The following is a 144179-nucleotide window of genomic DNA, read 5'->3' as shown; positions in this document are numbered from 1 at the left end:
ACATAGCGATGATATATGAATTGATATTGGAACAATGACTGAATTCCTTCATGGTTTATTAATATAATTCTGAATTCAAACAGTTTTGATTAAATGCTTGCTCGGACTCGTGCTGTTTTATAGCCACGTGGTGCTTTTTGGAAAGAGGAATTTTCTTCTAACTTGTTTGTGTAAATACCAGTCCTGATCAAAACATGGAATCTCTGTGTTCAGGAAATTTTGCCATTGAAAATTTATTTTTATTCTGAATCAAAAGAGAAATGACATTTGAACCTATTTCGTCTACATCCTATGGTACAGAAATTTTTTAAAAAGATTGTCTATTTAGAAAATAGCAAATTTTGTTTTGGCTTTTTAAATTTTGGGTTCAAATTTTTAAATGCTTGCTGTATTTCTTATTTTATGTTTTTACATTTTTATATTGATATTACTTTATACTGGTTTTAGTACTCTGAAATAATTTTCAGTGGGACTATATTTTCTTCTATTATTTTAAAAAACCATTAAGTTTGGATTCTGTTTACTACTCGTTAAAGCATTTTATCTTCTCAATGTAACTGTCCTCTGTTTCTGTTGGGCTGAAACAGTTTATCAGACTGTTCAGTTCCAATACAAACAGGAAATACTTGGTTGGGAGTGACATACCAGTTCTTTGCAAGAAACAAACCAAGGAGACCCTGTGATCAAGGAAAGAGGTTTCATTCAGTGATAGAAAGCAGCACACAGTAATGATTTGAAAAGATAGTACCACCCAGTAAGGGAATAAAATATTTCAGCTGTGATGTTAGTCTGCATTACATTATACTATGTTGTCATATGCCAACTGCAGTTGTGTTTGACATGCCATAAGTTACAGAAATGATTTAAAAACGAGTACAAGACAAATAGGAGCATAATTTCAGGATGCTGAAATGAAGTTTCATAATGTATGATTAATTTTATTTTCTTGAAGTAGTCATCGTTTGTGCTGAAAGCCTTTGGAGGTGGAGTTAATTTATATCAACATTTTAAAAAATGTTTCCATTTTGATGAAAAGCGCACTATTGCTTTGGAAAATATTTTGATGGAAAAGTCAGCCAGTGTTTTAGATACTTTATTTTTAAGTATTGTTCTAAGACAGGATGGCAGTTTATTAAAGCCTGTGTATGAAGGAAATTAACACATTTCAAGGACATATGCCGACATGGATATAGATATTGCTGCTTGTTTCCTGAGAGGCGGACTGAGTTGCCATTAAAGTCAACAGAAAAGATCCTATTTACTTTTGATCTCTTGCAGGAGTGGGTATTGTTCTTTAAAAGCTATTTAATATCTGCTTGAACTTCAACTGCTCTTTGAAGATGCCCATTTCAGAGCAGTTGTACTACTTTTGGTCTTTCTGATGGTGCTAGCTCTAGAGACCCTGGCAAGGCGGCATCTTTACAGACGTCCTTTGTTTTAAACTTTCCCATTCAACAGCTTGGAAGACCAGAAGCCATCACTGAAATCTTGGCCCTTTGGAAGTCAGTGGGATATCTGCCACTGGTTTCAGCAGAGACAGGATTTCACTGCCTGTTGAGGGGATTACCTTTTTTTCTTTTTGTATTTTATTGGCAGAAAGGAAAGCCGTGCAAATCCAATACAGTTAAACAAACACATGATGGTTTTGGATGTGTAACTCCTCTTTGCATGCATATTAGAGGCAAATTGTGTTGGAACCTGCCTGTGCTCATTGCAAGCAGGCAGCAGAGTGATCACTCATTCATAACAACATGCAAAGTTGTTTGAAAGCCAGCATTTCCCACACATCTGTAGGAAATAATGTTTCAACACTAGCAATGATCCAGCAAAGATCAAGGCAAAGCTATATATAGGGGAAGGTGATTTTATTTGAAAAACGGAACAAATTTCACTCATAGTCAAACTCGCATGCTCATGCCCTGATGCTGACAAGCACCAGGAGGGGTATATACCCAAATCGATGCATTCAGGCATCCAGATGTGAGTATCCAGGTGGTCTGGCTGGGACTCCTTGGCAGATAGGACAAAGGATGCCACCTATGAAGTCCTCCCCACATGTCCTGGTTTCCTCTTTGGTTAGTGACAATGACCTGGTTTTGTACCTTTTGTACCTTTTTTGCCTCTTTTGTACCATGTAGAAGATGAAAGTCATTAGTTACTCCAGCCTGGCCCACCTCTGTGTCTCCCAGTCCTGGGAAGCTGCACCCAGATCAGTTGGGGTCTTCACGGGCTGCTAATCCAGGTACCCCCAGCAGCTCTTGTGCTCATAAAGCTTCCCCTGCTGCTTCTTCAGGTAGTTGCCCACTCGGACCTTCCCACTCCTGCTCCATTCACACCAGTCCTAATGTTTCTACTGCAGTTCTCTACATGTTGATGCAAAATCATAGAACCATAGAATCTTAAGGTTAGAAGAGACCTCCAAGATCACCAAGTCCAACCATCGGCCTAACACTACCATGCCTACTAGACCATGTCCTGAAATGCCACGTCTACATGTGCTTTGAGCACCTCCAGGGATGGTGACTCCACCACTTCCTTGGGCAGCCTGTTCCAGCACCTGATCGCTCTTTCAGTGAAGAAGTGTTTCCTAATATCCAACCTAAACATCCCCGGCTGCAACTTGAGGCCATTTCCTCTAGTCCTATCACAAGTTATTTGGGAGAAGAGAGCAACACCTACCTCCCTACAACCTCCTTTCAGGTAGTTGTAGAGAGCAATGAGGTCTCCCCTCAGCCTCCTCTTCTCCAGACTAAACAATCCCAGTTCCCTCAAGCCATAAGACTTGTTCTCCAGACCCCAAATGCAACAGACTTTCTTCATTTGCAACTTTTTCAAGGTCTATAAAAATTTGAGATACTTATGAACAAATACAGCCCCCTTTTCACTTATTTTGCTTAGAAAGTGGCTCTGTTCTCATGCTAAGATTAACTTTCCCTCTCAGGAAAAAGATCCATCTTATAACGGATAGCTTGTCAAGATTGCAAAACTTCACTGAATAATTCCTGTGTTTATATATTTTTTATTACATCATATTGGGAGGCCTCGACAAGACATATTTTTGTGGCTTTATGTTAAAAAGAATCATCTTTTTCAGCTTAACTGCTTGGCTGTGTGATTAAGAGACACCCATTTGATGGGGTCCCCTGGTGCTAAGCCCTCTAAGATGAGTAAAAGACATTACTTTCTGTCAAACTGTAAAAATCATATACTTGTAAAGAAGATCTTGGATAAAGGAACAAGATAGTAAAGAGGTATCTTCAATCTGTTGTCTAATGATGAGTGTAGTTTTTGCCTTTTATAGACTGTTGCATGTGAAGAACTATGTGAAGTTGACCAAATTAGAAACAAACCAGATAGCTTTCTATTGCAGGAATGACTGAAGGCTTTAAAATGAAATGCAAGAACAACCTTCCACCCACAAAAAAAAAAACCAGTCCAAAAGTAAGATTTTGATTTATTTGGTTCTACACATATTTTTGTCATTAAGCTTTGCAGTATATTCTAAACTTCTGCTGCACTGTTATGCATGTTAAGCCACTGATTCCCACATGGTGAGATAATGGCAAAGAAAACACTTGTGTCACCACAGTTGAGGAAAAGAGAAAGTCTCAGGCAAAGACGCAGAAGATTTCAGTGCTCTCTCAGGCACGTTAGCCTACATGGAGATGACACCACACAGGATTTCTGGGCTCTTCTCTCCTGTCTTAGGCCACCTGCATGAGCTCCTTTCAGTCACAAGAGCAGAAAGGAGGACAGAATTTAATGAAACCACAGTAAGATTAAAAAAAAAAAAAAGAAAAGGAGAGAGCCAGCTAAGAGCAGTTAAAATCTTTAATTTTAGATAGCTGGGCAGAGTTAGCTGCGCAGTTTTGGAATAAATGAGTCAAAATCACAGATGGTCATGAAAAAGAAGAAGCAAAGTTGTTGATAGTAACAGCAGAGTTGCATCAGCTAAGCACATGTGTGGGTGCGTTCCAACATCGGGATCCCCAGAACAAGACCCTGTAGCCTGGTACAGAGCCCATCCACATCTCCTGATGTCCCATTGCTGCCTGTGGCTGCCCCTGGACCCTGTCTTTGAAGGCAAGAGGCTCCTTGGACTCTTTCTTCTTTTTTTATAAACATGGACAACAAATTGCTAATGTATATGCCAAACTGTTCTCATCCTTTGAGTGGCTCAAATGATAATTTTCAGAAGTGTTTCTGTAAGTGGGTGCTATATATGAATGAGGAGTTGGATATATAAACATTTCATTAATTTATTTATTTATTTGACTTAAAGCTCGGCTGTCCTATGGACTTCTGCTTTCTCAGCTGTGTCAGTCCTGGGCCTGAAGAGGTTCAGAGAGCAAGACAGCTGCCCTGCAGCAGCTCTTTTGTATTTCCTACTCTCTAGCACCCGCAGTTTCCTTCAGAAGTGAGAGAGAAGGGATGGAGGGAGCTGCAGCAGCACAAGTCCTTGGACATCGCCTGTCTCTTCTGTGCTTACATGAGGGGCAGTTCACTGCATCCCGTATCAGGCAGGTACCAACTCCTGAAGGAGAATCCAAGAGGGATGCAATTCCCTCCAAACCAAAATAGAGTTGTAGCTACAGAGATGCCCATCTTCACTTCCCAGCAAAGTTATTTCATCGAAGGTGGCCTGTCTCCTCATGGCGGAAGGCCAGAGTAATTCTGTGAAGTTCTGATGATCTATCTTATCAGAAAAGACCATAGAAATAAACACTCCCAAACCGAGACACTCATCCCCACAAACTCTGTGTGTATTTGTGACATTGTTCTGTGAAGTCCTTTTACTGTGTGAGCACAAAACTCTGTTTATTGGTGAATGTTTTGTCTTCAGTAAAGGTGTTTGCTGGTGTTTATTGGTCCTCCTTACTCAAGAATCACCTAATGGGTTGGGGGGGAACAAAGAAGCCCAAGGATCACCTTGCACAGTGTTGCCAAGATGGTCTTCACTACAACCAAATACTAAGCCTTCAAAACCACATTGATTAGTTTTATTTTCTCCCCTTTTGCCTGCTTGCTTGTTTGCATCTGTGGGAATATGTGTGTGTGCGTGTGTTTTTAAAATTTTTTCGCAATTGTTTCACAGTCTCCCTTCTGGTGTCTAGCAGACCACACACTAAGGAACACTGGGTGTAGACTAATTATAAGACTTTCCCAGTAGCATGAATTTAAGCTTGGAATCTCTTCTGCTCTTTTCTTTTCCTTCCCACAAGCAATAACAAAATGCCAACAGACAGAGAGATATTTTTCATATGGGAGCATATTTATCTTCCACGCTCGCATGCTGGAAGCGTAAACCCATCAGGGTATGGCATAAGCCAACAAGTTACTCTGAAGTAAATTAAGAGCATGAACGTACAGCATAGCTGCGTCCTGGCGATAACTGCAGTTCCCTTCCATTTTCCGTTCATGTGAAATGTTTTTTACCCGCAGTCACGACTGGGTAACCTGGCTTCTGCTGGCTGCAAGGAGCCCACAGTGAGGTACAGAACAGTAAGGTCAAGGCTGTGAGAATTTGTTTCTGATTTTTTAAGGCTTGCCACAGCGGAGGGCAAGATCACGGAAACAGAGGCAAAGCAGCAATGAAATGCCATGGAAAAAATGAAGAAATATGCGCTTCATTTAAAATATGTATGTACGTGCTACGCTCCTTCAAAGTAAAGTAAATGAACACAGCACAGAAATAGTGCTTCATATTTCTTTTAGATGTGGGATATTTGTTAACATTGTTAGATGGACACAAAGCCAGATGGCTTCATTTTGAATTGTTATATGGTGTTCTTTTTCCACTGTGCCTAACAAAAAATCATTTATGAAGCAAAAGAAAAAAAAACCTCCTTATATTACGTAACTGTTAATTCAGCCTCAAAAAAGAAAAGAAAAAAAAAAAGAAGCCATTTGGGATCCCATGGAAATATTATTGGATTGTTACTGAAAATTTATTGCTTAAGACAAACATTGGATTAAATGACAACTATTATAATGGCACCTTCGTGGCCAGTACATGCATTCATGAGAAAGCGGTTAATATTCCCTGCAAAGCAGTTGAACTTTTCAGAGAGGCAAAAAGCCATACAGTTTTTTTTTCAGAGGCAGTCAATGTTTTCTGAAAATTTACACTCCTGGAGGAGCCCAGGAACTCCAGATGACTGTGAACGTCTCCTGCTACCAATGCGTTCCCAATGGTCCCCAGCACCCAGAGCACAGCCCAGACAAAGTCCATGAGGAACAGCGTTGTTGGGTGGCAGATGATGAAAATGACACAGAGAGGAGCTGTGCATCACATAGCGTGATGGTGACAGGGCCAGGAATAAACCTAGACCTCCTGACTCCCTACCTTGTGATCTCCCCACTAGACGTCTTCCTGTTTTCCTTTGAAAATGTTGACAGCTTACTGGAGAGGAAAAATCTACAAACATTACACATTCTACTGTCAAAAAAGGGGCTTTGTTATTTGATATAGGAACTCTTTTAATTATTGCGGTAACTTCACAGCATGAGGTCGCAAAGGGCAAATTTGTTAGCAGCATTTATTAGTGATCTCTCCATGGGTAGCACAGAAGTCCAAAAAAAAAGGCTTGACATGCTGGAGTTTTTTACACAGTCCCATTCAAGATTATTTTAATAACAAGCATCAGAACTTTTTTTTTTGACTGGAAATACTGAAATTGGTACTGATCCAGTGAGAACTGACCTGATTTTTCACGCACCACTTGAACCAACACCAAAAAGTCTTCCAGCTCCTGTTTCTTTGGATTTTAGTTTCAGACAGAAACAGATGTACACAAATCCAAAGAGACAGTTTTGCCCTGTAGGAGCCAAGAATTTAAACAAAACTTCATACACCTCCATCGCACTGACTGTACTTCAATAGTTTGAGTTTTCAGACAAATGCAAACTTGTTATTAGCAAGACTGATTAGACATCTGGATAGCTAATTTAAATGCTTTCATTAGTCACAGAACATTTTTGTTGCTCCTTATGAATATTTCTATTAAATTTGTTCACAAAAAGCTATTTTTGCCAGTTCTTTGTAATGGGAATATTAGAGGTGTTAGAACTAAAATATGTCACAGGCAAAAGCTCTTCCCTCTATGCACAGTAAACACACAATGAAAAGAAAAAAAGTATTCAGCCATGTAAAAATATGATATGAAAACTTATATCCTAAATTGTTCTTGGTCTGAAGTCAGTAGCAATGTTCTGTTGCCTTTTTACCTTCTTACACTTAACGGTACGAGGCACATTGGATTCAGCACTGGGACTAAGGCTGAGAGAACCTGGCAAGCTTTCTTCTTAAAAAAAAACCAAACATCAGCCTACATCTAGCAAGCCAAAGCATTATCTTCAGGAATTTTGCATCATGCTCACAGTTTGGTCTGTGCCTGAATAAGGGGCACTGGTTTAACGGGGCATCTTGCTGGGGTAGCTCTGCTCACAGCTTTGCGTTTTGCATTACTGGAACTTGTATGAGCTCTGCACCCCTTTTCGAGCAGGTTGTACAGTGATCATGATTTTACAACAGCCATGCTAGAAAAGGATGTATTCTTCCCATGACTGTGTTAAATGAGAGCTACGGTAAGCAGTGCCAATGGAAATGAAAACAGCAACTACGATGATGACATCTTAAACACCAGTTTTTAAAGAGATTCACAAAGGGAGGTATGGATCTGTATCTTCATGCTTGTGATGGAAAAAACCAACACACAAAGCTGCTTCTTACATTCATTCCAAGAGTGAGAGGAGGAAATTCAGGTACCCTCATTCCCCAGTCCAGCACCCTTCCTATTCCTGACCATGATATTCAATGTATGTGTATGGATTTGTAATCCCCAGAGGTGAGCCTGCACGTCATCTGCATTGTCCTGGATATTAGAAAGTCCTCTACAAGGCTCAGAGGTTTGCAGAATTAGAGATCCCAGGCACCATGGGCCATGCAGACCACTGTGGTTATGTTGCTGCCATGGTGTCCTCATTCAAGAGCATGATGAGCTCTTCAGAGCTTGCTGATATGCCAGATTGCTAGATCCTGGTTTATACTGATAGAGAAAGAGCATTGTGACATCTCAACTAATCAAACCCTTTGCTATGGGCACTTATTGTAGCTAGCACTAGTAAGTGCTAGCACTTACATTACGTTCAGGAGCAGTGGGGCTGCTGGACCTTGAGTCCCTGTATGATCCCAGCCCATCCTGCAAGTATTACGGAAGAGCAGTGGTGGGCCATGCTCAGGCTGTCCGCTCCAGGCTTTTAACCGAGGTTTCATAACTCTTTCTTCCCTTGAATACACAGGACACTAGGATGTCGCAGCCTCAGGTTGTAGGTGGTCTGAAGGGCTCATGAAGCTCTTGAACTTTGACATCACAGTGGCATCAATGTCCTCCTTAAGCACTATATTAGCAGCTCTGAATGTGGCCCACATGTCCTTTCCTGGCAATATGATCTGCAAGGGTAGACCTCTATAATCAACCTTATACATTCCCAAAGAAGCTATCGGGGCTACACATGAGCTGAAGAGTCTCAGCTTTAACCAGCTAACCCTTGTAAACCTTCATAGCCCCGCGGATGTTTGTGTGAACATAATACTGCACCTTCATAAGGAGGGTTTGTTTTCTGCCTTTACTGATCTGAACATGTGAAATACTTCAGATCATCTATATCATATAGCAGGGTCAAGCATTTTAATTTATAGAGGGTCACAGTTGCTACTCCTCTTAAACACCAATGGAATTTTTCAATATCCTTGAAGTAAATCCCTTTTGCAAAACAGTAAATGCTAGTATGACAGCATGTCAAACATGGATTTGTTCCGAGATTATTTACTTACAATTAGACAACTGTGCTGGCTCTCAGAGAGACTAGTCAGCAAAATCAACATTATTTGAAAGAGCAGCGGGATGGCCAGTGTTTTAGAATCCAAGGAATGTGGTTTTCATAAATTCCACAGCCTGGTGAGATGCCACAGACCTAACTGATTTGTTCTTTAAAGGGTTCTTTTGGGCCTATTTTACACATATCTACATTTTAAAGGCTTTCTATTTCATGAGGGAAAAGCAAACAGTGATTTCTCAATTTTAAAACTGTGAGATGGACATTTTCCCATTAAGAACAAAGTATTTTCCAGTCTTTTTAAATTTTTTCCTTTTACTTTGACATATATGCACAGGGCATCAGCTAGTAGCAACAGCCAGGAGTGAAATTTCTGAACAGGAAAAGGCAGTTTGTCTGTTTGCAACTCCGATCTGCTTCATGACACCACGAGTATTTCTGCACGCTGCAGTTTGGACTCTTCTTCGAAACTGCTGTTTCTTAATAAGCATTCCTTGTAAATCCTTGCTGTGTGGTTTGCTTGTTCCGGAGCTGAAAGCAAAAGGTAGAGCCTGTGCTTATGTGTGGGGAGGCAGTTTTTAAGCAGACGTTCTTCCTGGTCTGTGTTTTCAATAAAACCTTAATTATCTTCTTTACTAAATTGGTACGTTGCTCTTTGTGCACACAGGGTAGTTTTGTACATACTTTTAAAGCAGGGCAGGGACAGCAAAGCCCACTTAGGAGTTCCAAAATGGGTGTTTGGACATCTTTCACGCACACATTGAGGGGCTGGCTTTTGGTTTAGTGTAACCAGACAGAGCGAGGGCAGAGCAGATGTGGAGCAGCTCATTGCCTGTCCCAGGCAAAGCAGCAGGCAGCAAAGTGGAGAGCTGCTGAGGCTGAGCATCCCCACGGCAAAATGATGGGGGCCTGGGTGCTCTAGACAAACAGACTCACTGTTGCTTCTGCTACAGCCTCTGTGGCGGCAATTTTGGCAGTAGCAGCCCTCCCAGGGAGCCCTGGCGAGACCCTTGCCCAGGAGCAGCCGCTCTGCTGTCCCCCTGCTCCCCATGCCAGCCCTGCCTCCTCCTGCCTCCTTTTTTGGGACTGGCCCTGGCCTTTCTTTTTTTTTCATGGAAGCCTTGCAAAGCCCTCAGCGCCTCTGCTTGGCACCATCTGTAGATTTGCACAAAACAGCTAAAGGTGTGGGTGCGAAATGTCTGTATGAGCCGGGGGGGGCTCTGTAGGTCTGTGTGAGATGTAGATAATCTTACAGGGGTGCAAAGTTTGAAGGGGAAGGTCATCAAAGGAAATGCTTTAAATGACTTAACTAGTGTGTTATCTATCTACCCACACCACCATTCTTTAATTTTTTTTTTTTCTGCAGAATAAGGAGTCTGCATCCATTGTATGAGAGGCTGCAAATAGAAGCAATATTCTGGGAATTGTCACAATTTTTCAGCTTAATTAAAAATAGTGCTTGAAATCTCCAAAGTTCATTTGCAATATCCCAATGAGTTTAACTTGCTCTTTTCAAAATTTGCCTGAGGCTTAAAATCTGACTTCAAGATCTCTGTAGTATTTCTGGCTTACCTCTTAGAGATGAATTCTGTGAGGTGCCACATTTCCTCCCTCCCCACATCCATTACCGTAAGTGAGGGCTAGGCTTTATATGGATGAGAGCAGATAAATGAAGCCAGCGATGCTGCACATCAGGTGTGTCAGGTAAGGAGGTAAAAAAGGGAGAGGGAATCGGTTTTTCATACACGTTACAAGGCACTTTTCAAGCTCATCCTAAAGGGAAAAAGGGTCAGTGCAAAGGACAGTAGGTTTTCTTACGGATTTGTATTTATTTGATAAGCTAGGTAGTCTTGCTAAAACATTAAAGACATTTTTGCGCTCAGTGTTCACATAATGATGTGGAAACAGATGCCAGAAATAGTCTCGAGGGAGGAAAAAGAAACAGTGAACTAGGAAACCAGGCTCCTGTTAGGGCAGATAATTAGAATATTCAAAGAGTGACAAAACTTCATTATCAAAACAGCTCCATTTCACATCATGAAGGAGGTGCCAGGAAGATGCCATATAACAAAGACCCCAGAAAATTGCTAGTTTCTGTTAAAATTATTGCAAAGGGCCCATACACTGTAAAATTTCCTTCACAAACATACTCTCTTGCTAGTCTTACCCACTTATTTATTCAGTTTGTGCCTTCACTGCTTTAGTACCTGTCTAAAAATTTGCAAGTAGCCATTGTCTACTACAGGGATTTACTCCATCCTGAGCACATGAAGTTTGACTAAACCGCACACAAGAACCAGACCCAGAGCGGCATCAGAGCTGCCTGTAGGCAATGAGGGGTCAGCACTGCTGCAACCTGCCCGAGATCCACGCGTACACGTCGGCTCTGTTTTGCAGGAGGTTGACCTGGAGGGTACAATGACCATTAGGACATATTTTCCCTTCAGGACAGGAGAAGTCTGCTAGTGCAGACTTGGTTGTGCACTTGGTTGTGTAAGGGAACGGGGAGGAGGAGGCATCTGGCAGCAAGGAGCAGAAAAGCAGGAAAGAAGAGAGGATGTGTTTTGCTCTGCCCTGGTCCATTTGTTGTGCAATTTAAAACTGCCTGTCAGCAACGTTATTTATGGCAAGGCACAGGCTGAGTCTCAGAATCAGGAAGCCAAATCCAGCTTCCCTGATGTCGTTCTCCACCCAGGCTATTAGGTTTTTTGCCTTATTTCTTAAGAAAATGACTCCTATATGATTTTTGCAGCCTGTTTGTGCAATGGTCTGCATGTCTTCTACCACTCTTAAGAACTTTGTAATGCAATTCAGCAGTTTCAGTCAGATTTGGCAGAAGGGCACAGGGTTCAAAGTTGCTCAGTTCCCAAATGTTTCATCGAACCATTTGTCCACGTAGAGAAACAAGAGCCAGAGGAGCATCTGTTCCTCAAGGGAATGCAGACAGAACTCACCCTTTGTTCGGTCTGAAAGTGGCCACCTGACCTGTCCCCATGTGCACGTTAGCTGGCCGCCTGGCATGCAGGCACATCCGAGCCAGCCGCAGCTTGAGCTGCCCAAAAGATTTAGGAGCACTGAAAGCAGAGTGGAGGGAGTTATCCATATGGCAGTGGTGGGAAGCATGGGGAACATGAGAGGAACTGAAAGGATGGGGCAGAAGGGCATGTTCATGAAGACACAAATAAGAAATGGGATGAGTCACCAGGAGGAAGAGAGGCTATGGGGTACAAGTCTGTGGTAAGCCAGTTCCAGCCCTCACAGAGCACCTCAACCATTGCAGGTCTCCGCACGGCCTTGCACGCATCTAGCTGAAGTCAGAGAAGTAGCCATACATCCAGAGCAGAACTGAGCAGGCATCATGACATTCTGTGTGTTTCTTGGCATAGACAGAGCACTGGAGATAAACCGGATGATGCATAAATTCACAGATCATAATTTAAGAAGATTAAAGAAATAGGGCTTTTGACTTTATAAAATAAAAGACTTGAAGGGACCTTAAGCGTGGAAATAGAAATAGGAAGGGTCCAGAGACATGCTGATAGCAGAGGTTACTGCATTCCTAATAATAAACCAAGGGGCTCTGATTTAATCTATGGAATGGCCAGACACAAAAGGAATTCACATGGAATTTTCTGCCTGCAGTGTGGTGGATAGAGCATGCAGGGAAAACAGCGAAGGAAGAAAAAGGTGTGGTATGCAAGTTCGGGCTAAAAAGTATTGTGGAAGTTATCTACAGACTCAGAGAGGGACACACTTAATTAGAAATGACTCCTAGTTTCTTTCTGTCCCAAAATGTCTCTCATTTGCTATTAGCAGCTCAGCAGGGGTGGTATGATACAATTACTCATTAGGTAAAGGAATTTCAAACCTTTGCCCTAAGAGGAGGCTAAACTTGTCACTCAAACCCAATCCTGCATCTTTTCAGAGCAATACTTAAACAAGGATCGCAGAGCTGGGCTTTATTTTCGCTTTGTTGTGAGTGCTCAGCATCTGAAACGTACAGTTTGCTCCTGATCGTATGTGCTGTGCTATACTGCAGCTGTCCTGCACACTCCATTCTCCTGCCTGCTACATGAGGCTGAGACAGGCCGGTCTGATCTCCCTAAACTCTTTTCTGTCATGAAATGCATCAGCTACAGCCTCTCCTTCTCTGACAAAACCATTAGCTGCGAGGGCAATAACCATATTTTATATTCAGGGCAGAGGGGAAGATGCAGACAATGAGGTTACACAGCTTCGTGGCTGCGTCTGCACAAATGATTTATCTTTCGTATTGTCATTCTGGTGTTGCTGTAGCTTTTGTGGTTTAACGGTACAAGAAAGGTGCTATTTTTTTTATTAGACTGAACGACTTAATTGGAAAAATGGGCAAAGCTTTTAGATTTGTGTCCTTTTCTTTTCAACTAAGGCAGCTAGGCTTGTAAAAGATATTTCCTCCCTCTGCAAATCTTGCTTTTCTGATTAAATCTCTACCAACTAAATACTGCACTGACTTACGGCACATTCAGCATTATCCCCATGTGTCACTCTTTTAAATAACTAATAAATATAAATATCAAGTTAATGCACATCAAAGGCATTTAGAATAAAATCTTCACATTAAACAGGAACATATGTAGCTCACATATCTTTATTTGAATAAAGAATATGGAAAAACTAACAAAGTGTACTATTTCAACTGATCTGTTTTCCTCAGAAAACTTTGCTGAGTAAGACACTGAAATGTTAAACTTTGTTTCTCTTTCCATTTCTGTTGCTTAAGGAATTTTCTACAATACTGCGGAGTGTGTGTGCTGGGAAAATAACACCACTTTAACATTTTTTTATAAGTCTTTTTTATTCTCTTTTGTTATGCCAGAGATTTAATGTTTCTTTTGACATCATAGTCCTTGTTTTTGCAAGGACTGCTTGGGACAGCAGCAAAGCAGTCTCACTCGCCTCCATCCGCATGTGCAGAACAAAAAGCTAATAGACACCGAGCCGTTTTGATGTATGTTCGGTGAATAACAAGGAACCAGCAAAATCCCACAAAATTCTCACAGACGGAAGAGAAGGAAGCAAAGTTATCCAGAACTAACAGCATTTAGTCTGTCACCAAGCCAAAGAGCAGCATCTCAGGTTTCTTTGGGAGGCCACTGCTTAGGATCAGGTGCTCCTACGGGATGCGGCCTGAGAGCCCATGGCTTGCATCCTCCCCAAGGCTTGTCTGTGGGACTGCCTTTGCTTTCCTTCGTGGAAATATCACCCAACCCATGATGGACCGAACTTACCCCCTCTGATCCCCCTCAAGGATCTTTTAGTGGGCAGGACAGCTATTTCCCCTAAGCAAGCAGATTATCTGCCTCAAGTGAGCCACCCCTCTGCAAACATCAGCCCTTTTAGCACACTACTTTTGTGCAATCCTATGGTTTCAGATTATTTCCACAGAAATCTCCAGCAGGAGATTCCCCAGACAGCAGACTGATAATGTTCTTTGTTCAATATATCAAAATCCAAGCCTGAGCCTGGAGCATAGGTACTTTCTATCCCTCACTTTCGTACAACTCCTTACAGAGGGGTTAGGATTGAATTCCCTTACGGCTTCCCTGCGCGGTTGCTCTAGTTAAAGAGGTATACACCGAAAAAATTGAAAAGTAGATTTTGCTTTGTGGAAAAGCAGCTCAAAAGTTTTCAGCCAAAATGTATTACTTCCAAACGCAAAGAAAGAAGTACATTTAGAAAATGTGATGAAAAAAAGCAGCGAAGCAGGTGGCCTTAAACTTGGAGTTATGGCAAATGTGACAATGAGCAGAAATACCTTTATTTCTGGCATCTATGGCAGTAACCTGGAAGAAGCTAAAATTAAGTACAACTTGGGTACGCTAAGCAGTTATTGCTGTATTGTGGCCAATACTCCAGGCAAAGCACAGCAGGCTCTGTAAATACTCTGGGTAACTTGAAAAAGAACTAAGAAGAAACCAGACAATCCAGTGAATGCCTCTGTATTTCTTGAGTTTAGGAATAGGAAGATAGGAAGAGGCATTTACTTCTAACAGGCACTTACTGATGGGCTGAATTCCTCTAGTCCTTACTCAGATTTGTTATGCTTGGTGTTTTGCTTGTGTAGGATTAAATGAAAATAAAATGCAAGAAAAATACAGTGTATAACAAGTGGTTTAGCAGAGTAGACATTTACCTTTTTGTGATCATATTGGCAATATACAGCCATTGCAGTGCGCTGGCATCAACACGAAAGCATTTAGAGGCAGGACAGTGAAGAAAACACTTCATTCAGTGAAAGAAACCAGAAGAGCTAGGCAAGGAGGATGTGTTTACCTGTATAATGGCATTTGGTCAAAATTCCTCACCTCTTGTGAAGGCAGACTGCTCCTTTACGGGTGGAAGCATAGCAGGATCTCTCACCCAGTGTGTTATATCGCTATTGCAGCCCAATACCATTAAATACCATGCTGCCACCTTGACTCGAAGCATTTTATAAGGGCTAGAAAAGGTAGGAGATCTCACGAGCACTTCTTCCAGCCCCAGGATTTCTCCAGGAAAGTCTCCCTGCCTGGAAAGTGCCATCTTTGCCATGCAGATATGGTCAGCACAGCTTCCTTTGGCTTCGAGGGATTAGCTGCAGCTTTCAGTGAAGGAGTGAACTGGAAGATGATTTATAGAGAACATTTGATGAAAACTTTTGATTGGCAAGGCTATGAGGATATCTTGCAAAATCTGCTTTGGCAAACACAGCCACATAACTGGATTCCTAATACAATTGCCTCCAGTTGCATATGCAAATAGGGTTTTTGTATGATCATAAAATGGGAGCTCTCTGTCAGTAAATCTTTTTCATTTTGCCATCAGTTTCATGGCTACTTGGAACACAAGTAAGAAGAAATGGAAAAGCAAGACCTTAGAGGACCCATTTGAAAAGTAAGAAATAGAAAAATTATGTGCTAAGGATATAGACTTGGTATTTCTGGCAAATGTCCATTCCAGTGGACTTGTCGCATGATACGGATAAATGTCATGGGTTGTTGACAAAATTTAATTTTTCTGTTTTCTCCATGACATGAAAAATTCCTTTTCTATTTTTGCAGTAAGTCCAAACACTAAGGCTTATGCTTAGCAAATGCTATTTAATTGCAAGCAAACACTACAAACATAAGCTGAGTAAAATTTACATGTTGGGGCGCGGGGGGGTTGTGCAAAGAACAACTGCTTTAAGTGCACATAATAGAGTGAATGCAACCACTCATCTGCTCTCACTTGGAAGACTGTTGATATACATTTCTCTTTAATATTGGCCAATGTGGCAATAAGTAGATTATAAGGTTTTATTCTCTAAACTGCTCCCTGCTCTGGCAACAGTTATAAGCGAAGATGCACGAAGGATAAGCAAGCATTTTATATGACTATCCCAGTCCTAACTAATGTCTGCTGGATTGCCAGAAGAGCATCCTTCTGACAGAGTTATACATGAGAGGATTCCCCTGGTATTTAAGGTCACATTGGTTGCTCATGGACTTTAGGTAGAAGTAAAAGCATTTTGTTGAAGAAGTTTCTGTCAAAATGTCTTCTAAACTAATTTCTCTGAACACAAAGGAGAAATCATCTGTTAGCTCTGAAGCTACAACAGGAAGGAAGCTCTTCCTTTAGCTGAAGGGAATGGGAAGAGAACTTCCCCATACAAAGTTTAAAGGAAGGCGCAAATAAAGACAGTAGCTACCAGCAATTGTGGGTATAAGAGCATGAAACATTTTAAAATTCAAACATTTTATTTTTATGCCTGAACACTGAAAACATCTAAGAGAGTATTTCATCTGAACATGTTCATTCCTCTGAACATGCTGCAAAATTAAGTATGTATCTTTCATTTCTAAAACCACTTCCATTCTTCTAGGAAAACTGGAAGTGGGTTTTGGACACAGTCTGACAATTAAAACACTATTTTCTAATGCTACTACGTGTCACAGAGCATTGCTTTTTCTTATAATTTCTTTGGTAGCTGTTCCATTCTAAATTACATGTGAGCGTGTATACTTCTTCAGCAACAGAAAAATTCTAAATCTGTTTGCACATGTTAGAACTGAAGCCTGACTTAGACACTACAATACTTCCCATGTGTAGCAAGAACAGAGGTTAGCTGTGCTTTCAATAGTGGTAAATCCTTTGTTAACACAATGACCTGTTCAGAAAAGTAAGGAGCCCCTACTACTTACTTACTTGATAGCATCTCTTTTATTAATCCACTGTGCCCTTACACATGCAGCTTTTTTAACATAAACATTTCAGGCAGATGGGGAATTGTAAGCTATTTTCTTCCCATTAATGTCCCCATAAACTACGTGATGTATCTGATCTTCTCAAGGTCTCAAGTCGTGGAAATCTACACCTGTAAGAAACCATTGCAATAAATGATTGTACTACTAAAGGGAAAGTATAGATGCCATGAGATGGCAACAAAGGACTGTGGCAAAGATTATTAAATTATTTTATTGAAACACTGATGTTTAAGTGCCCTGTAGCTCCACAACATTATGACGGTTGTTGGGGAGATGGAGAGCTTTTGTCTATTTGATGCTTACACATTCCTAACATGAGAAGATATTTCAGTGATAGTGTTAATCTTTTTGAGGTATGCAGGCTAAAATACAGCCTTTTTTTTTTTCCCTTCTGCACTTTGGGTGGCTTACGCAGCTCTTGCCTAAACTCCAGATACTTGGGACCCTGGGATGCTTGCCCTATGTGCTTATCTTCAGGGTTTCAACAGCATATAGATAGCGGCTCTCAGCTGCAGTTTGTTTCCCCAGCTGGTGGCTAAAAGCAATGCCTAAACATCAGTCTCAGGCCTTTTCTCTTACGTAAAGGTTTTGTTGCATTTTTGTTTGTTGGGCTAAAGATTCAGAGATGGAAACATTTTCCTGGGATGGCTGAGAGGGAGAAACTGTTGCTGGGTAAGAGTTTTCATGAGTAAGTGCCTGGGTTTTTCAGAACTGTGGATGGTCACTTAGAGAAGCTAGACACAGAAATACCTAAAGTTCAACTCCCTCTTGAAGCCTTAGACAACACTTATATGTTAGAGCTGGAGAGGTGCATGTCACGAAACAGAAAACTAAACCCAAAGGCTGTCAGCGGATGCCTTAGTGCTGACTTAGCCTCTTTACATGAAGGACTCTTGGATTAAGTGATACATGTTATGGATGAAGGAATGGTGAATAGTGACAGAATGTGAGTTCCAAGGTAATCAATCATAGTTTGGATGTAGTTGATAGATAAATTCACATTTACTTCACCTCAAAATACAAAGCCTAATTTTACCTCTCTTTCAATTTTATATCCTTCTGCCATGAGACTGACAGAAATCAAAAGTACATCTTTGTTTCCTGATTACCTTCATTTAATCAGATTTCATTTAATGTCCCAATTGAGGCATAATTTGCCTGGTAAGTACTTTATATAGGATAGGCAATGAAGATAGTTTGGCTACAGATATGATCATATTCCATGAGAGTGACAACTTCACTTCAGACTCCACCTAACCAAGCCATAACAAAGCAACTATCCTCTTGCAAAAAGCAAAATAACAAAGTTTTCTGAATAAGTCTCAATTTCATGTGTCCTGTTTTGTTCCGCCAGACTAAAGAGATATAGAATAAATGACAATTATTCTGTTTTCATTTTGGAAATGTTCATCTGGTTTGACCTGTTCTGTATGGATGGATATATGTACCTGCCCCCAGTATTCCAAAGCTTGATGGAATAATAATGCCACCTTTGCTATTAATAGAATGAGTTCAGGCTGATTAGTCAAGCTTAACCTACTTGTTTTGACAAGGTCTTCAAGTTTACTTCTGTTTAAACAAGAATAGAAAGCTTCTCACTGATGTTTATGAAGTATGAAACCGTATTTTTCTGTAATGGCAGTGGAATGAAAAAAATAGTCCAAAGGTGCCAAACAAACATTTTAAAGTATACTTGGCAGAATAAGTGACCCTTGTCTGCTTTATTTCCTCAGATGTAGTGAAAATATTCAACCCACGTAATAACAGGAGGTGATCCAGTGTCAAATTCTTTTGTTAGGGACTGAGCAAGAAATACTACTTTATGCACTTTCTAGTTAAAAGAATGAGTATTTAAACACTCTTAAAAATGTTATTTAATAGAAGGATCTGCATCACTCTCAGGAAGCTATAAGTTGCAACTCTGTATAGTAAATATTAACTAAATGTTGCTTGATTTTGAAGAAAAGAAACCTAAACTCTAAATGTGAATCCAAGTCAGATGCACATAAGGCATTTAAGAATTCAAATCCCTTTTATCTACTGAATTGAATCTACTGGCCAGATACTTTGTTTTCCACTAGGTTTCCAAAGACCTTTTCTCCGCTATATCCTCCTCTTCCAGACAGTGGCAGCTAAGGAGATAATTAAGCCCTTAATGGAGGAATGTCACTGAGGCCGGAGAGGACAGGAGCCCTTTTATTTGGTAATGCAGAACAGTGTCCGACAGTTCCCCCTGGAGCTATGGCTCTTAAACTCAAACTGCAGATGAGTTCCTGTGCAGCTTCTACAGCTGTTCCTCATCTCCCTTGGGTTCACCACCCAATTAGTGAAAGTTTTTGCGGCAAGTATCACGAGGATGCCTTACACCATACTTCCCCATATGTACCTTAGCTTGTACCTATGCACATGTCCTAGATGCCTGTCCCCTGGTTGTGTAGGCTGTGTAGGGTTGGGTGGACAGGGGAGATGGCTACACGCCGGTATCTAGCGTCAGTCTGGAAAGGGAGCAGAGCCTGGACCCAGAAACTGTAAGTCAACACAGCTTTGATAGCTTACATAGTGCCCAAGCATCTTCATCTTCAATGAAAATATTACTTACCAATCTGAAAAGACACATAGCTCCATAATGATCTAATTCTCTTCAACCACAGCTCTGAACCATCACACTGAGGCTTATCTGTCTTGACCTGTAATAACAATCAGCCTGGTGGAGTGGCACCGAGGAGCAGAGAGGACTGGTGGGATGGGGAAGAAGGTAGAGGAGGAACTGTCTGCACAGCCAACCACAGGCGACTCAGCTCCTGGGAGAAGCTTGCTGGAGGCAGTTTCTAACATCTGGTTTGAGAAACAGCTGTGATTTGCTGATCTACATAATTGAGATGCCTCCTTGGAATTAAGTGTCTCCAGAGGAAACTCAGCATCTGAGCAAATAAGACAACGAGGAAGGATGTGGTATTGAGATACACAGAAGTCGGCTCTCCCATCTCTTTGTCTGTGTGCTAAACATTTTTCTTGGGTACCTTGCTTCTTCACAGGAGATTTATAATGGGTAGCATCCGTGCTGCAGCCTCACGGGATCGCCATGTGGAAGTTAGTAGCTCATGGCTAATCCTGTGTCTCTGCTCATGGTATTTCAGCTGACAGAGACACATCCGTCTCCCTGTCAGTGCAGAGTTCTTGCCTAGGAAGCGTTTCCAGTCTTTTGTCCTGTCTCTGTCTCCAGACACCAAAATTTCCCTTTGGACTCTATTCCAGTCCAACAGTGCCAGGGTATTTCCCCTTATACTTAGGCTAATTATTTGCTACTTTGTGCTACCCCATACCATTCTGCTGCCTCCTCAGCTGCCAGCCCCTATGGCGATGGTCCAGCATTTCTCTCCACACTCCTGTATCAAATGTGCAATTTCTCCAGTTAAGTCTTTTCTTGAAAAAGCCTGTTCCCCACCCCTCCCACCCCCCGCCCCCCGCCTCTAATCAATATCTGTTTTTGATGAAACTCTGTGGAAAGCTTTATATATATATTCCTGATAAATGGCTCTCCCATCCCAAATGTTGCTTTGAGTAGTGAGGGGGAAAGGAGGAGGGAGGGATTGAAGAATAGGAAGAAATAACAGTAAAAATATTTTACATTTCCCCAAATGCATGAAACTGTGCCTATAATTTCATAATTAACAGTGGAATTCAGCTGCCTTTCCCCAGAGCGTTTTGAAATGACAAGCACGGTTTTTGCAGTTTGGAAAAAAACGAAGACGTTTCTAAAATACATCATATAGCAAAGGCAGTCTTCACAGGATTTTTTTACCAAGATGTTAGCTCCTGTGGCAGCTAACTTCTTATTAAAAAGCAAACACATTACTTGTAATTGTCTTGAGTGAGTGCCTCTGACATAGATGAAAACTAGTTTTCAACTGTATGTGTCAAAGTTAAAATTTTTCAGGAAAACGCAACAATTACAAATAATATAATTGAAAACAAATGCAAACAAAGCACAACTTACAAACAAGCAGGGAAAAAAAAAAGAACCCTGTCTTATGAAAACAGTTTATCTTAGCTACAAGTAAGTTTTCCAGGTCCATCATCTATCTCAAACACACACATCCCTGCTAATCTGACCAGCTTACTGCATTTTATGCTCACATGTACATGCTTAGTGCTTCATGTCTTCTGTTGCTTGCTCCCTCAATCACATCCAATGGCCACAAATGTGGTTTCCTCTGCTCACCAGTGAGGCTGAGCCAGACCCAACCTTCCAAGCCATTTGAGGTGACACACCTTCAACTTCTGCTAGGGCCAGGGCAGGCAGCTCCAGACAACAATCCCGAGTACATCAGCATTTGTTAACTCTGGGGTCAGACTTGTGCTTGAGCCCGAATATCAGACCATCCACCCTGCCTACATAAGTGTTCAAGCTCTGGCTGATGTCCCAAGCAAGCTAGTAGGCTGACAACTAGAAAAGCCTAGGAACAAGGGAGGAACCAGCCCTTTCCTTCAGACAATGTAGAAATCAGCACTTCAAGACACAGTTCAGCAAATTTAAGTCCAAATTTTGGCGTGGCAGAATAGATGTAGCCAAGGAGACTTAGACTCTGGAAAAGAAATTTGGGGTGGTTAGCACATCTGAAAATCAGGGCCTTTGTTATCATGCCTGGCTAACAAGCTACCTCCCTAATTTAATATACCCATGTTGAGTAAACTGACCCTAATCCTTATACGCTTTAAAATTGGTCTTGCCTGTGGGAATTTGAATTGCCAAGTAGAGCAAAATTATATTTCAAGTTACCTTTGCCTCATAAAGTTCTGAGCATTTATATTCCAAGGAGAGAAAGTGCAGAAGGCAAATCCACCCACAAATACACAAAACCGTCATATGCAAAGCTCCCTTCTTGTGACTATGTATAAAGGCACTAATATTGTAAAGTTGTCAAGATATTTGAGCTATTGCAATTTGTAAAAAGTGAAATATTGCCCATTCCTCAACTAACATTCCTAAATATCTTACTATTTAAATTGGTTTATTTAAATGGTACACACATAGATGTTATATAAACACCTCTCTTATTACAATGATAACTTATTTTATATGCAAAGATGCATCTATTTCTCACTGATTCTATATCACTGCATCAACAAGAATAGAAAAATTACAGCTTAGTATTTAGCAAAAAGCCCAACATTTAAACTGGGATCATCTCTCTGCCATGAAAGACACAGGCGTCTTAAACTACGACATTTGTGGGAAAAGTGCACTGTTAATTGCTCCCAGTACTCTGTTATGTCTTGGGTCTAAAGCTAAGAGCTGTCATACTGAAGCTTGCAGGAGCTCTGGCTTAAAACTGCAAAAAAAATATTACTGCTATGAACTAGATCCTTAGGGTTATACCAGCTGTGCTTCTGGCCCAGAACATGAGTCTTTTCACATTTAAAATCCAGCCAATACTCACGTAAATTATGTGGGCTGATCTCAGTTTTGTTTTGGGAAATGGACAAACTGCAGTGAAACAGCTTTTCTCCAGAGGCTGAATCCTGCAGGGCCCTATAGCCTGTGTTAAACTTCTCTCCTATAAGTAACTTTAAAAGCTTTTAACTTCAACAGACTTTTCATAGAGAAAGCTGAGAAGAATACCTCCTGAAGATCTCTTCAGCTAATTGAACATTCAGACATTTAATTAATTAAGATGCTACTACTACTCCTTTCTGAATAGCTCTGCTTGTGTCATTTAGGTATATGAACTTACTGCAAGCTGAGCTGCATTCCTTTTGGACTCCCATGGACTTGGACGGAGGCTGTAGATTGAGCTGAAGTCTTGTTCATCCAAAGTGAAGTCAACAGGAGTATTTCCAGGGCCTCAGATGGGCTTTGATGGGCCCTAGCCCAGGACAAGAGTTTATAGTATTTGGAGCCAGAAAAAACTGAATGAGATCATCTCGTCTGATCTCCAGTTAATCACAGGATATGCAACTTTTATCCAGATATGCCAGTACTGAAATAGTATTTTCTTTTTTTCCTCGGAAGATTAGAAAGCATGTTCCATGGAGAGAAGAAACAGAGGTTCCTCCTCATGGTGTGGCAGCCTACGTGCTGGGACCTGCTCAGGCGAGATGTCCCCAGGTAACTCCAGCTCCCTTGCCAGCCACCGAGATGCAGCTGACTGCACAGCGCGGTACCCACTTCCTTCCCAAATCCTGAAGGAAGCTCAGGATTGCTGGACTGCTGAAGGAAATTTAATCAATGCTGTTTCCCATCAAACTCATGAACAAAGGCGGAAAGCAGAAGAAGTCAGGCTGACATACTTTAGGGCCAGAAAAGACTGCAAATACCAGCCAGCCTAATCCTGTCATGATGTGTATGTATGTATAATACAATATAAAAAAGAAATATGATTGTACTAGGTTAAATAAAAAATATGTCTAGTCTGGAACTAGTTCCAAAAGGAGCAGATACTTACAAGAAACACAAAAAGCAGGGCAATATAAAATCATCTGTCTCATAATCAGTGGTTTAGGAATCCCTTGAACTGGAGGTTGGACCTGGACCAGCATACAGCAATAAACTGGTGGAGGGGTCTCTCCTCCAGGAACTGCCTAATTTTTTTTTAACCCATTGAGTTTACTCTCAGAATCTGAATTAATCTCCTTTCTCTTTTAATATATTTCATGTCATTATAAGAACTCTGTGTGAGGGTAAATCCACTTCCTTCTCATAAGCTGTCTCAATATTTTCCTCACAGCTATGAGGAAATGTCTTATTTCAAGGCTGGATTTTTCCAACTCTAACTTCCCGGTGCTAGATCTTATCATGCCTTTGTCAGCACACTTGAAACAGAGGATGGAAAACAGATTTTTCTCTTTCCCTTCTCCTGTTGTACTGTATCCATTTTTAAGTAATAGCCACTCAGATTTTTAAAATCCTGATCCAGAGGACCATTTAATCGCATGATTTATTTTAAGTATGTAAGTAATCCCATTGACTTCAATGGGACTACTCTCAGGTTAAAAGTTAAATGCGTGGTTAAGCGCTTTGCTTGAATAGTATTTAAGTTCTTTCTAATTTCTCATTTACTCTCATTCCTTGTTCATGATACTTGATCTGTACAATGTGTTGGAAGCCCAGCATTTCAAGTAAATAGTTCAGCATGGGATCACGTAGGTTACAACACAGCAATTTCCATTGCAGCTTTTGTCTAGTCCTGAAGGAATTCTGACTGATGGATACCAAGGGCTTTTTTTGATGTTATTTTCTCTGAGGAACTAATGCTCTTCATTCCTGCTAATTCCCTCTGCTGCCTAGTTTATTTGTTCAGCAGTGCCCTAAACAAGAAAGGTTTCCTTCAAACAATAGGCTGCTTTGCACTCTGTGTGTGTGTGGTTTACTGAATCCAGACCTAGGGAAAATGTCCTGGTCTTCAGCTGGTATGAATCAGAGCCCTCTGCAGAGATGAGGGAGCTATGCTTATTTACATCAGCTAAGGACCTGACCTGTTGCCTACTGAGTTAATATATAAATGTATGTGTACAGTTAAACATATAAGACCTGGGCAGAGGAATAGAACTTCAACAATCTGCTCTCGGGATACGAGATATAATATTAGAGATACAAAGGCAAAAGGCTGAAACGAAGGCTATTTCTTCCCAAGGTCAGGTATGAAAACACATAATATGGTATTGTCTCCCAATGCCAATAGCAAAATACTTCTGAATAACATTTGCAACATATTTATAGCTGCACTATGACCTTTGAAAGCTTTCTCGCACTTGAGATGTTTTAAATGAATCTGCATTATTTCAAAATTTTTAATAATAGTCACTGACCATTCCTGTGTCCTACAGATACGTGACTGGGGCTCTGGCTCCTTTTGCAAACAATGTGAAGTGGCTGTTTCAGATCAGCCAAGTTAGGGATTAAGTATTGCCTAACTCATGCTTTCAATTATTTTCTAAAGGCTTCTATATCTGTCTGTTGACCAGATGCGTAGCTGAACCCCTTCTGTAAGGGTGAGACTACTCCTTAACATAATGGACTACCCCAAAACTCCAGATTTCTGTCAATATTCCAGAGTAAAACCTTCTTTCCTGAAATTGTCTATTAGTAATTTGCATACACAAACAATATTGTACATAACAGAGATCAAATTATTAAAGAACTAAATAAAATTCAACTTGAATGAGCAAGCAGTTACATTTTTCTGCCCAATTTCTAGTTGGAGCTGAGGTGATTTTTTTTTACATCTTCAAATTTTATACAAATATCAATATAGCTGTGCAAAATAGCCTTGATTTGCATAGGAGGCAGCTTAGTTTTCCACAGCTCAGGAAAGACAGGGCTCCACTATAATGAGACCCTCTAAGAGCAAAGAGGTCGTCACTCCAGCAGTTCCTGGAATAACATTTTGATGTAATTGCTGAGTCAGACAAGCAAAGCCTTAAAATAAAATTGTATGACTGAAAAACAGTGAAACATTTCAGATAAATGTGTAAATAAGAGCCTTCCTCAAATATCCTTCCAGCAGGTAGAAGTTCATGGACTTCTTGATCTGGAGACAGTATTTTCTCCATTGTGCTAAGTAACCACAACGACCCTAACTTTCAAGACTTTTTTTTTTTTTTTACATCCTTTATCTGTAGGAAACAAAATTAAAATATCAGCATCAGAAATCCATATCAGCCACTGTCCAGAAAGTAGGATGTGTCGTACTGTGCTGGACTCTAATTATAATGTAGCTAATCCAAAATCTAAGTGAAAATGTAGCATGACTTTGAAGTATTAAAGTCTAATCCTAAGTAAATTATTGTGCTATATTGTGCTCCGTAGGAGTTTGCCTTCATCTTTTATGAGTTTAACACGCTGATTCAAGTTTTCAGAAAGATGATGATTTAGACGTGGTAGTTGCCATCTTGGCTGACTGCAGATTGTGCTAGGAAATAGTAGACAGGATTTTGTACAGCTTGAAGTAATTTCTAACTTGGTTGTGCTTTAAGTGTGAATGCTCAGAACCTGTCAACTTCCATGCATGATCGATGTTGCACATATCCATATTTAGCAGGCTATCTATGTATCCCAATTTGGCCTGTATCATACACATCATAGAATCACAGAATGGTTTGGGTTGGGAGGACTTCCAAAGATCATCTAGTCCAAGCCCCTTGCCATGGGCAGGGACATCTTTCACTAGATCAGGTTGCTCAAAGCCCCATCCAACTTGACTTTGAACACTTCCAACAATGGGGCATCCACAACTTCTCTGGGCAACCTGCTCCAGTGTTTCACCACTCTCATAATAAAATTTTTTTTTCCTTATATCCAGTCTAAATCTACTCGCTTTCAGTTTAAAGCCATTACCCCTTGTCCTATCACTACAAGCCCTAGTAAAAAAATCTCCCTCCATCTTCCTTAAAAAGCCCTCGTTCACTATTTAAAGGCTGCAATAAGGTCTCCCAGAGCTTTCTCTTCTCCTTCTCCAGGCTGAACAGCCCCAATTCTCTCAGCTTTTCCTCACAGGAGAGGTATTCCCTCTGGCTATTTTTCTGGCCTTCCTCTGGACCTGCTCTAACAGGTCCATGCCTTTTTTGTGCTGGGGTCCCCTGAACTGGATAAATACAGAAATTACAGACTTGTTATGGTTGGCAGGGATCTCTTGAGATCATCTAGTCAAAATCCCCGCTGAAGGAGGGTCAGCTGGAGCCAGTTGCCCAGGACCATGTCCAGTCAGGTTTTTAATACCTCCAACAGATGGAGAAACTGCAGCCTCTCTGGGCAACCTGTTCCAGTGTCTGACCATCCTCACAGCAAAAAACTGTTTTCTTGTGTTCAGATGGAATCTCATGTGTTTCACTTTGTGCCCACTGCCTCTTGTCCTGTAACCACTGAAAAGAGCCTGGCTTCCTTGTCTTTGTTCCCTCCTGTCAGGTATTTATACACATTGACAAGATCCCCCTGAGCCTTCTCTTCTCCAAGCTAAAAAAATCCCAGCTCTTTTGATCTCTCCTCATACAAAAGATGCTCCAATCCCTTAATTATCTTTGTAGCCCTGTGCTACTCTCTCCAGTATGTTCATGTCTCCTTTACTGGGGAGCCCAGAACTGGATCCAGCACTCCAGGTGTGGCCTCACCAGTGCTGAGTAAAAAGGAAGGATCACCTCACTTGACCTGATGGCAATTCTCTTCTTAAAGCAGCTCTGGATGCTGCTGAACAAACAAGCCAGGTCATGCTGAAACTGTATGTCCTATCAACGAGATTCATTTGCCCCAGTTTTAGAGATCTACATTTAGGTTAGCCTGCTGTGTTCACTTTCTAGTTAGGGGAGAAAAAAATAGGCCTTCCAAAGTGAAACTCATCTAACTCTGAGGTCAAGGTTTACGGTAGGTCAGTTAAATTGCAGCTTAGCCTAGAGCTCTTCTTCGGCTACAAAGAAAACCTAGATCACTCACTAGCTGAGGTGCACACACTGTGCACACTCAAATCTGGACTGAGAAGTCTTGTAATTACTTTCTTAGTGCTTAGTATTTCACAGTACCTGCAAATATATTAAGCAACTTTAAGTGTGGGCAAATCTCTCAGTCTTTGCCAGAGTGGCTTCATACCAGAGCAGAAGGAAACAGGAGGAACAAGAAAGGATTTCAAGGGTTATACAGTTGTCCTATTCTGCCACATGTGCATCTTCATGGGCTTCCTACATGTTTGTTGTTTGCAAGAACTAATTAGCTGTTGGTAGGGGATGTGGAAGTGTATTTTAATCTATATACTTCCAGTTGGAGAGACTGTTCTCATCAGTGTTTCCCCTGACATTCTGGTACTTTGTGGTCTTTCCTATCTCACCCTTTTTACCTTTTTTGTCTTGTTTCTAATTCTCATTCGCTCTGTACTCAGCTTTTCTTTTTTATTCTCCTCCCATTTGTCAGGTCTCCGTAACTAATGTTGTTGTTTTTTCACAGCACTTTAAAAGCTTTGAGTACTGAGGCAGAGACATGGGGCAGTGTACTAGTTATATAAAAGGACAGCTGTAAAAACATGTGCAACGGCAATTAAGCAAGAACTCTTAGAAGCATGAAGTCATTAATTCTAATTGCAGTAAGGCTTTTCTTAGAAATTGTCTCTAATATTTGAAACGGAGAAAAAGTCAGCTTCAGGCAGCATTCCAGCTTTACTTCCTCCACTTCTGTGCTACTGCAAGCAAGGGGACTGCGTGTGTCCTATTATTTGCTACACTGAGGAACCTTTATCTTCAGACGTCCCTCTTCAGGCTTGCTGTTCCACAGGAGCAGATTCGTCTTTAAATGCAGCAGAAGCAAGAGGCCAAGTTACCAGCCAGAGGCTTATGTCCCACCAAAGCAATTTCCAGTTTCTTCATGAAATATTATCAAAGCCCTATCCTGAAAGCCTTCAATTACTTCTCAAAAGGCGGCAGATTAGGACAGTTAGTAGCATCTTCAAGAGCTGTTCAGCACCTCACAAACTACGTATTGCTAATTCAGTCATCTTAATTTCATTAAACTCTGGAGTTGTTTCCAATAAGCCGTCACTCTTAACCAGTTGATATAGAGCTGAACGACAAAGATAGTACTTAAGCAAACCAGATTAAAACACCCAAGGACTCCTGTTCCTTTCATTTGCATGCTGAAAGCTGATATAATACATGTCTGCATGCAATAAAACTTTTTTTTTTTTAATGTTCCTAGAACAGCTTGAAACCAAATCCTTGCAAAACATCTGGTTAAAAACTTCATCATTTTAATACTAAATGCTTCCTGAAATCTGTTTGTGTAACTGTACCATGCAGGTTTGCTTCATAGCTTTATAATAAATTGCTTCTAACTAATTTTGTTATCCTTGCACTGACTTTGATATCTCCTGCTGATAACATAACATCAGTAATAGCGCTGCTCCAAGTTCAATAGTGAGCTGATATCCCAAGAACAAATTCTGAAGACAACTGCATAATTTTTAGGTTTCAGCTTCATATTGTCTTACATTAAACTCTAAGGTTTTAATTCCCTGTTCTCTAAAACTAATTAAATTCATTTACATTATAGATTTTTTCTTCCCAAATACGGTGTTCAGTATCACAACAGGTCCCTTCTGCAATTTCTCTGGATAAGGCATGAAGAAACTTTGCATGCCCCTGTGAACAACAGTTGTCACGTTACTGCTGGGACTGGTATTTAGAACTTCGTGTCAAAGCCCTAGAGGGTTTCGTAAAAAAATTCAGCAGTGAAGTGGAAGGTATTTTCCAAACCTAACAGTCATCCTGAGCATCCATGGATAGATAAGCAAAAGGAAATCAGAAAAGGCTGATACATTTTAAAGCACGCTAAGCCTTGTGAAGATGGTCTTGCCGACCTCAAAAGCTGTAGCTTAATAGTTCCAAATAAAGCCACGTTAAATATCAGTGTGATGCTTGAAGATACGCAGGCTGATTTCATGCCTTCAGCTGGTTTCATGTTTGTGCTGAGCAGAGTGCTGAGTCCTGACCTGCCATTGCCTGACCCTGCTCCAGATGGAGTAATTGTGTGGGTCTGACTCTGAGCTGCAGGGCTCACAAACTTTGGGATCCTGTCATGCTAACAGCTGTGCTACTTTTGGGGCCTCAGATGATATTTTTGCAAGATGTGTAGCTTGGACTAACTCTAGCTGTCTAACTTTGGGTAGCCTCAGCTCCTTAGTCTGAGGCCTTCCAGCATGACTGAGGGCATCTCCGCAGCTTGCCTCTCTCGGGGCTAAAGAAGGAGCCTCAGTTCCTAACTTTGGCTACTCAGGTAGAGCTCAAAGACAGACTGAATACAAACTGAAGGATGGCTCCAAGAGCCTTTGAAACACAGAAACCAGTCAGGGGCTCCTGAAGTAATAGAAAGGATTAACAACAAAACAAAATAAAACAAACTTCACAAAGCAGAAGTTCAATTTATAGCCTTAAAACCCACACTTACCGTTAGCAAAGCTTTGTGCGTGCTTTAGATTAGCCATGTAATTACACCATAAACCCCCACCAGGCTTTAATTTCAAAGTAAAGCAGTGGAACTAATGGTGTGCTTACAAATAAAGCTAATTAAGATTTTGCAGAACTGGGGACTATTTCACAAAAGTATCAAGAGATTTCATGTCAATATGTAGCTCTTTGCCTGACTCACAGAGTCTATAAATGTGTACAGGTATGTTCAGCCTGATCATTATATGGCTGGCCTAACTCAGAAAGAAATGTGAACATACATACTAGGAAATAACTCTTCCAAACAGCAAATAATTGTGTAAATATGTAACTGGAACAAAATCCTACAGCTGATGTATAACACAGGAAATTCCATTTCAACATATTTCTTGATGCTTAATCCTGCCAGGTGGAATGGATCAACAAAAAGGGAGAAGTCATAGTACATTGCAAAAAAATGTTATACACTTGTGGAGGTCATCCAACAGGACAGAAGGAAACTCCTCAAAGCAGCTACAGCTCTCATTGCTCAAGTTCAGCTAGGTTCAAGCTCCATGTCTATCTGTATCATTACAATTATTTATGTTTCACTTTATCAGTATCTCACAAAAAGCCTATTTTTACTGAAATCCCTTTTCAAGCTATTTCCTTAATTTTGTTTCTAGTATACGCATATTAATGTCAATTAAAATATAGCAGTTCTAGAATAACAGTTGGAGTGGGTAAAAAGACACTTTCTACAACTTGCTCACAAGAGCTTCTTCAGACTGTCTCTGGTATCATTCAATATTAGAAGAGTACCTCATAATTTGCAATAGCAACAGTGAACACTGAATCATCTGTTCGCACTGGACTGTGAAAAAATGAACATGTCAGTACAATGTCGTGACATGGCATACTATGGCTGATTGAAGCACTCAAATTCAGAGGAAAATAAAATATTGGGAGGAAACTGTTGAACATGGCAGCTGAGAGAAAAATTGGAGCTCTCCACAGTAGGTTACTGCAAATCAGATTTGGAATGTTAAGAGAAAAGAGAGTGGATATTTGATATGAAAACTGAAGGTATCGTTGGTGAGATTTTTGTTTAATTAAATTCAAAATGGAAATGAGAGAGGAAAAGATTTCCAGAGTGAGCATGACTAATAACTGCCTTTCAAGAACAGTGTTGGGTTCCTAAGTGTACTTCAAAGGTTACATTTAAGCCTAAGATTAACTTTAACAGGCATACTAGCCTGTCATACTAGCCAATGTCATCCTCAGGTTCCTTAGACCTCCTCTTTCAACCATTAGATATATATGAAATAACATGAGAGCAAAGAACTAGGATTTGGTGGTTTTGTAAAAAGAAATAGATATATAAAATAATGCCTATTTCCACGTGGTTACATAGTGGTTGTAATAAAGTGTGAGGAATGATATCTAAGACAATGCAACACACTTTGCAATGTTCAGAATGAACTGAACTGAGATAAGGAGCCCGGCACCCACCAGGACTCCATGTCTCAGCATTAGCTTTGGTACAGACTTCCCTTAAGGACTGACTTTGAATGGTACAAGAATGTGTTTGAGTAAAGACCCACAGAGACCTTGAGGAGATGGGCAATTCTGAAAATACGTGGTGTGATCTGTGCCAGAGGCAGCCTCCACCCTCTTGGCCTGGCAGCAGGAGTGCTGCTTGCCCTCCCTGCAGGGCTGAGAACGCCTGCTTTCTTGCAAATTCCTGTGAACTAAGGGTGATGTGTTGAGACTGCACTTTTTACTCTGGATCAAGTAAAGCTTTCTCTATATCAAATCAGGTCCAGAAAGGCCAGCAGTAACTTTTACTAGTAAATGAATATTAGAAAAGACAAATGCCAAAAATGAGTGGGCAAACCCTTGCAGTGGAAGACTAAAGTCTTTCTTAGGATTCATTACACATGAAGGCTAATAACACACATTTCACAAGTGTCTGTAATAGATTGCCTTCCTTTGTGCAAATGTATTTTCCATTTCTTCTCTATCCTGAGCCAAGCATGAGGCCCAGAGAGAGAGACTGCCCCTTTTACTTCAGCCCAAGCCCAAGGGGTGCTTAGCAGACAGTCTGTCCAGGGGATTGCGAAGTCTGCAAGGATGCTTGCTTCCTATTGCGACAAAAAAGAACTTGAAAGGTTTTGTGTAGTGATGGGTCTTGGTGGAGGAGTTAGCGGGATTTCAGTGAGCTAGCAATTCATATATATTAAAACAAAATACATATTCCCCTCTCATCCATCATTTTCAGAAAATACAAGTGGAGCTATCTTAATTCTTAATGCCAATTGAGGACTTGCAGTTCCCATTAGAGCTAACAGGTTCTCCACTCTTCCTGATAATGTGTTTAAAAATAAACCCCTCAAATCTCCTGCCTAAGCAGCATTAATCATGCTACATCTTAACCATCAACCATCAGTTGACTTTTATGAACTAGGAGGTAAACAAAAAAGAATGGGATGTTTGAAAACTGCTGTTACAGACCATGAGCTACAGACATCTACTTTCCCCGTCTCCTCTTTGACTTCAAGGGAGTATTATTGCTGAATATCACAAGGCAGGATAGGACTAACAATATCTGTCCATATTTTTTTTATATATCAAGCATCTGTTAGCATTTAAATATCTGATTTCAAAGTATCCAAAACTTCTCGCAGGTCAGCTCCCAGACATATTTTGCACACATAAACTGAAGAAAATCATTAAGAGGGCAGGGACATTAGCAAATATAATGATGTACCAAATTCCAACATTTCTTTATCTTATTTCAGACTCTAGGCATATGCCAGCCTGCATCTAGATTCTTGATTTTTTTTCAATTTTGTATCTTCAGAAGGTATACGAAGAAGGCCATTACATAATCCAGTGGTTTTTATAGCAAACTAAAACTGCACTGAAGAGATTAATTGTTGGAAACTATTTTTAGCCAAACTAATTGTAACAATTTCACTGAGAACATAAGCTGCAGATGTCTTCTAAGGTAAAAAGCTAGACGATGGAAGAGCTAGCAGGACGAAAGGCTACCAACTACAAATAGCAGTTCCAAATTACCTTAAATTATGCAAATCTGCCCAACGCTCCCTCTAGTGGTTTTGCCCACAGAGATGAGCGTGAAGTCCCACACATGCAAAATCCTCCAGCCTAATGACAAAATGTCCCGTTAATAGGATTAAGTACTTTCTCATCAGATAAGTAGAACATGGGGAAAATCCCTGACACTCCCAGCAATTAGATCAGAACACAGCCCGACCCCTTCCTGACGTGGGGAGCAATTCTGCAGAGGAGGTGTTTCAGTATTAATGGTAAATATGCTGGGTTTTTTTACTTTTCTTTGGTAATGGGTTTGTATTTATTTGCGAAGTTACATGATCTTTTGCTATAAATGTAAAGGTAAAATATGCAAGTAACTATAGAAGTAAATCCAGGCTATAAATAAATCCAGGCTTTTTACATACACACTTGCAGCTGATAACCGCATCTCCAAGAAGGTTATACTGGCTAACAAGAAGGCACTTAAATACTATGTTCACTTAATCAGATGAGAACTATAAAGTGTGGTTGCATGGTTTCTAAAAAAATAAACCTTTCTCCTCTAACTGCTCTTGGGAGGGAAATAAAGTAAGTGGCATTTCTTTCCCTATTTTGTAGGAATTTCTTTCAATTGCTGATGTGTTTGTTTACAAAACTGATCTAATTGCCAATTTATTGGCACACCTATTATTGCATCTGCTATATTAAAGATTATCCTGAAGGGCAATGAAAGGAATTGCATGTTTGGAGACAACGAAGGGAACAACATTCTAGAAATTTCCCTTTTAAAATTTGGCAATAATGTTTAACATGGATGCATTTTAATATGAACTAAGAAGATAGTGGGAGATCAGTAATTAGTGTGTTTCACAGGGTAGAAAAGGGACAGACTGAGCTGCATAAGCTTTTGGTTTTAAATATATATATGTCCTGGTTCTGTTACACCACTGTGCAAACTCAGTGGAATTCATCTAGTTAATTTGAATAGATAATCACAAATGAGGTCAAGCTTCTTACTCATGTGTTTTCTCTAACAGTAGCCTTTAGGTGCATGTGATAGATCTCAGAAACCATAGTTAAAGTCAAAATTAATGGGAACTTGTATAATACTTAGTAAATGTTACACCGAGGCATTTGAGCATCACAAAGATGCTTACATTTAACTGCACCAACCTGCTTCTTTAACAGAAAGAACATGAAGTCCTCTTGGTTATTTATAATATACGTGCTATGGCTGAACGGTCATCAGTGTGCACCGACAAGGCAGGAGGAAATGAATCTCCGGGAAAACCTGAAGGGTATGTATGCTTTTCTTAACAGGGGTGTGCTGGCAGCCCCCTGGGCCCAGGTCTCCAGTTTCCTGGTGCATTTTGACTTCCACACTCACTGAGGTCGAGAGGCTTTCATATGTGGAGCTTAGAAACCATCATATAGCTGACAACATGCATCTGCACACAGACAATATAAAAACAATCAGAATCAGATGTAAGCATCCCCTTACATAAAAAAGTATTTACAACATTTTAATGTTATTTGGTCCCCATAGATTAGTAGAATATAAACTGAATTGAAAATTAAATTCAACAGATTTTTTAATTACTTTGTTTGCTTAAATAATCTTTGAAAATGTTTACAATTACATACTTCGCTGGAAAAAAGGTTATTACAAATAATTGAAATAAACTGACTTAATTTAGAAAAAAAGCAGCTATTCTACATATACTCACCTTTAAGCATGGCTTTATTTTGTGAACTGGAATCCCAAGACAATCAGCCATGAAATATTCCTTTGCTTCAGTCTACATTAATAATATTTCTGTAACAAACAAAAAGTTAAAGGAGAAGAAGAATGATATAAAGGAAGAAATGACTGACATGTGATTTTGGCAGTCTCAGGGCGATGTGTTCTTTCATTGTTTTGTATAGCTCCAATGATATTTGGGGTATTTCTGCAAAGGGAACAAATACAGATAAAGGATAGGCAATCATGCAGAGCTTAAAGGTGCAACATGTAGGCCAACCTGGGCTTTCAGCAAAACTCTATTGGTATGACTTCACAGGAAGTCTAGATACTGTATTTTTATGACAGCAGGTTGAAGGCACCTTCAATCTACATTTCCAAAATGTAAAGGGAAGCTGTCTCAGGCTGCTTTCAGATCTAAGATAAATATATGGGCTATGTCATTATAAAACTGATGAGTAATCCTTGGAGATATCCAAAAGCCAGCATGAGGTCCTGAGCAACCTGCTCTAGTTGACCATGCTTTGAGCAGGGGGGGTTGGACTTGGTGATCTCCAGAGGTGCCTTCCAGCCTCAACTGTTCTGGGATTTAGCAATCGGCAGTGGGACAGCTGAGTACACGGCCTCAGTTACAAACAGCTGATCACTGGCAGAGGCTCTGGGCCAGATTCTCAGCTGATGGAAATTGTCTTGGCTCTGTGTTATTCAGCATTCACTATTTCACGATTTGGCTCTGCAACTGTAGGGAAATGTAGAGCTGTTTCACTTCATTCTCCTTCAGCATCAGTGCATGACAGTTTATGATAGTGTTAAACTCTCGTTACGTCACTGTATAATTTGTCTTTTTTCAGTATTATCTGAAGTTGGAGAGAAGTATGTAGATGAAGAGGTAAAGAAAGCTTTGATTGGTATAAAGCAGATGAAAACTATGATGGAAAGAAATGAAGATAAACATATAGATCTGATGAAAACCTTGAAGAAGAGCAGTGAAGAAAAACAGGTAACTGAAGTGTATGTGTGGGTTTCTGTTTGTGTTTTTTGTTAACTTGTGGCTATTTTTAATCAAATATGAGGCAGATTGTACATGGATTTAGCCTACCTCCTGGAAGTAGTACAGCATGCTGTTGTGCTTTGGCCAATAAGCAACCCAGACGGGATCCCTCAGTGTCTCCCTTTTTCTGGGAAGAACATAAACTTTGAGCACCATGCATCTCTTTATATGGTCACAGGATTCTTCATTAGCGTAAGAAAACTCTCACGGCATCTCTATAGAGGTTATCACTGCCTGTCTCCTGGCAGCAGGAGTTGGGCCAATAGACATGCTTTACCAGTCTATCAGGAACCTGAATGTTCACATTTCAGAAGAAATTAAAACAGTAGTTTGTATTTGCCAATTTTTTAAGAAAGAATTTGCTTGCTGGCAGGATCCTGGCAGACTGAGGCTTAAATCCTGAGGGAAGCTTTCAGGTTGTGCTGGAATAAAGCACTGAACAAGAGCACTGCTTGCCTCACTGGTGCCTCTTCCAGATTGCGTGGTTCTTTTGAAAGCTAGTGGTGAAGTGTTTCCAGCTTTCCTTAGAAATATAGCTTTCTAACTGAGTGGTATACTGATAATTTTTCCCTGTGGCTGAATGTCTAAGCTATTTCTAAAATGAAATTGAAAGAGTGAGCACTAGAGAAAATACAGCTGAGTTACTACAAGTTAGCAAGTTACCTTATCTCAGCCCATCCCAGCTGCAAGGTTAAACATGCTATCTGACCCAACCTTTCTTGCAATTTGAGTTCTCTCATTTTATTCTGCAGTTGGGAAGTAACCAGCAGCAGCCTAGGCATAGTCAAGCTGATGGTGACCACCATGTGGAGATACAGAAGCTGTGCAGTAAAAGGAGACATTAAATGCTGTATATTGACTCAAACATTACTTTGGAGAGAGAGACTGAGTTTTGTAACATCCAGAAGCCAGAGCTGCTGCAATAGCAATATGCCAGATAAAGTATCGCACTTACTGCTTATTTCTGGTAATCCCCTGCTTCACTGAATTCACACCAAGGCTACTGCAAGCAACTGCATAAAGGTGTTTTGTGCAGAAGGTCCAGCAGCACTGCCCCGCACGTCTTTATACACCTCAGGCCACAAGACATTTCCCAGCTTGCCTTGCAAACTTCAGACCTTCAGAAAAATATCAAAGCCACAAATGATAATGTGCTCTAGAGAAAGACAGGGGATCAGGGGAATTTCCAATGTCCTAGTGCAATGTCTAGGCTCAGAGCTGTGTGCTCAGATGATCCTGAGAATTAGAGATTACAGTATATTTTAAAAATATAAAGATCCTAACTATTGCTTTCAATTAAGTTGAAGGAAAATTCCCTCTTGGCCTAACATCTGGCAGTCAGTTTAAATTGTTTGTATTAGCAAGCCAAAAAGTACCTGACAGCTTTCTAACATCTTTGGGAATGCCAGTACACTCCCATGATCTATGCTGTTGTTAGTTCTTACTGGATGATTTAATTTACACAGAACTTGCATCCACAGCAGGAGTTCATAAAACACTGAATAAATGTATTAGAAAGATCAGAAAATAATTAAACATAGACTATGAAGACCACAGTTACTGTCTCCACCAAGTACATTCTGACAGAAGTTTTCTATCCTGTGAGCCTCTTCCCTATTGAAATGCTGCTAGAAAGAAATAAGACTGGCCAATTAAAAAGTTTCTGTCATACTTAGGAAAAACTTGGAACAGTGTTTGAAAACCTAAACTGTTAAAATATCTGTACTTGCAGAAAGAAATTAATGATGACCCCTGGAAACATTCAAGGCCAGGTTGGATGAGGCTCTGAGCAACCTGCTCTAGTCAAAGATGTCCCTGCTCCTTGCAGGGGGGTTGGACTAGATGACCTTTGAAAGTCCCTTCCAACCCTAACCATTCTATGATTGATTCTATGATATACAATCTACTTCAACAGGAAGAACTCATCTGTCTTTCCATTGCGAAGTCTGTTCTAAATTGCTGGTTCTGATCTGCCTAGCTTCATGCTCCACCGATGAAGCATGATCCAGTAATTAGAAGAGCATTGTAAAATGCTTCTTGTTTCCTATCAGTAGGGAAGGAGTGCCTTACACTTCCACAAACGCAGGAAGAAACCTGCTCACTACAGTCTTTTGATTAGTATAATCCCAAACAGAGGAAATTCTATACTTTTGCATATTTCTGCAGTACAGAAAGAATTTCTGTATGGCAAGGACCTAGCCTCATGAAATATTAGTCCCTTAAAGAACAGAGCAAAGCAACAAAAAAGTGCTATTTGTGGAACAGATAAATACTGCAGAGATTATATGGCAAAAAAAAAAAGGTATAAGTTGAGCACGTAACCTTGTGAGAGGTTGCATGCTTTTTGCACAGAAAGATATGTGGTTTTTTCATTCATAACCTTAAAGATCCAGGCAGACTATAGAAATCCATTTGGTTTTGTAGGCCATGCCCTCTGAGCGAACAACATCAGGAAAACCCTATAATGAAAAATTTTTCAATTTTCAGTTCCCTCCATATGTTACTGCAGCTGAGAAGACAATCTACCTTAATGGTTAGGAATTAGCAAAAAAAAAAATGAAGCATTAAGAGCCAAAATGAGTGATCAGCACTCATAAATATTTAGAATGTTAATCTGAAAATTGCCCTCAACTGAATCTTTTTTTCTTACTTAGCAAGCCTTGCGACTTATGGATGAAGTAAAGGAAAGATTAGAAGAAGAAGAAAGACAATGTCAAGTATCCTTGAAAAATTTGTGGGATGAATGTGAATCTTGTTTAGAAAATACCTGCATGAGATTTTATACAAGTTGCAAACATGGTGTGTCAACGTTTAGAAGAAAGGTAGGAAGACATTTTTTATCTGGGAAATACTCTTGAATTCACCTAATAGTTCTAGAGAGAGTACATCTTATTTTCTCAATGCCAGCTCTGCCAGTTATATCAGATTACTAAAATTAATTCGGAGGGTGTAGAAATGTGAAGTTATATGTCAGAGATTACATGCAATTACATTCATTGAACACTGAGCCAAAATGAGTTCTGTTGCACCCTGATGTGACTCTGTGGGCATTGATTATTCCCCAGACTCCAGCAGAGTCACTGCAGATAAACAGTGTTGTCTCTCACAGTAGAACTTGCATTAAGATGCTCGATAACTCCTTGTGAAAAACACCACATAGATTCTCTATGGTCCATCTGAAAATGAGCAGAGTTGAAAGTGTAGATATAGTTAGCAAAATTCCATGGGGGAAAAAAAAAACTTACACAACATAATTCTTTCCTATATTTATTTTCATCTACTCTTTAATTAATAAAATTGCTTTTAAATGCTTAACTGTTTCTTGACAGAGGAAACTGTCAGCACAGGAGATTCCCCTAATTTTATTCAGAACGTAAATATGCTTGCCTGGTTGGCACATTATTATTACAAGAATTAACAAAATCATAATCACATTTTTAATTTGGGGATATGCTTTAAGTACAGCTTAACAACTGAAACTGTGCAATTACTGCTACTGAAATTTTAGCCCGATTACACAGCTTTCACATCCCCAGGCACTGAAAAATATGGTAACTTAAAAACGAAACATGGCGCGTTTCAGAAGTTACAAGCTTTAGAGCAAAGGTTTTTAACATTTGTGCATATTCTTAAATTATTTAGGTAAAAACGTGGAAGATATTAAATGTAAGACTATTGGTGAAACTTTTGGCTTTTTAGATACATTTGAGGTATCCATGAGAGGTATCTCTTGGGCTTTTAAGGAGCCTGTGGATGTCAGGTTGAAATTATTGCAGTAGAAATTATAGACTGCACTGTCACTGTCTTTGACCTTCTTGGTAACTTCCTCAGTGAAATATGTTTTGTTTGAAGCATTCAAAGTAAGAAATGTGTTGTGACCTAAATAGTTTTTTTAAAAAGAGGACAAAGACGATAGCTGTGGCTGATGACACGCAAGCAGCAGGAGCAATACTGGCTTAGGCTGTTCCTGCAGTGCTGTTTCATAATGCATCTTCCCTCTGAAGGGAGGCTGCACTATTCCTCAGATCAAGCAGGTGATCTGATTTTTTTTTAAAAAAAGAAAAAAGGTAGGTATAGGTATATACACGTGTTTGGCAGGATGTTTTACAGGGACTGGGAACTCCGCAGAGTCGACACTCGGTCTCTTCCATCATCAAACCGTGGACTCAGGGCCACTGCTTCATTGATTTTAATTCAGTTTGCACAAGCATGTGAAGACTTGGCCATTGGTGAGAGAGAGGAGGGTGTTTACAGGTCACAGCGAGAACAATGGCCTTCTGTTCCCGACACTGCACATAAGTACCATAGAAATGTTTCCAAGATAAAGTCCAAATTTTTTGTTGGAAGAAACCCAACTGCTGATACTAACTTTGAGCCTCCACAGATTAAAGGAACTGGCGACCCTTTTACTCCAGATCTGATTTGGAGCTAATGATTTAGACTGAATGTACTTTTACTCGTTAGAGTCTAGTGTCTTAAATTACTTTGGAGAATATGCTGTGTTTGCAGTTATTAAGAGGGCATTGTTTCTATGGGTATTTGAAAGAGAAAAATTACAGCCACTTCCCTGAGAGATGAAAAACTGATAACTTGTCAGGCAGCTGATCTATCTCCTTCTCACACATAGGTTGAAGATTTTTTGAAGAAAATACCTCCACTCATTTTTACTTTTCATGAGGATCAAGGAAAAGACATCCAGTTTAATGAAAAGCCTGAGAAAGAGGATATCCAGCTAGAAAAAATGGAAGATTTATTTAGCCAACTATTATCGGACATGGGTGCAATATTTGACAGAAGTTTAATTTTTTTCAAGCAGATGCAAAAAGAATTTGACCAGTCTTTTCAGACATATTTCATGTCTGATCTGGACTTCAATGAGTCCCCCAGCATGCCAGCTTTACCTGAGGACACCACCGGGAACGATGGCTCACGGAAAGGCTGGGGTATCCCTGGCTTCTTACAGACAGTTTTTGATTTCAGTAAGGCAGTGTTTGAAGGTGTCAGAGAGGTGATTACCGAAGCATTTGATGAATACAGAGATAATAGAAGAGATGCGCCAGAACAAGCCAAAGGCAAGTGTTAGAAAATGAAAATCAGCTGCACTGTCAATGACATCAAATCACTCAGGATTGCTAAACTATAGTTAATGATTCAGTTTGATGCACGTTAGTGTGAGATATGATATGGAAGCTCTGGAGGCTTTCTTTTTTTTAACAGGCATGGGTCAAGGATAAATGTATCAGTTACATTAAAAGGTACAAGTCACCTAGAAATCTCAAAGAAATGTCACAGGGGGACTTATGGGTCCTACACAGCCTGATTTTCATGGCAATTCTCAAAGCATTTGCAGGAGTTTCTCAGGAGCGCTTGAATCCATGACAGATGCAGGTTTTCATAAGGCTGACTGACAGGTCTGATCTCCACATTTGCCAGGATATGATACGTATCACATCATATTGACATGTCACCAATTCTAAAAAATTAAGAGTCATTCTATGACATGTCAAGGCATATCCCTGCCCTTATCAAAAGACATTAAGCTCAGCCAGACAGCTGCAAGCCCTGTTCTAGGCATCCAGAGCAATGCAGTGTGCCAATCAAACACAGACCAGCCATCAGGTTTTCCAGGGACCAGCAAAATTCTGTGCATAAAGTTGGTTTCAGGTGATAATTCTCAACAGAGGAAACAACCCTTGGTCAACTTCTAGGATACAAATAAGCCTCATCCTTCATATGTTACTAATGCAAATAGAAAAACAAGTGTCATTCAAATACATGCTGGTGCCTATCTATAAGGAGATCACAGTAAGGACATACCGTAACTCTGAGTGGTAGGTGACATAACCACTGTATGGTCATCAGGAAATATAAAGTTAAGTGATTATACAACAGCAGTTTTAATTTTTCCTATATCATGACCCATATTACCTCAGAAATAAGCTTTGGTACTGTGCTCTCATCTAGCTGTACATGATTATGAAACATCTCGACTTCTAAGGGTCAACAAGATCTTATCAAAACTTGCATGTTTTAGAAATAACAGATAATAATATTAGCAATTCTTTGGCTGTTAGTAGGGAATACACTACTGTGCCTTTATAAGGGAATATACTATAATGGCATGAATTCATTGAAAGAAAACATTATTTACATCTTCTCTTGACTTCTACTTTTTAACGTTTTATTCTTTTTTATTTTAAAATTTGGAAGGGGGGAGGGAGGGATTCATGCCAGATATTTTGGATTAAGGGCAAGAAATTATATTCTAGCCTACAGAGTAGGTAACAAACGTCTATTTATCAAGACAGTCTAAAAATACTGTGACTTCATTCTAGATCCCGACAGAAGTGGCATTTTCTCAAAAACTGCATCAGGACGCCGTAGGCCTCTGTGCAGGGAGCTTCGGGAGAACTCCTCTGGATGCCTACAGTTTCATGAGAGATGTCAGAAATGTCAAGATAATCTTTTGCATGGTAAATAGCTATTTTCTGTTGTTTTTTTTTTTTTCTGTAATGCGTTGATCACCGGTTTGTAGATTTTGAGGCTGTCATTTTCTACTGTGCTGTTTACATATTTTTGGACTTAACATTCAGTCACTGAGTTTTTACTGTAACTACAGATAGAAACACTATTCCTCATTCCAGACGATTTCCATTACCTTTCCCCACTGTCTCCACAGAGTGTCAGTATAACTCAGTTGTTAACATATTGCCGGAGGTCCAAAGAGAAGTTCTGCACTCTCTAACAAAATGCCTGTACTTGTTAGAGTTGCCATCCTGCAGAGAAGCAAGGGGTCAGGCAGCAATCGATCCTGCCTGGGTGCAGAAGTGCTGAGCAGAAAGCGAGGAGAAGCTCAAACTCCTGACACTCACTTCTCCTGCAGACAACCAGACGTTAGCATTCGGCTCCTCACAAGGAAACAAAGCGCTTAAGAGTCTGCCATTACTCTTTGTCGAACCCTGTCAGCAAACAGGGCTGGCAGGAAGGACAAAAAGAGGGCTGCTTGTCAGTAGGTAAGGAGATAGCAAAGCTCTGGCATGCACTCTCCATGGGCACCTGGAAAAAATTCAGACTGCATCACCTAAAAGTGCTCTCAGGACTCCTGCTGCAGGATCACATCCGTGTTTCAAGAACTAGTTTAGTCTTAAAAGCCACAGAATATGCTTAAACCCAAATGTCTTCAGAATATCTCCAGTGTGGCAAATATTAATAATCCAATGACACATTTTGAAATGAATATTGGAACACTTCCATCTCACTGAAAATATATTTTTGTCTACAACTGTGCCTTACAGATACATATTTGTATCTGCGGTTACTGTACTATCGGCCTGAAGGTGCCCTTCGACAGTCCTATTTGACAGAGAATAAATTTAATTTTTCCATTGTAATTTTTGTATAGGTTTAACATAATGTTCTTGTTTAAAATCTGTATTTTAGTAAAGAAAAAAACAACAATCTTCAGTTCTGAATTCACGGCAGATGTTACTAGTCAGATGTAATGTCTAGCTATTGTTAGATAAATATTAGGCCTTAACACTCAACAGGAATACTAACATACCTTGCGAGCTTTCTTGTAATAACCTATATACTTTGAAGGAGTGATAATGGAATAGGAGCAATTAAAACAAAAGATAATGTATAAGGAGATTGTGAAATTGCTATATGTAAAATCTACCAGTCCTTATTTAGCAGAACGGAAAATCTATTGCCATGTAATATGATATAAACCTTAAAATGCTTGGTAAGTCATTGTAATACAGCAAATGGGATAATTAATCCATTTAGCCATTATAAGCCTACCTAAACTAAACCTACCAAAATAGTTCAGCAAGTATTACTCTTTTTTTTTTTTTTTTTTTTTTGCATTATTTAAATACCAACCCAAACCAGACCCCCTTGCTAGACTTTTTTTACAGTTTTCTATACTTCAGATAGAAAAGATAAAGTACAAGACATTACTTTCCTGTAAGCTTCATGCTGGCTGTCTTTTCTAACAGATTGCCCAAACGTTCCTGAACTGCACATAAAGTTTGATGAAGCCTTTAAGCTGGTTAATCTCTCAGGGGAGCAGTATGAGCAGATTCTCCAGGTGGTTCAGCGTCATACAGAAGACACATCCTACTTGTTGAACAAAATGAAAGAAAGATTTGGGTGGGTGTCTGAGTTATCCAATATGACCATTGGACCAGAAAACATTTTCAATATAGTTAAGGTAAGGGTTATCTTCCAAAGGGAACTCTCACAGAGTGCTGTCTCTGACCTATGCTTTGCTCGTACTTACGCTCTTGGGGACTGTGGATGTTTGTACATGTGTAATGTTTGCTTTTTTACAACACAAAGTTCCTACTCATGTTGAATTTATGTATGCTTGATAATGCCTCGATGAGCCGAAACTCCAGAGATTAGAAACTATTTTCCTCTAAATCCTTTTAGTCTGATGGATGGCTGACAGGCTAACCTGAATCACTGTCTGATAAGAGTAGATTGACACTAGCAGCTTTGACTGGCCTCAGATTACCTTCCCAGATAAACTTCCCTGTACCAGCCAGTAACACATCCTTTTTGGATCACTGAATATCTAGCTATATGTCTACGTGTGTACCGATATAACCCAAACTCAAAGAAGGTAAATGTTATGCAGGTTATGCAGCTGCATATCTTTAACAGTATCTGTCAATATTCCAATAAATACATCATCATTAACTGTATCTTGCACACAAGAATGTATCCAAGGTAAATTTAATCCATTTTCCTGGGCAAGGAACAACTCAGAAATGTAATATACTACTGTTACTCCAAAACTTAATACAAAATGATTGCGCAACCCACCAAAAATCACAAAATTGGGAACAAGGGGACAGGTATTAATATTTAAGCACATTTTCCCAACCGAGTCTGAGCTATCTGCTCTAGAAAAATAAAACTACAGAACTAAGTCTGGCTTAGAAAAACACATAGGAATAATCTTCAATCACACAACCTTCGTCTTGAAATTAGTGGGACGACTCACACACAAGTTGTCACTAGGAGATCAGAAACTCTTTATAGATGTAGTTCATGGTATAAATACTAATATGCAGTTCTTTAATATGGTCTTGCAGTGCAATGTCAGCTCTTCCCACCGCCTACAATGAGCACTGGCATAAATTCAGACATCCACTGTCTTTTCAGAAGAAAGTAATTTAAAGAAAGCAGACAAATCTAAAATATTTCTCTATTTAATTTTCCCCTGTTAAAGACAGTAGGCACAGTAGGTATAAACAAAACTGAAAGTAGGCAGTAGTTTGTAGTGTCTAAAGTACTGATTTGTTCTTTTCTAGGTGACACCTGGGGATTCCTCTGGTAAAAATGAAACTGTGGTAGATGTGAATATTCTGACGTCACCTACTTTCACCATTAAAGTTCCTCCCAGCTTAGACCCAAAGAGTGCTGAATTCATTGAATACGTAGCTGGGAAAGCACTGCAACTATATAAGCAGAATTTTTAAGTGGTAAGTTAATTCCTTCTCCTTCCATAGAAAATGCAATTCTTTGTAAGAGGTGTTTACATTGCAATAAACTTTAGCTGGAACAGGATTCAGTCATGGTATATTCAAGACGCATCTCCTCAGAAATGACACATGGATTGAGAGACAAACACAAGCATTATGGAAAACAAAAACAAATGCTCAATGTTCTAGCCTGCAAAACACAGACATGATAATATTAAAAGACTTGTCTCATTTAACTGTGGAACCCTCAATCTTTAAGTAACATCTGGGATGAGGTAATGTGATGATAAATGTTCCTTCAGAAAAGAATTGCCTCACAACCACAGTGTAGAGCCTTGGCATTGGAAACCATGTCTTTGTGTTCATTAATCATGAATTAACTGGAATTACCACTATTCATTACGGTTTTTATTTTAAGTGGTGTTTAAGAGCATGTTCCTTATTATTTTTTTATGATAAAGGAATGCAAATTTAGAAGCAGCACCAGGACTTGAAAGAGCTCTCTTACTATAACATTTTCCCATTAGCAGCGCTCTGCTCGGATCAAGGGTTAACAGTGTCTGCAGTTTGACTCATAGAAATGTGCATAAGAAAAATTCTTCTTGTGGACTTGAAACCATTTTTGTAGAAAGGGCTCACAGAGGCCTCTCTCCATGCTTAAGAGATCTCCAGATGGGCGGGGTAGAAGTAGGCAGAGAGGTAGGGAAAAACAATGGTTCATATTCTCTAACCTCATGGGGAAATCTCCAGGAAGGATGGGGTGGTTTCAGGTGGCATCACGCTGCTGTGGGGCTAGCCAGTCACCCGGGGAAGCCCAGAGGGCTCTGAGGTGCACAGCTCCAGTGGCTTCCAACTCTCACAACTGGCTCTCGCAAGGGCCAGAGCCACAAGGAGAGACAAGACCTACAGGCAAATCACTGCAGTGTCCCCTCAGTCTTCTGAGAAGGCACTGGATTTGGACATGGCTCCTCTTTAGGTCACGGGCGTCTGATATCGTCATCTCAGCAAATGAAGTTTGACCTAATCTCAGCAAATAAAGCCTGACCATGCACGTAGTACGGGGAACAAACAGGAAGAGTTGGAGATGTGTGCACGCCTGCAAAGCTACGACCTTGTTGGCATCATGGAGACATGGTGGGATGGCTCTTAAGACCGGAATATTGGAATGGAAAGATATAGGTTCTTTAGGAAGGACAGGCAGGGAAGACGAGGCAGGGGCTGGTGGGAAATGTGGAGCTCAAGGGCAGCCCTGGCTGCAGTGACAATGAGATGATGGAGTTCAAGATCCTTAGGTCAGTGAGGAGGGCATGCAGCAAACTCTCTACCCTGGGCTTCAGAAGGGCAGACAGACTTTGGCCTCCTCAGGGATCTGCTGGGCAAAGTGCCATGGCATAAAGCGCTGGAGGGAAGATGGGCCCAGGAAAGTTGACGAATATTCAAGGATCCCCTCCTCCAAGCTCAGGAGCAATGCATCCCAACAAAGAGGCAGTCAGGCAAAAATGCCAGGAGACCTGCATGGATAAACATGTCACTCTTGGAACAATTTAAAAACAAAAAGGAAGCCTATAGAGGGTGGAAGTAAGGACAGGTAGCCTGGGAAGATTACAGAGAGATTGTTCAAGTGGCCAGGGATCATGTTAGGAAGGCTAAAGCCCTGTCAGAATTAAATCTGGCCAGGGATGTCAAGGGCAACAAGTAAAGCTTCTTTAGGTACACTGGGGATAAAAGGAAGACCAGGAAGAATGTGAGCCGCCTCCGGAAGGAAATGGGTGACCTGGCTATACGGGACATGGAGGAGGCTAAGGTGCTTAATGACTTTTTTTCCTCAGTCTTCACCGGTGAGGGCTGTAGCCACACCGCCCAAGTCGCAAAAGGCAAAAGCTGGGACTGGGAGAATGAAGAACAGTCTACTGTAGGAGAAGAGCAGGTTCGAGACCATCTAAGGAACCTGAAGGTGCACAAGTCCATGGGACCTGATGAGACGCATCTGCGGGTCCTGAGGGAACTGGCGGATGAAGTTGCCAAGCCGCTGGCCATCATATTTGAGAAGGCATGGCAGTCTGGTGAGGTTCCTGCAGACTGGAAAAGGGGTAACATAACCCCCATTTTTAAAAAGGGAAACAAGGAAGACCCAGGCAACTGAAGGCCAGTCAGTCTCATCTCTGTGCCTGGCAAGGTCATGGAGCAGATTCTCCTGGAAGCCATGCTAAGGAACATGGGAAATAAGGAGGTGACTGGTGACAGCCAACATGGCTTCACTAAGGGCAAATTGTGCCTGACCAATTTGGTGGCCTTCTATGACAGGGTTACAGCATTGATGGACAAGGGAAGAGCAACGGACATCATCTACCTGGACTTGTGCAAGGCATTTCATACTGTCCTACACGACATCCTTCTCTCTAAACTAGAGAGATATGGATTTGATGGACAGATCACTCGGTGGATAAGGAATTGGCTGGATGGCTGCACTTAAAAGAGTTGTCATCAATGGCCCGATGTCCAAGTGTAGACCGGTGATGAGTGGTGTTCCTCAGGGGTCTGTGTTGGGACTAGCACTGTTTAACATCTTTGTCGGTGACATGGACAATGGGATAGAGTGCACCCTCAGCAAGTTTGCCGATGACACCAAGTTGTGTGGTGCCGTTGACACGCTGGAGGGGAGGGGTGCCATCCAGAGGGACCTTGACAGGCTGGGGAGGTGGGCCTGTGCAAACCTCATGAAGTTCAAGAAGGCTAAGTGCAAGGTCCTGCACATGGGTCGTGGCAATCCCAGGCACAAATACAGGCTTGATGGAGAATGGATCGAGACCAGCCCTGAGGAGAAGGACTTGGGAGTGCTGGTGAATGAGAGGCAATGTGCACTTCCAGCCCAGAAAGCCAACCATATCCTGGGCGGCATCAAAAGAAGCGTGGCCAGCAGGCCGAGGGAGGAGATTCTGCCCTTCTACTCTGCTCTCATGAGACCCCACCTGCAGGACTGTGTCCAGCTCTGGTACCCCCAACATAAGAAGGATGTCGACCTGTTCAGCTGAGTCCAGAGGAGGGCCATGAAGATGATCAGAGGGCTGGAGCACCTCTCCTATGAGGACAGGCTGAGAGAGCTGGGGCTGTTAGCCTGCAGAAGAGGAGGCTCTGGGGAGACCTTATAGCAGCCTTCCAGTACGTAAAGGGGGTTTATAAGAAAGATAGGGAGAAATTCTTCAGCAGGACCTGTTGCGATAGGACGAGGGGTAATGGTTTTGAAATAGAGGGAGGTAAATTCAGACTGAACATAAGGAAAAAATTTTTCACAGTAAGGGTGGTGGAACACTGACACAGGTTGCCCAGAGAGGTGGTGGATGCCCCATCTCTGGAAACATTCAAGGCCAGGTTGGATGGGGCTCTGAGCAACCTGATCTGGTTGGAGATGTTCCTGCTCCTTGCAGGGAGGTTGGACTAGGTGACCTTTAAAGGTCCCTTCCAACCCAAACTATTCTACGATTCTATGACCTGGATGCACACATAAGTGTCAGGAGGCACATAAAAAGGGTTCATCATTAACAAAATAGATGAAGAAAATAAAATTTCAGCATTTCATTTTATTCTTTTGAGCTCAGCATCACAGTTTTTAAACAGATGAAAGTGCTTCCACCAGAGAGGCTGAGGTGGGCTGGAGAATATAATAAGCCTCACTATGAACTTTGATTAGGTAAATGCTCTTGAAATTATGTGTATACTATATTTAAAACAGAAACTTTAAAAAAGTATTTTTAAACATAAAATAAAATGTTCACCACAGTTTTCCTTGAAAATTCTCTGTAATCTATATGCAGTTATTGACAACATATATTATTCAGATCATGTAAGACTAATCTTCAAGGCCTAATGTGACAATATTAATTTCCTTAGTCTGATTATGATTCTTAGCCTGAATCTTAGTCTGATTCTTCTATGCAACATATCTTGTGTAGCCATTTCATATTCGAGAAAAAAGCAGGCTACAGATACATTCCCCTCACTTATTTTTCTAACATCTTTTTCTCAGGCCAAACCCAAAATGTTTAATCATTTATTTTTGTTTTCTCCTAGGAAAGAAGATGTGTGAAATCTTTCTTCTCAAAATCCAGCATATACTTCTTAGGTGAAACACCTCTACAAGCTCAACGTACAGCTAATTGTTAAATGACTATGGTTAAAATAGTTGCATATAAATAAAATTTTCCTTAGTAAATACTGTGACATATGAGCTAGCAACTGAAGACTGTAGAAATCTTTTAATTCAAAACAAAATTCAAAATCATGTTAATATTCATTTATCTAAATACAATGTTATTTATCTTGTAAATTAGGTGATATTTGATAACCAGCTATGGCCCTGGTTATGCAAAGATTTAAAGAAATAATCAGCTGTAAGCATACAAATAATTCCTATTTGAATACTTAAATTCAAGCACATTCTTAAGCCTTTTCAAGATTGGTCCCTACAAATGTTGCACATTCAGCTAAGTCTGAATCAACCAGATTTCCATATGCATGTAGCATATTATTTTCCAATGAAAATGTTCCATTTCTTCTTCTAGTTGCTTTTGATGTTTATCATGTACATTAAATGACTTTTCTGAATATGCAGTAATGAGTAAGTCTTCTGCTTTTGGCATTTGCTTGTAGTTCGCCTCTGGAGTCATGATTAACAGGGAATCCTTTATCAGAAAAGATGTTTGCTTCTTCCTAAATTATACACGTTAGCTTGCAACGGTGTTTGCAAATTATAATAAAGGTTAAGAACTGATATATTTCTCAGTTAGAAGCAGAGCTCTAGGTAAATTGGTTTCATTTGCTGTGCCTGGCATTTCTAAGTGTTTTTTTGCAGAGTTACAGTCACCACTTCCAATTGTGTCTCCGCTAAATAGATTGTATTTATGTAAAAGTGTATAAAACCATCTATATGAGATATGAGTATAGACAAACAACCATACTGTGATTATATCATACTTTTCCCTTTATTTCTATACATGTAAATTTACATTTATGCAAGAAAAAGGCGATTTCTCTGTTTTAATTAGTGGGAAGGATATAGTTTCCTGACAGCTGTGAGAAGTAGTATTTTCTAGTCCACAGCCTTCTGTTCCATCCAACCTCCATTATCTACACCTGTTTTACAGGCTCCTAATCATGAGAGATTAGCAGTCGTAATTCCTGTTATCACACCAGTTGTCAGAAAATTGGCTTTTATCTGAGAGGTGACTCTTATAAAATGCTTATGTTGGATATACTAACGAAGAAATATTCAGAGAAGAGTCCGTTCGTTTTGACTAACAGAGTATACCTAAAGAATTTTCAGAGAGCACCGCCTTGGGAGCCGAATGAGGAGAAGCCAGTGTGGTCTGGAGCACAGACTGGGATTAGGTGCTGGGGACCGCGCTCCGTCAGGGGCCCAAAGCCCACCCGTGGCCAGAGAGGGCCGGCTGTGGAGATTTCCAGCCTAAGGCGAAGACGTTTACAGGGGCCGCACCGGGGGGGACACGGGCCGCCCGCCTCAGCGCGGCCCTGGGGCTCCCCTACGCCTCGCCTGACCCCTCAGCTCCCCTCCGGCCCTGCGGCGGGGGGGCTGGGCCCGACCCTCCCCAATGGGGCCGAGGGGGCCGCAGCTTCTCTCCCTGCGACCGAAGCAGGGGTCGCCGGCGAGGGGAGGGCTACCGCAGGGCGGGCGGGGAAAGGGAAGGGGAAGCGAGGGAGGAGGCGGTGGCGGCCCGCTCCGCCCGCCCCTCGGTGCTGCTTGGCGGGAAGGGCCGGGCTTTGGCGGGCTCGGAGGAGCGGCGGCCGGCGGGAGGGGGACAGGCGGGCAGCAGGAACCCATTCCGGCCCGCAGGGAGCGGCCCGGGGCGCCTCTCGCCCGCCATGCCTGCTGAGGGGGAGCTGCCGAGCGCGGGGGACGCTGGCACCGAGCCCGGCGAGCCGCAGTACCTGCGGCAGGTCCGGCACATCCTGCAGCACGGCCACCGGAAGGAGGATCGCACCGGCACCGGCACCATCTCCGTTTTCGGCATGCAGGCGCGGTACAGCCTGAGAGGTCGGCACCGCCGGGCCCCCCACCCCTGCCCGCCGTGGCCTCCGCGCCGGGGTAGTCGGGGGGAGGGACGCCATCTTCGCCGGCGCTGTCCCGCTCCCGCCCGGGGAGAACGAGGCCTCCCCCCGCTCAGGGCCGGGGCTCAGACCCGTTGCAGGGGCCTCCGGAGCCGTTTAGGTCCGTGCCGGTGGCTCCTTCGCCCTCTGCCTCCCCGCCGGCCTGCGGCAGCTCGGACCCCTCCTATCCCTCGGCCCAACAGCCAGGCCCGGCCCGGGCCCATAGCTGTCCCGTGGTGAAAAACCGGATAAGATGTTGAGATAGTTTGTCTTGCTCCTTCCTGCCATGCAAACATAGTAGGAAGGATGGTTTGTGAAATAGATTTGCCAATAATTTTATCTTAAGTCATCGGTTTCTGTTGCAAATGCCTGCACAAACATCTGTACGCTGCGCTGCGGCATCTTCATGGCAGAGCTAGTTAAAGTCCCCAGAGATAATTCATCCCCCTCTGTCCAGGAAAATAAAAGCCAGTTTCTTCTCTTCCTTGATCTGAATATGACAATTACACATCCTTTCCCAACTCCTTACTTCCTATCCCAACCTCTGAGTGTCAGATGGTGGCATTACCCTCTATGTGGAGAAGAACCTAAGTCAGGTCATCCTGACAGATCGCTGGTCATCTCTGACACTCTGAAACTTTTTTCAGATCAGTTCCCACTGCTAACAACGAAGAGGGTGTTCTGGAAAGGAGTGCTGGAGGAGCTGCTGTGGTTCATCAAGGTTCGGTGTTTGGATATCTCTAGGGGGAATGTGCCTGAGACTGAGAACAAAAGAACAAACTAGTGTGGAGTAGATTAAGGCGTTTGGGGTAACTGCAGATGCTTCTGTTCCTACTACAGAACAGAAGTAGTACAATGGCCCCGAATACTTTGCACACGGAAGGCCGTTATCTTCAAGACATTCTGCATTGTTACCAATCAGAAGATTTCTTCTGTTTTTTTTTTTTTTAAGGGAAATAGTCTGAAATAGTGAGGGCTTTTGACGATTTGCCTATACTTTACAGTTATAAAGCCTAGTACAGTGTCCTTTATTAGTGTTTGAATAAGAAATAACAATAAGAAGTAGATTGTAGGCAATTTAATTGTCTGCTGTTTAATATTGAGATCGCTTTTATTGATTTGAGCAGAAACAAGCAGTGTGGAACCGCAGTTGAAGACTGATGGAAACACTAGGCTTTTTAGTAGCGAAAACGTGAGATCTAATAGAGATAATAGCTGTAGTTAGAGTGTTAAAATTCAACTGTAGATAATACATTACGATTCAGTGTTCCTTTCTATTTTGTGACGTTGTGCAGGTATAGGAAAGTCTACCTAACCATTGCCTAGATAGCAGGACTCAAATACATGTTCATTTTTTTAAAGTATCTTTTTTCAAATATAGGACACTAGACACTCCTCAGAACACTTTCTGTGTTGGATTTTTGAGTGTGCTGATTTGGACATGTTGCAGAACTCAGATTTCTCTGGGGCATTTTGTAATATTTTTCATTTTTTTTTTCATTTTAACAAAAGGATTTTTAAGACCTTAAGTTCGTTATAGGTTCCTTGGCAAAGACAATGCCTAGGCTATAATTTTTTTGTTTGTCTACATTTGTCCATCTGTAAAGTAAAATCTTGTTCTCTGTGAATGTGTGTATGAAATGACATACCACAGTTGACCTTGAGATTGTACTGTTTGTGCATTCACAAAGTTAGAAGAATCCTGGGTTAAATAACAGCAGCATGGCACTTCGAACTTCATCCTAGTGTGTTGCTCACAAATTTTATTCTGTCCATGTGCAAGAACCTCATCCAGTATACTAATCAGACAGTTTATCCTTTATAAGGGATGAAATACTGTAGACTAGCAAAGCTTAATACAGCTGCTTCAAATCATGTCTTCTGTGTTGGGATTAGGATGTAGACTTCTTACTGTCTATGTTTTGTAGGGGTCTACAAATGCCAAAGAGCTCTCTGCAAAGGGTGTGAAGATTTGGGATGCTAATGGATCACGTGAGTTCCTGGATAAGCAGGGTTTCATTACCAGAGAGGAGGGAGATTTGGGACCAGTGTATGGTTTCCAGTGGAGACACTTTGGAGCAGAATACAAAGATATGCACACAGGTAATTGCATACAAATACAGTATTGATTGCTTAGTGAGATGTCTATGACACCACATTTCCAGAATACCAGTGCAGGGTCCTGATTTCCATGATACAATTGTGCTGGTGAGAACTGACCTTAGTGTACTACATTCACTAGAAAGTGTGGAAGAGAAAGACTTTTCCGTTCTGCAGCTGGAACAAAGGATGTCTCAAAGTTCATGTTAGTTACAGATATTAGACTTAATATTGGCATGTTGACTGCTGGGAGAATACAGTTTCATGTGAACACAAATGATGCAAATTGTGAATTGACACATCTAAAAACTTACTAAAATGTTTCAGCGTTCCTGAACTTAAAAGGTCTGAGGTGTAACATAGCTTGGAAAAAATGAACAAGATAAATTCCCATAGGTTTCATTACTAATAGATTTCCTTAAAATGCATTACTAATGGATAGCTAACTGGCTCCAGGAACTAACATAACTGTTTAAAAAGGCTTCTGGCACAGTATTGCTGGCAGAAAAATTCCCTGAGATGCTAATTATATATTACTACCTTGTTTGCCCTCTTGGGTCTCCCTGTAACCGTAATTTGGTGTTGCATTGCAATAAGAGTTATTAGAAAAAATTAGTTACCAGCCATGCTGATTCACTGGCATGAGTCAGAGCAATGAGTAACAACTAATGACTCTTTTGTTCTGGAATCCATTCTAATATTCAGTTAATTCCAGTGAGTTTTTTGTATAACTGGTGTTGAGTCTAAAAATCAGCCTGCCAGTGTCATTGAGTGAAGTGTAATATCTGGTGCTATACACTGTCAAAGTTCCCTTCTGGCACTAAATGGTATAGAAGTATAGTTCTCGTACATGACCTTGTGAGTACTAGATGGATGTGTTTATTCATCTGTCCAAAACTTTCTCCTTTTGAGCACGCAAAGAATCCCAGCACTCCATGTTACTGGTCTGGGCGTAATTTTTTTTTTTTTTAAGAAGGAGCACTATAGCATGCAAATTAGTTTAAATACCATGAATGACTAGGTGGTAGTATCTTGCCCATTCCAGTACAGCTTTCGTCCTATTTAGGTAATAAGTCATTGTGAATGGTAAAGTAACATGCTTTGTCCAGTTAATTTTTTTGTATTACAACTTTTGTTTCCTGGGATGTAGTGTTTATGCAGATTTCTTGTTTGGTCTTAAAAAATGTCTGTTGTTGAGTCTTGGAATAAAGTGTTCTAAATAGGAGTGGTCCTATTTCAGTTGGTGGTAAAGGTAGTCAGAACACACAAAAGAGATGGAGGGATATATGAAAATACCATCATGAGAATTTCACAAGCCTTACAGCACCCTAAGGAAAATCAAGAATAGCCTGCATTTGGAGGGTGCCAACTGATTAATCACTTTCAAAGTAAAATCTTCAGAGGTTGTCATTTGGGTATTACTTCTCAGAGGGATGTGGGCTGGGCTTTAAAAAAGAAAATGACTTGAATCTATCTGGCTTTGATGTTATTTGCTATTTTTCTTCAGATTACTCCAACCAAGGAGTTGATCAGTTGCAAAAAGTGATTGAAACGATCAAAACCAATCCAGATGACAGAAGAATCATTATCTGTGCTTGGAATCCCAAAGGTATTGAACAGCAGACTTTAAGTGAATGTGGTTGCACATTATCTTGCTGTATGCTAAACTATGTTCTAATCCTGTGTCAACAGTCAGTTCCATTTGTTGTTCTTGCTTATTATTTATCAGACTACCAGGAATGCAGTAAAAATGGCCAGGGGTTATAAGCTTGGTTCTCTTTCTACTTAATTCTCACATTCAGACCTCAAAAATTGTGAACTGTTACTTTGAAGTTTTTCTTTCCAGGTTAAAGTGAAGGATACACCTGGCTAGCAGTGTCATGCAATCTCTGTTCAAAGACAGCAATTCTTATTTAAAAAGGTTAAAAAACAAAACAAAAAAAAGAGTGTACCAAAGCAGGGTGCCTGGTTTTTAGCCATAAAATAACTTGTAAACTTACCAAGAAACTTAAAACTAGAGAACAGAAATACGATTTGTATTGTAATCATCTCCTTCAGCATCGGTTGTCTAGATATCCATTCAGTCTGTAGAGGTGCTTCTAAATAAGAGCTGGTGCCAGAGAATGTTTAACTTCAGCAGCAGTAGATCTGTGCACAAAAAAAAAAAATCACCCAGCATTTACCACTCATGTCTCTGAAGGGGGATGCCACAGCTTGAACATTCTCAAATATCAGAAGATACCTAGTTAAAGTTTTCCTTACCTAGCTGTAAATGCACTAGCTGCACTTTCAAGTGTAGATAAAACACTCAAAAGGTCCTTTGTTTTCTGATTATTTTTTTTTATTGATTTTTACTTTTATATCTCAATAAGACAGTAAAGGCACATTGCAATGGGAAGAGAATAAGATGAAGCAGTTTGAAGTCGCTTTAGGGTACATGCCTAATTTTACTCTTAATGTCTTCCTTTAGGGAAATCAACTGTCTCACTGAGGTGAGTAAAACCAAACTGCTGTGCAGCATTATGGCATAAATCTGTTCTGTGAAATATGTGTTTATTACTTTTCTGGTCATACAGTCCAGGAGACAGGTTGTCATGACTGGGACTTAATTGCTTAGGCAGCAGGAGTTTTAAAACAAGAGAAAAAGCAACAGAGTGATAGTGCAGTTGTATTTATGCTCTCTACTATATTTCATTAAATGCTTGTTCAGGTTTTGCATCTTCTACATTTATAACACATTAATACTGTTACAATTTTTTTTTTTCCCTTCTTCCTGTACTGCGATTCCTAGATATTTCTCTGATGGCTTTGCCTCCATGCCATGCCCTTTGCCAGTTCTATGTTCTAAATGGTGAATTGTCTTGCCAACTCTATCAGAGGTCTGGAGATATGGGACTGGGAGTGCCTTTCAATATTGCCAGCTATTCACTGCTCACATACATGATTGCCCATGTCACAGGGCTAAAGGTAGGCTATTTAATCATTTTACTTAATCTTGTCTGAGAAGTGAGAAACTAAAAGATAAGACTCTTCATGTCACGTCCAAGAAAAGCTGGAATGAACGAGCTGTTCAAATTCTTGCTGAAATATGTGTAAGAAAGCGCCCTGTAAATTTAATGTGAATTGTCCCTGGTCTGTGTGTGCAGTTAGGATCAGCAGTGTAAGAATTCTTAAATTCAGGTCAAACAGACCGATCGTCCAGGTCTATTTACCTGAACATGTGAAAACTGACCTGATGTGCTAGTCTACTTCTAAGAAGTCTGAACTGAGCACTTGTCCTTACGGGATAATAACATACCAGTGATTCAATTGTGTAGCATGTGTTTTTTATTGGAAGCAAACAGTAGCGCAGCAGTTGCTGTCAAGGTTCCAGTTTGGATATTCTGCCCACTGAACTTCCAGCTATAATTTCAGCGGGGTATTTTTTTCATTTCCTACTGTAGATTATTACGTAGAGTGGTGGTATGTTTTCAAATAGCTACTGCCCTGTCTCCAGAGCTGTATTTTGTAATTTGGCAGAGTAATTTAAATGCACCACAAGTAAACTTTCCTTTTCTTAGAGCATGTAAAAAATTATACTAGCAAGGCCACTTGGGCCTGATCCTCCTGCTACCAGCAACATGAAGGGGAACTTACTTAAAGTAGAGAAGCAGGGAAGAATTGCTTTTCACAGCAATTGCACATCTACTTAAGAAGCTAGGCCAAGGTACTAGAAAAAGCGAAGTTTATGTCTATAAAACAGCTATTGCCTCTCAGCCACTTCTTCTCACAGCTTTGGTGGTTTTTAGTGTAATATATCCCTGATCTACGTTGGTGAGAGGGCAGTAAAAGAGCCAATAAAACTTACGTAAGTTAAATTAGATTGCTCAGGGGCTGCTGAGTCACAGAACTTGCAAGCTTGCAAAACCCATCTGGATGCTTGATAAGTGCTTTGGGCTTTAGCCTGTGACTGACGCCTCCACTGCCACAAACTACACTGTTTAGTAGTGGCTAAGGCCACTAGTTTGAAGCTAGCTTTGGCAAGTTCTACTCATTAGAAGTGGAGTGGGAAAGCTAGATGTCACTGCCCCACCTGTTCCCATCTTGGTGAGCAGACCAGTAGTGCTTCATTTGTTTAGCGAAGCTGTTAACCTAGCAAAGGTAAGTTTTTTGGTAAGCTACTGGAAATTTCATTATACTTTTTCATTAATTATGTATCAGTCTGGGAAGATATTGTCCTCAGAGCTTGCAAGGATATTTTGATAATCCAGTCCAGTACAGAACCTGCAATTTAAGATGCTCAGAATCAGTACTGTAAGCATTGTAATGTTTTGCTTTCTTGAAACCTGACTATCTGAAAACTGTATGTATTCTCCTTTCTCTTCAGCCTGGAGAATTCATACACACCTTAGGAGATGCTCACATATATCTGAATCATGTGGAACCTCTAAAAGTTCAAGTAAGTATTTTGTATTTTTTTATTCTTTTGCTTTCCACAATGCTTATCCAATACAAAGTGATCTCGGTATTATAAATATCCTTTTGCAAATATTAAGTTGTGTGGCTTTTCTTCTCATTTCTACCCTATTTCTGTTCCACTCAGGTCACAAACAGAAATACAATACAAACATGACTGAAATGCACATCAATGTACTGTTCTAGAACCAAGTTAGAGATCCAGAATCCATACTCCTGCTTTTGACTTCATCATTCCAAAACCTTAGTAAACCATTCCACCTAATACAGACAAACACAAAATAAAATCTCTGTGTAGTATATCAGAAAAGGATAAGTTACCAATTTACAGAATTAATCAGTATTACTATTTGGTTGAATAGGGCTATATTTTCTTCAGGAAGTAATTTGTTGCAGTAGGAGCAAATCAGAATTTTATTTGATTAGACTTAGCTCAAATGTCCTCGCCATTCGTATGATTCAAAACTATCCAGAGAACTAGTTATTGGTTTGGACCTGAATGTTACTGTGAGAAACTGCAGCACATTCGATGTACGTCTAGGTCAGAATTTCCGATTTAGTTTGCTCTGGAAGGAATCTAATCTGTAACCACTGGAATTGCTCTGCAAGCTGAAAATGCTTGCAGTGCGTTTGAATGATCAGGGAATCCACGTTAAAATTATGCTACTGCTCCCTATCAAAATACTAAAGTAGATACCACCTAACTGTATTATATTCTTTTTTTCTTTTTTTTTTTTTAGTGTAAGTTTTCTTGAGGAGGAGGGAAAATCTGCATAGTGTAATCTAAATTGGGATTAATGAGATCTAATTTATAACACAAAATCTCTGCCTTCAAGTATTAGCTTTATACAATAAGCTTGCTTTTATTTCAGCTTCAGAGGGAGCCAAGACCTTTCCCCAAACTCAGAATTCTTCGTAAAGTTGAAGATATTGGTGACTTTAAGGCAGAAGACTTTCAGATTGAAGATTATAATCCTCATCCACCCATTAAAATGGAGATGGCTGTTTAATGCTATAAATCAGCTTTTATTAATATGGAAATGTACCTAAGCTACTTAGCTTTCTCTGGACTTAAAGTTATGAGGATTTTATATACTTCAAAAGATACATACTTTAGTATTAAAAAAACCCAGATACTATTGGACCAGAACTGCCTTCAGTACTAAACTGTAGTCATACAGAACAGATTATTATTTATTGCTGCTGTACTATGCAGATACTAACCCAGTTTTAAGTTGTTAATGAGATAGTTTTCTACACATTGTTTCAGTTACCAGTGGCCACTTCTGTTACAGTTCAGTTACTATGTGCGAGTAGCACTTGCTTACATGCTTTATTTAGGGTTTACATGCTTTATTTAGTACTGAAAATAAGAGCTTTTATGTACGATAGAGGATTCCTTGAAGGTTGTAGAAGTCTTTGAATATGTTCTAAAGAGTGTATGTTTAATAAAGATTTTTTTAAAACATCTTCTGGAAGGGATGATGCATATTTAATTTTAGTATATTTGTTTCTGGTTAGTAGTCAATAAGAGCTGGAAAGCAAAAGTAAATTCGGTTTTACTTTGGAATCTGGAGGGTGAGATCTAGCAAGCAAAAGCAAACTCCCATGGTCTTCACAGATGAACCAGCAGGAAGACAAAAGATCTTAATGGAGCCTTATCTGAAATGCAATCTCTGCATAACATCTCTGTATCAGCATTTTATTTTTATTCCCCAGCCGTATATGAATGAAGAATTTGATAGAAATCAAACAGAGCTGTAGTTAAACACAGGTTACCAGACAGTATTAGTAATAATCTGTCTGTCACCATTTAAAACCAGATCTCACAAACATATGGACTAATTTTGCAGCCTGGAGCAGTAAAAGTTAGAGATGGTGGTATTTGTAGGATTGAAGCTTATTAATTAAATCTGAGCGGAAATCAGCTTTCATCTCTCCTTGTCCTTGCAACATCTGCAGTAACTTCAGTCTTTATAAAATTTCCCTTCAAGAATTCAGTTGTGAATAGATCCATGGTTAATAGTCAGACATGGCATATTCAGTACGTATTTGAACACACAAACAGAAATGCATAGTAATTTTAAAATTAATTTTTAAAGTCAGTAAATGGGTAAATATAATTGTTCAAGTGTACCATTTGAGATAATTCTAAGAATTTAATAAACCATATGCTTTAATTCCATTCATTCAGGGGCCTGCATAAGAGGACTGTTGCATCTTTCTTAAACCAAATTGATTATAATTTTCAAAAGCATATTTTGCATCAAAATTATTTGCAGATCTCATATTGATCTCCATTATGCTGATCACTCATCTTTAGACTAAATTTTTTGTAGCAACATGTCATGTGCTCAAAAAATAAGTTCTTGTTCTCTTTTCCTGACATTTAGCCCAACACAACAGAATTGCAGAAAAAGAATGTAACTTACCTTTTGTAAGTACATTAAATGTAAGTAGGCCACTGCTTATTAGAAAGGTTCTCCTCAATATGTACTGTGCTTTTTCTGCTGAGATCTTTCGATAAATTTGATACATTGATCAAACCTGTCAGTTTCTGAGGCTGCGTTAAATGGACACTCAGTAGCCAACCTGTAGTTAAACACACTTGGGTCTTACCTTCTTTAGAATTACTAAACTTTACAGATAGTAGCAATATTCTTGTTACTAGACTTGAAAGCCATGTCACATGCTCCTTCTAATAAATTTCATGTCAGCTCTGCAAGTCTTATATTTTAAAGCCACCTAATTCGGATATTGCAGGTGTCACCTGCATTAATGATACCTCTCAGCTGTAGGTTGTCAGCAGCTTCTTACCATGTGCATACTTTTCTAAGTTAAGTTAAATGTTCTTGAGTGTATTTACAGACCTCTAAAGTACAAGAAACAAGTTTAAGTTGCAAATTCACTTGACAGTTCTGCCTACATGTAGCAAGTTACGTTCCTTTTGCTGGAAACCTCTTTGTGCAATGTGTCGGATAAGGTGGAATCTGCAGGGCATTTCAGCAAATGTAGCCAGATTTTACACAGCAGACTTCAATGTGAATAAAAGTGAAAATACGTATATTTTAAATTAATAGGTATGAGACTTCTATGATTTCAAGCAAAAAAATATGAATATTCAAAGACTTAAACAGGAGGTACTCAAGGAATTTTGATTTGCAGAATATGAAGACTGTTCACTGCTGCGAAGATGACTAGTGTGACTGCAGGCTATATTCAGAGCAGTGTTTTAAACAAAACATGGGACATTGTTAGATCCTTTTGGGAAGCTATGAAAGGAACAAATGCATGCTGTGACCACCAGGTAGCAACATCTTTTTTTAAGAAAAATAACATAGTCAATTTATACTGCAGTATTTTGTATAACTAACCTGCTTTTAAGGCTTTGAGATACTGGGATATAAACAAATACTATCAAGTGCTGGACTAATTGACAGAGACCCTCAAGTCCATACTAGAGAAAGACAGTGCCCAATACTAAGACATTGAAAGCCCTTTGGTGCAACCCTGCAGCATGACATGAAACAAAGAAAATTACAGCAGTGCATGCAAGGTTACGCTCAGAAATCACAAGCATGACAGCTGAAGAAACTAATCAGACTGGCTTGGGGGGTGAGGAAAGAAAGATTTTCTCATTGCTGCTTCATTTTGCAGAGCCTTGCTCTGGAACTTTTTGGCTATCAGCAGCACAGACAAGTTTTCACTCACACTTCCCAACCTGCAGCTGTCAATTTGGAGATAACTCAAGGCTTTAGCTTGTACAAACTGTTTAAATATCGTTCTGTTGTGGCAGCATAAGGGAAAAAATAAAAAGTTAAGACCTAAAGTCTCCCAAATTAATGTATTACAAGAGCTGCTGGCAACTCATATAAAAACATTTGTACAATGTCCCTGCTGGCTGTCTCAATAAATCCAAATTATTTTTATTACTCTGCTTCAATAAGCGATCACATGAAAATTTGGATGAAGTGAAGTTCAAGGATGTTGCCAATATTAAAAATAATCAGCTTATACCTGTAATGTTAAGAACACTACACCTGACACAATGAACAGAGATGATACAAAATAAATGACCAAAGAGCATGGTTGTACTTGAATGAGTTTGGAAATCACGGCCCCTTAAGTGGGCATTGGACTGCATAAGTGAAGGTGAAGTGAAAATGCAAAGTGAAAGTGGCCGTTCCATTCCAGGATGGAGACAGGGGCTTAACCTGTCCGAAGGCAGCTGAGTTTGTAGCGAAACAATTATTTAATGCTTGCACGAACTGATGGGGCAGCTCTGCCAGATAATTGCCTCACGGACTGCCTCAAAATCTTTTTAGGATTTAGGCTCCTTTAGGGGCCAACTCTCTCCCCTCCGGTCACCTAACCATGTTCCCAGGCAGGGACTTGGGGTACACTGGGGAACGGACTGTTGTAGCCCCACTTCATCATGCTCAGGACTGCACAGCTTTGGGATATGCTTGCGTATGTGAATAAGCATCTCTTCCCATTTTGAGACAGCTAAAGTGAATATAGCAGTGATTCTGCTGTAGGAAATAATTCCTTCTTCTGGAGACCAGTCCAGCCAGATGAGAGATGACCTTGTAAACAAGATACGCTTGGATAAGGGTCAAGATTCAATTTCTAGGTGTGCTACAGATTTCCTGTTTGGAGCTTGGCTAAGTTGTTCAGTCAGTTCAGGCCTCACATTAATTTTCCCATTTTTGTAGTACGGATAATAGTAGTCCCCTTATTCACAGGGGAATTCTGTGGATAAATACATTAAATGATTATGTGGTTCTCAGGTGTTATGGTGAAAAGAAGCAAAAGGTTACACAAGCTATCAAGTAGAACCAGTATTCAGGACTGGCCTTTATTTTGTAAAGCAAGATATACTAATGGGTAATTCAAACTCATCCTAATAGATGTTCATTATAAAACACTCCTCTCCACAACTTAAGTGTCCTATCTACCGGTAGACAACAGGGGATAGTGAGAAGCACAATGAAATACGTTGATAGCAGGGCTTGGCATGAGAAACTGGCAGCAGAGAAACTATGCCGAGGCAGTCGCTGTTGTCTCCAGTTGCTGCCGAGAACTGAGAATTTGTTAATTCACATTGTTTGGCTCAGTAGATTTGGTGTCAAGACTTGGCAAAAAGATGGGTGCAATAAAGACTAATTTATGTTAGGTTCGAGACTGATATTCTAAAAGGTACCAGTCTGTCTACTGACACGTTGCTATTTATGATATATCCGGGAATTAGTTCTGGTCTTTGGGCTCATTAAAAATATTTCATGTGAAAAGTATTTAAATATAGCTGATGGTAATGACTTACTACTAATGCTAGCAAAGAGTTTCCTTTGGGGAAAGGAAACGTTACAATCTTTTAATACAGCTGCATATATACCAGCCAAAAATGGGCAGAACAAGTTTCACCCAAAGAAGGCCCGGACAGGTCACTGGGTGCACTGAGAGGCCTCACCCTGACCAGCCTCCCCTGGGCCCACACCCTCAGTCCATGGGAGCAGCTGGCCCCCATGGCACCATGACAGTTGTCTCAGGCTGCCTCAGGCCCTAAGCCAGCACTGCAGAGCCTGGCCCATGGCTGAGCAAGGCCTTGCCCTACCAGCCCTGCCTTGGGACTGGCCTGGCTCTGGGCTCTGACCCTCCCACAGCACTGGCCCCTGCCTAAACCCAAGTTTCTGAGTGAACCTCTCACAGTGGGGCTTTGGGGCTCTTCAGGGGCCAGCTGAGAATCCTCCCTTCACCACCCCCCCAACCTTGTCAAGCCTCTGAGGCTACTCAGGGTCTGCCTGAGCACCTCACCTGGCTCCTATCCCCCCCCCACCATGTCCCTTTCCCATTTCCCTGACCCTGCCCTGGCTCTGTGTCCCCTGAAATACACCCTACACCCCACAACAATGAAATCACTCTTCAGCAAGTCCTGACTGAGCCCAGATCTCTGTTGGGCAGGAGGACACGTCCCTCTGGGGAAAAGCTGCTCTCAGGGCAGGAGTGGCCTTGCTGGCCCTGACCTGCCTCAAAAGAGGCCTTCCCACCTCACGCATGCCTTCGGGACCCATCTCAGCTCAGACCATCGCCCCCAGTCCCTGCCTGAGCTATCCCCGGGTGTGACCATGTCCCATCCCATTGCAGCTGTGCCAAGGCATGGACCTTACTGATGCAGACCCTGAACCACAGCCTGACAGCCCAGCTTGGCCTGGGTACAACTTCATCACCATGGACAGATTGGCAGGAACTGGGCTGTGTCTGACCCTGTTCCCTGTCACTGGGCCAGACCCTGCCCTCAGAGCTATCTTTTCACCATGACCTCATCTGGCAACCTTCTCAGTAGACCCTGACTTCCTTCCCCAGACCTGCCCTGCCAGCCATGCTATCAGCTCCTGGCTCCCCAACCCCTGGTGCACCCCTGGCAGTGCCCCAGCTTGCTAACAGCATGATTTTCTGGCATTTTGATCTTTACAGTTGAGTTAGTGCAGCACAAGTAGAGTTGATACAAGAAGAGGAGCCAGAAACCTCTCCACTCGAAAAAGCAGTCCATAAGACACAGCAAGGTCATGTCTACACATGCGCTGCTGTCCTGAGCAAAACACTCACTTAAGCACGAAACCCACAGAGCGAAATGGGAGCTGTGATAATTATCCTTTGGCTAGAGGGAATATCAGCTTCAGCAGCCCTGCAGCTCTCTACAGACCACGTTGTCCAGCCTACATTGTTCTGCACAGATGTTATCCATCTTGTCTCATGGAGCTGCAGTGTGCTCTACGGAGCAGCATGGACTTACCCTTTGTGCCTTGCTTCTCTGCCTTTCATATGTGCAATAAGGATCATGGATGCATTCTTTCATATTTCTCACTGCTGTGAGAATATATAATTTTAACTGTTACTCTCATAATAATAATAATAATAATCATCATCATAAACGCGGCTATTTCTAGGTTGGTCACAGAAATCGTGTGTGGGAAGAATGAACCAGGGAGACAAGGTGAGGGGAGGCAACCTTGGTAGGGAATAGCTGAAATAGATACCAAGTAATTTTCAACTGTTGCATTTAACTTCAGTGAGAAAAGCAAAGGAGTTTTGGCACCAGTTCCAAAGCTTATGCCGTAGTTGCATTAAACAGGCAGTAATTAGGGAAAAGCCCAAAACACGTCTGCATATTCTTACATGTTCTTTGGTTGCCACACCAATTCCTAGCAATGCTAAGGCCTGCAAGGACATAACAAACATTCAACACTTTCTTCTGCTTTTTGCTTCCCAACGGAGTTGCTCAGTAGCATAAAGGATGGAATAACAGTTGATCCAGCATACTGTTTTCTACTCATTTTATAGAAAATGTAACATATTATAAAATTTTTATTGATTTTTTTCCACTTTCTCTGCTCCACAAGCAATGTAAAGAATTATATAGCACAGTATGCAGAGCAGTAAAAAGAAATACACATACCATACATCTGGAGTTTTAACAATGCTGCTAAGTATAGCGTGTTGGGAGCACAAATTCTGAACTGAACTTCGCATTTCACTGGAAACCACACATTTAAAAAAAAAGTCCATTCACATTTCATACTAAATGTTGGCTGCCTTCCTCATACAGGCATTACAGTCCTTTTATGTATTTTTTTTTAGAAACAAACTATTTCTTTAAACTTAAGGGAATACAGGTGCAGAATGTGTGTCAAGGTCCTGTAGCAAATACATTTAATGGTACTCTGAATAACTAGTTCAACCTGAACTCTGAGTATGTGAAGGAACAGTATCAACATGACATTACAGTACTGACTGGAGCCAGTGTATTATTATTGAAATTAAAGAATTAACTCTCCAACCTTTGGAATGGTTGCATGTCCCATCTGGACATGCATATCCTCATCTGGAAAAGTTGGCTTCTTAATCCACAAGGGTTTAAACTCAGCTGGTTTAGTGACCCACTCTATTGCTTCCTTTATTTTCCATTTTTGGTTTGCATCCAGCATCTGGGGATAAGGAAAAAAAGAATCAAATACACTGAAGGATTCCATTGACTTTTTTCTGTCAAAGTCTCATAAAAGGAGCTGCAAAATTGATATGAAGTGGTAGAAATTCAGGAAATAGAAAGGAAATGAAAAGCTGGAATTGCCATTCTGTCCGTGTTGTACTTTTGGCCACAGTTACACTGAGTTGCAATGACTACAGCTATATCCAGACTAGGTTTGAACCAAGCAGATGAGGAGCTCCGGGAAGTAGAGCAGAGTCATCTGTGGAAATGAGTATATCTTGGCAGCATATACTTGAGTAAAGCATCCTAAAACATGGACATGGCTGTCTGAAATTCTCAGCAGAAAAGCTTTTGGACAGAAAAAATGCAGTAGTTTAAATGAGTTTCTCAAGCAGCGCTTCTCTCCCACGCAAGGGAGAATTTTTCTCCCTACAAAAGTGAAACATCTGAAAATGACACCACAGTTCCTCTGCAGGCTCTTCAGCTCCTTGCCATCCTGTATTCACAGAGCTCCTGGTTTGGCATTTTATGACATATGGCTTCCCATGAAAGCTCCATGCTGAACTGCAGCACCCAGAGCCGATCGGCGGTAGCAGTGGCATGTCAGGGAACACGTGGGGTGAAGAATCCAGTCCATAGCAGTCAATAGAGTAACATTTCCAAATCAGACTGTGTGACTTTCATCTAATTATTCCTTTTAATTAAAATATTTTAGTTTTAAAAACTTATTTTACAGTTTATTTTTGGCCAAACATTGGTGAAAAAATATGAACAGGCTTTCCTCTGGAAGTCTCCCTGGATATAAAAGGCACTTTTAATCTTCTAGAAGACAATCCTGGAAGTGATGTTCCCCCTCAGACTTGAATGGGAGTTCTGTCACAGAAATATGGGATAAAATTCTTAGTAATACGTCTACTTTGGTCACGTTCAATGCTACTCTTTGTGGATATGTATCAACATTTGTTGGCATCATTATTCAGGATCTGAAGAAGGAAGAAAAAAATATTTGTCAAGAAATGTATATAATGAGAGATATTTCAATTACTGATTTTTATCAGAAAATAACATAGTACAGTAACAAAAACTTATATTCACCATTATTTTGCCTGGGCCAATCATTTCTCATATTAATCTGCATCTGCAGGTATCATCCTGCGGATCTGCACCCACCTTTACTTTGAATCTAGATTCATACTTGGAACAAGATACAGACCACTTCTGAATGATTAATGCAGCAGTGACCTGGAATCCATAAACTAGAATTTACAATTTCAGCATCCCTATCTTACAGAAAGAACTTTCTCATTACTTCTCTTCCCTTGTGAGTAAGCTTCATCCTACTCTGAAAATAAAACAGCAATTTTTTTTTCATAAATCAATGAAAATATGTTTATCTTCATTTGTGATCAGCCCTCAGCTTTGCCATACCATTACTATTTTCCTGCAATGCAGCATGATGCAGCAGTAGAGTGGGAAGTGTCTGAAAGAGATACAGAAGCAAAGTCATCACTTCCCATATCGTAGCCCTAGAAGAGTTAAACTAGGTCTAGTCCATCAGTTCAAAGCATAAAACACAGAAGAATAACACTCAATACAAGTGTTTACTATATGTTGTCCAGCCTTCTTTCAAGGCCTATGTGTGTAACTGCAACAAAGTTACACCAATTATACATCTCCAAATAACTCTACCACACTGCACCTAGAATAATACTAATTATAGACATTTTGAGAATAAGAATAAGCTTTTTATTTCTTTCTTGAAGGTAGCAGAAAACCATCAGAAAATGAGATCAAATATATGAATAACATCAAGCTGAACCAAACTCCTCAACCCAGCTAACTGCCTTGACAAATTTTTCTAATCCAGGTACGAACATCCCATGACTCAGCAACACTATTTCTAGATGTACCGAGGCTTATATTTTCCAGAAGATAAATCTCAGCTGTATTAACTAAATCCGACACCAATGAACTGTCCAAAGCTTTCACAATATTTCAGAGAAAGCTAAGCATATGCAACTCTCTCTGTCAATTTATGGATGCTGCTTCGCGAAGGAAGCTAAGGGCCCTCTGCTGCTTCTAGTACCCCTCAAAGCCAAGGCAATCAGAAGTTCTAGAAGAAACCAGCAATTATAAAACTTTTGAGGTTCATGTTATCTGTGAAGGAGACATCCCATTTTTCACCTATGAAGTTACTGCAGGTTGAGGGCACTGTGCTTCTGAACATAGCTATCCAAGCACGAATTTCATGTGTTTTCATTAACACTTTTAATGATCGCACTTTTGGTTAATTCATATCACTCTCCTGAGTATCCCTATGTGCTTAAGCTCCTTGCTTAAGCCAACACAGCTGCACCTGAGCAAACTTGCTGTTATACACAATATACCAACATAAAGAGACTTCAGTTTCTGCGTTAATACCTTGTTCTCAAAACTCGTATTCCTTGAGTATCTCCTTGATCACAGACAGGACTGTAACACTCTGCCTTACTGGAAAAATTACTTAACTGGCATTGGGCCTGCTTTTTACCTCCCAAAGTATATGTAATTGTTGTGGTTTTGTTTGGTGGGGGGGGGCTAAGGTGGTAGCTTCTGTAGGAAACTGCTAGAAGTCACTCCCCTTTGTTCAGTGGACTTGGCCAGGCCTCGGGCGGACCCGCTGCTGGCCAAGGCCAAGCCGATTGGTAGCAGAATGTCCCGTGATAACGGCTTTGCGATAACATATTTAAGAGGGGAAAACAGAAAAAAAAAAAAAGAAGAGAAGATGTGAAGAAGCTGAGCCTTGCAGGCCTCACCCTCTGGCCTCTCGCCAGGCGGCCGACTGGGCCTGGTCTGGCCTGGCCCGGCTTCAAGAAGTGGAGAGGAGATGAGCTGGATGATGTGAAGAGATTCTGAGAGGCGTCTGCCAGCCTGTTGTGAAGAACTTTTCTTGTGAGAGGAACCGCTGCAGACGCCAAGGTCAGTTCAGAAGGAGGGGGAGGAGTAATGCGGCTCCTGGCCAAGATTCCCCTGCAGCCTGTGGTGACGACCATGGTGGAGCAGGTTGTCCCCCTGCAGCCCATGGAGGTCCACAGAGGAGCAGAGATCCACTTGGAGCCCGGGAAGGACCCCACATCGGGGGATGTGGATGCCTGAAGGCGGCTGTGGCCATGGAGGGCCTGCTGGAGCAGCCGTTCTGGAGACGGCATTCCGTGGAAGAGAGATGACCCACGCCAGAGCAGTTTCATGAAGGACTGTGGCGTATGAGTGGGACCCCACAACAGAGCAGGGGAGGAATGTGAGTTCTTCCCCCGACCATGAAGCAGCGGCGTAAAAAACAACGCGTGATGAACGGACTGCAACCCCCATTCCCTCTTCCTCCCTGTGCTGCTTGGGGCGGGGGGAAAGTAGTAGAGATAATGTTAAGCTTGGGAAGAGGGAGGGGTGGAGGGAGGTTATCTTGTTCTCTGTTTCATTATCCTGCTGTTTGTAGTAATAAATGAATAGTTTTCCCCAAGTCGAGTCTGTTTTGCCCATAATGGTAACTTTAAGGATTTCTCCCTGTCCTTATCTCAAACCTCAAGCCTTTTTCTTATATTATCTCTCCCTATTCTCTCGGAGGGCCCTGGGGGGAGTGAGAGAGAGACTGCATAGTCTGGTCCCGATGCGGACTGAACTACGATAATGTTACTTTTTTACTATGTCCAGCAAAACTTTTAAGTGTTTAGAAGCAAACAGAATTGGTCATCATCTGTTAGCATTTCCTCACTTCAGATACCATTTAAAATCTTACTACCATAAGACTGAACATTCAAACTTGGTTTAACTGCTATCTGAGTAGCCCAGCCAGCCACAGGATCTAGAATAAGCCAAATATCCATGCTTCAACATTTGCTGTTCTGAAGCAGATGAGGATGGTTTCAAGTCAGGCTATGTTTTAGTCAACATTATTTTGTTAAATACTCCCTCAAAGACTGTCCTTTGAGGAAACTGAAGGAGTGGAGGTGTTTAGACTGCTTTTTTTTTTCCTTGAAATCCGTAATTTTGATCAAATAGATCAATTTTGCTGAATAAGCCCTTCCCTCTTCTCTCTAGCTATGTCTTTGCAAGAGAGCTGCCAATCAGATAAATCCTTGGAAGAAGCAGAGAACAGCACAATCTCCTTGCTAACCCAGCGCAATGATTTATACAGCAAAAAGCCACCAATGCAGCACAAACCGAATGACTGATGTTGCACTCCTGGGACACATGCTAGCAAACAATATGCTTCGTCTCACACAGTCCCCTGTCCATTCTCCAAGAGATGCAGAGTAATGGTTTTCATCAGGTACAGATCTGTGTAAGCTCACCCCTTTCCTTTTTCCCAAGCAGGACATTTTGGAGTGTTTCTGGAGGGGAACAAGCATAAATATCAAATTATACCAAAGAACAACTTCTCCTCCCCCTCCAGATGTCATCATTATGGTTGTTCTTCCAACCTCTCTTAGTCTCATAGGCTACTCCTACCAAAACTGATGAGCCAACTCAAGGATTAGGAAGTGTACCAAATTCAGGCTTGACAGGAAAGATGACTTACCATAAGCTTCTTAATCTGCTAGTGTATCAGTAGTATATCTGAAATCCATGCGGAATGGCGATTGTTTGGCATCCTGATCTGAAGATGACATGTGAAATAAAAAGCATAACATAGTAAAACAGCATGATGAAAAAAAGATTAATTAATGCTAGTCACTTGAGGAATGGCTGTCAATCTTTTCCCTACGTCTCTTAAGCAAGCAGGGAGTTGAGACAGCAGATATTCTAAACCTTCCCTCCTAACCACCTCATCAGCTTGTGTTGCATTGTCAAACGTGCATTTGCCTAACTTCATGGCTCTAAATAGTTGATAAGAAGCCCTTTTCAGCTTCCTATTAAACTCTACCCAAGTAGGAGTGAAAAATTAAACAGAAAAGCCAAGTCACACTTTTCAGTTGTCAAATTAAGACAGAGAAGCACCCCTGTTGTCACACCTCCTGCTCTCAGGAAAAGAAAAAACAGGTTATTTTAGAATAGCCTCTTTTAGATCTTAATACTGAGCAGAATTCCCCTTAAATGAGTGATCACTTCAGCAAACAGATCAACACATGAGGCACAAGCACTTGCTAGCAGACAATGGTAGCACATACAGTTCAATTACTGAGTTTTTAGTCTTCAGTAAGGAGTTATTTTTGGGAAAAAGCCTCTAGCAATTAGTAAAATTAAAACAAACCCCCCAATTATCCAGACTTAAAGAAAAGCAGCTCCTTGGACAAATCATAAACAAAGACTTACAACTTAAAGCACAATCTTTAAAGCTTCCTATTAGCAGCAGACATCAGTTCCCACTGCCAGCTTTGACGCTGGAGCTTCTGTCCAGCTTCTGTCTGAAATGAGCTGTAAGACCATTTTAGTTTGGACATCAACTAAAACATGTAATCTTCTAGTACAGTTTAAAAAAATAGGGCCCAGTTGCATTCAAACTGGAGATACAACAAAATTTCCTTACCATGTTGACTAGTAACTTCCACATTTGGCACATGAAATTAATTACTGGCACCAAAGCAATGTGGTTCTCAACCCCAAGTAAAAACATTTGACACTCTCTCTGCAAGCTCTGCAGTCAGGGTAGTGCGGTGGCACATCCCAAGCCACATGGTACATGAGTGTGACTGGCAACTCCAGTCAGTGCTAGCAATAGATTTTTGCTGTTTCTGTCCTCTTAAATCAGAAGATCTGCAAACAGCAAACATGTCCAACTGTGCCTGTCAGGATATGGCCATAACAACATTGTAACAGGTATTGTTTGTCCTCCTGAAAGGGTCTGAAGTGCTAATTCTGTGCTCGGGTTCCACCATACCAAGGGTTTTAAGTTCGCAGAGCAAAAGGCCAATTTCTGACTGTCACAACCTAAAAGGTTACCTGGCCTACAGGTGTGGAGCGATCATGACCGTGGGTTTGTAGGATTCTGTAATGTGCAAGGCTATGGAAGCTTTATCCTCTAAATTGCTCTACTTTATTACAGATTACCACAAATGCCACAAAAATCACCACAAGCAAGTACATTATCACAAAAACTGCCACTAACGAACATACCTATGACTAATAAAGTGAATATGAATGAACATACATCAAGCTACATTACAAATTACTGTCAGTAATCAGTAATATAGTATCAATATATAGTATGGTGTATCAATATCAATACTATGGTATCAATCAATACTAGTATCAATCAGTATTGTAGTACAACCAATAACGGCAGCAGCCAGGTAGCTGTGTATTATTACAGATTACTATGGTTTATCATTAATGAAGCAAAATTATCAACAATATAACAGCAGATATATTTATGCTAGATTACTTATATGAATATACATAATATTGCTATGAAGTGCATTAGACAGATTTCAGAAGGAGCCGTACCATCCCAAAAGGGAGGAACAAACAGATCCCAGAGGGGGACCAACCATCGTCAAAAGAGAGGAGGACAGACTAAGACAATAGACAGCAGGCAGAGTCCCACTTCCAAAATGTTCTGCATCACTCAGTCTGGTTTCAGCCAAGCAACCCTGGGGAGACCCCAAGAGCTCATAGAAAATTCATGTGGGATTCAACATGGACATTCTCAGAAAGAGACTCCATTTTGGATAAAAAATGAGTCCTTTTTATATCACAGAGACATAAGAGGGAGTAGGACATTAAGCAGCCAATAGATGCTGTTAATTTCTATTTTTCACCTGTGACAGCCAACAGATGATGCTGTTCTCTTTTCCTTCAGAGCAATTTTATTTTTTCAGACTATTTTTGACCTTCTCAGGTGACAAATTGCCATTACAGTCCCTTGTTTTTCGCTTATCGGTGGTATCTGTAGATGTCTCTGGTTTCTAGGTACCCCGGCTGCACTTAAAGAGGCAAGCTGCACTTTTCAAGGATGTTTTTTCATGGTTCACAGGGCTGGTCCCCAGGCTTGCAGTTCTAGGGTGGCAGCCTTTTCTCTGTCAGTACTTCTAAGCAGACAATATCTTTAAGCAGACAATATATTTTGTTCAGTAATTTTCCCTTCAAACCAGGCCAACTTTATGGCTGCTCACATCACTGCATTATGTTATTTTTAATATCCAGTAATATGCTAAATATACAAGATTTGTCTCCTAGATCAACAGCATATTCCATAGGGAAGTGGCTGAAAGATTAAAATCTCAGATTATAATCTCCAAGTAAGAAAGATGAAAACAAGAGGAGGGCATACAGGGAAACATCTGATAAACAGGGTGGGCAAAAATCTTTTATTTCAGAAATGCCAGAATTCCAACAAAATGACTCTGAAATGTTCTGACCAATTCCATCACTAAGAACAGTGCAGTTGCTACAATTTTTGATCCTGCAAAAATGAAGCATGTGCAGATTCCTGGAAACAATGAAGGCCAGGTTGGATGGGGCTCTGAGCAAACTGATCTGGTTGGAGATGTCTCTGGTCCTTGCAGAGGGGTTGGACTAGATGGCCTTTAAAGGTCCCTTCCAACCCAAATCATTCTATGATTCTATGATCTGAGTGGTCACTTTCACACTGGCTTGTTCCCAGTTCTGTTCCACCAGATATGTTCCCAGTTTCCAAGAATAAAAATTGAAATATTTTGTGAAAATGCACAACTTATATGTTTGCTCCTATCCTCTTCACAGCAGCACCCCTAATGTCTCTTACGTAGTAGAATTGCCTGTCACTGGTGAGCTCTCTGTAGAAGCCTCCTAAGCTGTTGACAATGTCTCCCGTGTCTCTATTGGCCACGTGAGTAAAGAAAGCCTTGACAGCACATATGACTGCAAAGCACAGCAGAATTTACTACCTCATTACAGCCAAATGCCTGTAACAGAATGACTGTGGGCCCTTTCCTCAGCTGATACTTTGAGAAGTAACCTTTTCTGACAGCCTGTGAATTTGAAGTATCAGCATGGAACCATTCCCTTTGCACCCAGATTTGGGTGGCCACTGTCAATCTAGTTGCATGGCCATGTTTTATCTTATACTTGCCTGTTTCCGGGTGCTGATCCCTTCTTCAAAAGATAATTACAAAGGGTTTTCAAGATGAAGAGTTGTTCCTCTATCACCTCCCACTCCACAGAGGAAGAAAGCAGCCACCTTAGACTGACAGTCCAGAACACTGTTAAAGAGGCAGAGACTATCAGATCACCTCTCATCTGAGGAAAACAGCATTTCTCTAAGTGAGAGAGCATTTACAGACTATCACTTTCAAGCAACTGCTGCATCTCCCAGATTTGTTTCGGTACTTGCAGTCACCTTCAGGTTCTCACTTCCTCATAAGGCATTCTGTTCCTAGCAGTGAGATAACGGCAGTTGTGGTCCAGCTGTTTCAAGTCCCCAAGACTCAGGGCTGGGGCTGAGGCTCACTTCTGTTGTTTTTTTTTCCAGTCCCACATACCACTACTCAATGTCAACATATATTCCCAGCAAGCGTTTTTGCTAGGGTAAACCACACACAGATCATGTCTAGCAAACTGCGGAGTGTCAGAGAAAGGACAGACACAGTATGAAGCCTCGTGCCAACCATCATTTTCTTTAGCAGTATGGAATAAAAAGACTCTTAAGAAACATGAGGTCATGAGTCCAACTATGTGAGGTCTTCCTTATTCAGGATATTTGCTTGAGATCTGAGAAACCAGTGTCTGAACCTCAGTTTTGTAAGAGCCTTTTTTTTTAATGTGATTCTGGCTAAGACACTTACTTGCCTGTGTCTCAGTTCCTCTGCTGTTCCTACCTGGAGCGTGGGAAGAACATCCCATCCCACTTTCCTCGGATGCGATGAATCATGTACTACAGTGGCTAAGGTCATTTATCTATCTAGGCGGGTTGTACCAAGCACATTTCACTCGTGACAACAGAAGGGTGTTCAGCGTCTTGTAAGAGATCAGGTGATACATAGACTCCAATCTTAGGCTGACTAAATATAATGGTTTATCCTTAAAGAAGCTTAAAATAACTGAGTACGTGCTTGCCAGATCACTAAGTGATTTCTTTAAAAAAAGTAGACATTTCTGTAAGGAACAATTGCAAAGGTAGATTGAAGGAGGAAAACGCATGACATCACCAAGACACAGGTTTTGTGGGTGTTCAGCTGATTGCTTAGAGGGTTTTGACATATTCAGCAGTGTCAGTGAAACACTAGACTTGAATGGCAAGGAAGGAATTGCTCATTCTATGGTGTAGGGCACTGGCTGGCTGAAAGGCCACTAGAAAGCCCTTCCAAAGCATGGCTGCAAACCAGTGACATATGGAAGTTACATCTGGTCTCTACCCACCTGGCTGTATGAACCATGGTGTCTGTGGTGTGGCAGCCCTGTGAGCTGGGGAAGCAGATGCTGCAGGCAGTCACTGCCATCCTCAGAGGCCGAAGTCAAGCACTTCTCCATGCATGGGTTGTCTGTGTGGTGGCTAGCTGCACCACAGGGCTACCTGGGCTAGCCCCAGGCTGAGCATGCCAGGGGCTGGCAGGGTTTCCCAGCTCAAGCTTGACGCTGTCTGCACATAATGATTGATACACTGGCTTTGTGGCAGCCAAATTGCTGTGCCAGCCCCACAGGCTTTAACCAGGATTTCAATTTTTTTTTTTTTTTTTTTGAGTAGCTCAGGTGTTCATTATAGGGCATAATGGGAAATTACTGCAGACTTTTCTTAGGAAATCACCACTCCAAGCTCAAGACCAAGAGTCAAGGTTGACAAGCAATGATAAAAGCTGCCCATCTGAAAGGAAATTCCCAGTAGACCAAACGCTAGATTCTGGCTGCTGCTCAGTCATGGTCTTCACCTCGATCCTGGATGAATCAAAATACCTCTTCTCCCCTTGCCTTAATTTGCCGTGCAGAGTTAATGAAACTGGTCTCATTTGTGAAGTTGTGAGAAATGCTATATATTAGGTAATAAGGGTTGTTGGGTAAGATGGCAGATGCCTTGGAAACCCCAAAGAGAGATGCTGCCTATCAGTAGATTTCTGCTTATTGCCTGGCATAACAGTGTCTGTCTTGGGACAAAGCACAAATGAGGGTTGTGCTACTTCGTCAATAAATCAAGAGCATTGGCACAAGGCAGGCTGGCCTGTCAGAGTGGTTGTGTATCCCACAATCTTCCTTAATGTAATTTGTCATCCCCAGGCTGCAGAGAGGGTCGTTCCTTCTTACCTTAATGATAAATTGAACTCAGGGGGCATATCTATTGCTAAGTGTACACACACTTGCTCTTCAAAACACTTAGTAGCAATCTGAAAAGTCTGGGACCATTCTAATGACAGTGGTGCCGGAGTTTATATTTAGCCTATTGGTAATCTACTTATTAGAACCTTAAACTCACTGAAGTTATTGATTGAACTTCAGTATCACATGGAAAAAAAAAAAAACGCTCCTCTTGCAAATGGTAATCCTTTGATAAAGGAGGCAAGAAGATTAAATGCACAGATTTTGATGCAGCCACCTTAGCAAATAATGCTAAATTAAAATGTAAATACGGAAACTATTTCCATTGTTCTTGCAGTCTTTTAGCACAAAGGAAAGAATATACATTTATGCCAGTTATAAGACAATTTGAAAGACAGAGCCGTTCCAGAAGTGAAGAGGGTAATACAGAACAAAATAAAAACTCCAGTGAAAGAGATCAGATCTGACCTTGCTCTAGTAAGGCTGCTTGATTTGCAAGGCAACTTCTATTTAAAAAAGAAAAAAAAAGACGGTATATAAGGCTGCTAAAGGCTTCTAATCCGTAATTCTGTGAATTCTCATATGCATTCATGCTGTTAGTGCATAGCCACATGATGGAGAAATAAAAGCTGGTCAGTTGCGGTGAAGAGTACACACCCAGGCTAGAACTGAAAGGAAGGTGGGTAGAGGGATGTAAAGGATGTAAGTCATCCAGTTGCCAGCTTCCACTCTTAGAAATGTGAGCCAATACTCTTGCCTTTTCTTGGGAACTCTTCAGAAGGACAGAACCACAGACATGGCCTCCTTGCCAGGACTGAACAGGGGTTGCAATCTAGCATGGTCATTCAGCATTGGACAACACACCTTGAACATCTCCGTGAGTGCCATATTCCACAGTTCCTGGAGGAGCAGGGAACCATCTCCCCTGTTTTAATGATGAAGCAGTCAAATGATTAGATGTTCTCCTTATTTGCTGCACTTTTATCATAGGAGTCATGCTGAACTGAGATTTAGCCTTTTTTTTTGGTTTTAAAAGAGCAGAAATGCTTCCTTACCCAGCAAACACAACCCTGGTGCTTCCGAACGCTGAAGCTGAGAGAAGGATCATCAGCCATGGAGGCCCTGGAAGGCTGCCCCAAATGTGAATACGTGTGGGGGTATCAAATGAATGGTGAATGCAGCAGCTGGCACCTGTTGAGGTCCAGGAAAAAAGTGAGTTGTTAGCATGCATGGGATGGATTTTCAGGGCCAAATGTTAAGATGCACATTTCCCAGTATGTACTTATCAATAGCCTCAGCTAGAGAGTCAGTAATCTAGCAGCAGGGTACAAAGGAGAGCAGTGAAGTGCTCCTACTGGGAGTAGCTTTTTGATAAAAAAGGAATGCTTTCACAGCAGTCAGCTTCAGTGTTGCTACATGACTGGTTCCTTAAGAGTGCTTGTATTCAGGTTTCCCTTTTAAATTTCCAGTCTGTTCCTCAGGCCCTGCTGAGTTTAACTAGGTAACTGTCCTCACTCCTTCAAGAGGAACAAATCAAAAGCAACACAATGGGCAGCCAACACGTTTCTACTCACTTAAAGTAAATGAAATACTAAAAGGAGATGGACAAAGTTCTGTAAAAGTACATAATGCTCTGAATATTTTGATCCCCCAACAATGGTGGCTATTACAATTTGACAAAAAAAAGATGACTTTAAATTAAAAGAGAATGCTAAAAAAAGAGTAATCAATGTGCTACCTACAAGAAGTGCATGTTTGCATGCAGAACTAACAAGGAAAATAAACTCAAAGAGTAGGACCAGTAAAGAACATGGGTCCCCTGGGTAATGCCCGAACTCTGTTCCAAGTTCCTAGGCATGTTGTACCCATATAGAACAGAATCATAGAATCACAGAATGATTTGGGTTGGAAGGGACCTTTAAAGGTCATGTAGTCCAACCCCCCTGCAAGAAGCAGGGACATCTCCAACTAGATCAGGTTGCTCAGGTGGAGAGGAGGGAAACCTAACATAAAACCCTACATCCACATACATCCACTAGGAAAGAAATGCTAAGCTACTTGCCAGTGTCTGAAATGCCATCACTCTGAGGCTGAGCTCCAGAGGCAAGCATCCCTGTCAGTCTGGGATCCAGGGACCAGTGTCTCTCTGATTAGGCTCTCTGTATCACTTTTTTTTTTTTTTTTTTTTTTCTAAGAGCTAATCAAGGTTCACTCTTACAAATGACAGCAGAACGATGCTTGGGACTCCTCAACTAATATGAAGGGGCTCTGCTAGGAACCAGTTCAGGGTGAGCTAACCAGAACCACCACAGAGAACAAAAGCAGCAATTGGCATTAGCCTTACTCCATTTCCACTGTGCACAAGGGAAGAGATGCTCCTCAGTTCCCCTGTTTTCTACCTCCTTTCCAAAATAGGACAGAGATGAGAACAGATGACACCTGTTATACCACACCCCTCTGCCCACTGAAGAAGTGTAGTACCTCACCTGCTCACTCCGTCTTTCCGTCTCACTCTCTCCCTTTCCCTCCCCTATGCTAAGGGAGAAGCAAGGAAGCTGTTGATGTTTCTCCAGCTAACACGCTCCCTGTAAAGGTCAGTAGGGAAAAGTGCAGAGGAAAAAAAAAACAAACCTGGTCCTTGAGCAAATGCTTAAGCCTATGGCTGTGGGTGAGGTCCTGCAGTGGGGTTCTGCTCCCCGCTCTCAATCACCACCTAAAAGCTTCTTACAGCTGCCATCAACCTGTGTAAGATCCACCAGCTATCCAGGATTCTTGAACAGAGCCCAGGTTTTATTTGAGGCCCTTATATCAAAAATCGATACAACCATCCCATTCCTATCAACTGACTCTTCCCATCCTGTCTTGAAAAGATGTGTGTCAGAGATGCACATCACGGGAGTTCCCAGCGCTGCACTAACTGCCGGCCCCCTGCAGTCCCTAGAAGGTCAATGGCCATCTTATTTCTGCTTTAGGATCAGGCTGAAGTAGGAGCAAGATGTGCAGCTATGAAGGCACCTGCACTTGTAGGCCTTTGCACAAATCGAGTCCAAATACCTACTGCACAAGACAATAGCTATCGGATGAATCACGGTTCTGGCCTGTAGTAAGTTATCCACCCAGACCTGCTTATGATGCCCAAATCAGTTATTCAAATTTAGTCCTAAATTCCTGAGCAAGGTGTGAGAATTGAAATCTCCTGTTTGCAATGTACTGCTTAGCTTAAGTGAGCGTTCCCATGGTTTAAAACCAACAGGACTGCATAGATCTAACTCTTGTGTGTTGGGGGAAAGCTGGCACAAATACAAACATCTACAGCACCTTCACAGAAAACTTAAAAACTGAGAAGTTTATTAGCTTGAACAGGTCAAAATAAATAACAAAAGTGGGGACTCATTAAGTTTAGTTGTTTATATTAATTGATACTCATTCCAGCTGTGGATAACGTATTTTAGAATGAACAGTATTGTAGATGACTATGGGTAAGAGAGCATTCCAGCTTGTATCTATCCATCAGCAAACTCCAGGGAGACAGACTTACTTCTTTTATTTTCTTAAAAAAAAAAAGACCTTTCCAAGACTACTTTCAAGTGGTCATAAGCTTGGCAGAGTAACAATTCAGTAGTTGCAAGGATAAGAACACATAAGATTCTTTTCATAATGCTTTATGCTAAAATAGGGCTGTATTTTATCTAAGTAGTAGGATCATCCACAATTTATTTTTGGAATTTTACTCAAAAATAGTATGAAAATATTCTTAAAATACTACAGCTCGAAACAATGCATGACAGAAACAATCTGCAGGCCTAGCATGGAGAATGGGTATTACAAAGTTCTGACGGACAATGGGGAGAGTACAGATTACCAGAAATTACATGATTGTTGTCATTAAAAAAAGGCAAAACATTAATTACATTACAGGAAATACTAAAAATACAGTAAACTTTGCAGTGTGTAGGTTCTGTAGGAATAGTTTTAGTGCTGTATTAGTTATTATTGAAATTCAAGCAGTACTAGCTCCTTAATCTACAGTGGCGCTGTATATACATGTCAGGATGTGTGGTTTGAGTTGTGCTGGTCATTGAGATAGGCAACATTCAATGAAGTTGAGATAAAACATCAACTACCACAAAAACAAATGTATAAAACTCCCTGAAAAATTGCACAGAAGTCAACAGTGGCTGCTAATACCAGATAAAGCAAGAGAGAGGAAATGCGTTTGCCCTACCCGGTGGCAGTGACCACCAGCTTAGAGTCTATGCTGGACTTGCTCTTGTAAGAATCCCAAGTCTGTCTGTCTGTCCGTCCATCAAGAGGACTTAGTTTTAAGTCCAGACAGAATTGTTCTAGCCCATTCCTGCCAAAGACTTGTGAACTGCTCTAGAAAATATCTCCCTTTTCACAGCAATAATGGACCATGAACTCAGGATCTTATATGAAGGTATATTAAAATAGTTCAGAGAGGATAAAACCAGACCCAAAACGCATGAAGGTTTTATTCCCCTCAATATGAAGGCTACTCTGCTTTTGTTCCCCTCCCGCATTTCCCACCCCCCTCAAATAAGCAGATGCAATCAAGGAGAAATTTATTTTGAACCAATTCTGCAAAACAGTTCAACAATGCCATACTTTATAAAAATACTTAGTTACATAATTAAACTTATTACTATTTATATAAAAAGTGTGAATGTGAATTTTAAACTCTGTTAGGGTAAGAACCACATCAAGGTCTTCAGGTGAAACAAATACATTTTCATAAACATACAAACTCTTTTGGAGAAGTCTTATACACAACCATTTACAATGAACACGTTCATTAAGTTAGTGTTTTATTCCTTTACTATACAAGTGTTATTACAATGAACTGTTCCATTCAGTAATTAAAAATCCAAACAATGCCAGTGTCATTTCTGGCATTTTTTGTTATAACTGTATTAATACATAAACTCATATGATTGTGTTATTAATTTTAAAATATGTAGAAAAATTAAAATTCCATTGTGTTTTTTGGGTTGTTTTTTTTTTTTTTTTGTGTGTGTGGTTTTTTCTTTTATTTTTGTTTTTCTTACATAAAGCCCTTTTAAAATTTGCTAACCACAGATGTAGAGGTGATAAGCGATGATGAGGGAAAATGAAAAACGATGGCACTGTTCTTACAAAGATCTGTTTGGATTCAATGTAGTGTAAACCCGTGAAGAATGTTGAGTTTAGTACCAGAGCTATATTACCAGCTTTTCTGAAATTCATTTGTTGGATAGCTTTACAATGATAATATGAATTCCAATCTGGTAGCTAAGTAAGAGTTTAGTGTTTCAAAATTAAAGTACATAAGCTCGATCAGAAATTCAAGAACCTCATGCAAATTACTGAGTAAAAGATATGATGTTATTGCTTGATATGTCAGTAGCCAAAGAAAATAAATCTAGATGTAGTGTCAGCTGGGCTGAATGCCAGCATATTTAAATGTCACTATATTCGGACAATATTAAATATATTTTTATCCCTTTAGTTTTTAAACTTTCACATTTTGTTTATTTTTAGTTAAATAGTTCTGTAGGAAGGGCAGAAGTGGGAAGAGCAACTGTGTGTAAGTGTGTTTTAATAGTCAAGAAAAGCAAAAGTGCAATCAAATCCCTGAACTAGTGACTGCTAGCCATTTGTGGCACCCACCTTTGTTAACACATGTAAGCCACACACAACAGTACCAAGCCTGTCTCTGAAAAAGGACTAAAAAGTGGCCATTTACCAGCTTCAGTCTTGCTTTCCTGGTGAGCTTTGTTCAGGTAATCTTCCCATACAAAAGCTCGCTGTTGGATTGGAGCTCAAAAGATTAAAGGCTTTCCCCCTCTGATTGTATTACATAGCTTCAAGTTCAAATATCATCATACTTTATCAACATAATTTTATAAAATATTACCTCATTTTCTAGATACCTTCATTATTTTTAATTAGCAATGCAGAAAGAAAAAAAAGAATAATCTCTCATGCTACTTTCCAGTTACATTAATACAGGTATTAACACAGTGCATTATGCTCTCTAATTTCACTATTGAGGTCTACCATTTAGATCAAGTTTGTCATTCACTGTTCCAACTTCTCTCTTAACCTGCCTACCCTAATTAAATCCATGCAAGAGGAAGCTTAAAGATCAAGACTATATATCAAATAAATACAGTTGTACCATCTTTTTTTTTGGTGGGGGAGTGGGGCACACACGTGTATTTTGAACACAGAATTTTACAGAACTGGAGTAGAATTGCTTGGTCCCACAAAGTTCTTCTGCTTTAAAACTGTCTTACCCCAAGGTCACTAATTCCAGATAATTCCCTCTTTAGTAGAATGGTTATCAAATGTTGGGAAAATAAAGGATTTGAAACATTATTTTTTCTGCTATTGTTCACACCAACACTCATTTTTCTACCCCATATTTTCACTAAGCTTCCTTTGGACCCTGAAAATAAGTTGGGAAAGAGGAAAAAAATAAAAACATGTCATTGGTAAATTAGATTATAACACTTTAAAAGTGGTTTTGTGCAACTGCATTATGAAATTCCAGTTTGCCATTAAGAGCATGCAAAGTAGCGAAGATTTTCTTTCCTTTGATTCCTTATAGAAGTCAGGAATTCTTTGCAAGTCTTTTACATTTGGCAGATTTGTGCATGTTATACAGACTGTTGGCTTATAAATTGTCTCCAGGCTGGTACTGTGGTTCTGTAGCAGTAAAGTAGTCCTCCAAGAAAGACTGTATATATTCAAATGTTGGTCTCTCATCAGGGTCCTTCTTCCAACACAGTTTCATTAACTCGTGGAGAGACTCTGGGCAGCCCTGTGGGCAAGGCATCCTATATCCACGTTCCACTTGTTCCAGAACTTCCCGATTCACCATCCCTAAAAGGAAAGCATTTTAGCTCTGAATGACATTGCGCAAAGAACAGTTTCCTCAAAGTTTTTCAAGTGTCTCTCCAGCTGCAATGCACGTGAACCTACTGTAACAAAACCTTTAATGAATGTACTTTATAATGAATGAATTTTTTACATTTTGCATTGAATACATTTTCTGAAAATTATTTCATTACACTGGTAATTCCCCAATACCTGGTCTTTCTTCCATTTCTGTCCTCTCTCATTTGTATACTTTCCCACTGTCTTGGGCCTGTTCCTTTAAAAAGGAGACTCAAGCCCTGCCTTAGGTGCCATTCAAGGACAACTTAATTTGAAATCAGGCCAAGAAAAAGGCATTTTATACTCAACAGAATTGCCTTGCAAATTCCAGTCAGCAAAATATCTGACAAAATATGTTACATATGTTTAGTTTCAAAAACTGGTCTAGCAGGTTCACTTTCCCGATGGTCACTGTAGAAGCCTGGGAAAATGTTCAAAGTAGACATTTTAAGAACAGACAGATAGGAAAACACAAGGATACCCACTAATGTGAAATGAACTACCGTCACATTTACAAATGCTATCATCTTAAAACACTTTAAAAAATACATTATAGTTAATCTGTAAATAAAACAAAGTAGCTTTGTGAACAAAGAAACCAAGGAAGCGTGACAAAGTTTTTGTCTCTGCTTGTCAACTGTGGGTTCTGAATGAAGGCAAAAAGTATAAAAGGTAACTTCAGAATACAACAACGAAAATCTATTAAGTTTTCCTCCTACCTGGATATGGCACTCTCCCCTTTGTTACCAGCTCTGTTAGTAAAATTCCAAATGACCACACATCCGATTTGATTGTAAACCGACCATACAATGCTGCTTCCGGAGCTGTCCATTTAATTGGAAATTTGGCTCCTACAAACATTGGAAAGACAGATACTCAGTTTTCCCTTGCTTACACATAATTTACTTACACTTGAAAATATTTTAAAAAGAATGCTGCATTCAAAATTTTACGTTTTGCTTTGTTGACAAAATTTGAAGTGGTTTAGTATTTTAATATTTCAAACTGGGAACCAGTTTCAAACTAGGGCACCAACTACCGGCTACAATTTTTGGAAGCAGCTAAGACATCTGGGATTCTTAATTAAATATGTTTCAAAAAATGGGATGATCTTCAGAATCTGATGAGCAACCTCTCCGGAATTTCAGTGCTCTTCAAACTGTAGCAAGTTTTAGCTGAAAAAAAAAAAAAAAAACTAAACCATTTTTTTTTTTTTTAACATAAGCAAACTGCCAGATAATTTTGAACATTAAAGTTTACTGAAATTGCACTTAGGCAAGGGAGACCTAAACATAGCTGTGAAAGTACACTTATATGCATAATCTTTATTCATGCGGACAGAATATACAGACATATTCTGCTAAACGTAATAGTTCTAAGTAATATGAAGGTAATTGGTTGTATTTATTCAGTAAATAAATCTGTCTTACCTTGTCTTGCAGTGTACTCATTGTCCTCTATTAACCTTGCTAAACCAAAGTCTGCTATTTTACACACAAGATTGTCTCCTACAAGAATGTTAGCTGCCCGGAGATCCCTGTGGATGTAGTTCATTCTTTCGATGTAAGCCATGCCATCAGCAATCTTAAAAGTAAAGTTTTATAAAAGATTATTTTGCATGCCTATATACATTTCTCCCAAGCATTAGGCTGTACCCCTTAATTTTAGCTCCATTCTCATTGTATAAGTATAAAATTATAGCATAGCAAGAGCTTGTTACAGCACTGACTGGAGTGTGTCTGGCTATACAGTATCTGCTAATGGGAACTAGACTCTTTCTTTTTGACAAATTACAAACATACAACAGAAGATGTAAGACAGAACAGCAGACAACAGCCAGAGTGTTCAGTATTTATGTTTAGTTGATACCTGATATAGTTTTAAATTTATTCTCTAAACACAAAATACAGTTTTCTTGGTTTATACAATGTACCTGAGCAGCCATGTCGACCAGCTGTGGGAGTTTTAAGTATTTCCCTTCTCCTTCTTTAAGGAAGTCTAGCAAGCTGCCTGTAAACGATGACACATTTTGTGGGGAAAAAAAGGAAAAAACAAGAAGAAGAAAAAAAAAAAGCGCAAATATTAATTTGACCTGAAAACATGAATGGGATTTTTTTTTCTCCTAGACATTCTGATTTACACATTCTTCTCCCCAAATCTGTACTTGAAAACTCATGATTTAACAGAATACATGATTCAACGACTATGTGTAGTTGACTGCCCTGAGAACTAGTCAGTGCAGGTTTTATCCAAGTATTTTGGAATTCATTTCAATAATTCAGATAACTGAACACTAATAAAACAAAAAACCTCCTATCCATTACTTATATTTTTCTGCCAGTTCCAATTATATACTAGAGAAATTATTCTGAAATTCTGGCTTTTAGTTTTTCTTCCTTACATGGGAAAACAAAAGTATCTTCCATTCTTTACAATATATTATCTTCTCCCATTTATATAATGCAATGGTATCCAGATGATTACAACATGAATATTTGAAATCAGTTCCAAGGACCTGCGCTCCTTTTATGACAGTAATGTGTGGTAGGTAAAAGAAACACCTACATGTATGGTAGGTAAAACTTTGTCTCTGACATAACAGCTTTCCTTACAGATGTTATTATCCCATAAGGGTATAGAAACATGAACTCTTCCTTAAGAAACTGTTGAAGACTGATAACTAATCACTGAAATCACAGTCAATATTACAACGACAATTAAAAGTGTGTCGATGTGGGGAAAAAAACACTTAACTGCAGATCTTGCAGTGCATTTATGGCTGTAGCCATGAATTAGATACCTCTGACATGGTTTTAGTCACTTGCTGTATTTTTGCATTGAAAGTACAAGCGTGGCAGGCCAGACCCACACTGCTGCTGCTGTTTGTGTGTTTGCACAGACTATTTCACCATCTTGGTTCATGAGCTCAAAGGATCAAAGAGGAGCAAAGATTTCACACTGACCTCTACTAACCTGTCCACACTGGAAAAAAAATTCGGCACTGTGTAGTTCTTACCCACCTCTTTTCTTCATAAAAAGAGGAAAAAAAAAAAAAAAGAAAAAAAAAGAAAAAAAAAGAAAAAAAAGAGTTCTACTAACTCTCAAGTTATGAACCACCAAAGAAGTGGTGTGGTAAAATTTGGTAAAATGTGAGAAGTTTTTCAAACAGAAACAGATATTTCCAACAGCATTTTGAATCCGTAACTTAGACAAACGTGCAAATACTTTTCCAATTCTTTACTTCTGCTTTTGCAAGGTAATGTCCCAGTTCTGATTTTAATCTTTACTTTTTCTTAGGATGCTATAAAGCATTTTTAATCCTGATTGTCTTGCCAAAACCTGATTTCTGAACAATGAAAACTGATTTTGCATGGCAGCTTTAAGATCTGACAGAGAGATTGTCTAGTGTTATTTAGGAACAACAGCAGGGAGAAGAAGCTTTCTGTATTTTCTATTCATTTCTACCTTTTCAAACTTATACAACACTTAAAAAACCTACACAAACAGGAAACGCTGCCCCCTCCATTTGTATTGAACATAAGTAGCCACTCTCTTGTTTCTATTTCTTACCAGAGTAGCAAAGTTTCTCTACGAGGTGAACAGAAGTCTGCATTTTATAAAACTGGATTAATTGACTTGAAAATCTGCTGCTTCTTAACACTAATATGCTTATGATGTTTATTTCTACATTCAGCCTAAATCTCTAAATCTCTGTTTCAGCAGCAGGGGGAGGGGAAAATGCTGTCGAGCAAGGGAAGAAGGATGAAAGATTGAAAACAAGGAGATAAAGGAGAGATTCTGGAAAAGAAACCCTCAACCTTTTTAAAATTTATTATTACACTGCTGGGAAGAAAAACTAAAAAAAAAAAAAAAAAAAAAAAAAGAAACAAAAAAACCCCAGAACAACCCTGTTCCACCCCCCCAACTTATTCTGTCGTTGTGAGCATGATCTGTCTACACGCAGGCGTATTCTCTTGCTATTCCCAGCTATACTATCCAATTTAAATGTAATAGTCAGAACACACAAAAAAAATAAGGAGAAAAAACCTCAATCTTGTACTTGGAAGATTAGCAAGGGTGACACAGATGTGCAAAAAAAAAAAAATCATGCCTCCACTCGCGATCTAAATCAGAACTGCTTCAAGTAGGTCAAGCGTTGCTCATTTTAATTTAATCAAATTACCACTTACACTGCAGTCAGCTTAAACCTAACATTAATTAAACATCTAATTTGTTGCTGGGATCTTAAATAATCTTTTAAACATAGTAACCTCAAACTATTCTGTCACATACCTTTTGTCATGAATTCAGTGACAATGTAGATTGGTTCCTCAGAAACAACTGCGTACAGTGGAACAAGCTTGTCATGTCGTAATTTCTTCATGATCTGAGCCTCCTGCAGGAAAGCTTCTGGCATCATTGTACCAGGTTTTAGCGTCTTGATCGCTACCTTTGTGGTTCCATTCCATGTTCCTAGAAAAACAAGTTTTTATTCTCCACTATAATACCAAAGAGATTTTCTGCTGAAACTGTTTGCTTTTTGCTTCTGTTTTTTTTAGGTAACAGAATAATTATGAACTAAAACTACACTGAATGTTAATTTTACCTTTACGTGACTGATCATAACTGGTGTTTTTTCCCTTCAATTCTTTATCAGATTATCTTTTCAGATCATGATACTGATTTACTGAAAATACTACTATTAACATGAACAACTGAAAGGTGTCACATTAAGCTCTTACCCATCCATACTTCACCAAAACATCCTTGGCCCAACTTAACTTCCAGCCTCAAAGATTCTCTAGGAATTTCCCAGGCATCTTTCGCTAGTCCCTGTGTTTGCGGTTTCACAGTGGGACACACAGTTGTTAGCTTATGACACAGCCCATCAGCATGTTCTGGAAAACAGGAAAAAATAACCTTTGTAGTTAAACAGGGGTAAGACTAACAAAAGCAACATCCTAATGTCGATAAAAAGAACTAGACCATTTACTGTTTGTCAAAATTAAAAAGAAATTTTATAGCTGCGAATTTTACAAGTTAGTTACATATGCAGTTTTTCTTCCTCATGATAGCCACAAAGCAGCATCGGGGAAACTAGACCTGGGCTTACCTCTGTAGTGTTTCACCAGCTTTTGTAGAGATTCAAATTGTGCTCTGGTTGTGATATAGTATCCACCATTGTCAAGTTTTCTGATTTTGTAGTGTTTCACATTATCACCTCTGACCTCATCCCAGTCACGTATGGAAAGGGAGTAAGCACCTAGGAAACAAGTCACACTCAGTTCTTCACCAATTATTTAAAAACATATTTAACATATCTCCCTAGCTGTCATTATACACCTACATGTGTGCACATATGAACAATGTGATAAACAGAAAAACGGCCACTATGTCTACCCTGGTGGTGGGGGATGGGAGAGGGACGAGATATAGGTAAATACACATACCTTTAGTGGTTTCACTCTCTCTTACTAAGAAAATACCACGCTGGTTCCCAGGATTTAAAAGTAGCCTTTCTGCATCCTTCCTGCCCATCTTACCAAAATACCACCTAGAAAATGTTAAAGGAAATGCGTAAGCAAAAGCTTCCTATGCTTTGGTAATCATACAAATACAAGGTTTAGAAATCTCAAGCACTGACTGGACTACTGATATCCCAAAGCAGCTATGGAACAACAAAAGTAATGACATCCATATAATCAAAAGATTAAGATGACCTATTTCTATATGACTCTCATTTCCATTGTTTGCAAAATACATGTAAAGAGGCCTATATCCACACATACTGTTTTTCTGATGGTTCAACAACAGATATCAACAGGACTTCACATTGAAAGTAACACTCTCCTTCTGGTTAAGAATTTCACAGGTTAAGCTGAATCAGATGACACATCCTGGTAGCACACTCAAAACACTGCAGCAGTTGAAACTACCTTCTCTAAGAAGTTTTGGCTACATGTTAGAAAACAGTATTTAATGCAAAGCAGGTGAGCATAAATATCACTGGATCACAGGTTCATTCACGTGGGAAGGGGCCCTTAGGAGGTCTCTGGTCCAGCCTCCTGCTGCAAGCAGGGTCAACTGCGAGATCAGACCTGGTTGCTCGAAGCGCCATCCACTCCAGTCCTGAAAACCTTGAAAGATGGACCCTGCACAGCCAGCCCGGGCAACCTGTGCCCCTGCCTGGTTGTCCTCAGCATAAAAAGGTTTCTTCTTATACCCAGTTTCTACTTCTATTGACTGCCATCCTTCTCTACCTCAGTAGAGGGAGCACTTTTTTCCTACTGATCATTTAGAAACAACCCTGTGGCAGGTATCATTTACTTCTCTATGAGTAACACTCCACCTTTGTTGCATCATTCTGATACTGAAAAGTAGGCAGGTGTTTGAAAACAACACTTGTGTTTTTTTCTTGCCTTAAATTCTTTCACAACAGGAATTTCTTCTTTTATGCCCTACAGTGTGCTTGTCCTGATGAGCAGTCCACACACAGTTCTGTCCTGAGCCAGTGATAATTTTAAGATCCATCTCCTGGTGATCTTTGATTGTGTGCCTCAGAAGTCAAAGTCATGCAAAGTGCAAATTTTAAACATTTTCATCATAGCATCAAGGAAATCTGGCTTCATGAGTGTTGGGAGAAAAGTACTACTGGAAATTGCTGCAAAACAATGGTTTTGGGGGTGAAACATTTTGTTTCAAAAATGTAGGTAAGGAGGGATCATTTTGTTGGCCTGTGAACAGAATGGCCTGTGCAATCACTTGGGAATTTGAAACTACTTGTTTTTTATTGTATTTGCAGTTTGACTGTTTAAGTAGATGTGCAAAGTTAGAACTGGATATGAAAGTACATACACTTTAGACAACTTGGATGTAACCTACAATCTTAGTGAAGCAAAGCTGAACCGTGGTTAATTACTTCACATGAAAAGGCCTCTTCCCCAGCCTACAACTTACAAATGATATTGTAAAGTGCTATTTTATTTCATAATCTATAAAATAATAGTATGGCTTACTTGTTTGTGGTTTTTTTTTATGAACATTAAACATTTATATTATGGTTATCATTCAAAAGTCACACAGGTAACATGGATGCCATCACAAGCAGTTTGTGATATACACACATGCCTTCAGGCTTAGAAAAGACCACTTAAAGAAAATCGTAGCAACTAGGGGTTGTGTATTGCTTTTGCACTTCTAACTCCAACTGCAATCACAACACAAACTCTATCAAAGCCCAGGGCTAACAAATGAACTCTAAAGCAAATGACGTCTATTCCAAATGCTGTGGTAATATTTAATAAAATTATCACTGATTTTTAAAAATAGTTAATTTAAAAAAGCTACCTTACTCACCTCTAGTCATCACATAAACCTATGACAAATCCCACCACCCTCCTCTGCCAGTCTTTAGGAGCAATACTTTCTTTGCAGAAACATTGCATTATTAGTTTGCAAAGGGCTAGAATTTCCATTTTACCACCACTGCAGCTGCAATACTAAGGTATTTTTAAATGTATAGTTTAAAAAAAAAAAAAACCCTCAACCTTTTTTTCAAAAAATCTGAAGTCAATAATTTTAAAAGCAGCTGAAACTTAAGGGCATAAAATAACAGCGTGCCTTTGATGCAATCACTTTTTAATAGCAAAGAGCCAGGTGAGAGCAGCAGCAACACGCTAAAGTCTCAGCTTGAGATTCAGGAAACATCTTGGAAATTGGGCACTTTTCCCAGAAGTGCAGTAGTAAACACAGAAGCACACAGATCATGTATCAGGGAATTGCTTATTGGCAATACCACACCTGTATATTGAAGCAAGAGACGTGGAGCTTTGTATTTCTAGTACAACAAATACAATTAATCCCTTGGGACAAGTATAGCCTGAAATTGTACCCCAACTCACAGTTCTCACAATAACTTTATGTGATTCTCTAAGTGCTCTGGGATCTTTGTTTGTAAATAAATGTAGGAAGTACTGGTACCGAAACGAATACATTTTCCCAATTCACAGTAGTCCTTAGTGTGCCTAACCATTTTGTTACCAAAGAGTTGTGACAGATTAATAGATTAGCAATAACTGTCCAAACAAATGTTGCTTTAGACTGTAAGATTAGGTGCTACCAAGGATATCTGATCTTGAATTAGGGTTTGGCAAGCAAAAAAAAGGATAAAAACCTAGAGCTGATGGTGTGCAAACTCTTTAACTGAAAACATCCATTTTTGCTTTATATGAAACACAATGCATGTCCCCCATTTATTTTCATTACTCCATCCTCCCATCTTTTTTCCTTTAGCCCTACATATAGTAGAGCAACCATAAAATATTTACATGAGTCTCCACCTCACAGTTACTAATAATTACACCTTTGACATCATCCAAGTAGCATTGCTATCCTTTAATTAGTAGTATTATCCTACTTTACCCTTAAATGTTACAGGTACTGACTTAAAGAAATACTATCACCACAGGGCACAAAGTGTAGACTGGATAATAAGAACAGATTGACAGGATATTATATCTTACTCTTCTGCTTGAATGGAGTCTGCAGGAGCTACATAATTGCTTGGGATGTAGCCCGTTTTTCCCGTAGCAATGGATCTTGCTTCCCACCAGTCTCCTTCCCTGCAATGCAACATCAGTTATCTCTTCCACATATAAACAATATGTCATTCTCTAGAAACTATAATATCCTCACATATGAAAGGTAGGTTAAATTTAGGTCATTTTAGTTAAAAAGACATCTAAAATAGTCTGAGCTGCACCTAAATACATTTTTCTTTTCCTTGTAAGCGACACAAGTGCCTCTTAGTGGAATTTTGTATTTTAAAGGGGATTTTTTTTTTGTTTTTTTTTTGTTTTTTTCTTTTTTTTTAATGTAAAAGGAATTTATCTAAATATGCAAAATACAAACCTACGACAAAACATTTTATGGCAGAGATGTGTAAATAAACTTTCCAGTTCTCTGGTCTGCATCTGCCTCTCCCAGATCATTCTGCCTGTCTGCTGACAGTGAGCGACACAGAAAGTAGGAAGTCAGCTAGTAAACAAGGGAGCTGGATGAATGAGAACTGCTACATGTATGAATTTGAACTATCATCACAACCAAAAGCTGCATGTAAAGAAACCTCCAAGGTGAACAAATTATTTCCTTTCACTAGACTTCTAAAAATCAGGCCGTAATACTTTAAAGCTGCTGCAATTAAACTAGAACATCAAACTACTCCTAAGTATCAATATTTTAACTCCATGCTTGCTGAACTCTCTCATTCAAGGAATAAACACAAACACAACTGAACCCACAACTACCACATCTACTCTTCACTGAAACAGAACATGCAGATTTCAAGAAGAGTTGAGGATTTATTTATTCCCAACAACTAAGTGAAGTCTGTGAACGAGAACACTTACGTGTTATTTATTATCTGGAACCGTTCACCTTTCTTAAATGAAAGGTCATCTGTAGTTCTAGCTTCATAATCATATAAGGCAACAAATACAGTAACACCACCTTAGGAAAAAGAAAAAAACTCATATGATATAGCAGTAACATTGCAACACTTGATTTAAGCACTTGTCCATGAAACAACTCGTCAGTTTTGATTTGGAAGCAACTAAACTCTGGGTTGCATCTCATTTTGGAAGCTGGATCAATAAGAAGCTCATTTCTTAAGGCAGAGAAAAGTCTATAAACATACCCTAAAAATATGCTTCCATGCCACAAAAGGCAGCTAGACACATCACTGGAAGTACATCAATAATTAGAGTATTTATATACAGAAACCTGCACAACACATCAGCAGTCAAAAAAAGCTAGCTTCTTTGTTAAGCTAGCTTCTTGTTAAGAAATGCAATCCTAGAAGATCCTACAACACCACAACAGGGAACCATCAGCCAGTAATTTTTACAGAAGTAGTTTCCCATCAAACTTAGCTATACATAACTGATGAGTCCCCAACTTTCTGAGGTTACACATCAAGATCTATTCAATTAATTGAACCAGAAATAAAAGTATTTTGTTGCGGACAAAGACATTTCTCTGCTTTAGGACTAATTTTTTTTTCACTCCATCAAGTCTCCCCATCAGTGAAGCAGACCCTTGCTGAGGATGATCCATTAGTGCATTACTCTAAAGAACAAGGACTGAGAAACACCACAGGGTGAGCAGCTGCACTTGACCAATCCTAAGGAATTTGCTTCCCCATCCCATTTCTGCTACAGGGCACGCTGTTGAATGTGTCCCACAAACAACATACATGTGTGAAAGACGGCTGGTAGGGAGGCTCCTGTACTTATGGTAGGAAAATATTTTCTACGCTTAAAAGAACTAACTTATAAAACTGGGCTGAAAGAGAAAGAGGGAAAGGAGAACAGGCTATATGAGATGTACAGGCTATGAGCAAAATAAAGAACTATATACCATCACTAAAACAAGGTTAAAATAGAAAACTGCAGATTGGCAATTCGGAAAGACTTTTTAAAGCTCTAGAAATGCTATTTCACAGTCTAATGGACATTTAGGACTTGGACTAATCATAGTCCAAGCAATAACTTACTTTAAAAAGTATAATATTACATCTCTAACATGCATATGTATACCAGGATATACATGGAAAACCACCAACAGAACCATGTTGCATCAAATTTTAGATCTTACAATTAACATGACAGTGATCAGGAAGAAAGAATACATAATGCAACCAGTATTGTCTACATCTAATGTTCTTTTACAGTGTACACTTTTGGATGTAAAAGCTCTTAATGACTTAAATATTTTCATTTGATTTAGAGTCTTCCTCTGATTATGCTATCTCAGCAGGCCTCAGCTGGTAACGAATTTACAGTTCCTCTAGGAAAAACAGAATAAAAAAAATCCCCATGGGAGGCCACAGTAATTGAGGGGGTTTTGTTTGAAGTGTGATTTATGAACTGAAAATGAATTAGAATATTCCCTAGAAGTTAACAGTTGTGAATCTAAGTTAAAAATCAACACAGTTCTACCAATTTTTACCTCAATCACTACGTTACTGCATCATTTTGATTAGACAAACTGTGACACGGAGCAAGAAAATTGTGGGGATGCATACCATACTCACACAAATAGAAACCAAATGTTACGGAAATAACCCATGCCTAGAGACTTCTTCAGCAGATGAAGAAAATCAATACTCTCAAGTCACAATACTATAAAAGTTTTTAACTGCATATACGGACATGAAGCGACTCTGAGAAATTAGAAATAAACTGTACAACATCTAGAGAGATACTAGCATGGGAACAAGAGAGAGATTAATTCATCTAGACAGTGTAGCACTAGCCAAAGTAATGGATTCAAATGTAAGCCATGCAATAAGAGCAGTATCAGTAATTATCAATATATGTGTACTCTTAATTATTTTTAAATAAAAAAGTAGGAAAGCTAACATATAACCCTTGAAAGTTTTGATTTCAACACTTTAGCTACCATAAAACCTCTTTGTATTCTCACTCACAGGTGTTATTTATTTCATAGCAAAGAACAATCAAATACTTCAGGAGAACAGCATCAGCACAGAACGTTTTAAACAAACAGATAAGCACTCGAACGATTTTTGAAGTTTCTTGCAGCTGTTTTCTTTGTGAATCACTGCAAAGTGACCTAGTTTAGCTGTTCAAGCTGTTTGTGGTCCTAACACTTCCGTTAAAGATTATCCTTTCATTAGGCCAGTATTCCCATCTTCTAATCTAGGACAGGTTTGGAGAGAAGACTTTGCTTTCTTGTTCAGCATGAGGATAACAGAGCACTAGAGCTTACACAGCCTCATGGAAGGCAAGAATAGCGGTCCATTTTTCTGTTTTGATTTTCAGTAATATTCTATGAATTCAAAGTATCTGATGACTGAGAATGTGTAATACAGGAGCAGTGTGACCAACTCTGATTTCTTCTCCTGTTGTGCTCCACAGGAATAAAAGATGGCTCAACTCTTTTCAGTTGTACTACAGGCCACGATAACAACCATATCATCCTTTTGTCAGACAACACTGATGGACTGGATAAGTACTACTGACAGTTATGTCCTGTTTGACAAGCCCATCTATTCTCTCTTGCGAAACAAAGGGCCACAGAACGTGATCCAGTGTTCTATTCGTCACAAATACAGAAAGCTTACAGACAGATGAAGTTCGTCATCGTACTCATTCACAAAAATATCCAATTTTGATTGATCTGAAAATCGGTACTGAATGTACCAAACAACTGCAAATTTTTTTTTTTTTAAAAAGAGTGTGTATTTGTGGATGGGCTGGTTTTACAAAACAAGGAGGAGTAATTACATATACAGTATCGTTTTACCTGATTGCAAAACAATGGAGGCATTCACCCAAATCAGCCTGCCTGCTGATAACTGAATCGACACTGATGAGATTCAAGACTATCTTTTCACAAGAAATCTCTCCTGTTGACTATAGTCCAAGATATAACATGCTGAACTACCAGCAGGAACAGGGACAGGCAAGAGAGCATCCCTTCTGGTCTCTGCAGCAAAGGATTTGTGGTACCTGGAGAGGAGCTACATCCCTGATGTCTTGTAATACCCAGGAGTGCCTGCACACACTGCCAGAGATCCCCATGTGAACAAAGAACCAGATCTAGTAAGAATAAATATACAGAGGTTCTTGGAGGAGATGAGGATTTTTTTAAGGGTGATAAACTTCACTTAGTGGAGATAATGAATAAAAAGAAATGTTGCTCTTATTTTATTTCTGTATATGTTCATCCAGAACGGGGATTAAGAGCTGACTCAAAAATTCTGAGACAGGATAGATGCTAATTTTAATTATTTAGTTTCTAATTAATTTCCAAAAAAAGGAATACGAGGTGATCATTACCTGACAATTCATATTTGGTCTCCTGCATTGCTTAATGTCAAGCCCAGAGTGGGTTTTTATGGATCTCAAATTTCTGGTTTTTAAAAGATCTTAAATGCCATTGTAATGAAGCAAACATTTAAGTACTATAATTGTGCTAAAATTAAAGGTTTGTGGGAAAACTAGAAATGGACTAATAAGGAATTACTTACCATGTTTTGTGAAGTGTCTGTGCAAAGCTTCTAGAATAAATGGCTCTTTCCTCTCTCTCTCAAAAAAGGAATAAATTACAGCTGCCTCTCAAAGATATCTAGAGGAACTAATAAAATGAGCCATGTGCACAAAATCAATGTTTCTGTAATGAAGTTTTAAGAGTTTGATATAAAGGTGGGTTTATAACAACAAATGTGCATGTTGCTTTAAAATGCTGTATGTTCAGAACTTTATATCTCAGCGAAGAAGGTCCCTGTGCCTTGTAAATTCTATTTTTAAGTTTTCAACTGTAATGTGGCCACCAACTATAAGAATCCTGCTCTTTTGTTTCACACATATTGTTCATATAGTAAAGTACACAAATATACTGCATATCCTGTTTAGCTTTATAAATGAGCAGATTCAATGTTGCATTACTATATATAACTTAATCAAATAAGCCTGAAAATCAGTTTAAAATATCAATTTCCTGAATTTGGAGTGTTTTTCATTTTGCACCTCTCTCCAAAAGTTTAAAGCCATTATCCCATGTGCATTCCCTCAACAGCTTAGAACTTCTAACTATTCCCATTAGTGCCTTTAATGAGTCATAAATTTCTCTGTGCTTCGATCCTAAAACCCTCTCCAAAATCAAATGCCAAAACACCCAATCCCCAAGTCCCAGTTCACTAGTCAATATGGGCTGAATTATTATTTCAGAGTAAAGACATTAAAAATCAGAAATCCCTAAAAGGCAATTTATTTTAAATTTGCAATTTATTTCTCTGTGGCAAAGAGTCATAGTACTTTTTTTAATAAGACTGTCAAGCTTTAATAATACAACACTAGCAGCATCATTTTATGTAACACTCACCTGTTAAAGTACTAGGATATGGACTTGGCACAGCTGAAAATGAAGATGATGCTCCTCCAAAGGGTGTCATTCCTGAAGGCCCTCCAAAAGGAGTCATGGAATGACTATTAAAATTGACTGCTGATCCCTTTATTGATGGTGACTGTGTTGCTTGGCTGGAGTCTGATCCGTAATGGCTGACATGGGAAATAACAGGTTCTGGAGTATTATCAGTTCTGTATTTCATGGCTGGACCTTTATCTTCTTTGCTTTTAATGCACCCCATGGCTGCTCCTGTAAGAATGAGAGGAAAAAAATGAGTTCATCTCCATGTTGTATCTTTTGATAGTTAACACAGAAGACTCTGAAAAAATTAACAAAAATACTGATTTACTACTGTTAAAAAAACCAAAACAACCTGCAGCTATTGCTACCATGTGCAGATTATAAACCCTGATGAAGAAGTGTTCTGGAATAAAATCTAAACTATTCCCAGACTAGAGAAGACCTAATTATTTTCCCTTACAACATCACACACTAACAGTAGATTTCAATTATTCTTCATCCCAGTTCCTTGGTGGACTGTAAATGGTAAAAAAGAACAAGAGGAAAAAAAAATATGGAAAAAAGGAGGAGTTAGGCAACAGATGAGAAAAAGACACTGAAGACTTCTAATGGTAGGGTGGAACAGAAACAGAACTGACAAATCCAGGGTCAATTATATGAAGCAAAATCCAAAGCAATTACACAAAGAAAACGAGTGGGGCATTCCTGCTTTCTTTTTTAAGCACCTGTGCAATAAGGTCCTGACCACCTGGTGGTATTACAACTCATATCTTTAAAGATGTAGAGAAGTTTTCATCCATTGCCAGCCCCCAAAATACAACTCACAAACAAACCTAGGATATTCACGGCCACAGGATAGAGTTAGGCTCTAGAGTCTAACTAGAATTAGAAAAAAAAAATTAGAAGAGCAATAACAACATCCGTTCTGGTTTAGAAACTGAACTGCACCCAGGCAGGTGACAATTTATAGCCCTGACGAACCAAGATTGCCACCAGCTCCCACTACAGGCAGACTATGCAAGAGCTGGTAACTCAGGGGACACCTACTACCTGCTGCTGGAGGTAATCAGAGAGAAGACATGTCGCCAAGAATTAAAATGACTGTGTCCTAAGAAGTCACCATCTGCCATTTATCAGGTGGTGACAACTGACAGCAGACATTTTCTGGCTTACCTTAGCTGGGAAACAAATCAGGAAGAAAACGGGAGTCTCTATGAGATGCAGCACTAGTCTGGCATGAAAATTCTTAGGAAAAAAAGTTAAAAATATATTTTAACTTCAAAAGGAGCAGCCATCACAAAAATGTGAAATCAACTGCTCCACATTCTCTAACAAATTAGTTTTTTTTTTTAAAAAAAAAAACCATTAAAAATATGTCTTCTGATAACTACAACAGTTTCACGGACTCTAGCTAACAATTAGGGAAACTTTCCCATTTTGTGTCTAACTATTTTTTTACTTTACAAACCTCTTTTACCTTGTTAACTATTAGACACAGAAATATGGAACAAAGTAAGTCTTACTAAGCAAATACTGCCTTAATATAGTCACACTGAGAGAAACTAATTCCCTCTATGCAACTAACCATTAGAATATTAAAGATACTGTAATTGCCTCAAGAACTGTAAATCAGAGTTCCTGGAAAGAAGCAGCTCTGTAGCTGGTAAAACACCATATGAAATTTACTGCTTATAAAATTAGGAATATTTGCCTTTTCATATCAGCCCCTACTAACGCTGTAATGTAATACAATTACTGGTGCAGAAACAAGTAGCAGCAAAGTCAAATAATTGCATTGTTACAAATCTTGTCTAAGAGTTTTACATGGAATAATGAATCACCACAAAAAGCACATCTTATTCACTTTTTTTTTTTACTTCTGATACTATTATTGCCAATTCATCAACTGTGTACAAGTGTTAATAGACCAATACTGAAATACATGCACAAAGAATGTAGTATGTCTAAATAGCTTACAAAAGAAGTCTTACAATCTACTGTAGAACAGCCAGTTGTTAATTCACCATACAAGTCAATCAAACACCCAATCACATCCTTTTAATTTCTCTACCACCGCAAATAGACGCTGTAATTTACACCACTTTTCTGGGGCCATGCAGCTGCTTAGTGTGAATTTTTGCCTTACTTTGAGGTCTATTTCTTTGATTCTCTGTAAAAAACTGCAAGTAAAGTTTTCTCCTAGCACTGAATTCAAGTCCAATCACCTTTGTGAAAATGTGTTTGCTAATAGTACTGATTCCCTGCCTTTGATTGAAAGTTAAGCATCAAACACTATTCAAAAGTCCAGGAAACTACTGATGTTAATAAAGTAGATTAAAAGGGAAATGTACGGACATTTATATGACTAATTGTTCATCACAAATATTCTTCTTCCCTTACTTCTGGCATTTGGTTAACATGAACAGCCTGGTAAGACTTCAAGATACCAAAAAAAAAAAAAAAAAGGAAAGCAATTTACCAAGTAATATACAACTACTGGATTTTGCCCACGGTATTGCTGATTTAACCAAATGACCTGTGATGAAGCGTCACCTATACTTGCTCACACACTTAAGCTGTGGTTAGCAGCAAGAAGTTACACTGGTATATTTGAGTGCCACCAAGAAAAGCCTTTATTGAAGATGTGGATTCATTCTAGAGAAACTGAGCCAGCCTCTCACTTGCTCCTTCACTCCCCAGCCATTCACTGTTAAAAGTAATCTTCTTTCAGGGGTTAAAGAGATTAACAACAGAGATTCAATCAGCACTCCAAAGACGTTCAGAAATAAGCAGACAAAAATTTAAAACTATTTTTATAACTACCTACCCACAAGAAAAAAAACTAAGGAAGCAAACTCCTTAGCTTTTAAAAGTCAAACACATAGGTGGAAATTACCATAAAATACTGTGTGTGCATTTATGAAGAGGCATTTGAGGAATGAGGGGAGGGAAGACAACCTAAACCAAGAGTGAGTAGTTGGGAAGGGCAAAATGATTGCTCACCCTATGAGGGGAAAAACCCAACGACTAATAACTGTTTAGTCTTCTAATAAATTACTGGATAAAGAAAAAAAAAAAATCCCTAAGCAGTCAGTATGCAATGCTGGATTTGATTATTCTGGTACTGCATTTGTTATTAAAAATGGATGTAACTGAAATAGCTTTACAACTATTTTAATAACTTGACAACTATTTTTATCACCCTTTGTCTGACCAGCAACAAAATATTATGAAATACATTTCTGTCATAAAATTCATGGCTGTCTTTATGAAACACTGAAATATTTTTTGAAATAGATACAGATGAGAAGTTCCTCATGCAGAAATTCCAGATCAGTTCACTCTGTAGAAGTCCATCTATACAAAGAAATGCTGGCCCAAGGTACGCTATTCACAAGCCAATAATTTCCCATTAGTTAAATCATTATTTTAGACCAGGCTGGTGTCTAAAACAAACTACTTGAGCAACTTCAGTAGCTTGTTCTTTCTTTGAACCAAATACTCTCCTGTTGGTTCTGATCAGCACACCCACATGTTTGGTGGGGTGGGTTCAGAGTCAGCTTACTGGAGGTCTGTCAGGAAACTATGCTCAGAAAGGCATGGACTAAAAGCACAGATGTCTTGTTCTGCTTTCTAGATGAAAACAATCCTATGTTAGAATGTTTTCAAGAAGAAGCAGAAGTAAAAATCAGCACTGGAAGGACAGTTGAAGGTTAGCAGGATGCCCACAAAAATCAATAGAAGAAACAGTCATCAAACAAGATTTTAGTAACATCTAATCTGCCTTGGGCTTTTTGAAGAAGTCATACAAAGGGCTAAAAGTTCATTGTCGTTCAATACTCTACAAACACCTCAGACAATGACAGAGGACCCTTAACAACCCCTCTGCCAAACAAGAGAGCTCCAAGAAAGTCATGCTGCCCTCTTATCTTCACAATCCTGTTCTATAGCAGAGTGACAGATCACGAGAAAAGCTTTGTTCAACAACAATTGAAGAGTGTGGCCAGTAAATTGGCCAGTAAATTCTTTGTGGTGCTTTTTTTTTTTTTTTTTCCCCTTCCTTTCAGAAGGATGACCTACCAGCCTAAGAAAAATGAGTTTTTCCTCAAGAGGCACTATATCCTAGGATAATGACAAGCAGTTCCCTTGGGGTGTATGCAGCCTTGTCCATGCAGCCCGGAGAGGTGGGTGTCGCAAAGGAACCACTCATTCATCCAATGCATCTTAGCTCTTCCCAGTTGATAGTTACAGAAGTTGTCTACTCATTGGTTCCTTGGCACACAATGTTCTTGGGAATGCTTCAAGAAAGGTCTCCTGCTGGTGTGAAGGAAGATGCTAGGGCTTTCTTTGAAATAAGTGATTTTAACTCTGGTGAATAAACTGACAATCTGTAATAGTTAGCTGCCTCAGAGCAAAGCAGTCTCCAAACATCTCTAAACTCCATATTAATTTTCCCCCCATACTCTACCCCTTGGCATCAAGATTTTGAAGGCTAGATGTTAGCCTCTGAACCCCAAAAACCAAAAGCTGGGAGAGTCTCACACTGCTTTCACTTGCTATAATGGATTTAATAATAAACCCATTCACTAGAAAAAAAAAAAAAAAAAAACAACAAGAAAAATGAGGAGTTTCCTCTTGGGGCCAACTGGAAGTACTTGTCTAATCTTGCACTTCTGTTAAGGTAAAGCACATCCACAGATGCCTTCTGGAGACTTCATCATGATTTAAGGCCAGGAACGACAGCTGCACATAACTGTTCCAATGTGCCACAAAGGGAAAGACACTCTAGGGAGTTATTCTCTTTTCAACCTCTAGACTAAACTGGGTACTAGAACCATACAAAAACTAAATGCAAGAGATAGAGCAAAAGAAAAATCACTAAAGGGAAGGGCAGGCTGCAACATTTATTTTTTCCATTCCTTTTGATTACTGAAATTGGTCATGCAGTCAAAAAGAGCACATAAGTCATTTTTTCACTATGAAGACACAGTCAAGTTAGAAGGACAAGCAAGTCAAATCTCTTTCCAGAAGGCTAAAACGAGACTGCCTAAAAACAAAAAAAACAAAAATGACCCCAAAACAACCCCCTCATGCTACACAACATAAAAAAGAATTTCATTTGAGGTTCACAAATTGCTAATTACAAGATTAAAAAAACATTGAAGATTTCCACTGCTACTCTACCTTCACTTCTCAGTTAGCAAAAAAAAAAATAAATTGTTTCTATCAAGACAAGAAGCACGTTAACCTCTCAAATGTGAAAGAAATATCTTACAAAAAGGCCCTCTTAACTTTCAGCTAAGGTAATGATTTAAAGTTATTAAAATTTCATGCAATGACGAAGACAGGATATTCTGTGGAAGGTTCAGTAATGGATCCATTAGCTGAGGATTTGCTCCAGCACGTGCAGAGTTGACTCCGTATGTTACCGGAGACATGCAACCTATACTGGCTTTTTGTACACTAGGCAAACAATGCAGAGCATCCACCAAACAGCTGGTGGTATTGAAAACTCATTTATTAGAAGTGACATAGACTGAAAGAAATGAAGATAACCAGAAAAGAGGCTAACAATCCCTTTGGCCAGTGCTGTAATATACAACTAATTCACTCCATCTTTAACAGGTCACTGCTTTGGTATGAAAATATAGGTGGGCCTTCTTGTCTACAAAGCAAACTGTCATGTTTGAAAAGGAAAATAAACTAAAGAATTGTTCTTTACAGAGTATATACAATTTTTTTGAAAAATTACGCAGTTTTTAACATGTGATATAATTTCTCTTCTGTGAGCTGTCATGAATTGCTAAGTTTGCTTATTTTACCGTGAACAACCCATGGCATTTTGAAGAACGATGTTCTACTGGATTCAGTTTTATAATTAGCAATAACATTAGTGTAACGAGACCTTAGAGAGTCTGTATCATTATGCATTTAAAGCGCAACTGACATGACCTTGTAATTAACGATCTAATAAGGAGAAAAAAGTGAACACGAAGGAAGAAGCATACAAAAAAGGCACTGAAGCAAGGATTTAGGCTACTAGAATTTCAATGTTTACTACACATCTTCATGCAGTTCTACCCAGCAAAATAACTATAAAACAGCACTATTAGACTGTAGGATCCCCACACACTAAACATATATTTAAAAGTAGAGAAATATTCTCTTTATCACTGACTAATGCAATCTGAAATTTTTGATCCTAATGTTTCTACAGACCAAATCCTGCTTTTATCATGACTATACAAACATATTCAAGAAAAAATTCTGGGGCTGCTATGGTAATACTTTTGATTTCATAGAAGCAGAACAAACTCCGGACTGTTTGCTAATACAGCTACAGCTAGCAAACAGAGGACTCTGTAAAAAGGGAGAAAAATCAATGAGTACAAAATTACTTTTCCAGTTGGACATTTTGTATTTCAGAGTTAGAAGTTGTTGGAAATATTGCATATTTCTGTTCTAGTTCATGTATTTTACAAGAATCAGAATTTTAAATTTGTATTAAATTAATAATTGTGACTGATCCTTCTTCTGGAGGAGCTAGTCACCTAGCTGACAAGATCATGACAACAACTGTGCTCTGAAGGAATACTAGATCTCAAAACACTATCTGGAAAATTAGGATAAGCAAGAATTGCATAAAAAACAAGAATATAGATCCTTCACTCCTTTATGTCCTTCCATGATTTCTTGACTATTTTTTGGAATGGAAGACAAGAAGTTTGATGGAAGTGTGCTTCCTCCAAGGTTTGAACGGCTTAGACGTGGGAGACTTGCTCAGATGTATTAGCCTTTGGACATCACATCTATGAAGGACACTGAGAATTTCCAGTCCTCCAACTTGAATCGCCCCAGACAAAGGCTTCTTTCCTGAAGAAACACTATCTGAGATAGTTTACCAGATGTTGTATGCAAGCATAGCAAGAACAGGTGGCTTTTCCAATCAAACTAGTAAGTGGTCAGGAAAGATAGAGTAGAGGTAGAAGAAAGTAAGCCTACTGTAATTTTAAAGACTTTTCTCATCAAGTAAGAGCCAGTTCAGCATCCTGTTTCAATAGCGGCCTTTGCCTCTAACCAGCAGCTCTTCCTTCACCATGGGCCTGGGGGTGGACTCTGACAACAAAGAAGGATGTCTCTTTGTAGAATGAGTAACCAGCAGGAGATGGCTTGGAAGATGAGAGGAGCAGGATGAGCACAGACTGCTTCAACCTCCACCAATCTGTAGCTCAGGAAGTCCACAGTTAGACGGAGACTAAGGATTCAGGTATGTGACAAAAGTCCTACAGGTGTGACCTAGCTTCTGAGTTTAAACTAATGTAGTTATGATGGTGCAACACCTGCACAGGATTTGCATTCTAATATAACTATGTCTTTACTTGAATTGTTTTATACTGTCTAGTTTAAGTCAGAATAATCATATCCAAGTCATAGCCAATACCTGAACCGAGATCTTTCAAGTGTGACTGTAGTGGTCTGACTTTTACTCTGACACAGATGAGCAAGGCTTCCTCGTCAAAGCTGTTCAAGCATCTGAGAAAGCACACTCCCATCACCTACCTCCTTGTCTTCCAGTTGCTCACACAAGCAATCTCCAATTTAGCTGGAAGCTGCCTACCCTGTGCACAAGGCAACAGAAAGCACAAAAGAAAGAAAATGCTGGGTGGAAAAAAAAAAAAACAAACAAAAAACCACCCAGCATCCCAAACCCACCTGCAGTAGGCACAAAGCTTAGCTGGGGGTTATCTGATTGACAGCCATAGGGAGCTGCTTCTAACTTCCAGCGCACAGCAGAGAAAACACGCCAAATTTATATGTTTAAACTTTTTTTTTTTTAATTACCAATTGCTAAACAGAATTTCTATTTAAGAAAGTTTGTTTTCAGCATCTACTCTGAATTTTCAGTGAGGTCAGCATATTTTTCACATCCAGGAAGAGTGAAAAATAATTTGTGCTTTTGTACATCCAATAAAAAAACCTGCCAAGGAACCTAAGGCAGATAATGCAAAATACACAACACTGATAGATTACTTTTCCCTATTCCAGCAGTCAAGATCACATGGGAGAGATTAACTAAACTATCAGAATTGCAAAAGCAATTTTATGGGCTGAAATATATAATACATATACATGAGATGATTTTTAAAATTTAGTTACAATGTCTAGCCACACAATTTCAAGTCTTTACCACACAAAGACATTTTCTCTGACAACAGATGATACTAGAGACAAAATAACCAATATATTGTCTAGACAGCTTTACTGCTGCTCCATTGTCTTGAACGTTTAAGTACACAGTCAATAAATAAATCCGAGCAATAAAGGACAATTCTGATTTTTCAGTGTAATAGCTATTTTTTAATTAATCTGTAAATAATTACAAATATCTGTCCTGATTTAACCCCAGCTGGCAACTAAGCACCACACAGCTGCTTGCCCACTCCTCCCCTGGTGGGACAGGGGAGAGAATCAAAAAAGAGAGAAAATTTGTGAGTTGAGATAAAGACAGTTTAATAGGTAAAGCAAAAGCCACACACGCAAGAAAAGTAAAAACAGGGAATTAATTTACTACTTCCCATCAGCAGGCAGGTATTCAGCCACCTCCAGGAAAGCAGGGCTCCATCACGCACAACGGTTACTTGGCAAGACAAATGCCATCACTCCGAACGTGCTCCCTTTCCTTCTTTCCCCAGCTCTATATGCTGAGCATGATGTTGCATGGTATGGAATATCCCTTTGGTCAGCTGGGGTCAGCAGTCCCAGCTGTGTCACCTCTCAGCTTCTTGTGCACCCCCAGCCTACTCGCTGGTGGGATGGGGTGAGAATCAGAAAAGGCCTTGATGCTGTGTAAGCACTGCTCAGCAGTAATGAGGGCATCTCTCTATTATCAACACTGTTTTCAGCACAAATCCAAAACATAGCCCCATACTAGCTGCTCTGAGGAAAATTAACTCTATCCCAGCCAAAACCAGCACATATCTTAAAAACTAGAAGTCTAATATATTCAAGAAATCTAGCCAAAAGATTGCTTCAGATTACAGTAAGATTCATGTCATAATTTGTCAAAGCTATCAAGCCCATTTCAGACAGGATTTAGGACTCAGTTTATAAAAAGAAAGATTTTGTTTTCATGGAATCCTATTTGGAAAACAACAAAAAGTATGCCTGGTATCACAGAATATTTTCACACACTCAAGGTTTCAACCATTGTGTTTAAGTGTATTATTTCCAAAAAAGATGCATCCATAATTTATTTTAAAAGCAACTTTCAAATATTCTTTACTAAAGTAAGCTAATGTTCTGTTTTCTTTCAGCAGGAAGCATGCAAACTGCCTTCTCAAGGGACATGTGCATTACAGAAAAAGTGAAGTAAAATTCACATGGTAGAAGAACAATTTGCATCATTTTTGTTCTGAAAAATTCTATGAAAATTAAAGAAGTCATTTCTTTCAAAGTTCAACTATGAACTACATATGAAAACCAGACTACAACATTTACAAGCTCCCAGAAAAATATGAATCTATAGTATTTTTCATCTTCTCAGCTGGGCATGCAGCTGAATTGGCAACTACATTTTAAAATGACAGAGGAATTCAGTATCAGCAAAAATCCAGTTGCAACTTCATTTAATCAGTTTAGAAATATAAAGGAAAGGAACAGTCACAGGAATTTAAAAGATGAGTCAAAAAAGGCCTTATAATACATGACTTATATCCACCCAAATTATAGCACAGGAACACCGCTAGGGAATCTCATGGAACTTCGATGTAATTTATTTGGTGTGTGTATTTGCACTTACCTGCTATGTAGAGATGAATTTTTCCAGTTACTGTTTGCCAAAAGTCACACTAAATTGACAGTAAATTCCCCTTTATTCTCAATGCTATTTTATCTGAATATAATTGACGTGATTAGCATATTAACAAAAATCAGTAATTAAAGTATTTAAATCCAATTACTGACAAAATGTTGCGGCTCATTTATTCAAGGGCCATATACCCAGATTTCCTTCAGCAATTAGCTCTCTGCTGAACAAAAGGAATTTCAAGAAGCCAGCTGGAAAATATCAACCTTTTGACTAAAAGAAAATGTAAAACTATGTAAAACAATTACAGCCACACATGTACACTGTTCAAGATTCAATAGCTTGTGTTTTCCTTCATACATAAAAAACAAGTGAAAAGTACAATTAAAGAAATTCAAAATTAAACAAAGAAATGTAAGATGACACCTGCTAAATAACACCCTTACTAAAAGGGAAGAGCTGGATGATGTTTTAGCTAAACAAGAGTTATTAACCTAATAGCTATCATTACTGCTGTTCTGTTGCTTTCTATACTGCAGATATTATAAGCAAGAAAACCAAGAGAAATTACCTTATTTAGCTTGTCAGGCATCTTGCACAATAGAGGTCATAGGGCTGCCCTAAATTAATTTCTCTTTTTATGGTTTGAATGTATGCACATGCTCAAATTCATTCAAAGTGACCCGTTACAGAAAGTTTACCCACACTGGACAAGTCCTAAATTTTAAACACAGTAACCACTAAAACTACATGCCTCACGTCCCATCTGAATTTAACGCCAACATCCAGCCAGCAATCTTGTCATAACTTTGCCTTGGAGCTCTACCACCAACTCATTTCTGTTCCTTGTGTAAGTGAATAGATCACAGCTCTCTTTAACCTTCCTCTTGGTAAGACTGATGCAATCCCACTAGACTCCAGTCTAGCAAGTAGCTCCAGTCAGTCAACCACCTAATTTTCTCCAAGGTCCCTCAGTTTTTTCAGTGCCTCCCATTAACAGGAGTCACCAGGAACAGACATGGTATTCCAGGTAAGGGATATTTCTTAATCCTTCTTCACAATATCACATAATGGTTTAGGTTGGAAGGGATCTTCAAAGATCATCTAGCTCCAGTCCCCATGACCATGGGCAGGGACACCTTCAACTAGATCAGGTTGCTCAAAGTCCCATCCAACCTGACCTTGAACACTCCCAATGATGTGGCATCCACAATTCCTCTGGGCAACCTGCTCCGCGGTCTCGCCATCCTCATCATAAAAAAATTTCTTCCTTATATCCAATGTAAATCTACCCTCTTTCAACTTCAAGGCATTATCCCTTGTCCTATCACTACAGCGTCTGTTAAAGTCTCTCTCCATGTTTCTTGTAAGCTCCCTTTAAGTATTGAAAGGCCACAATAAGGTCTCCTCGGAGCTCTCTCTTCTCCAGGCTGAACAATCCCAATTCTCTCAGCCTTTCTTCAAACGAGAAGTGTTCCAGTCCACTGATCATTTTTGCGGCTCTCCTCTGGACCTGCTCTAACAGGTCCCTGTTTTTCTTGTATTGTGGACCATAGAGCTGAACACAGTACTTCAGGTGGGATGTCTCAAGAGCAGAGTAGAGGGGCAGAACCACCTCCCTCGACCTGCTGGCCACACTGCTTTTGATGCAGTCCAGGATACGATTGGCTTTCTGGGCTGCAAGTCATGTATATGGTCGGCTCATATACAATTTTTCATCCACCAGTATCTCCGAGTCATCCTCTGCAGGGCTACTCTCAATTAATTCCCCTTCCAGTCTGTATTGATACTGGGGATTGCCCTGACCCAGATCCAGGACCTTGCACTTGACCTTGTTGAACTTCATGATGTTCACATGGGCCCACTTGAGACTCTAGCATTTATTTTGGCAGCAGCCACTACTCCTTATGATTCTCAGGTCTTTTTCAGTACTGCTTTAGAAGAGAAGGGAAGAGAAATCTCCACAACCTGAAAGCCTGGCCCACATCCTTCTTGCTAGAAGTACGATAATAATTTTGTGGTATTAAACAACTCTTAACTAATCTGGATTACTCCAATCGTGGAGCTGTGAGACAAATTTTAGGGAAAAAAAAAATATTTCTATCACTCACCTGAAAATGGAGACACCAGGACACAGAAAAAGTCTCACCATTAACCCACCCAGGGCTTCTTACAAGTGTCTCTAATAGTCCACTGCCCTGTTTATCATCTACCCTGCGAACACCTGGCACTATATTTTGCAACGTGCATGGAGCTCAGCCACGCAGCATCTCTACCTTCCAAGTTTATCTGCTTCTGCAGGAGAAAGACATTTCTGCTGCACTTCAGCAAGCATACTACAGAAGGAAAGCACTGACTTTCTTCTTATCTTGGGAGGCAAAACTGTCTTATTTATAGGTTAGAGTCACTTGTACTAGGCCAGGGTTGGCTCCTGCAAAGTAGGTGTATCCTCTGTCTTCAACAGAAAAGTTTTGCTCCAAATGTGGGCATTTACTAGCGATTTTGTGAGCCTGCTATCAAAAACAAAACAAACAAAAAACCCACTTAATTCTTTGCTTTCAAAAACAAGGTGTTACTTTCCCTCACATTCATGTTGTTCCATTTGCCTAAGGAATCAAAACACTCAACTCTTTCCACTCCACACTAGCAATTACAGTGATGTGTACGAGGTGTACCAAGCCTGCAATGATAGCATGTAACGGAAAACCACACTTCCCATTCCTTGCTGGTTTTCTTTTAGATTCATCTTCTGCTTATTTTTCCTCTACCACTTAAAACTGTTGAAAGGACTTTAAACACAGTCCATAAAAGCATTTCTGAAAAAGACAAGCTTTTTCCTAAGCTTTTCTTATTTGATGGAGTGAAACAAAGGGGAACCGTCTCAGTATTTCTTGTGACATGGAGGTTTATCAAAACAGAGCTCAAAAAAATGTTGAAGTCTTCAGATATCTTCTAATGATACGTTAAAGATGACATCAGTTTTCTGTTAATCTTTTTAAAAGGTTTTCCGTATTAGGCAATGGGCCTTCCCCCTAATTTAGCATTTTCCAGCTCAGATTACTCCCTACCATGCAGGCAACACAATCCAAGAGTGGACTAGCCAGCAGCACGTAAAACATATTATCAGTCATGGCTCTCTGAAGACGTGTAAAGTGAAAACAATTGATAACTTTGCTAAGTTAGCCACTGTCCAGGACACTAAAACAAGAATGGATGAGAGAAGGGTGTGAAGAGGAGAGTGAAGAGATAGATGCTAGAGCAACAACTGGAGTGCTATGAGTTCTCTTTAAAAATGAAAGACTATTAGTAATCAAGGAACAAAGAAAAGAGCAATAGAAAATAGTTTTAAAAGTCCTTTTATGTGGTTTTCTTATTAATTTCAGTCTACTGGTTCTCCTTATACTGATCTTAACTAATGGTTTAGAAATACATAAAAACTTGTACTTCATAGTTCTCATAAGCTTAAATAGAAAGCCATCTCTTATTATAGAAAGCTGTATCTGACAGAAAGTTAGAGGTATTCCCTATCCAGCAGAAATAGGATTTCTTTGCTAAGCCTCAAACCTTCTAAACTTAAAAAATTGCTTAAGTCCTCACCAGTTTTATAAACTTAATGCTTCTAAATGTCATATTTCAAGCAGGAAGCAATTCAATACTATCATCCCACAGGTTAGCTTTAAGAATCAATTTTGCTGATTTTTAAACACTGTCTTCTTGACTAAACGTTAAATCAATTTGCTGAAAAACAGGTTCTGCTCTTTGGAGCAATTTGTGGACTGCTCACTGCCAAAATCCACTGCTATTCACAAAGAATAATACTAAGAGTGATAACCCCGAGGCCAAGCAGAATGAGAAGCAGTAAATACCTCTACCTTCAGCCACAGGATGAGTGGCATAGTTCACCCATGACTGGTCTAGAGACAGGTAAGATTCCCACAATACAGCACTAAACCCCAAATACACAGCAAGAAAAAAGGAAAAACCGGAAGGGAGTGACTTCCTTGGAACAGCCCATAGGGAAGGAGCAGGTAGCACTTCATATTGCTACCGGTTGTAACTCAACATGAAGAAGGGATACCGTCGCCAAGCAAAGTCCTACCTAATGTCAAGTGGAGAACTCAGCAATATCACTCCTTATCACCCAAACTGGAGAGTTTGCATTTCTTGCTCATAAAACACCCAGCATTAAACTGCCAGATAAGAGATGAGGATAATTATCCAGCCATTCCCAACCGGTAGAAACTACTAGGTTTTTTTATATCTCCTCTTTCAGGAAAGGTTTTTTTTTTCCTAGGACTGCCTGGCAATATCTATTCGACAAATGCTCTGCTAGTGTTAAGGGCTGGCAGTGCGCTTCATCTGTCCTAGTATCTTCCTGTAGCATGCCATAGCTGTGACTTCTGATTTTTGCTATTTTTGTTAGAGAGCTGAGAAGTGGTTTACATCCTTGTTGGTACAAGGAAGGAGTCTACACAATATCTGTACAGCATCCAGTACTCTCAGTTAGAAATCCCAATAACCCTTCAGTTCCAAGTTTCCAGTAAGTGATTTCCCCATAGCTCCTAGTGAGAAACTCCTCTTCTCCCCATGTTTATATCTGGTGGAGGAAAATGTTCGAAGGGCACAGGTTTCTATGATACACATAACCTGAAACATTCTGAGTTATTTTCTAATCGCAAACTACTGTTTTAGAATGTTCAGGCTGATGTAGCCTTGCTTTAATGTAAAAGAAAACCAAAACAATCAAACAACAAACTAAAACCCAAACAAAAACACTTGACAGAGCTCCTTCAGCCTTTGATATATAGCTGAACTTAAATCTAACTAACGAGACAGAAAAACAGAAGTGGTACAATAGCAATAGGATTGTAATAATTTCTTATTTTTGATTCAGGTATAAGGACAGAGTCTAATGGCAGGACTTAATCAGTGTAATCAAGAAGATAAAGCTGCGACAAATTATGACATAACAAGCAGAGTCCCTGAAAGGAAAGAAAGAGAAAAGAACAGGAGACTGCCACTGACAGGAATCAAGACCTATAAACAGGAAAAAGAAGGGGTGGGGGGGAAATGAAGAGTCTTCAAGCATGGCAGAGTGAGCAAGCATGGCACAGCATGAAAAATACTTGGAGTAGCTGGTATCCTTTTAAAATGTCTGCTCCAGACAAACAGAAACAAAACTTAAGGAAGGTATCTGCACTGCCTACCTTTTGGGCCTGAAAATTTGAAGGCTGGATCACCTTACGCAGGCTTCCTGTACAGCCACTGGAGAAGCATAGGCTCCTTTAGAGGAGCAATGATTTTAAGGACACCTAAATATTTTTACTTTTTTATCCATCCCTAACATTCAACAAAAAGTTTAGAGCAGAAAGAAAATTGTGTTACATGCCCTACTCTTCTCATTATGCTAGTCCCTGTCATCATCCTCCCACCCCAAAAATCAAAACAGCTGGCAACAAGACGAGTCAGATAGCCTTGCAGAGCTACATGCTTAGAAATTAGGCAGTGGGAATATACCCTACTTGTTAAGTTTCAAATCTGCCGTAAAAGCAGAGCACCTTCAAACAACACAAAATATGAAACAGGCTACAGAGTGCTGATTTTAAATCTCTGAAACCTAATTAATGGAAGAAAGCCAAAGACTTCTACTCAGTTGCCATGCCAGTCAAGCTAGTGTCCTTTTAAAAAATTCCCTAGTTTAAACTAATGACATTTATATTCAGTAATGGACTTCAGGTGGAATTCATCTTCCAAATTTAGACATCCATCTGGGGGTGAGATGAATCATGCAGTGAAAGTGCTTATTTCTCTCCACTGACTATAAAGGGAGTCTAGAAAACTAGCTCATGTATGAGCAGCCAAAGCTGGCTTCACCAACCTGCCTCCTGATAGTAAATGCTCAAGTCTTACGTTGCAAAGCATGCCTAATGGCCATCTTCTATCACTGAAACACAAAATCAGGCTAGAAAAGTTTTTTTTCAACAAGGTGAGAAGCAGCACTGCCCTAAATTACCACCTGGAATTAGCTTAAGTTGTATGTAAACATTAGCAGTCACCATTTTCCCCTTGCACAACATTTAGAGGTCTATTCGTGGAGAGAAAAAAAAGCACACCTTTCAAACAAAACCCCCACACATCTGACATCTTTGCACAAATCTTAACACCTGTTGAATATGAAAGAACTATTTTAAAATAACGCAAGCACACACAGAAAGCTATCCAGAAGTTCACATGTTCCTAAAATGATGCACAATGAGATGAAAATAATTACTAAATCTACTAATTGCCTAATCTCAGCCTTAACTTTAAGAATGTTTCTACAGAAAGCAGGGACTTAGGATTCAAAAATCAGTGACACATTAAGTATACCACTAAATCAAAATATCAACTAAGATTGAACCAAACAGTAAAAATCTTCTGTGATTTGCGCAGCTGCCACCTTAACAAAAGGAACAGGGCAGCTACATGACATAGCAGCCTCTTGTTTCAAATAGTGTGAATCTTTCCAAATGTAGTATTTCTGTCCAGCACGACATCCTCTTAATATTACTTTTCCATTTACAAGTACAGCAGTCCCTTGATTATTTCAATAGTCATTACAGACACAAAGAAGTACATTTTATCAATAAGCTGGTAACATAGAACAGAGAGATATGGGGGCTTAGCATGTCTGGGGAAGCGAACGGAAATACAAAATCATTGCAAAGGACTCTGAAGGGAGAGCAGAAATAACCAGCCTGCAGACAGCCCAGATCATACATTTGTTCAATCAATACCTCTTCCTTAAAACATGTCTTTCCTTAAAGGGCCTGTACTGCACAAGGAGCACATGAGAGATGTGACTGGAAGTGCATTCATGACCAAAAAAGTATTATGCAGCAGTAAGAGGATGAAGTCATATGAAATTAAGCCATTGACTGACTTATACTGCAGTCCTATCCCTGCTCTGAACATGATCTTTGCTTCATGGAGATTTTATATTTTGGTGTCATGCATAAGGTCACACAAATAAAAGAATATGTAACCAGGGCCCCAAAAGATCCCCTTAATAGGTTAGCACCTCATTTTGGGCCAAAGTTTGAGTGCTACTGCTAGAAAGGATTCTGGGAAATGAGTAACAGAGAAATAATTAAAAAGAAAAAGAAGGCAAGCTTTACAACAAAGGAATGTCTGTACTTACCAAGACCCAAAGGTCCACATCCATTCAAATACCCTCTCACTAACAGCAGCCAATAATAGATACACCGAGTGCAGCATGTAAGAACACAATAAATATATAGTAACACTTCCTTAGAATACTCTGTAAGCCCCCAACAGTTTGTAGAAGCAGGATTTCCTGAACAAGAATAGGTATTTGCATTTGATGATTCTTCTTCCACAGAATGGCAGTTTCCCTCTGCAATGATGTAATGTTTAGCCCCCTTAAATTCCTGAGGCAAGAAATTCTATAGCTTAATTACACGTTTTGTAGAGAATCACCTCCTTTTGTCTGTTTTCAATTAATCAGCTGCTAGTTTCATTAGATACCTCTTAGTGTGTGTGCACTAAAAAAAAGACAGTGAATAAACATTCGCTATTTATGTCCCATTGGTGGCTCAACAATTTACAGGATTCTGTCACACCACTTTTTGGTCACCTTTCCTACCATAATGAATTCAGGCTGCTGCTCTTACAGAAATTGTTTCACATTTCATATTTGCTCTTCCTTAAAACTCCAACTACATTCTTTTTGAGATGATGACAGGGATAGGGGGGAGTAGGACAGACTTAAACAAGGTAATTCTATTTCTAAAAATTTATTTTGTTTTAAACAGTATGATCATTATTCTCCCTTCCTTTCCAAATAATTTCTAGTGGCAACAGTCAGCTTTGAGCTCACCTTTTTAGATGAGAAGGTAAGCTTGCTCCTTCCCACCTCCAAATATACCACATGAAGCAATTTATGGGAAATTTCACCTGCCATTTTAACGTCCAGTGGCTGAGCAATGTTAAGTCCTTGTGCAATGCCAGGGTCTGTCTTTGCATCTGCTACCCATCAGTAAAGCCTGTGAGCTCACTTTTCTTCTATACCCTTTATGAACTTGAACATTCCCTATCAGCATAACCCTGGAGAATTGTTACCCGGGACTCCTCTCTACTTTATTTACTCCAACTCTCCCTTTCTTATATTTTAGTAATTAATTTAACCACATAAAGTCCTCTTCCCCTATCCTATGACTACTTTGTTTCTTCAAAACTCTTTGGTAGGGACCCTTGTCAAATGCCTGTTGAACATCCAAGTAAATGATTTCCGTCAGATCTTACTTATTCATGTGCTTGCCTTCAAAAATTCTCCAGTGAGTTTGCAAAACATGACATCCCTTCACAGCTGGCTCTTAACTCTTCCTCAATACATCATGTTTATCCATGTTATCTTCAATATTATTTCGACTGATTTACTTAGTACAGATGCCAGGCTTACTGATCTGTAGTTCCCCAGATCTCTCCTAAAGCCTTTAAAAAAAAAAAAAAATTTAAAAATCAATGTCACATACAGATTAAGACATATAGATCATATATAAAGGAATTTATATCTTAGCTAGATGTTGTAATTGTTGCTTAGTGTCTATGGTACAATGATCCTTGCTTGCTTGCCGTGTGGCAAGCTGTACTACTTCTAAGTGCAAAAGCAAGCCTCTCTAAAGAGATGTAAGCGTTTTTTGGCTTTTTTCTATAGAAGGTTCAAGCAGTATCTTTGGGAAGATCAGTACATTATATTTACCATAACAGTAATACTACAAGCATTTAGTTGTATCAAAAGAACTCTCTTATCTTTCCAGCTTGTAAATGATAGTTCCATACTTACATGCTCCTGTGCAGTAGTAGCCATTCAACTATTTAATAGCTGTCCTAATTACCAGAAAATACAAATGAGCTTGTGAAAACAGCTATTCATTTGCAAATGAGATAGTGTTCAAAGGAAAACACAACTCTTAACATCTTGCTAGAAGACTGGAATTGAGAACTTCTGCAGAAATTACAACCAACAAGCAGGCAACCTGAGACAAGGACTAAACCAAGTCAGTTTTCAATATGCACAAGTATTTATATTCTCAGAAATTATATGAAGTTGCAGTTTTGTTTCACAAGGTTTCCAAGTGCCCTCTAAATTTCAAATTCACTTGATTTTTCTTCAGCATAGTGCTGACTTTCATCTTATTTTTCACTCACAAGTCCAAAGATAAAGAGTTGAAAATGAGTCCCACCTTACCAAATTGATCAAGTGCCTTTCTGTGACGCAAGCTCAAATGCTGAGTTTCGTTGTGATCATATTTATATTTGTAAAATGTTAGTTAAACATAATAGTGTGTTTAAACCCATATGCAACAGTTTCAGCTCCTTTTTCATCTCTATATTTTGTATTAGTCTAACAGAAGTCTGTAGTTCTAACAACAGAATAGCAGCATGGATTCATTGGCTCAAATGTAGTGAGAAAAACAAAAAAAAACCCCACCTTATCACTGGTAAAGAAACTGTTGGAGCAAGCATAGCATTCACATGGTAATTTTTTACAGTATTAAGAAGAAAAAAAAAAATCACCCTATCACAGATGTTGAAAAACATCTTTCCAAATACAAAATGAAAACATGTGCTGCTCAGTCTTCCAGGCAGCAGAGAAGTTAACAGTATCCTCATCACTGCTGCCATGGGAGTAGGGAGAGGACACAGCAGACAAAGCCATACACAGACTTGATATTAATAGCAGAAAGCTAAGAAATTCAAGAGAACAATGTAGTTGCAGAGTTATCTCCCCTCTTCCCAAGCTGCCATAAGAAAGCTGGTAGAAACAAATAAAAATTTGGCTGCCACAACCAACCAACCAAAAATATTCTGCCTTTCAACACCTGTGTTTTGTTTCATTTCAACTACCACACTTACTGTTGCAGCCCTCTTAAATCCTTTAATGAAAATCACAGAACAGCTGGAGCTGGAAGGGACTTCTGGAGGATGCCTACTCCAACTCCCCTGTTAAAAGCCACATCAACAACAGCAAGTTGCTTAGGGCTGTGTCCAGTTGGGTTTTGAGTTATCACAAAGGATGGAGGCCCCACAACATTTTTGGTCCATCTGTTCCACCATTCCATCACTCTTACAATAAAAAACCACACTTTTGTTCTTATGTTTAAATGGAACAGCCTGTATTACAACTTGGGTCCATTGCCTCTTGTCCTGTCAGCGGATACTACCAAGAGGAGCCTGGCTCTGTCCTCTTTATTCCACCTCATCAGATATGCATATGCATAAGATTCCCACGAACCTTCTCTTCTCCAGGAAGATTCCCAGCTCTCTCAGCCTTTCACAAAAGAAATGCTCCAGACCCTTAGTCATCTTAATGGCCCTTTGCTGGACTCTCTCCAGTACATCCATGTCTCTCTTGTACTGGGGAGCCCAGAAGCAGAGACAGCACTCCAGGTGTGGACTCACCAGTGCTGAGTTGGGGGGAAGGATCACCTCTGTAACCTGCTGGTAACTCTTCTCCTAATGCACCCAGGACACTTCTAGCCATCTCTGCTGCAAGTGCTCATAGCTGGCTCATGTACATCTTTTCCACCAGGACCCCCAGGTCCTTTTCTGCAAAGTTGCTTTCCAGTTGGTTGAACTCTACCATATACTGGAGCCTGTGGTTGTTCCTCTCCAGGGGCAGGACTTGGCATTTCCCTTTAGTGACCTTCATGAGGTTCCTGTCAGCCAACTCCTCCAGTCTGTTGAGGTCCCTCTGGATGGCAGCACAATCCTCTGGTCTATCAACCACTCCTCACAGTTTTGTATCCTCTGCAAACTTGCTGAGGGTGCACCTCTGTGTGTCTTACCTAGGTCAGTAATGAAGGTGTTAAAACAGGCCTGGCCCTGGGATCCACCACTAGCGATTGGCTTCCAGCTGGACTTTGTTAAGTCAGTTAAGACTGGCCATTCAGCCACTTTCCAGTATCTCTCACTGTTCATTCACCCTGGCATGTACTTCACCACGTGAGGATGAAGTGAGGATGCTACAGGAGACTGTGCTGAAAGCCTTACTAAAGGCAAGATAAACAATATTCAGGGCTCTGCTGTCATCCACCCAGCCAGTCATCTCATCACAGAAGGTGGTTAAGCATGGTTTCCCCTTCATAAATCCATAAATCCTGACAGCTCCCAATCAACTTCTCGTCTTTCATATTCGGAAGTTATTATAGATTGGAGAAGATGAAGAACAGAAGCTAAGTAATTTTTTTTTCTGATGTACACAATACACTTACTCATTAATAGCTGCAGATCTACTAATTGGGATGCCCTCAAAACAACTAACAATCTCACAGCACTGCTTAGCAAACTACTAATTTCAGCCAGGCACTGAAATAACAATGCCTCTTTTTTCTCCACAAACGTATCTAAACTAGTAGCAATGTTGTTGCAGCTGTAATGGCCTAATGATCTCAGAGAAGCAAGGAAAACACCCTCCCCCTTGCCCCTCACTGCTGACTGTTGGGAAAATACAAGTTTACCAGACCTACCATGCAACTATCGTGCCTGGTAACAATTTTTCTCTCCCTTAAAATAAGCATTTTGTTAATAGCATCCTTTTGACACATCTAGTATAATTCCCATATTCTGTTAGGCTCTTGACAGAAGTAGCTCCTTTTCTCAGACTTCCTGGCCTCCCTGAAACAGAGACATCAGGAATTTCAGGGAACATCTTCTCCACATGTTTCTTCCTTAACTTTTTTCACCTTCTCTCTTCCTTTCAGAAGTGCACTGAAGATGTATCAGACCCCAAACTATGCTAAAATGAGGCCTGTGCTTACACTTACCGGGGAAGAAAGAATGCATAGCACCAAACCCTCTGCTTTCAAGCGATGGCGTACCTAGAAGGTACTAAAACTAAAAATGCATCAAAACATTTTGCCCAGCAAAGAAGTGATGCAGTTTTCCTAAATTCTGTCCAGTCCTAAATATTACCAGGTAGTGGATAATGCAGTAGCTGGTTTGGCTAAATGGTAGCTCAGCTCTGTAAGCCTTACAGTAATGGTAGGCTACAGTTGTGGTTTTACACTGTATTACACATCCGACTCGGTGTTTCAAACACATGCTGTGGCATTAAACTGAACTGGAAGAGCAGATTACAATACGAATCCCATATTCTTTCACCAATTTAGCAATGTACTGCCAAAAAAGAGCCCATTTTAAAAGCTGTGTTGTACATTTGGCCAGGACATGTCTGCTGTAGCTCCGACAGACCAAGGACAATCGTCTGACAACCGTTTCTGGGGTACTAATGCTCTCTGCAGCCAAGCGATTGACTAAAATATTTTAAACAAATTTGGACATACTCCCAATGAGATTATAACAATTTCCAGGCAGCTGAAGCCCTGGGCCAACATTAGTTGACAGCATCCATTTAAAAATTCTTTCACACTTGTGCAAAGTTAAATCAACTTGGCACTCTCTCTGGTAGGCAATTGTCTCCTTAAAGTATGAGCACTATTCATCCAAGTGAATTGCTGCATTAAGGGGACAGTTGGCTGGCATGGGGAGGACGGGACTGATTGACAATGCGCCTTAGTCACAAAGAAGTTGCAGCAAGAGTTTCTGAAAACCAAAAAGCAGTTAAGACCATGAATAGATGAAGCTAGCTGAAGACGACAAAAGTACAGGATGTTTCCAGGAAGATGCTGGTGGCTCAATAAGCTTCCTAACTATGACTAATCTTAAAACAGTTCTTGTGTCTTGTTTTGCAAATTTAGCACCTTAAGTGTTTCAAAGAATTTCAGTTTATTCCTTAACCCCTTAACACCAGCCAAATATTGCAGCAGCAGCAGCAGCTATTTGTGGACGGTTTTTTTTCCAGAGCTACATACGCTAAATGGCTAAGAGCTCTATGGACCTGCATTCTTCCCAGGGAGGGGATTTTTTTTTCACACGTGAAATGTTAATAAAGAAAAACGGAGAAGCATTTAAGTAGTCATTCTCTAATTATTCTAAGGAGATTACAACATTCCAGCCCCCGTCCCTTCAAAGGGAAAGTACAAGAAAGACATACGGTGCTTAGGTCAAAATAATCATACAGGCTGTTGAATTAATTCATGATCCCAACAGATACCAGAAGCACTAAAAGAAAAACTTGATATGCAAGAGTGACAAATGATACATTTTACAAGAAGTATAGCAAGAGTATTACATAAGTAACCGCTATATTTGAGTTTGTTTTTCAAATACTGTTTCTCCATCATTTGTGTACACAATACTGATACCGTTGGGTAAATTTTAAAAAAAGATGCCAAAGATGCTACTGTCTACCACGGAAGTCAATGGGATTACTCTGGATACCACGAGCAAACACGCAGGATAATATCCAGTTCAACTTTCTGTGTAAAAGAATTACTCTGTTCGCACCTCAGCAAGACTATAGAAAGCCATGCAGGACGCCAGCATGATGCTGAAAATACAAAGACCCCCAAACCCTACCCAATTTTTCAAAATAAACCTGGCAAACAATAAACAATACATGAATCTCTTTCTGCTACTTAAGGATAAACTGCTTGAACATTTTTAAAGTGTTTTAAGTTTTATTGTGATAATTCTTATGCCATATAGACAGAAGAGTTCATAAACAGATTCCAGCTTCTGTAAAACACTTGTAGTAAAAAAAAAGTGACATCTTATTCACTGCTCAGTGCAGTGAACTAGTATAACTGTACCATCCAATTGGAAAAAGGAACACTTACTTGATCCAACTGCTAAATTAACCTAGCTGTTTGAGCTAACAGATCCAACTTCATTGCTTGTAAAGGCTGGCAACACTTCCTTGTTTTCATTTTGTATTCCAATGAAGTCTACTTCAATAGAGTTGCCTCTACTTATCCCAAAGTACACTTTGGTCCTTTTGTGTAAAGCTAATCCAGCTCTCCCTGAAGTCAAGGGGAATTTTGCACTTGACATCAGTGTGAAAAAGGATCAGGTCCTAGAACAGCAATGCTAAAATATGTGTGAATAAAAATAGGTTCACATTTCTCCACTTCCTAATGAACTAAAACCAAAAAAACCAAACCCTGACTGATTTGATGAACAAACAAAAAAATGAAAAAGAAGTCTAATTTCCATTTCAGCTTAAAGCATGTGAAAAGTTGTTTTATACGGCAAGGTTTTTTTAAAAAATAATGTAAACCTATTCAAATTTTCTGACTGTAAAACTGTACAGTCTAATGCATCTGCCTCATCTTTTCAGTTTCAGAGGAACTGAGGAGGAAAAAGGAACAGTCCTCCAAGTCTAGGAAACACTTCAAGAGAAGAAACAGTTCAATGGCATGCCTTCCAAGCTGTAGAAATCATGCAGCAATAACCCTTACAAACTTTTCAGTTCTCTGTCAGTGCAGGTAAGAGTTTTATCACGAACAACTTACATTCTGATTTGTCCACTGCCTCAGAGATTTTGGCAGGTTACTCTGTCAGCCTGAAGATTATTTGACTCAGACATATAAATTATTTGGTTACCTGAGTATACTACACTACATAAAATGCAGTAAACAATGTTTACTTCTAAGTATTTGTATAATAGCAAAAATAAAATACAACAGACCTGAACAGCCAAATTGTCATATGCTAACTGACCACATGCCATGTTATAACGAAAAGTTACCCTTCTGATGGCACTTTAAAAAAATATTTTAAGTGAAGAATTTTTTTTTTTTTTTAAATTGCAACTTAAGTTTATATTAAGACTCAAATTTCCTGTTAGGATAATCTATAGTAAAAAAAAATATTCAAACTGTGCTGTTAGCTACCAAAATTCTAAACAAATTCAAACCACCAAACCAGCAGAGCTCATTCACAACCACCTGCAATCAGAATTTGAACAAATACCTAAAGTAACATAAGCTGTTACAAGTGTAGAGAATCTCACCCCCAATTAATATTATTTAGAAATCAGTTCATCAAAATCTGAGAACCGTTTAGGGAAGAGAAGGTTAAAAGACAGAGGAGATATTTTTGTTCATATTTTCAAATAAAACAAAAACTTGCAAGTACGAGATCTATTCATTCTAACACCTTACAGGTTTTGGTAACCAAAATTAACAAATTAAAGCTAACATTCCCTTTTGTAAATAAATCCATCAGATCTAAAACAAAATGTGTTTTGCATTTAGAATAATTGCCTTCTGTATCCTTATCTAAAAGGCAACATATTATTAACTTGTTCCTTAAAATGTAACACTGGTTATTGATACAAATTTCAATCAGAATTTCCATTCAAATGCCACTAAACACAAATTAGGAAGAAAAAAAAATGTCTTGTATACAAACTGAGCTGACAGAATTATATACATATGGCTTAAAAGAAATATTACGACACTTTATTACTACATTAAACACACAGGCAGAAAATCCATACCCCTGGCAAAAAGCTAACAAGATTAGTGAAAACCTAATCTAAAGTTAGAGCCAATGTATTTTACTGACCAGTAAGACGCAGCCTCTCTCTTTAGAAAAAGAACTAAGAAGCACAAGTGCAAAACTAAATTAAAATAATCAGTTAAAATAACCATATGAAAATCAAAGTGTCATGCTTGTTAATGTAAGTAAATTTGTGTTAACTTGGCTATGGTTTCACCATGTATGCACCAAATTTAAATAGTGTTCTGAAGGTACATCAGACCTAAGCTAAAGCGGAGCAGGGAGGTAATCAAAAAGCCCTAAATTTAATAACCAATGCAAATTAATTCCAGAATATTTAAATACACCTACTTTGTAAGAACAAGTCAAACGTTTCCAGGGAAATAATTTTTCATCTATAAACTATCACTTGTCTCATTTTACGTCCATCATGATAGCCTGAATCAATCAGTTCCACAGGTTTCTACAGCGTACAAGCTAAGAAATGTTTCCTAAAATGAAAAAGGAGACTGTTATCTTTAGCAAATTACATAATATATCTAATTGTTCAGCAAGCTATTTTGAAAGTTTATAACTTTAAATAACCTCAACCACTATGATTTATGAATTGTGTTTTAAGCGTACAACTGTACTTAAAATACAGAACTGTTCTTGAAAGTAAACAAAAAAGGTATCCATATAACTATTGCATCTTAGCATCTAAAGCCATATACAGGTCAGCATTTAATTTTTGTGTCTTCTGAAGTTGTGAATTTTGTATTTGCATTTTTCTCACTCATTTGAAAACCACAGAACTAAAAAAAAAAAACCAACAAAACAAAACCAAAACCCAACAAAACCCCACACAAACAAACAAAAAACCAAAATCACACAAAACCCCCACACCATAACCCTGTTTTTCACTCCCTACAGAATATTAATACAATACTTACTTTTCAGGCTTGAAAAAGTGTGGCTGCTGAGAAAAGGAATTTTACTCAGGAAAATTTCACCAACTGACTAGCAGTAACAGTTCAGGAATTAATCCTGGTTTTCCCTTCTCTTTCCTTCATGGGTAGTTGTTTTCAAAAAGAATAACATTTTGGTCTATGCTGTAAGTTTTCCTTTTTTTTTCCTTTTTTTTTTAACTTTAATACGAGAACAGAATTAAACATGGGTGTCCACAGTGGGACTAGTATACTCTCTTTCTCACTCCAATACATGTTTTTCAGTTGGGTGCAGATGAGCTGATCTGGTCAACACTATTATAACCTTTAGCAATCTTTTAAACAAATATTTAACATTGGTATCAGTTAAAAATCTCTCTCTCTTTGCTTTCAGGACTTTGTCATTCTATTAACGTATCTTCCACTTAGAATTTGGGGGAGTGGGAGGGGAGATGACCCCAAAAACAAAACCAAAGAACATATTTTGGCAAAAATCCCAAACATCACACGCCTCAGAAACCAGAGAGTACACTTAGATTTTAAGATATACTGTTAAGGTTTAAGACTAAAAAAACCAACCAAACAAGAAAACCACAAATCTTCCATTTCCATGCAGTATGGGACAGCCTTCTCGCAACAATGATACACAACTCACCTGGGCTGGTCACCACACAAAGCAGATAATGGCCTTTGTCCTACAGATCTTATCTAAGCCTTGCATAAATTTGCGCAACAAAAAAGAAAAAAAAAATCCATATTTTCAGGTTCACTTGTCACTGAAGTATGGTAAGGATTTCTATTAAGAGAAATTACCTACAAGAGCATAAGATTTGCTATTAAATATGTTTGCAGCTTTATAATAGCACAAATAGCACACCTCTAAGAAAATGTGGAGTACTTCAACTGAACTACTGGAATCAGAGCTAGTCACAAATGCTAAATACTACGTATCAACAAAAACATCAGAAGTAGTAAAACATTCCATTTTCAGCTCAAGAAGTTATGGGAAAGGGGACACAAAATACTCGCTTTTTTCACCAAAAACTTTCCTCTCATTTCACCTCACCCTTGCTTAGTCCTCACATGAATATAAACACCGCATCTTTATGTATGTTTTTAAATTGTGACATTTTTTAAAACGAGACGAGATTTTTAAAATGTGACATGTGCTACTAGGTATGGTGCAGATTTTCAATTTTTAAGATGTTTGAAGACCACTGTTTTATAGAAATTTCAGACCTACATGTCACATCTAATTATCTCTTTCTCACAGACTAACCATGTTAAACTTTTAACTGAAACACTACAAATTTTGCCTGTTAATATGCTTCTGAAGACCTCCATTTGGAAATCAGTAAGGTAAGGTTTTAATCTCAAACAGCAGACATTCAGAAAAACAGTATCAGAATAAAAGAAAAGCAAAGAGATACAAGAGAACTGAAAAAAATAACTTGGAGGAAGTACTACTAAGCTTACTGATTTGTTTTAAACACTTTACAATGAAATATAGAACTTTTGTATTTATGTTCACATTTCTTTCCTCAACCACTGTTCTTTGTTAATGTTTTCTTTCTCACAGCTTGGCAAATGAAGGCTAGCTTCAGATAAATGCATATTTTGATAACAATAATATTTTCTAGACGTTAATTCTATATTCATTTTTCAGTGGAGCATGCTTTGACCCAAACCTTAACAGTGTTGCTCACCTTTGAGGCACATGTTCATTAAGTTAAGCCTACGGAAAGGCCAGCTGTTACAAATCAGACCAATAGTCCATCTAGCCCCAATACCTCTGACTCAGACCAGAGGTTCACCACTGGTCCTCACTGTCCGAAACACTAGGCAATACTGGATGCTCAAGAAGGGAGCCTGAGAACCAGGACAGCCTGTGGCCACACTCTCCTTGGCACAGCCCTTCAGCTTCTGGCCTTTGGGGTACTGTGGCTGGCAAAACAGAGTATTTGTGTTAAACAAGCCAAGCTGGTATAAACGAACCAGCAACAGGAAAAGTGTGGAAAGGAAGAGTAAAGTATACAGAGGGACTTCAAAGGAGTTTTTTGATTCCTGTGCGGTTAAAAGTGCTGGTCATGATTTTAGTTTCCAATAAACTGTTCTTGAAAAGCAAGAAGATGCACCTAACAACTCAGATCTATTTTACCTTTGTCACATTTGAAGCATAAATATTAATTTTGTTATCTAATCATACTTAAACCAAGATTGTTCAGTATTATTTTGTTTTAAGTCTTCTTTTCCTGGCTGGCTGCCAAAACAGTTATAATGCCATACAGTTGCAATACACAAGAGATTCATAATACCCTCTAATTACTCTTTAAATACCTTGCAGAAGCACTGTCTTTTCTTACAATTGTAAGGGCATTAAGTATGGTGGAGAAGTTCAAAACCTCTAGCCCAGATACTGTAGTTTTCTTCCTGAAGCTGAACTTTGCGTGCACTGTCAGAAAGTTTGCCCAAACTATGGGCAAACATTCAGAACGAGACTGAACATGAACACCATCCTCCACTCCAACCCTTTTTTCGCTACAGGGCCATAAGTCTTGGTAAGCACACCCGAGACCTGACTGCATTTATGTTCCGTCATTTACACGATGAGTAAAACACTATTACTGTCTTGGTTTTGCAAGTCAGAAGGTGCTTTGGGCATATGCAAACAAAGGAAATTAACTCCATTGAATCTTCCAATATGAAGACTGACTTTAAATGTCTGAATAATGGCAGAAAACGCTCCTAAAAGTTTCCCCAAAACAAAGTTAAAGGCCCTGATCTACAAAGATTTACTTACGTGGGTGTGTTTACTGAACTCCACTGTCAATGGAAGTAAATGAAGTTATTCACTTTTGTAAGCCTGCTCTAGCTGATCCTAAAATCTGAACTGAAGGGGTGGCTGAAGAACCATTTATTTTTCCCAGACTTCTTTAGACTTCTGTCACAGAAGTTTTTCATCCCCCTGAAGTATCAATTTCAAAGACAAATTATTTGAAGTTTAGTAGCACCACAAGAAATCAAAATTTATGCAAACATTTAGGATATAGATACAGTCAATATAGAAACTTATTATAGTCTCACATTACACTATTGTAACAGCATTTGCCTTCCAAAAATACAACGATAAAATATAGCCAAGTTAGCAAAAAAGTTATCTCATTTCCTATGCAACATCTTGAGAGTACTCAAGAAGCTGAAATACAGATAATGCCAGTCTGAGGTTTTAGTGGTCATTACTTCCTCATCACGCTCCAACCACACCCTGTAACATCACCTAACACGACAATCAAGTAAAAAACAAACCAAAATCCCGGTCTCCCTGACAACAGACAATGCAGCCAAGGATCTGCTTGCTGATGATCCCTATGGCAGTATCCTGCTGGGCTGCGGGGCTCAGGTACAAACTAACAGTCCTCGCAGAAGACCCTCAGCTCAAGGGCTCACTTCATCTGAGCATGACTTTGATCCACCGATTTTCAGGACATGGTGTGAAACCTGGTGCCCTACGCAGATACCTACCTTAAGTGATAACAGAAAGGGCATTTTCAATCCTATTTCAATTATCCTTTACATTTTTAAAGAATATGTGTTTAAATCTAAAGGGAACAAAACTCATGCATAAGTAATAATACTTACTTACTTAACTTCTAGCATTAATGTTACTATCAACTTGATCTCTGATCTTGCAATCAGTCGTGCATGTTAACTTTACCTAAGGGTGCAGTCCCACTTGTTTCAATACCTTGCATCACTGCCAGTTTCTGCTTTGATGCACTGGCACCATTAAGGATAAACCCCCATAGGTGGAAATGGCAGTAAGAATGACCTCTTAAAACCTAAAATTAAACTTGCCCTGCAGTTAGTGAACAGCATCTTTTCAATGTGAATTTTTCCCTACTAAATTCAGCATGCACATGGGAATTTTGTCCACGTTTGCCTTCATAACATGACAACTGATCATATCATGTGGCATCCTGCAGCTCTAAGTCATTGGTTTGAATGCAGTTAGGGACTGTGGCGATTGAAGGAAGTTACCATATGGCAACTGTAAAGCAGTTTGTATTTAAAAAAAAAAAAAAAAAAAAAAAAAAGTGGCTGCCACATCATAAAATTCGTCACTATAAAGCAGCATCACACTGGCATTCTCAAGGAGAACAAAAATGAAATAAATATTGAGAATGAGCTATCTGCTTGTACTTGGAGGTGGTTACTTCAGGACAAAAGCTAAACCATTCTGTTGCAGTAGTTTGAGAAACTACATTTTTTCCTCACTAATCAATCCGTTCCATCACCTAGCCGAGGACTTCAAGTACTAGAAGCCCGAAACCTTTCATGAGGGCTTCACAGAAACCACAGCCTGTGTATGTTTGCATGGGAAGTGTCCTATCTGAGAAAAGCTGCTTGATGTGATGCAGCAATACAGACACATTCCTGAAGTAGCCTTTGTGTTAATACCGACACCAATTTTTTCAGTTAACATCGAGGTGGCTTACTCAAACTGTGATCAAAGTACAAGGCAAAACAGCTGGATCCAAGTAGGGAATACAGATGAAAGAACGCATTTCTTTCCACTAACGGTTTGAACACAAAGGAATTATCTATTGAAAATACACAGCGCAGACAGCACATATAGAAAAGTAAAACCATGCGGCCACTTCATTCATAAAGTAAACTTTGACCACATTAACTGACATGTGCCACACCGCAGACTTTCACATCACTGTCACATGACAGCCATCATTTATGTGAGCGAACAGAGTGCCGATTTCATTCTTTGGGAGCTGCAGGAAGTACGTAAAGCTCAAAATAAGGAATATTCGTCTACTGCAGAAGTGTAGTTCTCTGCTCTGCTATGTTAATATTGATTAAAAAACCCCTAAATTGTGAACTGCAGTTTTTCAATAATTCTGTCACACAGTACGCAGTACATCAAGAATTTCTAAGTATTTTTCTAGTGATTTCAAATAACATAGCAATTTAAATACACCTTCTATTCCATTCATTTGTTTCATAACCAAAGAACTGTTAGGTAATAAATATTCCCCTGAAAATCTCTCTCTATAATATGAAACACAGATTAAAGCTACCTTGAGCTCACTACTCTCATTCCAAACAAAGTTCTTCAGATTTCAAAGATTGTTACTGGGGTCCAGATATCAAGAAGTCATTGAAAACTGGACAAGTAGCGCTGTGAGCAGCAAAACCAGTGAGGCCCCATTTCCTGCATCAATTTCCAGCTGAGATAAGAGCTGACGTGAACTCTCCAGTGTGCAGGTTAACAGCTCTTTTTCTACTTGGCTTCTTTCAGAAATTTGGTAGAAGTTGCTCACCTGGGAGACCTCTGCTGCCAAATTTGTTTGAAATCAGCTAATAGCCAGAAGAGTTATTAGATGGACTGATGGGCATACAGGTGCCACAGCTGCACCTTGACCTGCACCTCCTCAGAAAACACAGCTAACAAAACCCCTGGAATCAATACTGGCAATCACTGCTATCAACTATTGTCACTGTTTTACATGCCTGGTATCATTTTACACAGGTTGGATCTTTTTCTTTTAAATTCAGTGAAGTGCCAGTGCTGGTCTCCTCCGGTTCCCATCACAGATGCTACTTTGTCCCAAAGTTAACCCCGACACCCTGGCTGTGCAAAACACACCCATAGTGTCTGCTCTACACCCATGTTCAGCAGAAACCTCCTAAACTAAATTTACAGACAAGCATCAGAAACACGAGTGGAAGCACAAGGTTTTGTTGTCTGGAAAGGAACGGTTCTGACATCTATGAAGCCTGCAGAAACACAAAGTTATGGCAAAACTGTACTACCTACTGACAGAGATACTACAAGTGTAACTAACAAGGCAATTTTATTAGAAATCCCTCTTCAAGGGCTTACTTTCAAAAAGAGAAAGAAAAAGACTCTGAGGTAAACTTTCATATCTTACTTCCCTGACTAAAGGGCAATTTTGCTTGCAAAATTTGCCTGAAATTCCATTCAGCTGTCTATGGATTATTAAGAGAAAGACAATGCACTTCCCTTGGCAACATGCTTCAAGTTTTAAACTGGTTTTGGAACATTCTGCCAGTTTAAGTCGATCCAAACACCTATTTTTTTTTCATTAATGACCAGCCTCTGCTTAAGGTTAAATGCAGCAGGTACGCCTGAATACACCTTCTTAACAACCACGAGGCTTGGAAATATTCATAACCTAGTTTTCCCAATGCAAAGCGGCCTATACCCACATGTATACCAGGCATCTGGAATGGACCATTCTGAAACGAATGGGATAAACCCGTGTATTTGTAATCCTGGAGAAGAAGACACACCAGCCCTCGGGATGTGCGCACAACTTTCCGCAGAGCGAGCCTGCTAGTCTGCACAGCGCAGAAAGTCAGGCACGGCCTCTGCCTGTGTCCGACACAATTTTTTTTTTTTTTTTTTTTTTTTACCGTAAGGAAGACGAGGAGGCTCGATGAAGTGTGATGATTGAACATTTAAATTCATGACTCAAAAATTTAAAGCGGTGGGAGCACTCGATGCAGGAATACAAACCAGAAGAGTGATGGAAAAAAAAAAATTTTAAAATAATAGAAAATAATTCAACGCAGGCCGAGCTACAGGCGATTCGCAAAGCAACTTCGTTAATTTCGCCCCTTTTACCTCCCCCGGCCCGCTCTGCCTGCGCCCGGGCGCCGGGCAGGGACCCGGGCTAACGCCCAGCACCAATCCGGCCGGTGAACGCCAGCCCCGGGGAGCCAGCAACCGCGGCAGCCGGGCGGGAAGGGGCCGCCGAGGCAGCCCGGCGGCGGTGGGGTTGGGGAGCGTGGGCCTCCCCTCACAAACTTACTTCCCCCGCAGCCCGCCCCCCGCCCGGCCCCGGGCGGCGCGGAACGCCGCCTCTCCCGCCCGACCCCTCGGCCCCGGAAGAAAGTTGCCGAGAAACTTTCTGTGGAGAAAAGGGCCGGGGGCGAAGGACTCCCTCTTCCCCCCCTTCCTCCGCCTACCCCGGGGCGCGGCGGCGGGGCCGCCCGGCGGGGAGAGGCCGGGGGCGGGCGGCCGGGGCCTAGCAGCGCCTCGGCGGGCGCCGCCGCCGCCGCCATCGCGGCCGCCTCTCCCGCGGGGCGGGGAGCAGGGACGCGGCCGGGTCCTCACCTGCCTCTCTTCGGCGTGGCGGGTGGGAGAAGGAGGGGGGGAGGGAAGGAAGCGGGGAGCCCCCCCCGCTCCTCCCGGAGCCGCGGCGACCCGGGGAGGGAAGGGGGGGAGGAGGGGAAGGGAGGAGGGACGAGGAGCAGGAGGAGGAGGAGTAGGGAGCCGGCTGCTCCGGTGCGTGCGGGGAGCCGGAGCCTCGCTGCGGGAGGAGGAGGAGACTCCCCGCCCCTACGCCCGAGCTCCTCGGCGGGCACCGCGGCCCCTCCTCCGCAGAGCGCTTCCCCCCGCCCCCGCAGCCGCCCCGGGCCGGGCTCGCCGCGCCTCCCGGCCGGGGCAGCGGCTCCACGCCCGACTCGGAGGCCGCGTGGGAGGAGCTGGGCGGCCCCCGCGGAGCCGGGCTGGCGGCGGCGGCCCCGGGCCCCTGCCTCCTCCGCGCCGCTGCGCACGGAGCCAACATGGTGGAGGCGCGGTGAGGTGGGCGGTGGGGAGGGAGCCGGGGCTTGCCGTGCCCCGCAGCTTCGGGCTCGGCCGGGGGCAGCCGCCTGCCCTCGGGGCTGGGTCGGGGTAAATACGGGGAACGGCGGCCGAGCCGCGGAACTGCTTCCCGCCGTGCTGGGCGGACGGCCTCGCCCAGCCTCTCCCGACAGAGAAACTGAACCCGAAAGATTTCGGCAGCGAAGCCCTTCGGCGTGGTGTAGGAGGGAAAAGATAACTTTTAAACTCCTCAACACCTCCATCTGGGCCACGGCTTAGGCGTGGTCCCTGTCGTTTCTTTGGGTCAAACAGCTGCGAACCGGCAGTTCGAAAGCCCGGGTGCGGCGGGGGGCCGAGGCGCGGCGGCCGGGGGAAGCCCGGGGCCGCACCGCCGGACAGACCGGTCACCCAGACGCTTGTGGTATTTTCATCTTGCGGGTTTCCCCGCTCGGCACAATTCCAGAAGTCGGCGTTCCGCATTTTACGACATTAAAAAAAAAAAAAAAAAAAAAAATCGGATTTGCCTCAAGGTGGGCTTCAGGGAGAAAGGTCGTTCAGCTGCATCTAGCCTTCAGAATTGCAGACTGCAGGAAGAAGCGAAATAGAATAAAATAAAATATCCCTATAGAGCCAAAGTTACTGAACTTTAGATGGGCAAAAAGGCAGTTCTCATTCAGCATTATCTTTTATTATTTTCAGCTCTGTAACAGTCAAATTTGGCACTGGAATAGCGTTTATGTCTCTTGCCTCTTTATTTGGTTGAAAAGCTGGCTGTAAAGCAGTGGTTGTATTGATCACTAATGATGATCTAATATATTTTTAATCTTTAAAAAAAAATGAAACAAGACATACAATTTATCTTCCAGGCAATGCTGCAGAGTAAAGCCATTTATATTTTTTAATTTAAGATAAAGCAAATACATGTATTTGCTTTTGCAGGACCATAAATGCACTAAGCAGATAACAAAATACAAGAAAGCAAAAGTGGTTTAGTTTTGGAGACTCCTTACCATAAATCGTACTCATGTAATCCTGTTAGAGTGGTGGAGTTTATCATGTTCTGTCAGGAGCCTAACTCACATTATAAAGAATTTATTTTTAATTTAGAAATCAGCAGCAAGTTTTACAAATTGACCCAGGTAATGAATTACTTAACCGAGGAGGAGTGTTTGCAGCCTGGTCGGAGCTCTGGGTCTACCCCGGCTTCGTGGCACCAGCTGGACTTCGGTTGATGGTGGAAAGACTGGTATGCTTAATTTCAAGCACAGCGTGATTAAAATAGCAGAGCAGTTGGGGAGAAGACGAGATGACCAGTCTCATAACTGAGAACAAGCTTAGGCCCACACCATATGGGTGTGAAAGAATAGATGGGGGTTTGAGTCGGGAGTCTTGGAGGCCAGACATGCTTTCATTGCAGCGGAAAAATTGCTTCTTAAATTGTCTTGCACTTGTTACTGGCAGTCTGAGTGTTCCTCATTTTTATGAGAAAACATTGAGCAGGTGGCTTAAAACCATCAAACCGCTGGTTGTTCAGCCCATTTAATTCTGCACTGGAGGGGACTGGGGGCATCATTGCCACCTTCTGCCTGCGAGCCAGCCCCAACCTGTCGCCACATTTTCCTTGGGTACAACTCCCTTAGGCTGCTGCTCTGCTGTTACTGAGCGGGCTCCGAGTGCTACTGGCCACGCAGGTGGAGTGATGCTGCTCAGTATTCTCTCCGGAGGCATCAGCTGAAACTGGCACCAGTCTCAGCTGTGAGTCAGCCAAGGCCAGTGCCTACTTTTAGGAATTTCCCATCCCTTTTATTCTTCTGGTTTAAATTAATATTTTTTTACTGTGTCCAAGAAGGGGAAGGAGGAGCTGCCCTCATATGCTTTAGCACGGCTGGAACATGGTGTGAGATACTCCCGCTGCAGGGATTTGATGCTAGCATTTGCTGGATACAGCTTCCCGAATATCCCTTCAAACAGGCTCAGCATTCACCAACTTCTGAACTGCATTGCATTTTCAGTTGACATCAACGTAATCTTAAAGATTCGTGCAACTAGTATGGTCAGAATGCCTTCCCAAATGTAGGCTATCTTTTAAAATTATAGACTTGAATTAATTTCTAAAAGAGGTGATCATTTTTACAATCCTAAAGGGTTGGGTTTTTTTTGGTTCAAATTTCTAAATGATTGGTAGGATCAAGTACCTACTACACCAAATGAAGTATTTTTTAGGGATATAAGAGGGAATACAGGTGTAAGAGCAGAAAGGAAGCAGGAAGAACAAGAATAGAGATGGAAGAAGGCAGACTAAGGTCTTTCAGACACTGATTGGGGTTCAGTGATTTGTGATTGAAGATACAGGACTTGTATCCTGAGATTTTGAAGGAGATGGACAGATTGATTTTTCTGAAGAGCTTTAACAGTACATGCCAAAGATTAATCTATTGCAAACACTGAGACGTTCTTGAAAACACTTGATGGGATTGTTTTCTAGTAAATCAGAATAAACAGAAAAATATTGTAGTGGTTCACTGTCTCCTGCAAACAACTCTTAAAATAAATAAAAAGTTTTGGTGGACCTAAATTCATTCCTTTTGTTTTGAGAAATAACTGTGGTAGTCAAGGCCTCGTCATAGCTATCACTCTTCAAAAGTGTGGAAAATAATGGCATTTTATAGCAGCATCTCCCAAAATTCATAGGCCAGGTTGCCATTGCTTATTGTACTGTGTGATCATATTACAAAAAGCAGTTATTGGAATTAATTAGTATTAGTCACATGCTTACTTTTAAGCACTTGCTTAAATATTTTTAAGAATAGGGAGTTTAACAAAGTGTAGATACTCCTTTTGAATCTGAGTATTTTAAGTGTTAGTTGAATAAGTGGGTAGGTTTTGTTTTGTCATGTTAATTTCTTCCAGTGAAGCTATCAATAAAGTCATTGATTTTTAAAAGTGAAAACATCTTCCGTGGATATGATGCAAATTACATATGAATATAGTAGTTAGTAAGGAAGTGGCGTGTGGTAAGTCACTGCGTGGTGGATCTGTCATTGTTTCCTGCTCTGAAGCAAGTATTCTATTTAAGCTTTATGTTAAACTTCAAAAACGTTTTCGTCACAAATGCCCCGTTCTGCCTTAAAATGCTTCTTACGCATATTATACTTTTAGCAAGTGTGTGGAGGGTTCTTTTTGAAAAACATTGATTCAAACGTTGTTTTTGAAATTATTTAAAGTTCCTTTGGAAAGCATGCTAGACTTTATCTTGGAAAACCCCGTACTTCCAAACCTGTTGCTATTTACATTTCTGTCACATCCAGTTATATCAGACACGCTGGATTACATTGTGTAATGAAAGCAGTATTGCTGTAGTCTAATCTTTATCTCTTTATATCCGATCTCCTTTGAATTGCACATGAGTATTGCTTATGGTTACTTAAAATAACTACTACTTTTGTTTCAAGGGCAGTGCTATATATGATGAACACTTAACACTCAACCCTGCTTTGGCAGCAGCTACACATCCTGTAGCTTTGGTTCGTGCATGATTTTGCTTGGAAGCTGCACGGATATGTTAATTTTTAATTTTTTCATTTAAATTTCATATTTGAAAATCTGAAGCCTGTGAAATCATACATGTCCGGAAAAATTTAATGCATTTACTTAGGCCACTGTGCTCTTCTGAGAGATTTCGAACATGTGCTCTCTTCCTCCCAAAGCGGGTCATGTACTCTTACTCAGAAAGGAAAGGGACAAACAGCAGGAGAAAAAGAAGTACGTGTTGTAAAGCTGACCTGAACTAAGTTTGGCTTTGACATCACTGCTAGAGTAATTCGTAGCCTTGAAGAGACTTCTGACCTCATTTGCTAGCCAATATGAAGGAACAATTTCTGCCGACTTTGAGTCTTGCACATCTATGTATTCATTATACTTATTTTGTTGTTCTTGTGCTGACTGCCTAAGATTCTTTTGTGGAAGAAACGCTTAATAATGTTATTAGCTGCAAAATCCAAGTTAATTTGGCATTTAGGGAGCACTGCTAGGGGATTCTGCATCAAAATCTGTTCTTTTCCAGGAAACCCTGAATTTGAGCTGATGAACACAAATGCTGTTGTGATGCTTTTATATGTGACTTCATAAAACGAAGCCAAGTGAAACAGAACTTAACAACTTTCTTTTTACAAAGACATAGCAACTGTATACAGAGTCCTAATGTGGCCCTGTGGGACCAGCCATTCCTATTCAGCCTCCTTTCCGTCCACCCCATCGTTCTTGTCCCTGCTGTATTCCCCCATCTCACCCTCCTCATCATCACTGGTAGTTAGTTCCTATGATCAGCCTTGCTTGAGACTCTGGATGGTCCTTTCCTCTGAGCTCCCGCACTGACTGAAGATCGACAGATTCCTCAGGCCTGTGTCAGTGCCCTTTATTGTGCATTAATGCTTAACAGATCGTCTGAATTTTCCATGCCAGGTTGTTATTCTTGTCCTAGTGTTTTGAGGATAATTGTCTGTCTCAACCCTGGGCACCAGAAAGCCTGCCTCTTTAATTTAGAGATGAATGTGATGAAGTTCATTACTTTGGGAATAGTTCCAGGAACAAAATCATTCCCTCAGTCTGGGATGCCAGACAAATCCTTAGAGTGGAGCTTCGATCAGGATGGGGCTGTTCGCTGTCATGGTGTTCACTGTTACAGGTGGACATAACTGTTGTCCACCATTTAGAGATCTCAGAAAACTGGACAGCTGCAGATGTGTGTTTTTTTTTTCTCAGCACGCTCTGTATCTCTGTTGTTTCCCTCCCATCTTCCATTTCTCATCACTGTTCCTTCAGCTGGAGGTAACAGTTCCCTCAGGTCTGCTGCCTAACTACAACTATAGGTTTTTTTCCTATAGTGTTGCAATTCTGCCAGCGTGATCTTAGTCAGTTTGAACCTCCTAATGGTTTCCTAAAAACTGAGATTATGTTGACACAACTTTGCTAGGGAGTGACATATATACAGTTGTGCTCACTGTTATGAGGAAAGACGTAACAACCTGGGGAGGAGACCATTGAATTCTTGCCCCACCTCAGCTGCAGCCAGAACAGTCCGAATTTTCTGAAATTTCAGAATTTAGGAAACTCCAGTGTGACTGCTTTGATAGATGAGGAGAGAACAGTGGTGGTGGTGAGTAGGAAAGACTGGATGGCCGTTTTCCTGCTGTTTAACTGTTACTTGTCTGTGCATGCATCTTTTTCAGTTCCCATCTTGCTCCAGATAAATATCCTTTTATTCACTTACTGTTCTGCTTTACTCCCCTGAAGCAGCTGCAATCTATTCCGTTCTTCCCGGAGAATGTGCGCCAGCGCGAGTGAGAGAGTCATGAACGAGCCAGCCAAGGTAACAACTACTCAAGAAGAGGCACCTGTGGAAAACCTGATTTTTAAAGTCTGAAAAACACATTAAGAGGTGGAAGAAGCCTGGCTTTATTAAAAGCAGAGCCGGTAGCCTTTCCTGTGGTTAACGATTGCTAGTACTGTTTGTTAGAGTTTTCAGTTGCCCGTAACCACCCAACTTCAACTTCTTAGGCTAAGATTGTTCTTGGCAATTGCCTGCCTCGCTGCTCTGACGCTTGCCATGTGAAAATCTGCTGCTTTCTCATGTTAGAAGGAAGTAACTTTGCCAGCTGATTTGTAGAGAAGCACCTCTGCTTCCAAACTGAGTGCAGTCATTTGAAATTTAGCAAGTCTCCCATGCTGATGTCAGGGGTGTGCCTTTTGCGGGATCTGTGAATAACACATCCACCTCTGACCTGGCGGTAAGTAAGCCTCTGCACAACCTCACTTCACATGTAAGGGCTTAGTAGATCTAAGATGAGTTCTCCAAAACCTCCATCTGCATATCCTCCCACAAGTCCTACTTGCCAAGGAGGCTGGAGATGCTCCCTTCCAAGGCTTGAAAGGCTAAGCCAGCATTTCTTTGCAATTAGGTAGGAACGCAGAGCTGGAATGGACCTCCCACTATGCAACAAGTATAATGGGAAAACGGTAGCGGCCCTTCACTTCTCCTCCCCTTGCTTACAAAGGAAAAAACGTACAGGAATGAATAAATAAGACAGATTCTGCTTCCGAATTTTTCTCTTTTTGTTCTGCGAGCTCCTGATTTGTCCTGCTGTTTTATCACCATGCTTCTGAAGCATCTGGTTCTCAAAGGGGAAAAGGAGCGGAACAGAACCCAACTTGAGCCCCCCTCCACCAGCACTGAAGCTGGTGATGATATGTCACAGCTGCCCAGAACCTTTTTGTTCATATTCTTCAAAAGGGAAAAACAGGCTGCTATAAAGATGCAGGAGAACTAAGTACATGCCGTGAATTCAGAACTGAAAACCATAAAAAGGACAATTTTCTTGGTTTTTTTTTTTTAGAAAAGAGACGTTTTACCTACATGCATTTCTCTGAATTTTGAGTTATTCTAAGAAAGGGATCTGGCAGGTATTCCTTTTTTTTTTTCTTCTTTGAATATTCAAGTAATTGATCCTGTTTTTTTTTTCAGAGAACTGTAAGACTTTGGAGAAAATATAAAAGTATTTTATTTTTTTTTTAGAAGTAGCATAATATTACACTATTTTCTTATGTTTCCTACATTTCATTGAACAGTTTGTGGAAGCCAGATAACATTGCATAGCTGGTGTTTCATTGCTCGTGGAATAAATTGTAAATGATGGGATTAAAAGATACATTTGTCATTTTCATAATAATGGGGCAACATTAGTTAATATGCAGACTAATATAGCTAAAGAAGAAACATACTAGCTAAAGAAAAATACATGGCATTGAAGATTACATTAGTGCGGCTCACATGCTGCTTCCTTCTGCTTGTTTTTCCTTTCACTTTTGGTTAAAGTGGGATTTTCCGAAGCACAAGAATTTGCTTATCCTACTCTTCGTTCCTTCAAAACAGAGCCTATTGAAAATCAGACTGTCTGTTCCACATTGTCCCATATTTTTGCTTTTGTTTTCTAATTGGGAAGAAAAATAAAACATGGAAAGTTCCAAAATATTTTGGTTTTGAAATGTGGGCTTGGGACATCTTTGATGCATCATCATAACGGGGCTAGAAGGGACTCTATTGTTCTTGGTGGAAAATGTAATCCATTGAGGAATCCCAGATGATGGGGGAAATGGAGGACCTAAACCATGAAAAACTCGTGATGAGTAATGACAAACCATCCTAAAGCAAAACATTTAGATTCACTTGGACAGTTCAAAATGTTTTGGATTCTCTTTTGTTTTCCCAAAGGGACATTGCATTGTTTTGGCATTACCAACTTTTTCCTGTGGAAAAAAAAAGTCAATATTGCAGAAACCACTTTTCTATTAAAAAACTTGTTCAGAAAATTCTGGAGCAGCAATAGAGGGAAGCAGTCAAGCCAAAACCAAGCGCATTTGAAAATGTCCTCCCTGGAGAATCTTAGGACGCTCCAACCTAGCAATAAGAATTTTATATGAAGGTAAGTGTATTTCATAGATGCCAAATATAACATGATGAAATCCTTGTGGCATGACTTGGTGTGTTTCAACACATTTGAAATACGATGTTTCACAGAGGCACTTGAAAACTCTGTTTAAAAAATGTGGAAGGACTCGTGGATAGCTTGGGCCTTTGGGGTAAAAAAATCACATCAGAGATTTCACAACTATTTTGCTAGGACTAGACATTTTTACAAAAACTGAACACTACTTTTGAAAAAAAAGAGTATGTCTGACCACCAAGCAAAAGCTTGTATGTTTAGAAACATACTTTTAGCTTTAGAAACATACAGCAGAATTGATCATTACTTTTTATTTAGAAGCATACTGCTAAATTAAGTTCTAAAAAAAGGGCACAAAACTTTTTAACAATGACAGCAAAGTATTCTGGGGAAAAATATGGGATGCGGTGCTCTTACTGAAGTTTTAGGATACAGCTAGTTAGGATAACCTGCTGGGCTATTTTATAGCCTTGGCATTGTAAAAGTGGCCATGAGCCACTGACATTCTAGAACTGACAGCCATCTCAGTATCTGTTCTTCAGGGCAACTTCTGCTTTAAATGTGACAAACTTTGTCCTGGCTTTGTTTGCCAGGGCAAGCTTCATCTTGACAGTAGTGGTTAGAGGACAGAGCTTGTTATTTCTCATTGCCCAAGTTAATTCCATATTTTGCTGACTACAGCAAATGGGCAAATCACCAAGAGTTTAAGAGCAGAAGTGACCAACAGACCAGCCAGTGTCAAGTGCTCTGAATATCTTTCACCACCTCTCGATATTTCACCCTCACTTGAGCACAGTCACTTGTGCCAGACCAAGCATCCCATATTGATCAGATATTGAGAGATGGGGAGTGCACAGCTTTGGGTGGATTAACAGACTGATGAGCAAGAAGGGGAAAGCAGCAAACCAAATCAGGAGTGCCAGGCATTTGAAGATGACTCCCTGTTGGCACGCAGATCCTTTTATCAGCTAAGTTATACCATCTTTCATTCTGGCAGGCACGTATCCTTTTTTCATTCTTTGTGTGTGCAGTGTTCAAAATGGGATGCTAATTCCCATGGTGAGTCTGTCAGACGCTTTCACAGTAAAACCTGTAATAATATAAACAAAGCTTGCTAGTCCAACATGCAAAATAGCCACTAAGGAACTCTGAGCTTCATCACGCTCCTGTGCCTGCACAGTGAGCTACTGAAGGGCCCAGGGTCGTTGCATATGCATACGCTGGTAAAATCAGAAAATGCTCTGCCTGCTGTGTGATGTTTCTGGGAATGTCTGGGAAGTCAAATTAAAATGGGAGAGTGGATTTCATAGCCGAGAGCTTCCCCTTGGAGCACTTGTGGCTCTTCACTAGCTCACAAAGAAAACAAATTACAAATGGATCCTGCTGAAATATTTTAAGTATATTAGGTTTTTTAGTCAGCATCACCTGACAAACAGTGCTGTTTATTAATGCATTCGGTGTGCTTCAACATAATTTTTCTCATCTTTCACTGCTCATGATGAGGGTTTTTTTTTCCTATAATTGTTTTGTTAGTCATTTTCTGTAGGCAGCCAGGCAGCTGTTGCCGCAATCTATTTATTGCTTGTGGTTGGCTCTGGATTTAACAAAATACAACTGCACCCTCTTGTGGAAAGTAATAAGGAGATTATTTTGGCTTCCTGGTGCCGCCTGGTTTATTTTTTCTGAACAAGTCAAATAAAAACAAACAGCAGAAGTGTCCTGAGGCCACACAGCAACAAAGCTTCCTGGAGAACTTAAACAAAAAAAAAAAAAAAAGCTGCGACTTCGGAACATCTGAACTAGGACAGCCTTTGAAGACAAACCTCTGTGGGGAAGCCTTTCAAAGGCACCCCGGGAAACTTTCCTGCCCTCAGCTTTCGTGGGGATCCCTATCATAATACATTCCTCAAGAGAAACAGAGCTGGTATGGCTACATGCGCAGAAATGGTACATTTACAACTAAGTCTAAGGACAGTAATTCAATATTAGTGTCCGGTGTGGACTTGAAAAATAGTTTGCTTTCATTGTATGTACAAATCCATGAAGGCAGATGTCTGCCTCCCTGTACGCGCTAATGGAAATACTGCATGGGCTTGAAGGCAAATACACTTGGGAAGGGAGTAGGTTAGGCTGCACAATAAAGTTTTAACTTTGAACACCTGTAAATCTCGACATGTCGAGTTTTTTTTTTCTGCAACTTCTGTGGACACTTTATTTAAAAGAAGTGCATTTAAATTCATGAATGCATTTGTACTCTGGTCTCTGAGGAGTGGTGGCAGGGGAAGCAAGAACTCCTTCCCAGTTGAAGCACGTATGTTGGCATGTCGAACTCCCACTCTGCAGTGCAGGGGCTCACAGAAAAAGGCTTATACAATGTTTCTCTTACTTGAAAAAAAAAAAAAGTATATTTATAGGAAATTAATTCTCATGCAAAAAAACCCCTCAACTCTTTTTTTCCCCCCACCACTGCTAGGGTGAACACAAGGAATTTATGCCTGAGATAAAATGAAGGAAATATAAATTTTTAAAATAATAATAATTCATCATGTCCTCCATAAGCAGAGATACTCACTGATAAATGGGTAAAAATGCCCCAGAAGTAACAAGGTATTTATGAAAATACCACTGTCCACAAGTAAATTTTAAAGAAATGATACTGAGAAGTTTTGTATAATTTTAATACACAAAGTATTCAGATGCAGAGATTCTGCTCCTTGTAGGGGGGTTGGACTAGATGACCTTTAAAGGTCTCTTCCAACCCAAACCATTCTGTGATTCTATGGTTCTATGATTAAACTCCCATGTAAGCAGCAGCTAGTTTTTATGGGCCACAGCACTGGTATTCTTTCTCAGAACAAAGAATTAACCTAGAGCCTGCTCTGATGCCAATTAGAAAGCTGGAAGAATTTGTCTTGCTCTTTGCAAATGTTTAATTAAGAAAAAAACTGTTATACAGCATTTGATCCCCTATGTAGAATTTAATGAGGTGAGTTGATTTATATTTTTATGTCTGAACATGTTCTTGCACTGCCAGCATGTCTCACTGAGTGCTGAAATACAACCTATCGACACCTCTGGGTGGGGTAACCGAATTCAAGAATTTCAGAAAGTGCAGAAGCCCTGTCTCAGGAAAGGCAATATTGGTATTGTCTGAAAGGCAGGTTTCAGGAGTCCTGGCCCAATACCAACATTGCTTTGCTGTGACAGGCCTTCTGCACTTTCTGAAATTCCACAGCAATCATCACAGTGTTTAAAATTTGTATTTCTACTTGCCTCTCTGTTGTGCTTTTGCTCTGTGCTCAGATGGTATATGTTTCTGCAGCCAGTAACGCAGCACTTTGCCCCAGATGAGGACATAAGCCTCATTTTAATATCTCTGTTGGATATTTGCTCTCATCCTGTACGCTGTACTTTGTGTATTTCTGGCAGAACAGCAGTAAGCCTGGCACCGTGCCGGCTGACCCAGGAGGAGCAGCTATGGTTGTGGGTCTCTGGAAGGGCAGCTCACACGGTCTGGCTGGCTTTGGGCTGTGTGGACTATCACAAAGGGAAAGAAACGAGTAAAGCACTTTCATGACATTATGATTTTGTTAAGTCTTCCCACAGGGTGTGCAAGTATGCACAGGTGGATGGGCAAAAAGAGTTACGAGCACCCTCATATATGGGAAAGCTGCTTCCTGGACTTCAACGTGCATCACTTCGTGCTGCCAAACGCAGAAGGGCTCCTTTTACCACGCTTCAATCACGGGAGCTTGCTTCTTCTCTAGAGCAAGCATGAATGTGAAGTTTATGCAGCTGCATCCCTCTTTCAAGTTAATTGTATCACTCCAAGCGCTTCTGCTGTGATCCCACACTGCAGTGCCTCGCACTTGAACCAGCCTGCCTGCTTCCCTGGGCGCCTGCCACAGAGGTTACCCTCCTGCTGAAATCCTGGCACGTTACCTAGTCCTCTGTAATCTGAGTTTCTTTCAAGCTCATGTACCCAGAATTCACCACTGTAGCCATGCCTCATGTCTCTGCATGATTTCAGCTGATTTCCCAGTCTCCCTTGGGGAAAGGAGCATGTCCAGTCTCATTTTAAAAAACCCATTGCTGAAAGCCAAGGATCTACAAGCAGATTCAACTACCTAAAAGAGTTCCCGTGTGGCTAATAAATAATGAAAGCCAATTTCAACTCCTGCTATTGACCCTCCAGTTTATAATGCTGAGCCTCTCTATCAGATACAACCCCACATCCCTGGCCCCAGCTCCTCATCCCATACTCAGAATGTAATGCCATTTCCAACCCTAGCTTTATTCAAAAGCTGGCTTTAGGATGTACTAGGCTTGAGAAATGTAGGAAGCAAAAATGTTCTGTCCTTTCCATCCAGAATCCATGAATCCAGTCCTAGAATGGCTACAAAGCAGTGGCTTCCATTTCTTCTCTTAAACAATCACACTGTGCCTACCCCACTCTTCTTCATAAGTGTTCTGGCCTTGGAAAATCCACAAAGAAACCTAGATCTTCATTTAGAGGAGACCCAAATCCTACCGAATATCCTATCCCCTCTTCCAGCTTAAACATTTACCATGGATCCTCACTTGTGCTCTAGTTAAGATAATTGGGTGCTCCTGATATTGGGCTTTGCAAAACTGAACAATCAGCAAAACTTCTTCTGAAATTCTAAATTGAATATATGCATGAATATTAACCATTCTCTGCTAGATGCAGCCTTCCCAAATCTTGCATGCATTACTCATCCCTCCCAGCAGAAGCTCTCACCTAGCACCATGCACCCTCCAGGGACTAGGAATGACTGTGACTCATTGGTCTCGGCATTGTTGGTGAATTGTAATCCTGGCTGCGTCATGGGCCCATAACCATGTGTCTAAACGTCTCCTTGTGTCTAAACATTGACCTTTCCCACAGCAACCTCAGCCTTTGTCCTCATTAATGCTGCAGGATCTTGATGAGTTTCTTCATTCCTGGCTGTCACGGAAATGGGACAATGGCTGGGAGTGAACAGAGGAGGGTCAGTTCTGAGCCTAGTGTTAGGATTGGGGTAAAGATTTGGGTTTTGAAAAAAAATGCATAAAAAATTGTGTTTATTTTGTATTCCTACAAGAAGGTTAAAGGTAGAATGGGGACAACTGCTAGTAGGGGGCATTTCAGGTAACAGGACAGGATAGGATGTGGGTCCTTGCAGTGAAGGCAGGAGTTGCAGCTAGAGTTTCAGATGGAAAGGACCGATCCACAAAGTTATCAAAGGATGGAGATGCTAACCACAACTGCAGATTAAACTCTGAGCTCTGATTAAAGCTAGGGTTAGAGTTTGGCCCTAGCCCAGGGCTTAAGAGGGCTGAAGAGTCAGATGACTGCTGGATCCAAGAGGCGCACCAAGTAAAGCTGTGGATTGACCCTGGTAGGGGAAAATAGCTCACTGTTTGGTCTGATGTTGGAGTGGATTGGTGGGATATATGTAAACCTTGTGGTTGAGTTAGGGTTAGTGTCAGGGTTCGCTTCATGGGGATCTGAAGAATTCAGGAAAATTGAAGATCCTCCAAGACCCATATGACTTTGATGAAGAATGAAGCAAGGGCAGGATAATTTAAGTTCAGGGTAACAAAAGCTAGATAGCTTGATCTATTCCAGGATAGAACAAAATTAATCTAATACCAAGGATTTGAGATTAAGTTTGAGTTCAGGAAAACAGGAACTGAAGTGTTCAGTTCTGAACTGAATTCTGCTGAATTCTGCAAGATGTACAGGAAAAACATGATCAGTGCTGGCAAATAATTTATGGCTCATTCAGAGTCAATTAGCAGTTTCTGGGTGATGGTTAAGTGCAAG

At 40.1% G+C, this 144179-nt stretch overlaps 4 protein-coding genes across 5 annotated transcripts; 2 read left to right on the top strand and 2 right to left on the bottom strand.

Annotated features, from left to right (window-relative positions):
- The first annotated feature begins 34260 nt into the window (after positions 1 to 34260).
- Positions 34261 to 45348, top strand: CLUL1 (clusterin like 1). Its single transcript, XM_010127604.2, has 7 exons — positions 34261 to 34363; positions 35658 to 35806; positions 38512 to 38679; positions 40485 to 40929; positions 42193 to 42330; positions 43858 to 44072; positions 45181 to 45348. The coding sequence occupies exons 1-7, from the start codon at positions 34261 to 34263 to the stop codon at positions 45346 to 45348; spliced, it is 1386 nt and encodes a 461-aa protein (XP_010125906.2).
- Positions 45349 to 51126: 5778 nt separating this feature from the next.
- On the top strand, positions 51127 to 59481 carry TYMS (thymidylate synthetase). 2 transcript variants are annotated; one of them, XM_086742236.1, is made up of 7 exons: positions 51127 to 51400; positions 52101 to 52174; positions 53382 to 53445; positions 55061 to 55162; positions 56345 to 56520; positions 57920 to 57991; positions 58881 to 59481. In XM_086742236.1, the coding sequence occupies exons 1-7, from the start codon at positions 51229 to 51231 to the stop codon at positions 59016 to 59018; spliced, it is 798 nt and encodes a 265-aa protein (XP_086598362.1). In that variant the 5' UTR covers positions 51127 to 51228; the 3' UTR covers positions 59019 to 59481. The 2 variants fall into 2 exon arrangements, with proteins under 2 accessions (XP_086598362.1, XP_086598361.1); XM_086742235.1 differs by having other exon boundaries at positions 53382 to 53556.
- A 1013-nt stretch (positions 59482 to 60494) lies between these two features.
- On the bottom strand, positions 60495 to 70336 carry ENOSF1 (enolase superfamily member 1). The gene is given in 9 exon segments (XM_086741495.1): positions 60495 to 60600; positions 61383 to 61465; positions 61654 to 61805; positions 65187 to 65226; positions 65847 to 65993; positions 67091 to 67182; positions 67610 to 67628; positions 69779 to 69873; positions 70324 to 70336. Coding segments are annotated over 8 exon segments (726 nt in total). The 5' UTR covers positions 69866 to 69873; positions 70324 to 70336.
- Positions 70337 to 80761: 10425 nt separating this feature from the next.
- On the bottom strand, positions 80762 to 130540 carry YES1 (YES proto-oncogene 1, Src family tyrosine kinase). Its single transcript, XM_086740693.1, has 12 exons — positions 130380 to 130540; positions 97043 to 97315; positions 92542 to 92641; positions 91657 to 91755; positions 88585 to 88688; positions 88248 to 88397; positions 87877 to 88032; positions 87428 to 87607; positions 85068 to 85144; positions 84565 to 84718; positions 83854 to 83985; positions 80762 to 83080 (listed from the first exon to the last, which is right to left on the bottom strand). Exons 2-12 carry the CDS (start codon positions 97305 to 97307, stop codon positions 82872 to 82874), a joined length of 1626 nt encoding a protein of 541 aa, XP_086596819.1. The 5' UTR covers positions 97308 to 97315; positions 130380 to 130540; the 3' UTR covers positions 80762 to 82871.
- Between the last annotated feature and the right edge of the window lie 13639 nt (positions 130541 to 144179).

Source organism: Chlamydotis macqueenii, chromosome 2 (assembly GCF_036417535.1).
Source record: "Chlamydotis macqueenii isolate bChlMac1 chromosome 2, bChlMac1.mat, whole genome shotgun sequence".
In the NCBI taxonomy this organism is placed as follows: Eukaryota; Metazoa; Chordata; class Aves; order Otidiformes; family Otididae; genus Chlamydotis; species Chlamydotis macqueenii.
Note: the sequence above shows the minus strand (reverse complement) of the source record. Positions and strands in the feature narration are given on the sequence as shown.

What these genes read in the sequence shown, in the direction of transcription:
- TYMS (XM_086742235.1), top strand. Translation starts at nt 51,229, where the DNA reads ATGCCTGCTGAGGGGGAGCTGCCGAGCGCGGGGGACGCTGGCACCGAG. An exon ending in GGCGCGGTACAGCCTGAGAG is followed by an intron (nt 51,401 to 52,100) that starts GTCGGCACCGCC and finishes AACTTTTTTCAG; the next exon opens with ATCAGTTCCCACTGCTAACA. An exon ending in AGCTGCTGTGGTTCATCAAG is followed by an intron (nt 52,175 to 53,381) that starts GTTCGGTGTTTG and finishes TATGTTTTGTAG; the next exon opens with GGGTCTACAAATGCCAAAGA.
- CLUL1 (XM_010127604.2), top strand. Translation starts at nt 34,261, where the DNA reads ATGAAGTCCTCTTGGTTATTTATAATATACGTGCTATGGCTGAACGGT. An exon ending in TGTCAACGTTTAGAAGAAAG is followed by an intron (nt 38,680 to 40,484) that starts GTAGGAAGACAT and finishes TCTCACACATAG; the next exon opens with GTTGAAGATTTTTTGAAGAA. An exon ending in ACATTTTCAATATAGTTAAG is followed by an intron (nt 44,073 to 45,180) that starts GTAAGGGTTATC and finishes GTTCTTTTCTAG; the next exon opens with GTGACACCTGGGGATTCCTC.
- YES1 (XM_086740693.1), bottom strand. Translation starts at nt 97,307, where the DNA reads ATGGGGTGCATTAAAAGCAAAGAAGATAAAGGTCCAGCCATGAAATAC. An exon ending in AGAGAGTGAAACCACTAAAG is followed by an intron (nt 88,398 to 88,584) that starts GTATGTGTATTT and finishes CTTGTTTCCTAG; the next exon opens with GTGCTTACTCCCTTTCCATA. An exon ending in GCTGGTGAAACACTACAGAG is followed by an intron (nt 88,033 to 88,247) that starts GTAAGCCCAGGT and finishes CCTGTTTTCCAG; the next exon opens with AACATGCTGATGGGCTGTGT.